This window comes from Mustela erminea, chromosome 13, assembly GCF_009829155.1.
Source record: "Mustela erminea isolate mMusErm1 chromosome 13, mMusErm1.Pri, whole genome shotgun sequence".
In the NCBI taxonomy this organism is placed as follows: Eukaryota; Metazoa; Chordata; class Mammalia; order Carnivora; family Mustelidae; genus Mustela; species Mustela erminea.
This window is the reverse complement of record NC_045626.1, coordinates 26,976,333-27,116,858: the sequence shown is the minus strand read 5'-3', so window position 1 is coordinate 27,116,858 and position 140,526 is coordinate 26,976,333. Positions and strand designations below refer to the sequence as shown.

The window sequence follows — 140,526 nt, the reverse complement described above, 5'->3', positions numbered from 1 at the left end:
TCCTCGGGACGCCCAGATGCAATGGGAGCCTGTCATCAGGCCAGGCTAGGGAACGAGTGTGTAGTGCAGGAGAAAAAGGTTTGAAATGATGGGTTCTTCTGGTTATCGGATTCGTAAAATCAGAAATTTCGGGGGTTTGTTTGTTTGTTTTTCAAAGATTTCATTTATTTATTTGACAGAGAGAGAGAGAGCACAAGCAGGGGGAGCAGCAGGCAGAGGGAGAAAGAGAAGCAGCCACTAAACCAACTGAGCCACCCAGGCGCCCCAGGAACTTTGGTTTTCTCGATCCTATAACTGACAAAGTTCTCTCCTTGCCCAAACTCTACTCAGTCTCAGCTGGGCCCTGATTGTCAGGCTTCCACGTTTGCATTTGCATGGTCCAGTTTTAGAAAGAACACTGCCAAGTGAATTGAGCCTTAGTGCCCCTGCCTCCAGATCTGGTCTCCGTCGTCCTCCACCGGCACTAAGGGGATAAGCTGAACACCCAGGCCTGCCCTCAGCAAGAGCCCTGTGAGGTCAGCCTAGACAGGTTCCGTTCTCACCTTTGGTGGGTCCTCTGAATGACCTTCTACCGGCTGACCCTCCCACTGCTCCTTGGCTCGAAATTCCCACGTTTCTTCCTTGTGGTCCAGGTAGACCCTAATCTGTTTCTGCTACAAAACCCCTCTCTACGGCGCCTGGATGGCCTAGTTGGTTAAGCAACTGCCTTCAGCTCAGCATGATCCTGGAGTCCTCAGATCGAGTCCCGCATCCTGCTCCCTGCTCGACAGGGAGTCTGCTTCTCCCTCTGACCCTCTCCCCTCTCATGCTCTCTCTCTCTCTCTCTCTCAAATAAATAATAGATGATAAATAATGAATAAAATAACAATAAATAATAAATAAGCAAAATCTTAAAAAAGAAAAAAAAACCCGCTCTAGTAGCCTGCTTGAATAAAGCCTTTTATACCCTCTTTCTTGCAAGTGTTGTGAATACTTTTTTTTTTTTAACATAATACACACCATACTTTCTTTTAAAGTGGGAATCACATGCAATTGGATATATCAGATTTTTTTGTGTTTAAATTGCTGGTTGATTGGAACAAGAAAACTCAAAATGCCCTGAATTCCATAGCTCACATACAAAAGAAATGGATAGGAATTTTCCCTAGTTTTTGTGACAATCCTAAGCATTTACATGACAATAATAATAATTTGGGACCAGGAACCTTTTTTATTTATTTTTTAAATTTTTTTTAAAGATTTTATTTATTTATTTGACAGAGAGAAATCACAAGTAGATGGAGAGGCAGGCAGAGAGAGAGAGAGGGAAGCAGGCTCCCTGCTGAGCAGAGAACCCGATGCGGGACTCGATCCCAGGACCCTGAGATCATGACCTGAGCCGAAGGCGGCGGCTTAAACCACTGAGCCACCCAGGCGCCCCAGGAACCTTTTTTAAACTATCCAGAATAGAAAAACAAAATTTGGATCAACCATGCTAAAGGAAAGACTGGAAAGTTTTTTGCATTTTCTCTGTGGAGAACCATTACAGAATAGTCCCAAGCAGAGGTCATCAAACAGGATGCAGCCAAAAATCATAATAATGATCATAATAATAATCATAAAATAAAAAGTAGGAGTAACATACAGTGTAACATACAGTAACATACATACAAGATTTGGCTGCAAATTCATTAAACTTTTTTTCCCCTGGATTTTGTGATTTTTTGGTGTTTCTTAGCCTTTAAACTTTTTTTTTTTTTTAAGATTTTATTTATTTATTTGACAGAGATCACAGGTAGGCAGAAAGGCAGGCAGAGAGAGAGGAGGAAGCAGGCTCCCTGCAGAGCAGAGAGCCCGATGCTGGGCTCTATCCCAGGACCCTGGGATCATGACCCGAGCCAAAGGCAGAGGCTTAACCCACTGAGCCACCCAGGCGCCCCCTTTTAACTTTTTTTTTTTTTTCAAAGATTTTATTTATTTATTCGACAGAAAGAGACACAGTGAGAAAGGGAACACAAACAGGGAGTGGGAGAGGGAGAAGCAAGCTTCCCACTGGAGCAGGTGGCCTGATGCAGGGCTCCATCCCAGGACCCTGGGACCATGACCTGAGCCAAAGGCAGACACTTAACAACTGAGCCACCCAGGTGCCTGCTTTTTGACACTTGTAAATTTGCTATGCTTTCTTTTCTCATTCTAGATCCATTTCCAGGTTTGAACTCATTTGGTATCTGTCATTTGTGTTCTTCTCCTTCCAGAGTCTCTCCCTGCCCCCTAAGCTCAGAAACGCAGTGTAAGCTTTGCCCTGCCCCCACCCCCCTTTCCTGTCCTGCCTTTCTATGATGTGGTCACTCTCTTTGGGCCTCTCTCTGTGTCCTTCCTCCCAGTCAGGGTTCGTGGCCTGACCTTCCACCTGAGGAAGTATTAGAGACAAGCTGGTTAGTCCTGCCGGCAATCCTCCTGCTTGCAGAGAGTCAGAGCACGTGGCATCTGTTATTACATTTGGTCCTTATTGCAAACCATTAGGGGAAAAAAGCCCCGCTCTTTTTGTTACGGGAATGGTCAGATTTCTAGGAAAGGAAGCGGAACAACCACAGCCCATGCCTCAGGGTCAGGCTTCGTGAGGTCCCGGGGCACTGGGCTACCGAGTGGAGGAGCCAGAAGGTAAATCTCTGTGGTCCGCATCCTCTCTCCTCGCCGTGCCCATGCTTCACGACGTTGGCACATATGGTTAGGGGGTCCCATCCGTGCCTTCTGCCAGGTGGGGAGACAGGCAGAACCTCTGGCCCACGGGTCCCCGCCGGGAAGCCAGCTGTAGCCCCGAGGCTTCCTTGGGAACATGAAATGGGGCCTAGGCTACCTCTCCTGGACCCTCTCCCTCCGGGACCGCAGGTTCGGGGGCTGCTGGGGGCAGCCTCAGAATCACTGGAAGCATTTTTCCCACTTACGTTCTGTGCACCCCAGCCAGCAGACGGGACAGGTGCTTTTTGGAAACTTCCAGGCAAATCTGATACCCACCCACTTTCAGGATGAGCGCTAGGCCAGAGGGACTCCTGAGCGTAACCAGGCGACGGTGGAGGCCGTGATGTGCTCACCGCCAAATGAAGCCGCCTGCTCCCAGAGGAACACAAAGCCAGACTGCCTGGGGGCAGTCCCTGACCTACCTCCTCACTAGCCCTTGGGTCCTGGCAAGTCACTTGACTCTAGAATCCACCCGCCCACTTCTCTGTAACACGGAAATCACTAGAGCACCGTACCCGAAATGTGATGAGGCACAGAAAGTATCGAGCACAGAATTTGATGCGTATGGCTCAAAAATGTGAACCACTGCCCTTCCTTCCTCCGCGGACATCAGCCAAGCGTGAAGGGAAAGGTAGACACTGTTCCCCTCCCCAAGGCCCAAGCTAGCGGTGGGCTTCCCTCCCTCCTTCCCACGGAGGAGGCAAGAGGCCAGCCGCTGAGGGCCAGGGACTTATCCTGAAATCCAGACTAGCCAGGATCTTCTTTCAGCTCAGAGTGGTTGGGAACCCCCTCTTTTGTCTGGGGCTGGGGAGACCGGTTTGGGGCAATCGTCTCTGGTGTCACCGGTTCCCTGTCCCTTGTGCAGACAGCTGGGGGTGTCCTGGGGGGCCCGGGAAGCCGGCAGACAGTCTTTCCTTTTCAACAGGAACAGGTGGACAGCCGAGCCAGAGAAGGAAGAGGGGGGCTGGGAGGCTGCTGCTGGAGGCTGTGCGTCTCAGATCCCCAGCCTCCCCTTTCCCTCCTCTCCAGCTGCTCTGATCTCCTGGGGTGCTCAGGGCCTCGCACTAAAGCCGTTCAGGAAGATAAAGGTTTAATAAACTCATTTTCATGAAGGCATCGAGGACCGATGCCCTTCATTTCAGACTGGGCAATGCCCCATAGTGATATCCTTTAAATGTTCTTACTTGAGGGGCGCCTGGGTGGCTCAGTGGGTTAGAGCCTCTTCCTTCGGCTCAGGTCATGATCTTGGGGTCCTGGGATAGAGTCCTGCGGTGGGCTCTCTGCTCGGTGGGGGGCCAGCTTCCTCCCCTCTCTCTGCCTGCCTCTCTGCCTACTGTGATTTCTGTCTGTCAAATAAATAAATAAAATCTAAAAAAAAAAAAAAAGTTCTTACTTGAGGGCTCAGGCTCAGACTGGGGAGAGACTGGGTCTTGGCCTCCTACCCCAGGGAGGTGTCCCTGTGGGCCGCCAGGGCCAAGAGCATTGGAGAAGTCCAGCCATTCTACAAGCCAGAAGGCCCCTTCCACGGCCTTCTACTCTTCTCCTGAAGCCAGTCAGAACAGGGGGTCCCCAGCCAGGCTTCTGGCTTGGGGGGATTTTCCTAGATGGTGGGGTGAGGGCTCAGGGCCAGGCCAGTCTATACCCAACCTCAGGGTCCACAGTCTTTCTCCGGGTCGTTCTGTTTCCCAGTCCTGGGAGTTGGGGGAAAGGGAACAAAAATGAAATTCTGACCCCAACGCTCGTTCCTCCCCTGTCCAGGGACCAGGGATAGACAGGGAGTGTGGTCAGGCAGTTCCCAGAGCCCCACTGAGCTGCTGAGGGAAGCTGATGAGCTGTGACACCACCGCGTCCCTTCTGCCCCTACCTTCATGCCCTCTGTGCCCCGGGAATGCCCACTACACTTGCCCCACACCACCCCCCACCCCCAACAGAGGCCAGCACCTCGGGCATTTATCCGAGCCTCACTAGATGGACGAGAACACAGTGCAGCCACCGGCCTCCCCTGGAGATTAGATCCGACAAATCCCATGTTTGAGGGACGGGCTGGGCCCTTTCCCCTCAGCCATTGGACCCGAACAGTCCTGTGTGCTGTATCCTCCCGACCTACGCTGGAGGCCCGTCTCGCTCTGCCCTGCACACGGCAGCCAGAGGAAACAGACTTGATGTACATACGGCCAAATGGAGACGCTTAAAACAGAGCCAAGAGAAAAAAGTCGAGTGAGATCCATAACACAACCCAGTTACATTCATTAAAATTACATGTGGCCCAAACAAGAATGTGCGTGTGTCAAAAATAGGAGAACCTGTTAGGAAGGTGCCTTCTGGAGGGAGAGGGAGAGCTGAGGGAGTGGGGTCCGAAGGGAATGGGAGCATAGAGGGGAGGCGGGGGGGGGGGAGGGGGGCGGGGGGGGGAGGGAAAGAGGGAGAGAAGGAGAAGGAGGCAGAGGGGACAGAGGGAGGCAGAAGGAGGGAGGAATGCTCTTTACGAATCACCTCTGGAAGTTTCTTCTGGGAATGAAGCTTGGATTTACTTAGCATGTATATTTTTTCATGGAAAAAACACAAGGCCTATACAATTTTCAAAAATGGGAAATGTATTGATTTCTAATGTCTTAAGAACATACTCCCCACCCCTTCGGGCCAAAAGCCAACCAAGGCTTACAGAACAAAAAACAGCTACAATGTTGGCTTAACCTGTAGTTTAAAGCCGAAGCCGCTGCGAGTCTCTGTGGAAGGGAAGGGAAGGGCTCACCGAGGCACCGGTCACAGACGAGCAGCCGCAGGCTCGCTCTCCTGGTGTCAGAGTGCGGCTAGCGGCTGCCGAGGGTTACACTTGGAGCATGTGAAGGGGCCGAGTCGTGGGACCCAACCCAGAGCCAGGTGGAAAAGAGAAGAAACGAGAATGGAGAGCTGTGGCCACCTGCTCTGGAGAGCTCTGAGGAGAGGATTCTCGTAGTCTGGATGACTCTGATCACAGATCAGATCAAATATCACCAAATACAAGAACCCTCCCAGAGGCTTTGCATGGTAGGCTGTGGTCAGGGGTGTTCGTCCAGGAGGCTCCCTGGAGGAGGTGAGTGCTAGAAGCCAGAGGCTCATCTGGCCGGACAGGAGATATCGTCTTGGAAAGCAAGGGTAGCTGATTTGGACCCCTGGAGCTGCAGGGAGACACGTGAGACCTGCTCCCCAGGCACACTCCGTTAGTCAGCCTGGCTCAGCACCGTTGAAAGGGGATGAGGCCTAGGGCTGGGGCTGAATGTGGAGCGGGTCATTCTTCATGCCCTGTGGGGGTCAGATCCCCTTTGGAGGCTCCCCCAGGGACAAGTGTTGAGGGCAGCCTGGGGCTCTCTGTTGAGCCAGGCCACATGCGTGAGCAGGCGCGCACGCTCATGTGTGAGCGTGTGTGTGTGTGTGTGTGTGTGTGTGTGTTTGTCAAGGTCCAAACTTATCCAGCAAAGAGAGCTCCAGGTTGTGGCGCTGGTGTCAAGGAACCACGGAGCTCCTGGTCGGCGAATCCCAGGACAGGGACATAGGGGAGCAGACTCAGGTTAGGCCAGTGGGGGTGGGGGTGGGGGTGGGGAGGGCTGAGCTCTCTCTCTCCAGCTGGGCACATGAAAGGAAATGGGCTCAGGGTCCCAAGTACCTGGGAGGAGTGTGGCCACCCCTCAGAGTGTGAGTGGAAACGAGTATCGAGTATGGGTTCTGGGCTGGGGCTTTGAGGCGGGGCCTGCCCCTTCCAAGGTCTCTTTGCACCTGGTAGCTGCAGACAGGAAGACCAAGTCTGGGATGCTGGAAGCACAGAAGGGAATGGGCCTGGGTACCTGAGTGAGGGAGGACGGTCCCCTGACGAGGCTTGGACTGTGCCTTGGCCTGGAACCGGAGAAATGGATTTCTGTTGTGTTCTAGGCTTTCTAGGTCACAGCGCTTTCCCCTGCTCTGCCCTCCCCATATTATCAGGTTTGCACATGGTCCGTCTCTACCCATTGGGTCTGTCTTACTTCACATCTCCCCATGGCCACCATGGAACTCCCTGGATGTGTGCGCTGGGCCGGGTGCCTGACTGAGGTCTTTTCTTCGGCTTGTTCACACTCCCCACTCTCCTGCAGCTTCTTGAAATCCCACCTAATGTTCACAGTCTAGTTCAGACCTCGTGTCTGCTGGAGGCCCTCCCTGAGCACTGGAGGCCAGGGCTCGGAGAGCCCTGTCCTTCCCTTTCCTGACAGCCGGGGTGGCAGAGTTGCAGGTGGCCCCAGGAAAGTGCGTGCTGATTTCAACTACAGACCCACAGGTTGTAGGCATATGTTGGAAACATGGCCTCTCGCTAATGGATTATATTTCTCTTGGGTGTTCCTGGGTATGTGCTGTATACACTGAGCATTCTCTCTCTCTCTCTCTCTCTCTCTCTCACACACACACACACACACACACACACACACACACACACACAGAGTACACGTTTGCAGACCTTCAAGACCACAAGGCCAGTTGTGCCTGAAACAGCTGAGCAGTTGGGTCCACAGTAGGAAAGAACTCGATGCCCGCTTATGGCTTGAACAAACTAGGATAAGCATAACATGACAGCTGGGAGGTCTTAGCTGACCGCAGGTCAGGCAGAACCATGACTCCGCAGAAGGATGCTGGGATGGCCTGGGAACAGGGCTGAGTAGAAGGGGTCAGAGCTCCACTTCCAAGTCTAGGGGTCAGAAGGCTCTGGAAAAGGCCCTGGAGCACAGGCCACACCCTCCTTTCTCCCAGCCTTTCCCCATGAGCATCTGTTTGCTTTTCTATATTTTGGTTTTGATAGATTTCTAAAAGTCACCTCCTGTGTGAAGCCTTCCTGGATTGTAGCAAGGACAGAAGTTCCTCCCACCTTTTTCATGTCTCTGTGAACCCCTCAGGACGTCGTGTAGAATTCTTCCCTTATTCTAAACCATGGCAACCGCAGGTATCGGATCCCTAGTGGCCAGTATGGTGCCTGGTGCAGAGGAGGTAGATTGCCACACAGTAATAATACAGTGAGATAACCCTAATATATAAAGAATATTTAAAAATTGAAGGAACAAAAGACATTTACAACTCTACAGAATGGACGAATATTAGGAACAGACGATTCACACGTAAAGCACAACATAAAAATAGCCCTTTGGCGTAAAAATATTAAGAAAATTGCTAATTTCAGCAATACTGAGATACCATTTCTCACTCATCGGATGGGGAGAGAGTCAGTGGCTCCACGATCCAGGTTGTTAGCGTGGCTGTGGGGAGATGGGCCGCGTCTTACTCAGTGCTGGTACGGAGGCAACTGGCTACATCCACGGAGAAGACTCTGGCAAGACCTAAGGAACGTAAATGTGTGTACGTTTGCCCTTCACCCCTGTATCCTCCGCAGCTCGGAGAGAGCTCAGTGCATGCAAGTCAGGGTGGCGGGATTGGCGAGTTTAAGACAGAGGCAGCTGTCTAAATATCACAGCAGGGAGGCAGGTTGAGTAGAGTGGGGCCATCCATGGGGAGGGGGGAGGTACTGCGCTGCTCGCAGCAGCTTGGGCGCGAAGAGAGGGCATGTAACCTGAACTTCGTGGACAGACCTCATGGAGCCCAAGAACCTCCTGCCAGATCACAGAAGATTTGCCTCCGTGTGTATTTTTTTATTTTTGTTTTTATTTGTATTTATTGGTTTGTGTTTATTTTTGAGACAGGCACGTGGCTTCCAACTGAAAGATCGGTGGCTCTCAGACAGTTAAACATCACTGCCCCTGACGCTTCCAGCATGAAAGGTTTCTCACTGATGTTATTATGTCGGCTGGAAAGAGCCTTCTGGACTTTAGGGGTAGGGGATGAACACAGAAAAATCAGGGCTTTAGTACCTGAAAAAAAAAATTTAATGTTTTGAAAAGTGGAAAGCGCGTGCACACACACACACACACACATCTCAAAACTCAAACTCCCCCATAATAATTCCACGAGATTAGCATTATGGTAGCTTCTTATTTTTAGGTACAGATAATGGCGAGCCCGCTTTTAGACAACAGATTGAGTGATGGAAGCTTGACCAAGGCACAAGGGCCCATAGCCACCCCCGGCTGAAGGTTGAATTTACACCGGGCGTCAGGAGACCCACCTTCAAATAGCCACAGGCCCTAACAGACCAATGGGCTAGTCCCAACCAGGCACAGTTACCAAGAAAGGGAAAATTCTATACTTTCCCACACCTCCTCACCTTCTCCCTTTAAACACAGCCCCTACCCTCAGCCTCCTTGTAGCCAGCCTCTCCTGCGTGGCTCCCTTGCTGGCATTCGATGAACTTCTATCTCCTGCGTTCTGCCTCAGCCAAATCTTTTAACCCCCCACCCCCCGCCAATGTCTCAGACTTCCACCCAATCATCACCACACATCTGGGGGGCCCCCTTTCCATCCGACGGAGACCACAGATAGGATATGAAGCGTTTTTGTCTGACATTCATTTTCATGGCTGCAGAATGTCACACATGTGGATTTCTTTTCTTTTTTCTTTTTGCTAGAGAAGCAAATCCTTTTAAGGGTGGGTATGATGATCAGGGTACCAGGTTAGTGAGGATCCGACACCATGTCAAGCCCCAGGAGGCCTTCACCGAGGATAGTAAACCCATTCACTAGATGAGGAAACCAAGCTCCCAAATGTGGGCAGGGGGCTCTTTTCCAGTAACTGACAAAGGAGACTGGAACCCCAGGGTTTCCAGACTTCACCACGTGTGTGAGGGGTCATCTCTGGGAGGCAGCTTCCCCAGGGGGGTGTCCTTTCATCAGAGGGAGGTGGGAACTAGGCTCCCGGTCCTGGCCTCCCAGCGGGTGGGGGTGGTGGGTGATGGAGGTAGTGGGGTAGGGGTGGAGGGACCATGGCAGGAGGGGAAGGAGAATCCTGGTGGTGGGGAGGCCCACGGTCTCTGGGAGGGAATGTCTCCCGGCAGTGAGCCTGGGCTACAGATTTGCTGCTTGCCCAGCAGAAAGGCCCACAGGGAGTCTTGGGCCTAGTCGGCCTCTCCTCCCCCGCCTGGGGCCTCCTCACCATGAGGGGCGGGCTCTGGCCTCCAGGGCACAGCTGCTCTGTCGGGGTGACAGGTGGCCGACTGGAGCATCCTGGGAGGAGCTGGGAGGACCCCTCCTAGCCTCTAGCCTGGAGTTTTCATGCTCCCCGACCTCTCCTCCGTGCCCTGAACAGAAGGGAGCTGGGACAGCTTTCTGAAGAAGGCCGAAAGCCTGGGGGCTGCCTGCAACGTCCGGGCTGGGCAGCAGAGTCCCGCAGTTTCTCGAAGCTGGCTCCACAGCCCAAGTTGGCCTTGGATCTCAGCTCCACTCCATTCTGGTTCTGTGGCCTTGGGCGATGGACAGCCTGGGCGCCTCCACGTGCCCGTCTGTAATCTACAGCAGAATAAAAGACCCCAGTCAGAGCCCGAAAGAAGGTGGAGTTAACAGTGTCAAGTTCTCAGAACAATGCTGGCATGTCCTCAGTGCCCAGTAAATGTGAGCGCTAATTAGAGCTTGCCTCTTTCCTGCACAGGGCCCGAGGCCTCAGACGCGCGGTCCCCACGGCGACAGTCCCCACAGGCAACACTTCGCCTCTCTTAAGCTTGTCCAGGAGCAGGTAGGTCATGCCCTAGTCAGAAAGCCTTCTGTTCCCATTAGGTCTCCAGTGGGAGGAAGGGTGGCTTGGAGCATTCCTTTTCAACCCCCTTGGTGTCCTGTGACCCCAGAGACACATGAGTGAGTGTGGGGCAGGGGGACTGGTCTGGTCTTCTGCCTCAGTGAGATGGAATTCAGTGTGTCACCGAGCACAGGCAGCTGGCTGGGAATTGTGTATTAGCTGAGAGCAGGCCTGGAGTGTGTGTATGTGTGTGTGTGTTTATGTGTGTGTGTGTGTGTGTGTGTGTGTGCGTGAGAGAGAGACAGATATAGATGTCATCTTCGTACTTCTGCTTCTTTGGTCTTTAGCTGTTGCTAGAAGCACCTGTCTACCTACGGGTGACGTCGCGAGGCCTCTGCTCTGTCTTCATCTGGGTGGGGCCAGGGCCTTGTTCTTGCCAGGGGCACTGAGCAGAGGGATGGCTGTTAAAGAGCAGCCATCCTCCTTCCTAGCTGCCGATGGGACCCTAAATCACCAGGTGGGAAAAGCTTGCTGCCCAGGAGAGCCCATTGTTGTGAACTGAACGTTTGGCAGCCCTCCCCATCCCCAACCCCCCGCCCCGCAAATTCATGTATTGAAGCCCTAATCTGCGACGTGATGGTATTTGGAGGTGGGTCTTTGGGGAGGTAAGTAGGTCATGAGGGTGAGCCTCTCACGAATGGGATTAGTGCCCTTATAAGAGGAGCCCGAGAAAGGCCATCTCTGCCTGCCATGTGAGCACACAGGGAGAAGACGGCTATCCAGGTACCAGAAAGTGGGTCCTCACCAGACGCCGAATCTGCCGGCACCTGTAGATCATGGGACTTTGCTGCCCCGGGATTGGGAGAAATACGTTTGTTGTTTAAGTTGCCCAGCCTATGGTCTTTTGTTTCAGCAGCCCGAGCTGATAAGACACTCACTATTTGACAAGGAGTGATATAGTCTGAAATGTTCGAGGTTTATTTGTTACAACAGCTAGGATGACCCTAACTAGTATGTAGGAAGATGGGGGGGGGGGCGTTAGGGAAGGCTTCCCGGAGGCGTCCAAGCCTGAGCAAGCTTTGAAGGATGAGCAGAAATTGCAGTGGTGGAATCGGGATGGGAGGGCAGATTTCAGCTCAGTAGACGAAAAAATTGTTGGCCAGTGACAGTCAGCCCTAGAAAATCTCTGTGACGCGGGGAGCGTGCCAGCAGAGACTTTCAGGAATGTTAGTTACCCTGGGTAGTAGGTAGGAAGCCCCTTGACGCCCTTCTAGCTGCGTAAGGACAGGGCCGGGTACCCCTGAGGTTGCAGAGAGTATCCTGCACATCACCCAGGGCTCTCCGGGCCTGGAGCAAGGACCCCACTACTAACTACCCGCAGTGGACCACGCTAACTGGGTATGCTGAGAAGCCACCTACAGTTCCCAACGCGGTGAGCAGGCTGTGTTCCAGAAATCTCCGTGTGAGCCAGTCGTTTGAAGCCCAGAATGCGCTTTCCCATAGAAACCAAGTTATAAATGGTGGTTGGTTTTTCAGGCCAGTCCACAAATCTCTACTTAACTCATCATGTTCCTGAAGTTTATCATTAACAGTACAAGGTGCCCTGTTCACCTTTTACAGTGTGGTTTGTTTGAGAAAATGCATTTCAGCTTCCAGTGGGAGAATGCAGGCATAACGTCTCGCTTCTAAGTGATATCCAGGGGCCGGCGGCTCCTCGGGGAGACGGAGGGATGGGGTAAGTATTTCGGGCACCAGGAACTCCTTAGTTCTTCCCCACTGTAGACAGAGGGCTCCATGTCCCCGAGGTCCCGAACTGAGGAATAATGGGCCATGTCCCAGCTGTGGGATGGGGCAGCACCAGGAATTCAGACACCAGTGGCTGTCCCCACCTTGTTGGAGCAGATCAGTCATATCTGCACGTACCCTACGGCCTTGCTCAGGAAAGGAGCTGAACCCTGACTGGCCCCTGATTACAGGCCACCCACGTGCTGGTCCCTCGGTGACCATCTGGCTGGAGTGGCTCTGCCCGTGAAGGGCCATGGAGGTGTGCAGAGCAAATCCACGCGGCTGCCTCTGGACTGTGGATTAGAGACAGGCCAGTTCAGCGGGTAGGCAGGAAGGACTGGAGCAGAGACACACGTTCATCAGTCAGGGTTCCAGGAGGCAAGCCCCAGGCATGGACTCTCGCCAATTAAACCGAAAAGAAGTTTCTGAAAACCACACTGGGATACACACTCTAGCAGGCCCTATCAGTGCCTTACCCAGAGCCCCCTACATTCGTGGCCATGGGCCTAGTCTGCTTATGGTGACAGTGTAGGGGTCTCCGACCACAGGAAGTGCACTGGGCCAGGGGCAGGGTGAACGAGAAGTGCTGGCGAGTTCCTGCCTCTTGAAGCAGCTCTGAGCCAATGATGGATGGGAGGTCAAAAAAGACCCCCTCCCTCAACAGAGCCAACTCTGAGGCCTGTGCCACCCTCTCCGCCAGAGCTCCCCCGCAGGACTGAGCTCCAGGCGCCCAGAGTGGTAACCAGTCCGATCTAACAGTTCTCTTTTGCCGTGGAGCAAACCATCTAAAAGCTGTGTGCTGTAGAACAATACCGATGAATTATTTCTCAGGATTCTGGGGGTTGGATGGTGACTTTTACTGCTAGTGTCCTCTTGTGTAGCTGCGGTCCATAGGAAAGAAGGTCTAAGAGAGCCTCGTCTGTCTGGCGGTTGGCTGGGTGTCCCTCATCCTCCACTAGGACTGGACCAGCTTCCTGGTGAGGTGGTCCCAGGGCAGTGTTCAGAAAGGGCCCAGGCAGAAGCCGCAGCGCTCCATTAAGCTCCCGGACTCACTTAGTGCCTCTTCTGCCTCTATTCTATAGGTCGAAACAAAGCTGGTCAGATCCGCGGGGTGAAGAAATACACGTCCCCCCGATGCGGAGCAAGCTGGACCCTGGATGGGACGAAGGGGGCCATGAAGCAACCCAGCACATACCCACTAACACGTACTCTACTGACTTCCTCCTCTACCTCTCTTCCTCTCTTCTACCACTATTTCCGGGGAGAAACCGTTACTGGCTGCACGTGAATATTCGAATCACTGTCTGCTCTGGGGGAACCTCAGGATCCATGCAGAATCATCTGGAGAGCTGGCCATCAGGCTTGAGGCTCTGCTCCCAGGAAAGGTGCCCCTGCCTAGAGGCAGCTAGTGCCACTGTCCCCAAGCTAGATGCCTGTGCCACCTGGTGCTTCTTTTTTCAGGTGCTCACATCTGGTCAGAACCCGCTGTGAGTGATACTAAATGATGGAGTCTATGGCACTTGCCCGAAGCCTTACTGGCAAGGAGGGAGCAGAGGCCGGGGTTCGGGGCTTGGCAGTGGGGACGAGGACAGAAATGGTCCCAAACCTAGCAAGGATGTGCACTAATGTCAACTTGCCAGAGAATCAGAGGCACCCGGAGAGAAGAAGGTGGGGGAAGGAGTGGCACCGGAGAAGAGCTAACATGTGCCCAGAGCTGCACCTCGGGGTTCCATTTCAGTCCTCACACTTTCTGACCATTATGTCTTCCTTTCTCAAGGTGATGTAGGTGAGCCTTGAATTCTTTCTACCAAAGTAGTCCTACTAACAAAGCCCAAGCTCCTGTGGACACAGGCACCCAGGTCATGGGTTTAGTTGTCCCATGTGGACCTGGGATTGGGACCGCCAGACCTCCTATGGAGATTTGAGGTTTCCAGGAACCTCTCTCACCAAGAGGTCGCCTGGCAATTGCAGACAATGCAATTGTCTGCCATGATCCCCCAAAGATGTCTACGTGACATCAGCATCTTACGGGTATGCATTCTTTTTTTAAAAAAGATTAATTAATTAATTTATTTGAGAGAGAGAGAGAGAGAGAGAGGGCTGCTCATGTGAGCAGGGGAGGAACCGAGGAAGAGGGAGAGAGGGAATCTCTAGAAGACTCCCTGCTGAGTGCGGAGCCCACATGGGCTCCATGTCACGACCCCGAGATCACAACCTGAGCCAAAAAGCAACAGTCAGATGCTCTATCGACTGAGTCACCCAGCCACCCCCATGAGTACAAATCCTTGTGAGTATGCTATGCTTTACTTCCGGAGGCTGTCTGGCTTGTTAGTTCCTCTGCAGGTTCTTTTGTTCACCCCACAAATGCTTATTGTAGATCTTAGAAATATTCACCCTCTTGGGAAGAAGCTCAGATGCGAAGCTATTAAGAAAGAACAAATGCATGAGTCTTTGTACAGCGTTTACAGATCAGACATTGGAACGATTTACGAGTCATAGCCTTCCAATATTGCTGTACTTTTATTTGTTTAATTAATTTGAAAAGCCAATGTGATGCATGCACACACAGTTGGAAAGTCACATAGTGCTAGAAGTCTTATGACAGTGTGGTGGTTCCCTGTTCCACCTTTCCCCACGTTTCCAGTTCTCCTCCTTAAAGGCAACCACCAAACTCTGCTACCTGTTGCTTCTGGAGTTTACCCATTTCTTTATGTCTGAAGAATATGCCTATACTACTTAACTATAGGCATTATCTTGATTACTTAATTACAAGCATATCGATTGATTTCTTCTTATGATAGATGAAGTTGAATGCTCTTGCACTAGTGTCCTCTCTCCTTCCCCTCCTTCCAGTATGTTTTTTGGGGTTTGCTTGTTTGTTTGTTTGTTTGTTTGTTTTTTAGAAAGGTGAGGGGAGGGGAGGAGCCAAGGGAGAGGAGGAGAGAGAATCCTAAGCGGACACAGGGCTGGATCTTACAACTCTGAACTCATGACCTGAGCGGAAATCAAGAGTCGAACGCTTAACCGACTGAGCCACGCAGGTGCCCCTCCAATTTGGTTATGTTACAATTTTTGCTTAAGTCAATATGGAGAGTCCACAGTGTCATGCCTATGTAAAAATAATTCTCAGCTGAACTTTGTAACTCGTGCTGTTGTTTCCTTTCTGGGTTTTTTTTTTGGCTTTTGTTTTCCCTAAAGTTAGTAATTGCTTTGTTATTTTCATTTGTTTAACTTTGTAAAAATTTATTTATTTATTTATTTGTTTGTTTGAGAGAGAGTGCATACACCAGTCGGGGGAGGGCAAAGGGAGGGGCAGAGGGAGAAACTGACTCTCTGCCTTGTGGGGCTCAATCCCAGGACTATGAGCTCATGACCTGAGCTGAAGACAGATGCTTTAACCTACTGAGCCACCCAGGCGCCCCTGCTTAACCTTCTTTACAGCCACTGCATATCCTTTCCACGGTACACTTTTCTGTAGGGTCAGTCATAGGAGGTAATCCAGCATTTCCAATTGTCGCCCTGGAGCTGCCCTTCCTGGAGACCTTTGTTTTCCTTCAGCCCGGACTTGGTGTTCTCCAGGCCAACCTCCCAGTTGTTGTCTCGGAATTTCCTTTTGCTGTCATCCTTAAAATTCCCTTCACCTCTCTCTGGAGTTGGGAGTCTGTGTGTCCTGATCCCATGGCTTTCTCTTCCTTGGTTTCCCCCGCTTGCTCTGGTAACACATCTTGTCAGCAGACAATGTATAGCAGCCGAGGAATGATGACGACTGCTCCAGTCTAGTCTAGTCTGCCTTCCAGAGTCTCCCTCCGTGGTCCTCCAGAAAACGCCTTTGACTTTTCTTTTGGTTGGATCTCTTGTTTCCTGCATCCATCCTTCTTTATTTTATTTTATTTATTTATTTTTATTTTTTATTTTTTAATATTTTATTTATTTATTTGACAGACAGAGATCACAAGTAGGCAGAGGCAGGCAGAGAGGGGTGGGGGAAGCAGACTCCGTGCTGAGCAGAGAGCCAGATGCGGGGCTTGATCCCAGGACCCTGGGATCATGACCTGAGTCGAAGGCAGGGCTTTAACCCCTGAGCCACCGAGACATGCCATCCTTCCTGATTTTAGTGAACAACTTCTATCTAGTAGCTTCCTGAGAAGGGGTTTGCACTAGTGACTTCTGGAGACTTTGCATGGCTGAAAAGTATACCTCCCCTACCTTATTAAAAATTAGTCTGAACATAGAATTCTGGGACAGAAATCATGTTCCTTTAGAATACTGAGGACCTTGCTTTATTGTCTTCTTTGCCAGTATGACTACTGAGAGGCTCCAATCCATTAGAAGCACTGACCCCACTTTTCTCCCTGGAAGTTTACGAGATTTTTCTCCTGTCCTCATATTTTGGAAACTGCCAGTGACGTACATTGGCATGGAACTGTTTTCAGCCACTATGCTGGAAGCTTAGTGAGCTATTCAGTCTTTCCAGTGCAGAATTATTATTTTTAAAAAAGTTTTTATTTATTTAAATAATCCCTACACTCAACATGGGGCCTGAACTCAAAACCCTGAGCTCAAGAGTCACATGTTCCTCTGACTAAGCCAGCCTGATGCCTCCGTGGTGCAGAATTATCATTATTACTTTTTAAAGATTTTGTTTATGTATGTATGTATTTAGAGCATGAGCAGGGGGAGGGACAGAAAAAGAGGGAGAGAGAGGATATCAAGCAGACTCCGTGCTGAGTGCCCAGACTTGGGACTCGATCCCATGACCCTCAGACCATGACCTGAGCTGGAATCAAGAGTGGGATGCTTAACCCATGGAATAACCCAGGCATCCCCCATGGGGCAGAATTATTAAGAAGATCCTGGCAACCTACTGTGGGTTGCCTAGACCTGAGCCAGGACCCCCATCTCCTGGTAAGAGGAGCCACACCTGAATTTAGCTTCTTATTGGACCCACAACAGCTTTCTCTCCAATTTGCCCCCAGTAGGGGTCTGGGAGTAGACCTACAGATCCCCAGAGACCCCAAGGTCTCCAGATGCCAAGCAGCTGGCGTTCCCCAGCAACAGCAAACATCAGGTACCCAGAATCCAGGCTGTCTGGCGCCCAACAGCCCACGATTACCCCCTTGACGAAGCTGCTTTCCACTGTTGCCTATGAGAGGGAGACTCCCCACGAGGAGGAGGTCCCTCGCCTGGAACCAGACGCATGCTGCATCCCCGCTGCACCCGGCCCCGGCACGTGTCTCTGTGGAATCATGGGAGAGTCAGGTGCTCCCGCTGAGTTTCCCATGCTTGTTCTCATGTTTAGGAATTCCAATCATTCTGTTTTTGTTGTTCTCTAAATGGTCTTTTTAAAAAAAAACAACCTTCCATTCTCAGTACGCAATGCCTCTTATTTCTCTGGGGATATTAATGATCTTTTAAAAATCTTTTTTATCTTTCCTGCTGCCTCAGGTCATTTGGTCTCTAGATTCCTTTTAGAGGTCTTTCTAAGAAGTCTGGTAACCTTTGATTGTCTGCTTGTAATTAAGTATCGTGGTGAATGGAGAGGAAACGACGGGCTCGTTGGAAAATGAGTACTGACTGGGGCACTTTGACTTTGAGCCTCACTGTCGGGTGATCTTGGTGGACCTTTTGGTGCAGATCCTCTGGGTCAATGTCTTTATTTAGGTTTTCCCTTTGGGTGGTCAAATGCCCAGAGAGTTGTCCTCTGATCTCCTGCCTGGAGGGCAAAGCCTGGTGCCGGTGCTGTGGGGGCTGGGTTGGGAACGAGAAATGGAGAGCCTTTCTCGTTGGGTGGGCCAAGACGGAATCCCTCCCAAAGCCTGTCTCTCTGCTTTATCTTCTGCCCAGAATAAAGCTCCAGTGCCTGCCCTGAGGGAGAAGGGAAGGTGCCCAGCACTGTGGAGTCTGGGTGGGGTGTGGAGGACCCATGGCCTCCCGGGTCTCCCCATCTCCACCAGCCCCCTTGCGTCCTGCTCCTCCCAGGGCTGCGATCAGCACTTGAGCGCACCGAGAACTCTGCCTTGGGAATTGGAGCCTGTCTGAGTTTCTCTCCCACTGGTTTAGGATTTCCCTCCCTGGGGGATGCCTATGTCCAGTTACCACTTGTCCATTTCCAGCCCCCCCCCCGCCCCCCGCCTACATTTATACTGCAAACTTCTGCCTTGTCTCTTCTGTCCTTGTACATTTATATCTTTTTTTTTTTTTTTAAAGATTTTGTTTTATTTATTTGACAGAGAGAAATCACAAGTAGACGGAGAGGCAGGCAGAGAGAGAGAGAGAAGCAGGCTCCCTGCTGAGCAGAGAGCCCGATGCGGGCCTCGATCCCAGGACCCTGAGATCATGACCTGAGCCGAAGGCAGCGGCTTAACCCACTGAGCCACCCAGGCGCCCTGTACATTTATATCTTAAAGAAAAATATTTTCATTAGTTGTAGGAATTTTGGAAGGGAGCAAGCCTAGGTGCCCATGTTCAGTCAGCTAATTTGCTGCCCTCCTGCTATGCTCCAACTAGTCTACCAAGTGATGAGCAGCTTGTGGAGGCTTGGTCCTGCTGACGTTGTCTCTCTGCCACAGGGCAGTTCAGCCAGGTCCCCAGGGGCTCAAAAAGGCTGCAACTGGTAGGCTGAGACAGGTTCCCTCCAGACGGACCCCCACAGCCCCAACCTCTCTTAGAGCCCCCACACCTGCAGCGCCTTCACAGGGAGCTCAGAAGGAGGGAGGCATGGGCAAGCGGGTACTACTCGGGTGAGAAGGAATGATACCCAGCCAGGCGTGTCCAAGGACAACCCAACCCACTGGCCTTGGGGAGGGGAGCAGCACCCTCTGCATCCACGTGGCTGGGAGCTGCGGAGAGCAGGGAAGTTGGACCACACACTGGAAAGATGCTGACTTTATTCCTTCTGGGCTTCATTCAAATGCTGCCTCTGAAGCCTGATCATCCTGGGGGCTTAGGGCCCTTCTTTTCACTGGGGCTGATTGTTTGTCAGGTTAACTACTCTCTGGTGGTGATGTCCTCCCATAAGTTGGTGGATTCATCTGGTTCCTGAAAAAAATAAAAAAAAGTCTGTCTTAGTTTGATTCTTTGGTATAACAAAATACCACAGACTGGGTGGCTTCTCAACAATGAGAAATTTATTTCTCTCAGGCCTGAAGGCTGGAAGTCTGCGATCAGGGTGCCAGCATGGTCCAATTCTGGTGGGGACCCTCTTCTGGGTTGTAGAAAGGCCAATTTCTTACTGTGTCCCCATAGGACAGAGAGCAGAGGGGAAGCAAGCTCTCTTAGGACTCTTCTTCTTCTTTTCTTAATTTAAATTTTGTTAGTTAACATGTAGAGCAATATTGGTTTTTGGAGTAGAATTCAGTGATTCAACCCTTTCGTACAACAGCCAGTGCTCATCTCAACAAATCCTCTCCTTAATATCAATCACCCAGCTAGCCCGCGGCCCCACCCACCTACCTCCATCAACCTTCAGTTTGTTCTCTGTCATTAGGAATCATTTGTGGCTTGTTTCTCTCTCTCTCTTTTTTTCTTTTACCCCTTCCTTTATGTTCATCTGTTTTCTTTCTTATATTCGACATATGAGTGAGATCATATGGTATTTGTCTTACTCTGACTGATTTATTTTGCTTAGCACAATACTCCCTAGTTCCGTCCACGTCATTCATTGCAAACGGCAAGATTTCATTATTTTTGATGGCTGAATAATATTCCATGTAGATATATACCACATCTTCTTTACCCCTCATCAGTTGATGGACATTTGGGCTCGATCCATAGTTTGGTTATTGTTGATAATGCTGTTATAAATATCAGAGTGCCTATGCCCCTTCAAATCTGTATTTTTGTATCCTTTGGGTAAATACCTAGTAGTGTTGGTAATTAATTCTATGTTCCACTTTTTAAGAAACGGCCATGCTGTTTTCCTGAGCCTTACTTCGAAATGCACTAAATGTGCTCTCCACTGTGAGGCTTCTATCCTCAGCTCTCTGCCCATCTCCTAGTTCAAGATCTCTTCTGTGATCAGAGGCACACAGCCCTTGTCAGGTTGTCTTCCAGTCATATGTTCTAAGTGTCCTGAGGGCAGGGACAGGGTGTTCCCCCAAGTCTCACATCCCAGAGCATCGTGTGCTCTTGACTCAGGGTGAGCCAATGACGACATGAATCTGGTGGTTTGACTGACTGGGTGACCAGCTGCTCACCCCCCCACTGACCAGCTGTCCGTTGACTGACGGGTCAGTGTAGCTTTCTACCTCTTCTCTCTGCCAAATCACATCCTTTTGCTTTGGGCTAGAAAAGAAATAGTCGTTACCTCTCTACCTGTGAGGTGATTAAGTGTGGGCTCAGGGATCCGAGGCTTACTAGTTAGGTCACTATGGAAAAATTTTTGAAGCTCTCCAGCCTCAGTTCCTTTGTCTGTATAATGGGAGTAATACCGCTACCTACCACAAGTGGCCGCTGTGCAGCTCGAACACAAGATATTTAGCACAGTGTGGGGGCCCAGCCTGCCTCCGCAGCCCTGTGGGTCCTGGGGCTACCACGTCCTGGCTGCCAGGAAATGCTGCTGCTCCCTGTACTCTCACCTCTGCTAGTTTCCACGTGTCCAACGGTCCCCTGTCCTCCTGAGCCATGCAGGAACCTGGGACTCACTGTTGCAGCCTTGGAGGGAGGTAGCTAGGGTGAACCTGCTGCGAGACCCTGGCGACACACTTGAGACTCCCGTCAGCCATTACTGCTGTGACCTCAGACACAAGTCCTCTGGGTCAGTTGTCCAAAAGGGTTTAAGAGTCCAAGGGTCAGGGAGCGTCAGCTCAGTCAGGGACCCTGAAGAGCACCCGGATGAACCCCTCGATGTACAGACATGGATGGATGGGCCCCAGAAGGACAGACACATGAGGTGGGAGCCCCTGGTCCCAGGAAGTATTCCTGCTGAGTGACACTCGTCGGTGATCCCCTTCCTGAGTTGGGGGATGGACTGGATTTAGTAAACTCTCCCTTCTGGGTCTGAGACTTCCTGAGCCAAGGCCTCCCGTGCAGCCCTTGTCCCTGCGGATGGCAGCTCATTTCCTTTTTCATTCAATTTGAACACTCCCCATCTGGCATTGCTTTGGAGCAGTTATTATTTGTAATCAACGTCAATTCAACCCTAATGATGTAACCTGAACACATTGTGGGGTGAAGCCTGGACCGCAGCTGCCTCTTAGGGGGACATCCCCAGGTCTGGCTGGCCTTTGACCTCTTCCTACCTCCCTCTGGGCCCATTAGAGGGTAGGGGCTGGTCCTCTGCCCTAATCCCCGCCCCGTCTTGAGGACCAGCCTGTCAGATCCACCCCTCTGCCGGCCCAAACGTGCAACTCTTATCTTTGGAGCCCGACCTGGGACACCCATGCTATCCAGAGAAGCAGGGACAGAGGACTCAGGAGAAGGGAGAGGGAGACGAAAGGCTCTGTTGGTCCATTCAGAGGCTGTGGTAAATACGCCCTGGGCAAGCACTTCCTGAGCCGTGGGAAGACTCAGCTACCAGAGGGCTGACAGGTTAGAGAAAGGCTCTTACATGAATTTACTAGAACATTTACAGCTTTTCCCCAAGGCCACATGTTGAAGCCATTAAACCCAAAGGAGTGAGGGTCGGGGTGTTTTAAGGCACTGTGCCTGATTGGGGGACAAATGCAGAGGGGACGGGCTGGGAAGTCTGGGTCCCTGAAGTTCCGCTGGAAAGTGGAGCCAAGGCCTCCAACAGGGCGAGGGGCCAGCCTGGCCTCTGGTGGTTGGGACGTAGAGTGACTGATGCCAGCAACGTGTGGTGTCCTGTGGTGGGGTGTCCAGGCCTAGATGGCACACCTGGGTAGAAATTTTGTGCCCTGACTTGGATGAAGTGATCTAATTTCTTGGAGCCTTGCCTTTGCCTCTGCTTGTTGCAGGGAGAGACGAGGAGCAGTGTGAGGGGGAGGTGTGAGGATGCCCCTGGGAGGCTCTGCCCCTGGGAGCCTTCAGGCCCCCACAAATGCCTCATGGCCACAACCTGTCTCTTCCCTCAGCACCGTCCCCAGGCCCCATCACTCAAAGCATGGATCACGTAATACTAACACAGGGTTCACTGCGGGCCAGTCAGACACGGGCTGCAGAGTCAGAAAGTAGGTTGAGGATCAAAATATTGGCCTGAGAATCTGATTTTTGTAAAAAGAAAAGCCTCAGTTCCTGTTGGATTAGAAATTCTTTTGTTCTCCCTCAGCAGGCCCAGAGCAGCAGAGCCAGAAGTGGGAGTGTTTTTAAAGTCACTTTCTTGCTCAAGATGGCCCAGCAGCTCCCCATTGGCAAGAGGTAGACACTGAAGACCGAGCTGCAGTCCACTGTGTGCTGTGCCAAGCAGACACAGCAGAAGCTGCCCTTGGGGCTGACCGTCTAGCCATCACAGCTGGCCTTTTCCCGGCAGGCCCCTCCCCATCCGCATGAGATTCACCAGGGAAGAGGTAGGGCTTGCTAAAATGCAGACTCCTGGGTCCTGCTCTGGGGCCTCCTGGTCAGACTCTTGGGGGCTGGGACCTTTTAAGCACATTCTCCATAGGATTCTTATGTACACCGAAGTGTGAGAACCAGCCCCTCAGGCTGGCCAATCTAGGACTGCCCTTCTGCCTGCAACATGGACTTCCACCCCTCATGCAACCCCACCGACCAAGAAGGAAGAATGAGGGAACTGAGGAATGAGATAAAGTCGTCCCCCTCGCCTGCAAGGGCAGGCTAAGCCATTCATCTTGTCACACCCAATTAGTTCCAGCTGTCCTTAACATTTGCTGATTACATTTGGGTACATTCCCCCCTGCTCTTCTTTTCCTCGTGGCTTCCTCTCTTTAGGAACTCAGAACTTACACATTTTCAGAAGCCTGAACAAAGCCTTGCATGCCACCTCTGCCTACTACCCACATAGGCAGGAATCAGTGGTGATTTTATATCTGCCTGCACGTGGGAGGAAGTGAGAGAAGGCTACAAAGTAACAATGGCTTCAGTGAGATAGACATTGAATTCTTTTCTATTTTAAAGATGTCACTAAGAGGCCATCTGGGGCTTGCAGAGTGGCTTAATGCAATCATCCTGTGTTCAGACTCTTTCAGAATTGCTTCTCCACCAGCTGCATGAGATTCATTATGTACTGTCAGTTTCATGGTCCTAAATGGCTGCTCTAGCTCCAGCCCTTACAGCCATCTTCCAGTTAGTACGAATGATAAAGAGGAGACAAAAGGCACATCTCTTTGCCTTAAAGAATAGTTCCTGGGAGTAGCACACAGACTCTTGCTTTCAGTCCATCAGTTAGTTACACAGCTAAAAAGCCATCTGGGAAATGTGGTCCTTATTCCAGGTGGCCATATGTCCAATGAGAAGTCAGACATTGTAGGGTTAAGGAAAAAGGGGAAAACATAAAATGGGGGCTTCTAGCATTCTGCAACACCATTGTAGCCTTCCTTAGCCTGGGATGTGTTTGCTATGGTGACCCTTACATTTGAATTGATTTATGAATGCATATACTTGCCTCATATCTAATAAGAATACAATCAGAGAAAATGTGGAAAAGATAGTAAAAGAATGAGATAATTACAAAGGTAATGAGACTAAAGCATACCTTTTCAGAGACAGGTATATGTAATTGCCTTGGATTTGGGAATAATGGGGCTTGGGAACCACCTTTAGAATCCGACATCCTCATAAGGAGAGGAGTACTCATAGAACATTCTTTCCCTGGTTAAAAATGACAGGGGTGTCCTCTATTCCTTCTTTATACTCCTGCACTTTGGGTCAATGTGCTATTCCTAAGTCTGACTTTCAGTCTCACCTCATTATTTACCCCCTTGATTTCCTAGAACCTAGAATCTGCCCTCACGCCCATTTGTTCTGTGCATAGATGGATTTCTCTTCCTGATCAGCTCAGCCCTCTGCTCCAAAACCTCTAGGGTTCCCCAAAGCTTACCAAATATATCCTTCCTTTCTTCACCATGCGCGCGCGCACACACACACAAACACACACGCACACTCTATTCTCATCAAATGAAACCACTCGCTGTTTCCCTGATTCACCATGTGTCTTGGCTTCTTTGGGCTTCTGCCTAAGCCAGGCACCACTGGCCTTCCATATGAGGCTTTGCCTGGTTCCACTGGCTCCTGCCAGAGAAAAACGTGTCTGGGCTTGCCAAGGGAGGATGAGAGACATGTGGAGCAGGGCCACCTTGCAACTCAGAGACTGGCCGTTGTGAGAAGCCGATCCAGCCTGGATGCCTCAGAGCAGAGCAGGGCCCGCCTGCCCGCAGATCTGTGAGAATCAATGCTTACACGCTTCTTGAGTGCTTCCGTGATTTTGTGACTATTTCTTATGTAATAGTTTTGCAGCAGTTCCTAACTCATCCACCGGACGGTAGACATTCAGTTTGAATACCTGAAGTATTGTTGGTGTGTCCCTTCTCCCTTTGGTGAGGATCAGGTGTGGCTATGAACACAGAGACCCATAGAAACAGTGGCTTAAATAAGTTCAGAGTTTATTTCTCTCCCATATGAAGACCAAGAAGCAGGGAGCCCGTGGTGGTGAACCAGCTGGCAAGCCGGAGAAGTCTGTGTTGCCAAGAGCTGGATCCAGTTCACCCAGACGGTCTGAGGTCATGCCTGGGGACTGACAATCGGCTGAGCTTCTGGCCTAGGCCGTACCCAGTATGAGGAACGAGCACCATTTCCTAACTTGCCCAGCCAGAAGAAACATCTTTTCGTGTGCCGGCAGAGTATAAGGATGTGTGCTAACTGTTTCCTGTGTGTTTTATTTTTTACTTTTATTTTTGAAAAATTTCAAATACACACTGTATTGGTCAGGGTTCTCCAGAGAAACCGAACGAACAGGATAGATAGAGAGCAGGAGATTTATTATAAGGGTTGAGCTCATGTGGTTATGGAGACTCAGATGTCCCACAGTCTGCCCTCTGGAAGCTGGAGACCCAGGAAAGCCACTAGTGAAGTTCTGGTCTAAACCGGAAGGCCTGAGAACCAGGGGAGCCAATGGCGTAGGTTCTAAGAACTAGCAGCCCTGATGTCTGAGGATGGGAGAAGCTGGATGTCTCAGCTCAAGCAGGAGAGCAAATTTACCCTTCCTCCCCCTCTGTCTTCTACTGGGGCCCTCTGGGGATTGGAGGATGTCCAACCACACTGGGGAGAGTATCACCTTTACTCTGTGTACCAGATCAAACACTGACCTCTTCCAGAATCACCCTCACAGCCATGCCCAGAAATAGTGTTTCACCAGCTCATGCTGACACACAAAAGTAGAGAGAATAATATAACGAATTCCCACATGTCTGTCATTCAATTTCAGTAATTATCATCTAAGTGTCCACTTGGTTTCAGCTATACTTCTCCCCTCAGGAGATGTAAGAACCTTCCAGACTTTATAATTTTTAAGTAATCTCTATACCCAATGTGGAGCTCGAACTCACAACCCCAAGATCGAGAGTTGCACACTCCACCAACTAAGCCAGTCAGGTGCCCTCCCAAACGTCATTTAATATTTTCTGCAAAACATCTAACTATAAGGATGCTTTGTGTAAATATAACCACAATACCATTATCCCATCTGAAAAAGCCCAATTCCTTAATATCTTAATATCCAATGTCTGCATCGGCCCAATTATTTTATAGCTTATTTGTTCTAATCATGTTGCACACTAGTCTAAATGCTGCATTGGTTGGTGTATCCCCTTTGTCTCTATAGGTCACCCCTCTGTCTCCTTTTTTCTGCCCTGTAATTCATTTTTTGAAGAAAATGGTTGGTTTGTCCTGTAGCATTTCTGTGATTTAGATTCTGCTCATTGCATCCAATGGTATCTATTATTTTTTATTTTTATTTATTTATTAGGGAGAGAGCAAGTATGAGTGAGGGGCAGGGCAGAGGGAAAGGGAGAAGCAGACACCCCACTGAGCAGGGAGCCAGGACCCCGAGTTCATAACCTGAGCCGAAGGCAGACGCTTAACCCGGCTGAGCCACCTGGTCGCCCCCAATGGTAACCTTTTAATATGTTTCTCATTTTCTTGTGTTTCCTATCAATTGGAAATTAAGATCTAGAAGTCTGATTAGGCTCAAGTTCCATTTTCTGGAAAGACAACTTCATAGGGGGCGGACTATTCTTCTATTAGGAGACTTGTCACCTCCCACTGTCTCTCTTTTGATGACATTAACAGCTATCAATGGCTGTTGCCTGGAACTATTACTTCATTATGATGATATTCTCATTATATCATTTCTTCTTCACTTATTAGCCAAAACTTCTATAGAGGAACTTCCTCTCATCAAATATTTCATTAACCTGAAACAGAGCCCATAGAGGAAAGGCAGATGCATGCTTGATTCTATTTACCAGTTGTTGGTCTGTTGGCCTGTTTTAAATGATTTCCTGGCATCCTTCAAAACAGCTCTATTTTCTGTAAAAGCCATCCCATAAAATTCTTGCTTCCATCCCTTTCCCCAGGATGTAGTCCTAGGACTTCCCTCACTGCCAGGGGTTCTGGGACCTTCAGCCCTTAACCTGGGCATCCAGAGGGCTCAGATAATTTCCCTATTACAGTGGAGAAGGGGATCATGGTCCCCAGGTCCTGGTCCGTTTCTTGTTGGCTCACCCAACAAGGGCTGAGGGAAGCTCCTGGCACACCAGTCTGGTCAGGACGTGCTTCTGCAACACACGTGTCCCCAGTCCTGTCCCAACTGCTCCCTCCACGCCATGTCACAGCACAGTGCAGAGCGCAGAGCTTTCTCCCGTGGCCTCACTCTTCCTGGGCTGCTGCTACGGCTCCCTTTCCTTCCCTTCCTCTCCTCCTCCTCCTTCCTCCCTCTATCTCCTCACTTCTCCCCCACTTCCTTCTCTTCCCCCCAACCCCAGCTCCTTCTGCTCCTCCTGTGTTTACTTCTGGGTTTGTTTTGTGTCTCTCATCTTCTCAGCCTGTTGCAAATGGACCTACCCTTCAGGTGCCTCTCAATTCTGCTCTGTCCTGAAGGATTTCTCAAGTACTCAAGCCCACCGTGGCTTCCACCTGACTCACGGTCATCCCTGGTAATGGGCAGCTTCTCTGGGATCCCTCTTTATTTTCTCAAGGGTATGCCCTGACTCCCCAGTGCTCGTTAGTGCCCCGCTGTGCCTCTTTCCATGGGAGGAGGCTGCATCTAGAACTCCTGCCCTGTTGAGCACAGAAGATGTTGCGACTCCCATCACAGAGGGATATCTACCGAAGTCTGGCTGTTTTGCACAGATTTCCAAAGCTGGAAAACCTGATGCCAGCCTAAGCTGGAGAGGAGTAGAATTTCTGTTGTCTGCCTTGGACAACTGTTCATGTCTATGAGGCTGATGTGCTGGGTTTGCCTCCATTTGTGGAGTAAAGAGCAATGGTGGTCATCACCTAGATCTAATGTTGGGCTCCAGAGGAGTAGTTCTTGAAACAGATGCGTCTGGGCCCCAGAAACATGAAGGTCTGTAGACCCTTTCCTCTGCAGATGGCCCAGGTGGAGGCAAAAGAGAGTGAGAAATCCCAGTGTGGGTCAAGGTCCAAGGTGATGGTGCTATTTCTATCTTAGTGGGCCATGTTTCTCCAGTTTGGATCGGGAATTACAGATTGACCTTCACCTTCCAGTTTTTAAATATATCTTTCTGCTAAGCCTGCAGACTTGCTCTTGGTCTTGACTTGGCCGGGGCAGAAGCACACATAAAGAGAAAGCCACAACGAATGAAATATTTCTACAAATCTACTTATTCTCAGGAATCTGCATCATTGTACTTCTGTGGACATTAACTAATGGGAAGGAGAGTGGAAAACAGTCATCCTGGCATGATGGAGAAGCAATGGGAAGTAGCAGCATGCCAGGCTATGTGACAGGAAACAGCCATTCTAACTCAGCCAGGAATGGCAGCACCCTTGTTCATGACCCCAATTCTGAGCTTCTGTTTCCTTATCCATAGGATAAGGAGATGGGCAAAACAATAGTCATATTTCATTCTTGGGGATGCCACTAAATTTATGTTTCTAGAATTTTCCATACTCTTTACAGACTCCACAGCTATCTTCTCATTGGATCCTCATAATTCACCTTTGAGGTAGTCTGACAGGGGTCATTATTACTCCCATAACACAGCTGGGTGCATGGTAATGGAATGGTAAATACCATTGGGTAAATACCCAAGGTTTCGTTGGTAATGAAACCCCTGCTCCTAATCCAGAATAGTTCCTTCTCAGCAGGAGGCTCATGCCTGTGTGTGAATACTGGTGAACATGGGCATCTGTCATGTTTCGCTGATGTGTAAGAAGGATGCAGTTAGTAGCTGGACTCATGATTTCCCTAGGTTTACAGGGAACTCGTTGATATTTGCTTTTGTTGGATGGATGGTCCATATATGGTACAATTTACACTAAATGCTTTAACTAGGCAATCATAAATAGTAGGAGGAGGGCGAGGGTTAGTGGGCAAGGAGAGATGGACCAATAAAGGGGCAAGAACTTAAGAGCGGAATTGCTGGCACTATTGTATATATTCTGTAAGTACTTACTTCACTTGGTCTTCACATTAATCTTATGAGGAAGGTTGCTATCATCATGCCCATTCTACAGATATTGAAACCAAAGCCTGGAGACGTTAAGTAATTTATCCAACCTAGGAAGTGGCAGAACCAGCATGTGAAGCCAGGCAGTCTGGTTTCAGAGTTTACAGTCTAACTACTCTGCTATCAAGGTCAGATTAGGTAGTGATATAAGCATTTGTGAGTATAAAGTCAGATAAGAGAGAGAGAGAGAGAGAGAGAATGAATTCCCTACTCAAAGCTAGCAAGGTTGCAGAGAAATTGGCACACCACATATCCCAGTAGTACAGGCAGTGAGTTTAATCTTTTCATGAGCAATATATAGCAAGACCCAGACAGTTTCTCCATGTTTGTCAGTTTAAGGATGCCACCCCTAAGGGCTCCTGGGGGTCTCAGTTTGTTAAGCAGCCTACTCCTGATTTCTGCTCAGGTCATGACCTGGGGGTCCTGGGATGGAGCCCCGCCTGCTGGGTTCAGCAGGGAGTCTACCTTAGGATTTTCTCTTGTGCCCCTCCCCCGCTTGTGTGCATACTCTCTCCCAAATAAATGAATAAACAAATAAATCTTAAAAAAAAAACAAAAAGAGTGCCAACCCTAGAAGTTTGTTTTAAGCTTACAGTTCAACCAAAGCAGCAAGCTATAGGCATGAAGCTTATTGTGTGGTCTCTAGTAATGCAGCAAGTGTAATGCCCAAGAATAGAGCATGATTAAGTGATTTCATGGAAACTTCACTTGTTGGAATACTATGAAAACATTTAAAATGAAAATTATGAAGATAGTTGTATAGAAGGATAGGGAAACGCCTCTGGTAAAATGTTCAGATTAAAACACAGAAAAAAAATATGTAGATTTCAATGACAAATCTGGTCTCTATGCATGTTGGCAAAGCCTGAAATAGACCAGGAAAACCTTCTAGTAGTTAGGTGTTTGTTAAGGTCTTCTCATTTTTAAGATTTTTATTAGTGGTGGCATTATGTTTATTTGACAGATCATGAAAGCAGGAAAGAGATTGTGGCAGAAGCTTGTTGAAATGACCCTCAAGGACGGGGCTTAGGTCTGGTGGGAGGTTCCCCCCCACTTCATCTCTGAGTTCTCTGGGGGCAACCACAGGTGTTTGGGGGCAAGAGGTCTGAGGCTTATGTATGCTTGGGAGGGAGTGAGTGGTGTGCCCTGGGTCTGCCTCATCTCACGTCTGCTGTTCTTCATTCTTTGTCTCAGCTTAGAAGTCACTTTTCCGAAGTAAACCCAATTGCCACCCCCACCCCCAAATGGGCTAGCTGCCCCTCCTAGTTGTCCCCTTTCCCAGAGCCTTATGCTAAGCTCCACGTCTGCACCTAGCAGGCTTTCTGGTGATAGCGTTTATAGTGCTGAGGCCCCTCTGTGTCACAAGGGTTGGGATGTTGGGGGGGCCCTGCATGGCCCCCCAATGCCTTGACACAAATACATCACGTATTCAATGAATGATCCTCTTTTGTCTTATCTCTAAAATGGGTGGAGCCTGGGTTGTACTGGGTTCCTTTTAGCTCCACATACTGTGGTTTAACCATCTAATTTTTACCATTTACCGATTTTACCGTTAAATAAAGGAGCCATTGGGTTTTGGAGACAAGTCCCAACGTGGGAAGTGTTCTCCATCCTTCCGCCTGTGGATGGGCTCCCCAGGTGGACTCTGGCCTGGGTGTGGACTGTGAGACTGGTCTGGGGTTGTGCTGGGAATTTTCATAGCACGTGGGTTGAGTGTGCATGGACACAGTCTCAGCAGTCCACCTGACAATGCCGCTGTGAGGGGGAAACCTCTTCCCTTTTGTCGAGCCTGTACCTGACAGGCCAGCCACGGGCCACATGTGACACAGTGACTGTGCCTCCACTGTGAATGCCAGGGAGCCTGCTAGCCCTGATGTCATGCGTGCCCTCCAGCGAGGAAGTGGGCGTGTCAGAGCAGGGTGGAGGGTGACCAAGTGGTCCGGGTTTTCTGGGTGAGTGTGTCATTGTAAGGAATCCACGCACATACTTCAGTGTATGAGTGGATTTCAATTCAGCGAATAATTATTGTGAGCTTTGTGCTCTGCAAAAGCAACAAAGCGTTGCCACGGGCAGGGAGCCTGGGACTGTACATATCTGCATTGTGTGTCCCCTCTGTGTGTCTTTGGGAATGTGTTCTTGGCACGTGTCCTGCCTTAACAAGGCTTTTGGTGTGTGCATGTCTGTGTGTCAGTGCCTGGGTCCTGTGTGCGGCTGCTCGCTCGTTTTCCACCTTCACTTGTGCCCGCAGTCAGGCTCTGCACGTGCGCCAGCCCCCATGCGCACGTCCCCGAGTGACCTGTGCGCGGTGTGCAAGGACCTCCGGGTCGTGTGCACTTGGTGCGCTCGTGCCAATCTCTCCGCACGCACGAACGCACCTCCACATGGCTGGGTGCACGTCCCCCTCGGTGTGTGCACGTTCCGTGCGCATGCCGCCCGGGTGTGTGTGCGGGGCGCTGCACGCGCGCGCTCCGGCCTGCGGGCGGCCAGGGACCCGCGCCAGTCTCCACGCGCCCCGCGGGGCTGACCTCCCCCCCAACCCTCTCCCCGCGCCCGGCCGCGGGCCTAGGCGATTGGCCGCCCGCGCCCTCGCAGCCGTCACCCCTCCCTTCCCCCGCCCGCCACCCGCGCGCCCGCGGTCCCCGCTGTCCCCCGCGGTTCCGGCGAGGCCGCGCCGCGCTGCGCTCCGCTCCCATTGGCTGCGCGCGCCTTTGTGTGGCGGCAGCTGCGGCCCCAGCGCCTTTGAATGTCGAGAGGGGCCGGGAAGGGAGCCTTTCCATGGGCCATCTGTCTCCCCGCCAGCCGCCGCCCCACCGCCGCCCGCGCCCCGCGCTCCGCCTCCCGCCCCGGCGGCTCCCGCAGCCCCGCCGCCGCCCGCGCCCGCGCCCCGGAGCCGCGCCACAAAGGGCCCGCGCGCAGCCGCCGCCGCCGCCGCCGCCGCCGCCGCGCGAGGAGCCAGGATGGTCCTGGTCCACGTCGGCTATCTCGTGCTTCCAGTGTTTGGCTCTGTGCGAAACAGAGGTATCGCTTTTTCCTTTCGGGGTCCGCTTCGGAGCGTGGATCGGCGCAGGCACCGGGGCGGGGGCGGGCGCCGCGGGCGGCGGGGGGCTTAGGGCACACCCGCGGGGACGCGGGGCGAGCGGTGGCTTCTCCCCTCTCCCTTTTGGGGGACCCCCCAGTGTGGGGGTGGCCGCCCTCGTGGGAGCTTTTGTAGTGAAGTTAGGGTTTGGCGAATTTGGGTCCCTCCCAACCCCAGCCCCATTTTTTCTTCTTTGCGGTGGACGCGGTTCTCCCAGATCACAGCCCCTTCCCCTAATACCTAGCCCTGTATGATCGAAAGGAGGAGAGAGATACATGACTGTATGCGTGCGCGCGCGCGTGTGTATGTGTGTGCAAGCGTACTTGGCTTTCTGTTACTTGTTTTTTTTGAGGCATATGTATGTTTTTGTGTTTTTTTGTGTTTGTATGCCTTCATCTTTTGGTTATCGCTACCGCTGGCTGGTTAGCTGGGATTTGGTTATCTGCCCTATCCCGTGCCCCAGCCCCCACCCTCCGGTGGGCACTTGCACGATTTCCCGTCCCGTTCCATCCTTTTCTCCCCTTTAACCCTTTTTTTTTTTATGTCGCCCTTTTTCTACACCCCCCCCCCCCCCCGTTGTCTTTGTATGACAGTTGCATTTATGGATTCAAAATGCTTGGGTGTGTGTGTATGTGAGAACGTGTGTAAGTGTGTGTGCGCCTTGGAGTCAGACGTGCACTGCTGTGCACCCCTGGTCCCGGCCGGAGCGGGGTGCCCGGCCCTCGGGTGTTCCGCTGTGTGCGGATGAAGTGGGAAGCCGCCCCCCACGCCAGGCCTTTGCCCTGGGCAGGCGTTGACAAAGCAGCAGGCCGGCGCCGGCTTTGTTTTTAACTGTGATATATGGGGTGTGTTTGCACGGTCCCCTTCCCCACATCCCCTTTCCCTTACATTCTGCTCCAACAATAGCTTGGTTTCCCCCTCTTCTCCCCACCCCCCCTCCACATTTCTTCCATTTTCTTTTAATCAAAAATTCCCACCTCCCAAAGCGAATTCGAGATGCATTTAGATTCATTTTTTTTTTTTTTTTCCTTTTTGTATTCTGCCTCTGGACTCACATTTCTCTTCTTGGAAATGTTTCTGCTACCCTCTCCCACTCCAAGTCTGCTTAAATCCCTGCTGGCTAAGGCCCTCCCCCACTCCCCCCTCCCTCCCGCCCAGAATGATGTCTTCCCTTTGCGACCAGGGCTGCTCCACCGAGTCAGAGCAGGGGGTGGGGTCGCGGGGCCAGCGCTGTAGTGCGCCCCAGGGGCCCGATTGGGCAAGCAAATGAAAGCCCAGCCCTCTTTCTTCCAGCCCAGCTGTCCCCAGCCCCACGCCTCTCCCCAGAACCTAAAAGGCAAGGTTGGCCCCCTTAGGCCTGTTTGAACCGCAGTTTTTTTTGTGTTGATGATAGAATGATGACATTCTGCATTTATCAAATCTTTTTTTTTCTTCATTGTGTAGCTCAGTGAATGGTCAACTCGCTGCTGTGTGCGCTGTGACCCTTCTGCCTCCGCATTTAGCTGTATTGTGACACCCCTCTTAACCATCTCCTGTCTCCATCTGAGGAAAGCATTGCTATTTAAGCGGCAGTATCCCTATCTCAGGCCGGCCTAGCGGTGGAGGGGGTGTGGAGGGGGTGTGTGAGGAGTAGGCCGGGGGCGGGGGCCGGGCGAGCGCTCCCTGGAAATGCCAGCCCCCTCCCCCAACACACAATTATTATGTCTTCTTACTTGGCATTTCCTCTCAAAACGGGTGTGGAACATTACACTAGGCAGAAATTCAAAAATGATTAAGAAGGATGTTGAGCCTGAAAGTATAATTATCCTGATTAAATCATTATCATCCTCATTAATACCGCGGATCTCTAAATACCATTGCAGGATGCCGATTTTACGGTTTGAAATTCAAATTGCTCCGCTGCCTTTAAATTTTATTTTTGATATGTTCTCCTCCCCCCAAACCCCCCTCTCTCGCCACCCCCCAATAAATTCTGCCCCAGTCAGTCAAAGTTTACTTTCATGGCAAACACGCCCACAGGAAATTCGAGGGTGGAGGGTGAGTTGGGCTGTGGGTAAAATTTAGCACAATGAGATAAGAATTCATGACCTTTCGATAGAGGATACTAATGCTTAACCCAACAAGGTCCTACACCACAATCTTCTTGTAAAACTGTTAGATAGCTTGCCAGCTTAAGTCTGTTCTTTTTAGTTTCCATTGTAGTAGTATAGGATGTAGGCCATTTCAGAATAGATGTAGAGAAATAACCATTTTTGTATCTTCATCTTGTTTAGCTGAGTACATTGCACTGTAAATCCCTGTTAAGTGGATTCCTTTTGCCTTGGCTTGGAGGCTCCGGCACCCCATTTCCCACTTACCTGGGTGACCATCAGCTGGTTTCTTGGCAAGCACCCAGGCATAAGTGAAGAGAGTACATTTAGTCGGAGGCAAAAAATACTAAGTATATACATATATATATATGAAAATCTCTGATGAAATGACAGTTGCCGCTACTCCGTAGCCTCTGAAAATTTGGTGCAGCAAGGTCCCTGGCTGAAGGGGGAGCCACGGCCATGGCATCTTAATTATTTAAGGGTACGATGTCAAAAGCATCTCTGGACATCTGCCCCGGCCCTCAGAACTGCCCCTTTAACAGCTGGCTCCCTTCTCCTGCCTCACCGGCCTGGACCTGCTTGAAAACTGAAACAAAACGACGGCAGTGATGTAAGAATAAGGTCCCTACTTCAAGGGCCCTTCCGAAATAAAGTCCCAAGTGGCTGCCCCAGATTGCCACTTGGCAATCTGAAAAGGAAGAGCCAAAAAAAAAAAAAAAAAGAAGAAAGAAAAACGAATCCCCAGCAAAATGGTTTTCCATTAAACAGGGATAGCGTGTTCTGCTGTGCTGAATTACTTCCTGTTCTTATTTTGTGGGTAATTTTTTCTGTATCAAATATCCTTTTGGTTGTGTATCTTTTTCACCTTTTCTTGTACTAAAACTAAAGCATGATCTGTATTTTTTGACATCCCCCAGTTGACAATGTACAGCGCTCGGTTAGAGGTGTCACCCTGCTGAAACGTACTGTGGTCGTGTAGCCCGGGCCATCTGCTCATTGTACGCTGCTTTTGTTCTGTTGCTCCCTCCGAAGCATGGTGGGCCCAGCCTTTTTTTTTTTTGTATCGTGTGCATGATGACATTGTTACACACAGAATCCACTAATACTAATATACAATCTCTCAATAAAGAACTAGTTTTCCTATATTAACCTAGTGTGCTTTTTCTCTTGCTGTTTTCCCATTTATTGTCGTATCCTGCTGTTTAGATTTCCCCCCCTTGCTTTTCTATCCCCACCTACCCACCACTCCCACCTCCCATTGTAAGATTCGAGTGAATGCCTTTTTTTTTTATCACTTTCCTTTATTTTTTTTCCTTTTCCTTTCTTTCCTTTTTCTTGTCTTCTTTTCTTTTCTTTTTTTTCTTCCTTTCCTTTTTTTCTTTCTTTCTTTCTTTCTTTCTTTCTTTTTTTGGTGGTACAGATATGGTGACTTTAATACCAACTAGTCCATATCTTTTTACAGTAGACATCTGGGGCCATGGGAAAGGTCAGTTGCCCTGCCACACCGAAACAGCTCAGCTGTGTAGAGACAACCGCTATCTTTGGTCACCTGTGCAGCCTGCGCATTTCACCATAGTTTCAAAGTTACGGGGCTCTCAGCTTGTGATGCTGGGGAAGAGGTGGGGATGTGACACTTAGGTTGAGAAAAGGGATACTGTTCTTAACTAGCAATCTGTAGCATTTCAGACTCGCCTGCAAAACCCATTTTTAGTTGTGTTTTAACTTTTCCTTTTACTGTCTCATTGATTTACTGTCCTTACAAATCATGCCAGGGGTAACATGTTACATGTAGTTGAAGCCATGGTCTAGAATTTTAAAGCATCTTCTTCTATGTGCCTCTTTAAGTTCTTGGGACCTGCAGTGTAAGTTTTGCATTGAGATCCTGCATAAGGAAGATGTTGGGAACAACCAACTCAGACCACCCCCACATTTATCCCAGGGTCAGCAGCCTGACCTGTTACCGTAGAAATAAGAGGGTCTGTGTCCTCTGTAGGCTGTAAGCCAGTCAAAGCTGATTATAGCCTAGTTCCCGGACAGCTGCCTCATCTGTGGTCCTAGTGCCTCACTTGAGAAAGAAAGCCAGATCTCTGCCATTGTCTGTGTGTGTGTGTGTGTGCGTGTGCGTGTGTGTGTGTGTGTGTGTGTAGGAGGTGGGGTGGGGATCAGGAGGGAAGTCGGGACCTACCCCCAAATTAAATTGGAAGAAGAGCCCTTAACGTGTATCTGTTTTCCATAATTACATTTGAGAAGCCAGTGGAGAGGTATTTTTTCCCCAGAGTGGAACCCAAATTCAAGCATTTGTCAATTACACTTATTCAGTTTCAGCCCAGAACAAGTCTTGCTAAATGAGGCATTTTAGACACCGGGGGAGCGGGTTGATTAAAGAAATTCATGATTCCCCCAAAGGGTCATCATTTTGGAGCTGCTCTTCCTTGGGCCCTACCTCCTCCTCCCTCCCTGGGGCTGTGTCCCAGGGTCCCTCTGCCCCTCTTCTGGCATTGCTTCCCCACATAGGTGCACCCTGCCTGGCCAGTGCTGCCTTGCCTTCTTTGTGGCTTGGTAGGACTCTCCTCTTCTCCCATTACTGCCCTTTCTGCTCTGGCCCTTTGTTCTGGTGCTCTCCCCAGCCTGGGTGGGAGAGCTGAGCTGATTTACTGTGACACATGGACACACATGGACGTTCCCAGAGGAGGCTCCTGCTGTCGCTGGTGCGAGAAGAGCTATGCAGGCCTTCAAGGATTTTTTGTTTTTGTTGTTTGCTTCTCCTCCTCCTCCTTCTTCTTTTATTTCGATTGACATGAAACTTTTAATTTGGTTCCTATTTGTGAAAGCAAAAGCAACCATTCTCCCTCTCATCCTCAGCAGTGGTAAAACTACCCTCCAAATCAGGTGATGACCCTCGTTTTTGTCCTAGAGAGCAGTGGCTTTTATTACATTGATGTTAACTGGCTCTAAGATTCTCTTTTTCTCGATTAGTGTGATGTATGTCAGAATTGCAAGGATGGGCTCGTAACCTAGTAATAATATAGAAAGCTAGTGGGGTTAATGGGAAGTCATGTTTCAGCAATTTATCAAATCATGCTCTATTTTCACCCCGATTGTCAGAAGAAACACATTCAGATGAAGAAGCCCTTTCCCCCTTGACTGGATGATACAATCGTTACAAAGCCATTGTGCTTTGTGTCTACTCTCTCAACCATCTGATACATATCCGTTTTAATAACTTTTGACTCCAGGATTTTGGAAAAGCCATCTGTTACTTAGATCCTACACCACAGACCTTGTAGAGAGATGAAGCACAGCTCTCGTTTGCCAGTCATCTTTTCAAACAAAAGGACTCTTGAAACTAGCAGCAGATAAGGGCCACTTAAATGATGAGTTTTCTGAAATAATAGTTATCCAGAAACCAGCCAAGATTAGGGGGAAAGACCATCAAAGGCCTCAGTGCTCTAAGAGGCAGGTGACACAGAGTAGGTCACCTCTCTTTGTCTTACAGTTTGCTCACCTCCTGACCCAGCCTTGCCCCGACCCCAATCCTTCCCATCTTTAAATAAACAGCCCCAAGGCGTCCCCCTGAACAGCATACTGGTTTCCTTCGCTAGGAAAGCAACAAGTCCGTGTGGATCCAGGTGCGTTGTGAGGTCCCTTCCCTGGCCAGGAGTCTCAGGCCCCTGGACTCCCTGTCAGGGTGTGACTCTGGACCTCAGTCCTACTTGACTACTGTTTGCATAAATGTGCAAGACATTTGTGCCTTAGTTTTTCTGTGGGTCTAAATAGCTCTTTAAAAATTCCTGGCTAAATGTAGTATGTATGGGAATCAGTATTTATTAGCTTCCATTATGGCTTAGCCACAGAGGAGCCGATCTATTTCCAGGAGAGTTGGGGGAGAAGGGTGGGGAGGGCTTGTCTTGCAGAGGCACTGAGGATTTTCTGGATGACTTAAGAACTAAAGGCAGACCTCTGTAACCCTGTAGCGGAACCCACTCGCAATGCCTGGGACTTCGTGTGCTCAGTCATTCGTCCATTCGCTCACTCACTTGTTTGTTCGTGTGTTTAATGGGTGTTTAACTGAGTACCTCCTTGGGGATCAGTTAAGGGGGATACAAAAGGATCGGGGTGCCTGCCCTCCCAAGGGCGGCTTATGCTGAGGCTGGGAGATAAATGCTTCGGAAACCCCATGCTAAGATGTTTTATGCCAAAGCACTGAAACAGACAGCAGAGCATCCGCACCAGGTGAGGGGGAGAGAGCCTGGGGCCATCCAGGGGTTAAGTCCCAGCCCCATCTTGGCCTTGAAGGGTGAACTTAGACCACTGTCTGAGCATCACCTGAATAGTGACCATCTGATACCTGATAGGGTGTGTCTAGACTATTCAAAGGCACTTGGTGGATAGCAGGTGCCTAGGGCCTGCGAGGGGGCTGGCCTGTGAAGTGGCTGCCCTCCGTCCCCCATAACTGTAGGAATTGAATCGTGAGGGACCAGATAAAGTCTCAGAGACGACCTTGCTGAGGAGGTGGGGCTAAGATGAGCCGCAAAGGGTAGTGTGCTTCAGCAGGGAGGAGGAGAGAGAAGGGCTCTAGGTGGGGGTGGGGAAGGAGGGAGACTTTGGCTAAGGCCAAGGGGCTCCGCTGATGTGGTGAGGGTAGGACGTGCCTACAGGGAGGGCTGTGTATGTGCGGGGTGTGTGTGTGTGTGTGTGTGTGTGTTTGTAGGGGTATGTGTGCCTTGCATGGCCTCAGGAGGCACCGGCACCATTGTCTGTCTTTGAATGGTTCTCTCCAAAGCATAGCTCTAGGAGTTAAGCAGCACGAGGTCTGGAGAATGTGGGAGAAAGGGCCGGAAGATACTTGGAAGCCAGTTTTGGAAGGCCTTGAGAAGCTCTGGGAGAGTTTGAACTTGTCCCTTTAGCCATTGGGAGCTCTCTGGGGAGAGTGGGATTTCAACAGCTCATGGTGGCGCTGATGACAGAGTGGGGAGCTTAGGAGCTCAGGCTTGGGAGGAGGCCACGACATGCTTCCAGAGGTGATGGGCCTACATCAGAGATCTGGGCGATGGCAAGGGCCGTTCTCATAAGGGGCCTTAAGATAAGAAGTGAGCAGAATCAAGTCTGGCGGAGAGGCTGAAGGGCAGGGAGGTCTCAGGGTGTGGGGGGAGTGTGTAAGACCATGGAAACAAGCCGGGAAGATGGGAGCACCAGTCAGTCTCAGGGAGAGATGAGCTCAGTGAGTTTGAGATGCCAAGAGTGACAGAAGGAAGGGGACCATGGCCCTGTCTTGGGATTAAAGACTTCTAGTAAGTACCTGGTGGGGTTAGGAAATTCACTCCAGGAAAAATTCTTCATGTTTCCATGACAACTCCTCAAAAACCTCTCTCTCCAGTCTTGGAAACCCCTTATCCGGTTGTACACACGCCGTCTTTAGTCAGGAGGCTGTTCTCTCCGTAGCCTCTCTTGTGACGTGGACATCCTGGGTGCTGCGCCCCGCTGTGCCCCGATATCTCAGTCTGAATGGTTTTCACCCAGTCTCACCCTTCTAGAGAAGACAGACTCCAAGGCAGGCAAGTGTTAGGTCCACGGCCTCATGGGTTTGCAGAAAAGGTTGGCCCTGCGCATGTGAGGGAGAGGAGCTTGGGCACTCAACAACTTCCATCTAGGTTCCATCATGGAAGGACTAGAATGACTTTTGGAAGATTTAGAAAATAGACCAAAGGGGGAGAAAATAAATCTCTGAGGTGTCCCCCTGTCTGAGATCATGCCAGTGAAGTTCCTCCCACATTTCTGCACATACATGTGTATATTTTTCATCAAGCTGCAAACACAGTAATGTCCAACCCTATAGTCTCCTTTTTTTTTTTTTTTTAAATGTAACGTGTCACAGCCTTTCCATGCCTCCCTGTGTTGTTTTGACAAGCATCCTTGTTACTGGCTGCACCGTATTCCCCGTGAGCCGTGGCTCGGCGCCAGGGCTCAGTGGCACGGAAGGCATTCCCGTAGCCCTGGATTACAGGGGTGCTGGGGGCCACCAGGGAGGAGAGGTCTGGGGCTGGAGCTGACAGCTCTGAAGTCTTTTTGCCCCCCTCAGCCCCTCCCATCAATAGGTCCGAACAGCTGGAGGGGAGGGCAGGTCAGAATGGCCTTGGGGAAGGAAGAAGGTTTGCAGAAACTATTGAGAGCTGGGTGCTGGTCTTTGTTCTGCCACAGACTTCCGTGATCTTGGGCAGGTCAATGTCCTCCCCTGGGTCTCAGTTGGCCCACCAGTCAAGTGGGGAGGTTAGACCCATGGTGTCTGTCTTACAGGACTTGTCCCATGAAGTGATGGGTAGGAAACAGAGCGAGAAGCCAGCCTAAGGCAACGGTAGCAATAGTGAGTGGCATTTCTCAGAAAGGCCATGTGGGGGGCGTGCTGGGTGGGGTGGGAACAGCTGGGGCTCACAGTCCTGCCCTGCCCCGGTGACTGGCCACCGGCTCTGCGTACTCACTTGCTATCTGCCAAGGGAGCTGACGGCCTCATGGCCCCTTCCTGCTTGAAAACACTGGGGTTTCCCCTAGATGAGAGGCACCTTCCATTGCCTCTTTGACTTTCCACAGGAGCAGCAGCCGTGCGCTCTTTAACGCCCAGGAGCAACTCTGGGCAGCAGGTCGCACTGTGGGAGGGCAGGGAGTCTGGCCTGGCCCAGGGCGTGAGCTCAGGGGGCGCCTGCTCTGCTGCCTGGGTTTGCCCTCCAAGTGAGAAGTTCCCCTTGTTCCCTACTGCATCCTTTCCCTGGAACATCCCCCCCGGGGTGTGCCAGCCCGGACAGGGGGGCTGGTGCTCTGGGAAGCCACCCATCAATTGGCCTGTCCCATCAGGGCTCAGCCACTGCGCCAGGTAGCGGGGTGCAGCTAGGAGAGGAAGCCTGACTGCTGACTCAGCACCGGCCTGCCACGTGGAGAGGGGGTGGAGGAGCCCTCCACTGGGAGGAAGTGAGAATTCGGCCAACACCTGTCTCAAGGAAGGGCAGGAAGCTTTGCAACAGCTGCTGCTCCCAGTCTGGGGCTGGCAGTGGGAGGGAAGCATGTGCGGGTGGGGTGGAGGCAGGGGAGGCGCTCTCCAGTGTCCCCCTCCCCCCCACAGCCAGCTTTGCTGGCGCTCTGCTCCCCCAGAAGCCAGGTCCTCCATGCCTCCCCTCCTGTCTCCTGGGACCACCTCTCCTACAGCAATTCTCCTGCTCCTGAACTCTGTGACGGTAATGAATTAATGCCCTCTCCCCCGCCGCCCCCCCTGCCCCCAGGGTTGGAGATACCAGGAGTCTTCCTTAAGCCAAAAGATGGTCCTCCCCATAAGGCCCTCAGCCTCCAGGATATTCCCTGGAGGTGGAGAGGGAACCGACTGGCCAGGAAAGGGCCCTGCTGAGCAGAGTTGAGAAATCTGGCTCTAGGGAAGGTGAGGCATGACAGGGAGAACATCGGGGTGCACAGACCTTTCTTCAAGGCTTCCCGCACTGCCAGTCACCCTTGGCTCAGCAGCCTGTGTGTCCAACTTGGTGCTGAGGTAGCCGGACAGAACCTTGGCCTCAATTTAGTCAGAGCTCACCAGAGCTCCTCCTGAGCCCCGGGTTAGGTGGCCTGTGGCCTTGGCCTCCCCTTTGGCGGGTCCATGTCTCTCTGGACATAGGTAGAAGTCAGACCTAAAGAGGGAGCTCGGTCCGCTGCTCTGGAGGGAAGCTGGGCCTGGGAGGCGGCACCTGCTGGACTTTCTTCGGCTGAAGGGATGGATGCTGAGGCTGCCCCCCTCCACCTGGGAGGCAAGGCTGGAGCCAGGCCAAGAGGGAAGGGCAGCAAGAGGCTGTGGGAGGGAGCTTGGGCCCTGCCAGAGCCAGAGGAGCCGAGAGCCTTCTCCCTGCCAGGAGGAGTGGGCTCGCGAGAAGGGGGAGGGGAAGTGAGGTCACAGGTGGTGAAGGGAAAAACAGCCAGGCGGCCCTCCCTGGCCAGGTGAGCTGGGAGTGTGATGGAGAAGGTGGGGGAGGAGCCCAGACAGGAACCTGGGGGGCATTTTCCCATTCTGTCCTCACCACATCCTGAAGGGTCCAAGCTTCCCCCGGGAGACAGGCGGAGGAGAGGAGCACGGAGGGTGGGAAGATGGGAGGAAGACGTTAGAGACATGCCCTGTTGTCACTGTCCCCACTCCCCAGCAGGGGCTGCGCATCCTGAGTACACACGAAGCCTGTGTCCATACCTGCAGAGTCCTTCCTTGGGCTCACCATGACAGGGTGGTCCTGGCCTGCCCTCTGGGAGTATCCCTGACTCCTGGCAAAAAGGGCCTTGCCTTGCCCCAGCGTAAACATAGCGTGATTTCCAGCTTTACTGCTAGATCTGGGGAAAAAGGGGGTTTTATATTAGACTAGACAAAGAACTCTTAAGTCACCAGTTACAAACGTTAAATGAACTTTTGAGTGAAAATGTAGGACTCTGATGACGTGTTTCATGCGGGCAGGCCAGATTGTACCCCCGTGCTTGGGGGCGGGTTGTTTCATACTCCTCTGTCATTCGGGTGCTGCCCTGGAAGATAGGAAGCATGCCCGGTGAGGCAAGATCTCTTCACAGAGCTGGAAACCCAAGCTGGTCCAGTGGCTCGAGTTGCAAAGTCAGCTCCCGAGCACCGCAGTCAGGATTGGGACCTGGGTCTCTTGACTCTGAGGGGCCAGTGGTCTTCTTGGGTCTTGACTCAAGTCTAGTGGGAAGCGGCCCGAGCTCTAGCAGCTCCGACAGGGGTGGTTGAAGAATGCTTTGTGCTTCAACTGGACCCAGTTGAAGGCACAACTGGGTGAGGCTGAAGACCGTGTGGGGTTTGACTGGGTGGAGAAAAGCATGGTATTTCAATATGGCTGCCAATCTGCCATATTGTTTCCCTTGCCTGGAGAGCCAGGACTGGGAGCAAGGGTTCGAGTGGGGAGGTGGACATGAATCCCATGAGGAAGCATGTGAGGGAGGCTTTACTGTGGCGGATACCCAGCCGGGCTCCCCTCAGGACTCTAAAAGACTCTCACTGTTACTGTAGTAAATTGTACACAGCGGCTCACCCTTCTCTGAGGTTTTCAGTTCAGGGTTTCAGTTACCCACTGTCAACTATAGTCCAGAAACAGATGATCCTCCCTCTGGCGTACGGTCAGAAGGTCAGTGACAGCCTAACCCTACATCTTAGGGCCCTGTGTCCTTCACCTCACTTCCTGTCCTCACGCAGGCCTGGTACCACCTCACATCATCACAGGAAGAAGGGTGAGTACAGCACAGTGAGATATTTTGAGAAATAGACCACATTCGTGTAACTTTTATTAGAGTGCATTAGTACCAGTGTTGTAATTTATTATTAGCTATTGTTAATGTCTTACTCTGCTTTATTTATAAATTCAGTTTATTCCAGGTATGTGTGTGTAGGAAAAAAACACAGTTATATATAGGGCTTGGTGCTATCTGTGGTTTCAGACATCGACTGGGGGTCTTGGAACATATTTCCTGCAGATAAGGGGGAGCTAGAGTAGAGCATGAAATTTGCTGTTTGAACCATTGTAAACCAAACAATTCATGGGCGCTGAGTATATTCACAACACTGTGTCACTATCACTACTTTTTCCTTTGAAAACTTTTTCATCGCCCCAAACAGAGGTCTGCCTTGACTTTGAGGCCTGCTCCTGGGCAGGACAAGCCTCTGCTGGCTGGTCCTTGAGGACAACCGGGGACAGTAAGTGGTAGCAAGAAGTGCACAGATGTCGACATCCAGAAATCCCGGGTTCAGTTCTGGCTTAGCCAGGTGACTCTGGGCCTTCCCGAGGCTCATCCCTTCATCATGACAACTGGAGATGATGGTTGTGGGTGTCGGCACAGCGGGGAGGTGAGGGGAGACGTACAGATGAAGTACAAGGCACCTGGAACCCGGTGCTTAGCCGGCAGTGGTGGTTCCCAGCTCCCGCTGTCCCCTCTGAACACACACTCTGTTTGTTCGGGCCTGGAACCCTGGAACAGTCTAGGGGGTCCTAAGGGACAGGCAAGAGAGGGCCAGGCATGTTTCAGCATCACTACGGAAGCAGTTAATGAGAACTGAGATGGGCACCCAAAGCACCCAAAGCCAGAGAGCTTTGGCTCCTGGCCTCGCTGGGGAGACCCCCGAGCACACCTGAAGTGGGTGGAGAAGGCAGACTGGGCTCCACGGAGGGCCAAGCTGATGGTCATGCTGGCTAGAAAGCATGGCTCAGCCTGGAGGCAACTGGTCAGGGCTGGCACACAGGATGGGGAGAGGTCACGGAGGCCTGAAAAAACCAGGAGTGTCTCCCGGAAGAGGCAGACCTGGAGCTTCTCCCCAGGAGGGAGATGGGAACTCTGCGGCCTGGGGGAGCTATCAGGTCGGCCTGCCTTCCCTCCCCCACGTGCCCCCCGACACAAACCCCGAACTGATCCAAGAGGTGAATGTTCAGAGTCCTGTGGCTGTCATCCTCGTCTGTTTTTTTTTTTTTTTCTTTTCTGGACCACTGGGTTCTCTCATTTCACTGTCATGCCACCCATTCCGGTCCCTTCCTCCCTGCCATCTCCCCTGGCCCTGGCCATTTCCCTGGCAATTCTCTGCCTCCTCTCCCACCCCCATCTGGCTGGGCTGCCTGAGGGCCTCAGTGGGTGCACATGCCATCCCTCGGGTGCACCTGCAGAGGGTGAGGCCACCTGAGCAGAGCTGGGGGCTTTGTGGCCCCTTCTGAAGTGGGCAGCCCTTTCAGGGCACTAGTTCTGTTCTCTGCAGAATGGCGTGCTCGTCCGACCCGCTGGGCTGAGTGAGAATGGAATGAGGGGGATGGACGGTGTCCACCCTGACGCCCGGCACGGAGTATGGGGCTACTCTTGTCATATGTGGCTGTCTCCTAGGAAGTTGTCACATGCAGAACCCTCTGCCTGCTTTTAGAAGGCACTTTGAATTTGGTAAGGGGAACAAAGGGGAGGAGGAAAAACTTCTTTGAGCCAAAGTGTTCTCATCTGTAAAATGGGGACAGTTCTGATCACCCTCCCTGCCCCCGCAGTGGCCCCCAACAGGGTTACAATGAGGCTGAGAGATCTGATGGTGGGTTTGTTCAGCTCCTTTGACAGCTGTGCATGGAGCATGTGCCCTGGGCACTGGACACACACACAAGAACAGAGACAACAAAAGCACCAGCAAATGCTCCCATAGCACTCACCTGTGCCAGCCACTTTCCTGAGCTCCTTTCCTACCCAAAATAGACCCAGTATGCAGGAAGGTCCCAGGGGGTACTGGGCGCTCTCTCTGCCTGGGGGAGGTGACCCCGAGCTGAGTCTTAAGGGGTGCCTGCAGTTGCCCAGGAGAAGGGGTGGGGGCAGCAGGGTGGGCTGAGGAGCAGAGAGCCACCCGCCCCACAGGTCTGGGAATGAGGACCACGTCCTGCGGGGGAGAGCTGGGCTTTGTCACTCCTGGGTGTTAGCATAGCAGTGTTGCCCGTGAATCAGCATGGAGGCTGTCTGGCTGGATTTCGTTGGGAAGGAGGGGCACCCACTCTCCGCAGAGGAGTATGTCCTGAGCTTAGGACTGAGGGCGAGCCCAGGGCTCTGCCTTTGAAGGCCTAGGAAACATGGTTGACAGCCCCCTCCCTGGGAAACCATGAGGGGGCAGAATAGCTCCCCCACCTTCTGGCCTCCTGCTGGGAGGGCAGGAGGGGTTCAGAGGAGGGCAAGGTGAGGGGGATGTGGTGAGTGTGGTGGGGGGCTGGAGCCCACCCTTGCAGTAGGGCCCTGGGCTAGCGGTTGCCACACTATCCACCCAGACCCTGGGACCCCCTGAGCTGTTCAGAAGAGTCCATGTTCCACCAATGAGCAAACTACTCGGCGTGTCATCCCTGTGGTGGGGAGCACAAGTGCGTGTGAGCCTGCTGAAGGCATTGTACAGGAGCCCTTTGGTTCTGCTCCCCACGCTCCGTGACCGCGGACCTCTGTGTGTGTGCACGTGCGAGTCCTAAAACGGCCCTTGAACTTGGTACATGGAGACTGTTTGGGAGATGCCGGCCCGGGCACTGGGGTCGTGGAGCTCAAGGCTGGCCCCCAGCAACTCCTTATACAGAAGGGAAATGGCAGCTAAGAAAGGCCGTGGAAGGTGGCCCATCGCCGGTGACTGCTCATTTCGAAGTCCTTCCCCAGCCCCGAGGCTTCCTCATAGGAGGGCTGTCTTTATCTGCCGAAGAGACCTCCAAGATCAGGAGGTCAGGGGTGAGCTGGTCACTCCCTCCAGTGACACCCTTGCTGGCCAGCCCGGGGGCAGCTCTGCCAGTGGCCAGGGAGTGGAGGGGACCCTGGAGGGACTGGCCTTTCACCAAAGCCTTACTCTCCCTAAGACTTCCCTCCTACCTTTTTGTATTTATGACCTTGGGCCAATGCCACAGGGTGGGCTTTCTCCCTGCCCAGCTGTGAGCCCCCTTGCCCCTTGGCCATCAGCAGCGTTTGACACACGATCCACATCACACTTGCTGTTCACATAATAGTGCCTCCAGATGCTCAAACCCAGCACACTCGGCCCCCGCACGGTCCCCGCTTAATGCGCAATCCCTACACCCTTAGGACACAGCACACACACTCAGTCACACTCATTAACGTCCGTACTGGATCAGAGCGTATAGCACCCCCACCCCCACAGATGTAAATAAATGCACACATAACCACGAGCCCCCCCCCCCCCCCCCCCCCGCATAGGTATACCCGTGACACCTGCTCGCATTCTCTGACAAAAGGCGAGCTTGAATGTCTCCAGATGGGACCTCTTCTCCTTCCTGTCCCTGACACGCCACCTGGGCCCGAGGAGGCCCCCATCCCACTGTCACTGAGTTTGCACAGTTAATAGTCCAAAAAAGGAGGTGGAGACCTTCAGTCGGGATAAAGCCGCAAGTCCTGGGTGTCTCCATATGCCCTGGTCAGTCTGGCCAAGTTAAGGGACCCAGACCTGCCTCAGAGCTGGGCCTTGCGACACCTAGTTGTCCCCATCCTCGGGGCTCTGCTTTCTCCACGGGGCGTTGCTGAGGCCCAGGAGGGGCTGTGTCTGTGTGGGCTAATGCGGGAGGCACAGCTGAGTTGACGCGTTGTCCGCTATAGCCACCTGGTGATGGATAAAGCAAACCTCAAGAGCCCCTTTTGGATGTCAAGTGGCCTGGAGGGCTTCCTGGAGGAGGCGGGGCTCGAGCTGGGATGAAGGCTGAGGACCATGCCATCAGGAAGCGAGGGGTGGGGGGCAGGGAGGTGGGAAGGCCACGTGAAGAGCATGGAGAAGAGTGAGCTTGGCTGGCAGAGAACCCAGAGAACCCAGAGAACCCCAGTGGCGATTATGGGAACAGTTTGAGCAGAGTCGGGAGAAGAAGCAATGAGGCCAGGAAGTGGCCAGTAGCCCTACTCTGCTGAGGTTACCTCCTGCCGCTCCGGGAAGACCCTTCATTTAATGCTCAGTTTCCGCACCCCAGTGGCTGGGGGAATTAAAGAGACCATGCAGTATTAATGTTACTGCCTTGTTTTATGAAGTGTCCTAACAAGCCGGGAAGCCAGGCATACTCAGCCTTATTTATAACTGCTATTATTTCTCTGACATGGAGATTAATTTGATGATAGCTGTTTATAAGCTCTTCTATCATCAGATGGGCCCGTTACCTGGGAGGAGAGGAGGGCTGGATTTAATTTGTGAACAGTGCGCTGGGTTTTCCTGCTCCGAAGTGTGTGTGGGAGTCACAGTCATAAATCATGGAAGGCAACGGCAGCGCTGAGACCGGAGGCCCGGGAGCTCCCCGAGCTGGCGCTGTGTGGGTGAGGGATGTCCCGGGAGGGCCCGTCTGCAGGCCCAGGGAGCAAGGTGGGGAAGCACGACCACTTGTGTGGGGAGAGAGACACTGGAGAGGAGGGCCGGGGGTTCACCCAGCCAAGGAGCTTCAAACTCATCTATGCCAAGTAAGAATCACCTGGGAGCTTATAAAAATGCAGATTCCCCCAGCCAGGGGGTAGGGCTTGGGAATGCCAGAGTCTGGAATGTACACTCTTGCCTAGATGATTATTGGTCTGTGGGTCGGCCAAGGTGGTTCCCTCCAGGTTCCCCCTGCTCCAAGCAAAGGCTTTCCTTCCCTGGATTTCTGGAGAGAAAAGGACAGGAGAAAGTCTGGCAGAGAACGAGGTTGGGTCTTGAGCAAAATGGAAAAGTTTGCAAAGGCTGTCTCTCCGCACCTCTGGGACCCGCCAGCATTGTGAGACCCTCCTGCCGAGTAGGAGAGAGGCATTAGTTCGCGAATGTTGTCCCTCGGAGGGCTGCATGGGCTTTACCTCTCAGGCATCTTACGTGGATCTGTGGGTTATCTTTTATTAAAGCCAATTGAAAGATAAGAAAACCGAGGTGTTGCAAGAAGTGGTTTTAGATTTCATGGCCTAGAAACTGAGGCCTGGGTTTAAATGCGGCTTGGACATGGCTGTCCTTTCTATGACCTGGGGCAGTATTCCCAACCTGGAGGCAGGCTGGAGGCACACAGACACCGCAGCCCTCCGCAGAGAGTAAGGCTACTGCGTATGTTGGGAGGGATCTATAAGAACTCGAGATGCTCAAGGAGCCCTCATGCTCCATGGACCTAAGCAGCATTCCTCCAAGGGCTGGCTCTAATTTTGTGGGGTGGCGGGGTGGGCGGGGAGCGGGTACTCTGGAACAGAATACAATAGATCTTTCTCCACCGGTAGCCTGGGAGACCCTGTCACTGCAGGTCAGCGGGGGAGCTGTGTTGTGGAGGACGAGAGCCTATCTGACTCACACAAGGAACCCTCATCTTGCTCTGATGGGTGGCAGTGGCCCATGGGCGGTGACCTTGCCCCTTGCCTTTTCCCTTGCATTTCCTGGGCCTGTCCCAGGATGGCTGCTTTATGGCCTCTGTCTCCCAGGCCCCGGCCTTCCCAGGCCTAGGGAAGCTTTTGCAGGGTTCTGCTGGGGAGACTTCTGAGCCAAACACCCTCATTTCTTTGGGCCAAACTCCCTCATTTCCTTCTCCTCGGGGGCTGTAGGCCCCATCCAGGACACTTGCTTTGATGAACTCATAAAAGCTCACAAAATGGGAAGGAAACCAGCATGGACTCCATCGGAAGCCCTCCCCTAGTCGAGAATCCACACTTGTGTAAATGCAGTCTACATTTGTATTAGCTGTTCTGAGCACACAACTCCCTTTTATGGAGCTTAGTTCAGGTGGACCAGAACTCTCAAATCTGCCAACACCTGCTATGGAGACGTTTCTGTCTTAGCCGAGTGGAGCTGGTTTATTTGCTAGGGTGTAAGTTTGGCTCTGGAGGCAGCGATGCAAAATAAAGGGGGTTTAAAGGAGGTAGCAACTCTCTAGAATAGCCTGGAGTTAGTGGTCCTGGGCAGGCATGGTCTGTGGGTACTCTCTGTCAAGCATCAGTTACCTCCTCTCTTGTTGCTCCACCCCTCCCTAGGGTGTGGCCCTTTTCTGCATGGTCCAGGATGGTTCACCCCCATGGCCACTTTCCAAGCAGTGGGATGGAGGAAGAAAGGAGACACATGAGGCCAGGCTGCCCAGCACCCACTCTCATCCCATTGGCCAGAACAGACCCACATGACCATGTGTGGCTGCAAAGGAGGCTGGGAAATGTAGTCTTCATTCTGGAAGGCCATGTGCCAGCAAATTTGGGGCATTCTGTTACCATAGAAGGAGAGAATAGATGTTGGGAGATAAGTGCCTTTGCCTCAGTTGGTTCTTAGACCCGTACATTAGGCCTTGCCGCGATCCTCATTAAAGATTGTCCTGTGTGTGCACTTCTCCACTGAGTGTGGTGGGTGAGCTAGCACGCCCCCCACCTTGGGTTCACAGAGCCTCAAGGTGGGAAGGGAGAAGACACCCTCCACGCTGGCATCAAACCCCTGTGCCGTATTGATGGGATGTATTCATTCATTTAATGACAGATTCTTGTGGTCCTGGTGACTAGCTCTCATTTTGTCTCTTGTCCACAAGAATATAGTGAGGTGTTAGAGCAGAGGCTGAGATAGTGACTGGAAGTGCCCAGCCCAGGGGGTGGTGTATAGTAGACCCTCAGCAAGCGCTGTGCATCCTTGGGCAAGGTACTTAACCTCTCTGTGCTTCAATTTTCTCATCTGAGAAATGGCAGTGTAATCATGGCCGGCCCCTGGGGTTGTTGGGAGATTCAGTGAGAGCCCGCAGGCAGCACTGAGCTGTGGCAGGGGCAAGGCATGGTGACTGCCCCAGAGGCAGGCTGGCCTGGGGGGTCAAGAGCACCGCCTCCACATCAGACTGCTGGGAGAGAGTGAGGTTCTAACCTCTGGGGAAACTCAGTGAGAGACAGGGGATCCCTAGAGCTTTCCGCACAGGTGCCTGGTAAATAGTAGGTACTTGGTGCATGCCAGCTTGCTCCCTAGGCCCCAGCCCACTGCCTCTGGTAAGGGCTGTCACATACCCATCCCTAAATCCCTCCCCATCCCTAGGCAGGTGGTTGGGGGGGGCATGGGGAAGGACTCTGGGAATCAGAGTGGAGATGATGGGGCCTAGGAGCTGCTTGGGGGGGGGGTGTAGAGGACAGGTCTGCCTTCCTGCCTCAGACTCTCTGCTGGGGGAAGTGGGGTATGCCTCAGAAGCAGTAACTAGACACAGACTTCCCACATTGAGGGCTGGGAACATGGTTCCCGGGGCTCCTGGTGGGTGGCCTGTCTGTACCCCAGATGATTCTGTCTTCCTGTCCTTCAAGACTTAGCTTCCTGGTTTTCACTGGAAACCTGGAATGGCAGGGCTGGAAGGTACCCAGAGATACCTGGGTCATCACCCCACCACCCCCATCTTATAGGAAACAGAGCCCAGGGAGAGGCAGGTGCTTGGCCAAAGGCCCTCAGCCAGGGTGAACACCCGGACCCACCTCTTGGTCTCTGTTTTTGCTCCTGAATCAGGAGGGCAGGAGCCACAAGCCTCTGGGTTCCCCAATTCTCTTTCCTCTCCTCTGCTTTCTGTTCCTGATGATGAATTATTCTGTCTCTTTCCATGCTGCGGTCACCTGTCTGGGGAAGACCCAGGGAGAGGCACACCCATTAACAGAGACCCCTGTGGAGTGGGGTTTGGGGGACAAACTCTTGGGGGAGCAGCCACGATGGGGAGGAGGCATTGCAGGGTCAGGGATTGGGGGTTTGGGCTCGGTACTAGCTCTGAGGCTCACGGTTGTGTGCCGAAGGACGCAAGAGGGGGCACCATGGGACCTGCCTCCGGGGTCCCAACACAGTTTGTGACCAGTGAGGGGCTATTCAGGTTTGAGGGCTTCTGACCATAGAGACAGTAAAGATGAGGTTTCTTGGGGGCACAAGGCACAGGATGGGAAGAGGAAGAAGCGTGGTCAGAATGCGTTGGCACCGAGATCTAACCGTGTTATTCACAAACAGGAGAAACAGGAGAAATCTTGACAAGAGTGTCCGTCATTGGTTAGACTCTTCCTGGGGTCTCTGCCCCACACTTTAGGCTGTTACACAACATACTGCCTTTGTCAGTGTCAGTAAGCTCCTGAGCGGCACGCACACTTGTGCATTTCACATCTCTGACACTGGAGTGCAGCTGATCAATGCCCACATGTGCTAGTTTAATTGCCTTTTAAAAATCTTTTCGTGCTTGATAAAGGGATGGTTCACCATGCAGTTGGTGGCCTCCTAGAACTGATGAAATTTGGCAGCTTTTTTCACACAGCTTTGGGGGCCACAGATCAGTCTGTAGAACCCTCAGGGGCAAATGTCAGTGTCCAGTTTGTGATTAATAACATCTATGTTCCTTTCTCAATACAGACATCCCCCTTCATTTGGTTTTTAACATTACATGTTCCCTCTCACCCCAGGACTGAGAGGGATGAGCACATTGGGGGGGGGGGCGAAAGTCAGCAAGTTGGGAGACAAAATTCCTGGGACCCCTTGGATGTGGACCAGCCTTGTTAATAATTCTGGGGCCTTGGGTTCTTTGCTGATCTGATGGGAGGTGCATTATTTTCTGCTTTACTCTTCAGGGGCTAGTGAGGACCACGGGGCATACTTGTTGTCTAAAAGGCTCTGGAAAGGACAGACATGCCCAGAGCTAATATTCTAGGAAAAATGTGAACTTCCTTGACATTCCCTCTCTCTTTAAACCAGCTATCCAAGCCCCCTTCCCGTGCCTATCAGAGGACTGCCAATCTTCTGGATAGTAAGACGAGCCTTCAAGGATGCTGACGCCTCCCATTCCTCCCCCAGCCACTGTCTCCCAGTGCCTGGGAGGTCCCTTGCCTGTCCTCTGCCTGGGCTCCTGGCAGCTCCCCTCCTTGTCTCTACCCCTTGTGAACTCACCTATCCCCTCAAGACCTTCCCTAATCCCAGCTGCACGCACGTGAGCCAAAGCCTTGCATGGCTCCATGATGCTTTTGGGACCCCAGCACCAAAGTACCCAGGATGGCCCCGCCACGTGAGGGATCTGATTGGCTGTTGATGATGGTGATGATGATGGTGACGATGATGATGATGAAGATGATGGTGAAGGGCCTCTGTGGTGGGCAGCACCGTGGAGGTATGGCCATGTGATGGGGCTGTTGGGCCAAAGCCATGAGCCATTCCTTGGCAGGGTTCCCATGGCGCTTGGCCCTAGACCAGGATGAGTTTGGCTCAGGGAAGGTCCAAGCTTCTGCCATTCCGCCCTTGTTGCCCCCTTGATTTATTACTGAAATATTTATTAAGCCCCTACTCTGCCAGGAACTTGTAGAGGCTTGGCCTATCAGAGACCAAAGAGATGGCCTTATCTCCGTTCCTTTCATTCATTCATTCACTCACTCATTCCCACATGTTGACTGAGCGTGTTCAGGGCCCGTCCCAGGCGTGTTCTAGGCACTGAGGTTGCAGCAGTGAGCCAGACCCTCCAGGCCGGATTCCCTGAGCTGACGCTCAAGTGGGGGCTGCCCCACGGTGAATAAGTAAGCAGGTCAGCAGCGTGCGAAGGTGACACGGGCTAGGGGGCAGAATAGCTCACGACATAGGGGTTGGGGGGTGGTCAGGGGTGCTGTGGCAGCGGTGCCGGGAGAGGGCAGGGGTGCTTACTTTAGGTCCACACTGGGGAAAAGCTCTGTGGTCAGTGTGATGCTACCAAGCCCGGCATGGAGGGCGGTGAGAGAGCTCTGGAGGCTGTTAGAGGCTGAATCTTGTCTCCCTTGTGAGCACAGCTGAGCCTGGCTGCTTCCTGCCTCCTGGACAGGCTGGAGGGTCCCCCTTACTGGGCACTCTGAGCACGGCCTCACTCTGTCCTCTTACCATCCCTGGGAGGTAGATCCCGTCATTATCCCTGGTTTGCAGATGGGGAAGCTGAGGCACAGAGAGGTCGCCAAAGCCCACACAGCTTGTAGAGGCCGAGCTGGACTCAGACGCAGGCAGGGAACCCCAGAGTCTGAGTTGTCGCCACTCTGCTACGCTGCCCTCTATGTCTCGGTCACATCCCTGAGTCCAGGGGGTTCTCGAGCCCTGAGCCAGACGGCTGCCTTTCCTGCCCTCACCCCTCAGGGCAGGGGTGCTGACTGGCCAGGGTGGCACCCAGCATGGCATTCAGGGTCTTTCTCAGTGCTGGGCTCACTGTTCCCTTCTACCTGTGAGGAAACTGAGGCCCAGAGAGGCAAACAGACTTGCTCAGAGCCACATACTAATTAATGACCAGATAGGTTCAGGGAGTCTTCTCTCCCTCCTCCTCTGCCTTCTGTCTGGTATTTTTTTTGCCTGAGAGCTTCAGGGCTGGTGGCAAGGCTGCGGGAGGGGGAGGCAGGGAGGAGGTGGGGGCACCGTGGGTCTGTCCATCTGCTCACAACAGGCCAGGTGTGTGCCTGCACACGTGTGCACATAGGGGAGGACTCACATGCTGCCAAGGACGCCCATGAATCAAGCCCAAGACAAAGGCAGTTGAGAGAAGAGTGGGTGCCCAAAGTCTTGGTGCCCCTTCCTGGACCCCGTGTCCCCAGGCCACTCCCCGTGGCACTACTGCTCCTCTCATGGTACCACCTCTTGTCCCCGTAACTCCCAGCCTCCCTTCGAGATCTTGGTCAAATCTGCTTGTGGTGTGGTGACTTAGGCTTTACACTAAGGGGAGCCTGAGACCCCGAAGACTGAGGAGGCTTCCTCCAGAGCCCTGTGGAGCCCTGGCGGAGGGTGGAGGGCAATGTTCTGAGCTGCAGTTGTCGCCTTGGGTAGGGACAACGGGCTCTGTCATTATGGTTACCTGGGGAGCTGGCCCAAATCCATATTCCCAGGCCCAACCACACAGATACCTTTCTGAGGTAGGAATCTGTATTTTTACGGATCTGTGACTTTTACAAGCAAATGAGTTGTTTTGTCATTAAAGAAGAGAGACACACTTGCCCCTGGGAAAATGAGAGAGGTAGGGAAGACTCATTGTGAGAGCAGGCTCCTTTCCTGCCCCGCAGCCCTCTCCCCAGGGCTGACGGTTGTTAATTCTCCTTCAGGGTTAGGCAGCAAGGGTGGCCCTTGACAGAGCACGCTGTGTTGAACAGAACCCTCTGTCGGTCTAGTTGAGTGACAGGGAGAAACAGATGACCCACAAATATGCACATCCTCGTGAGAAGGGACAAGGGCCAGGATGACCCGACGGGGTGTTGGGAGGGAGCACGGCAGGGATGATCTCATTTGGCGGGGCTGTGCTGGAGGACATGGTGACTGATGAGCGAGGATTTCCTGGTGTCCCGTCCAGGACGCCAGGGGTTTTCCTGCAACCCTCAGGTTCCACTCACCTCTTTCCCTACGTCTGGGTATACAGGGGAGCAAGACTCCTCCTGATGTTTCAGAGTCACCTTCTGCTTAGGGACACAGGGCATCAGTCTTGATAAGGAATGTACTGGCTGCCTTAGGCTTGTCCTAAGGCTAACTGAGTGGCTTAAAACTACAGAGATCTCTTTTGTCACAGTTCTGGAAGCTAAGAGTCTGGAATGAAGTTGTTGACAGGCTGTGCTCCCTCTGAAGGCTCTGAAAATGACCCTTCTGTGCTGTTTCTCTCTTCTGCTGGTGGCCGACTGTCCTTGGCTTGTAGGCACCTCCCCCTAATCTCTGCCTCTGTCATCACGTGGTCTTCTTCTGGTGTGTCTCTAGGACTACATATGGCCTTCTTATACGGACACCAGTCTCTGGGCGAGGGCTGGCTCTCTATCAGTGTGACTGCAGTTGAGCTTTGTCACATCAGAGAAGACCCTATATCCGAATAAGGCATAGGCACGGGGTTGGGGGGGCTTCCACATCAATATATCTTTTTGACAGGACACAACTCAACCCACAACAAGGATAAAACATGCAGGCCCCGGAGTGACCCAGCCCAAGAGGGCGGTGAGGATTACAGGAAGGGGGCCTGGGTGGGGTGGGCGGGGCAGGGCAGGCTTCAGGAAGGGGAAGGGCCAGATGGCCGGGGAGGCTCCAGGTATGTGGGGAGGAAGGTGGGGCATGAGCAAGTGGACGAGTGAAAGACAGCCCAGAGGCGGGAATGCACAGAGCACACACCGCCACAGGAGAGAGGCGCCAAGGACCTCCTCAGAGCCGCCTTCTAGAACTGTGAGTCCTGGAAAATGAGGCCATGGTAGTTACGAAGCCTGCGGCATATCCTGTGGGTCACCCTTTTGCTCCCCCCTTGAGGGCAGTGAGGGGTGTTCCGGAGGTGTCCTCTGTGAACTTTCCCAACTGCTGGCTCTGGTCTTGAGGTATGGTGTCAGCAGACAGAGGAGAAGTGAGTGTCTCTTGGGCTCCTGGGATGAGGTAGCACGTGTCCCCAAAGCCCAGAGCCTCTGGCCCTCGGTGACAGGCTCCAGACACCCAGGACCATCCCTTCCTCGCCTTATGCCCACACAACCAGCTCCTTTTTCCATCTTTTCCCTTTTCACGCGCTCAGGGAGAAAACTGCAGGGGGACGACACCCACCTTGTTCCCCGGTGTCTAGAAAAGGATTCGCTCGGAGGATGTACTCAAGAAATATTCTTTTGATTAAAAAAAGGCCACACACCGCGAGAAGAGAGACTCCTGACAGTGACATCTCAGAGCCTGTCCCTGCAGAGACGCAGACGACCCCCAAGCCCCCACCCCCAAAAACCCTTCACGCAACCAGTGTGTCAGGAGGACCGGGCTCCTGTCCCGCCACGGCTGCTGAGCAGAGGTGAAGCTTGGGTGAGGTGCCTCCCCTGCCCAGGCCTCAGTGGTCCTCCCTGGAAGGCGGAGACAGCAGTGTTCACTTCACAGAGCTAACATGAGAAGGCCGTGTGGCCAGCCGTCCCGAAGCTAGAATCGGGCACTTTGATTCAGTCTGACAACCTGAGCCCTCTCCCAGGCCCAGGGGGTTTGGGATGGGCAAGGCAGGCTACGCACTGCCTGCAGGAGGTATGGACGGTCTGCTGGGGTGGATTTCAGTGGGTGCTGGGGTCAGGTAAACCCCTTCCCAGGAGGTGGCACATAAGGGGAGTAGACCGATGAGGAGGAGTCAGTCAGACAAGGAACGGGAGGACAGTGCTCAGCAAAGGGAATGGCATCTTGGAGACTAGAGCTTAGGGCCTATCCTAGAAGCGGTCTGGTATGGTTGGAGCACAGAGAGCAAAGGGGATGCCAGAACTGAGGCCAGAGGCCCCATGGACTCCACCTGAAATATCGTTGTATTGGTTGGCATTTTCTTTGGTTTAAAATCCAGATTATTTCTCTCACCTGTGTAGAAGTCTGGAGGGAGCCATCCAAGGCTGGTGTGGTGCTCCAAACTGTCAGGGAATCAGGCTCCTTCTACTAATTGCTCTGCCATTCGTGACTTCCATTCCCAAAGTCACTTGTGGCCCAAAATGGCTGCTAAAGCTCCAGCCCTTGTGTTTTCATTCCAGCAAATACGAAGGAGGAAGAGGTGAGGACACCTTATCAAAATTAAGGCATTTCCTAGAAATCCCATGTGCCATTTCCATATAAATCCTGTTGGGGAGCTTGTAGTTGCTGAATTATATTTAGCTTCAAGGGAGGTTGGGAAACAGTCTGTATTCCAGATAGCCATGGCCAGCTGAAAACGGGGCGTTCTGTTACTGTCAAAAGAGAAAGATGGATATTGGGAGATCAGTCATGGCCTCCACCGAAGTCGGTTGATGAGGGCACTCTGGACTGGGAATAAGACGACACGCATCACGAGTTCAGGCATGGGCTTCACTGGGAGGCTTCCACTTCACTCCCCCAAACAGAGCTAGCCTCGTCCCGCCAGTGTGGTCCATTCAAGGTCGGTGCTCCCCTCCTCCCTGGAGCCCTCACTGCTGGGATGCTGAGGGTGCTGGAGGTCTTCACTCCTGCGGCTAGGTTGGGAGGAGGGATAATGAATTTGTGGCCGGCCAGGGAGGACCACAGGGGGTTCTGTCAGACAGCAGACTCCAACGGATAGTCAGACCCAACTGGCATAGCCACCCTACTGCTTCTGTGGGCTAACCTGGGAACCCAGCGTTCCTAAGAAAACGCATTCGATATTCTATCACCTCGTTTACAAACAAACCTGGAAACCCAGGTTGCCTGTGTCCTATTCTCAAACGTTTCCATGGCAAATCCCTGCTTTCCAGCCTTGCCCTGCTCTCTTCTCTTTGTGGGCCCAAGTGCCAGGTAGCACTAGGCAAAGGACCCCAAACTGAGGAAGTTATCAGTGCTTCCCTGGCGGCTAGGAGATGGGGGCTTTGGGAGAACCCCTCCCAGCCCTTAGGACTGCCCTTGGCAGGCATGTGAGGAAATCTGTCTGGGCTGCTGCCAGCATTCAGGCACTGGAGGGTCAGGCTGCTCTCAGGACCCTGCGCCGGGAGGGAGAGGAGGGCCGTCCAGCCTGGGGGGTGTTCAAGTTGCTCTCGGGGACCCATGGGGACCGCAGTGCTGTGGAAAGGGGAGGAACCCAGGGGCTGGACTCAGCACCCCAGCCAGAGACTTTTTACTGGCTTTCAAAGGGCACTTTCATGGGACCGGCATTTAAAGGAAGGTCTCGGTGAACAGAAAAATTTGAAGACTCCAGCTAGCCCCTCAGTGAGCAGCTGACGGGAGATGGGAGATGGACTGTGCAGGGAACAGCGATTTGCCGGAGAACCACACTGCGGGCTGGCAAAGCCAGGGTGTGAGCACCTTTTCCCCACACCCATTGTGAAGTGTCACCACTGTTACCACCCCACTGCCTGCAGTCCAGTGGATTAGGTGCTCGATTCTTGACCTTCTGAGAGCCCTGGCTCCAGGCGGGAGATATTTTATTTTTTGATTTATCTATATTTAATTGCAGTGGAGTTGACAACAATGTTTCAGGTGTACACCATAGTTCCAAGGCAAAAATTTACCTCAATCCTTATAAACTTGCCCTTCTAAAAAACAAAAAATAGTAATTATACATTATGATATAAAAATCATTATTACATATATATATCATACATATATGCTTATTAATATTTGACTGGGCATCACAGGCACATGACACAGTACCCAAAAGGCAGAGGGTGTACGCAGCGAAAGGGGGCTCCCTCCCCTGTGTCCAGCCAGTGGCCCTCCAGGTTTTCCTCTGGACCCTGTCAAGGTCTGTCATGCCCGTTTTGGTCAGCCCTGTTGATCCCTGTTGATGTTCTGTTCAGTGTGGTTGTTAAGTAGACACGATTATGGAAGGAGAGGGGCAGTGGGGCCGACTGTCCAGGAAAGGGCCTGCGTCAGTTAGCATGGGGTAGTGGTCTTGGTGTGAAGGCCTGTCCCCCACCCACCCATGAGCCAGCAGACCCTGAAGGCCTCCAGCCCCACCTCTGTGGGCTCCTGGGAGAAGGACCCTCTTAACTATCCTTGGACCCTAGTCTCCTGGGCTTGCAAGCAGTGGTTGGGGGCGGGGAACAGATCTCCAAGATGCTTTTCAGCTCAAATTTCCCTGAGTCTCTTATCTGCTTCATGGCCCATTTCCCCACTTAAAGACATGAAGAAATAGGGCAGCATTGAAGATAATAGCTCACTTATGTCCCAGAAGGATTTCAGAGCATTTACAGAGCACGAGCAAAATGGAGCTCAGATCCAGCTGTGGTTGGCTTGCCAAAGGCATTCCCCTCCTGCCTCATCCCTACTCAGAAATGATGGGGGTTGGGAGGGAGGCCCCAGGCCCTGGGTTTGGGAACAGGTCCATGGTGACAAGGGGTTGGAGGCAGTGGCTTCCCTCCGAGGCCAGTCTTCTCTCCACCAGGCCATGAAGTGGGCCCCAGTAGGCCCACAGGATGGATTCTTGAGGACACCATGATTCCCTTCAAGGCGTTTCGAGAAAGTTGTTTTCTACCCCAGATTCCTTAAACCTGAGTTTGTTGTCTTAGGGTCGGCTGGGAGAGTCCCTCAGGGTGCTCCTAAAAGGGATAACAGACTTTTGACAAGATGCTGGGCTTATAGGTGGGTCGCGTGGGGGGAGGGGTGGGAGGCGGGTGGGGATGCGTTGTGGGGAGAGGTCCCACCGGCCCCAGGACTTTGGCCCCCTCATTAGCCATGCCCGCAATTCCATCCTGGGTATCCTCCTCGTGACTCACATCCTCTTCTTCAGAACTCTGAAGAGCGCCACAGAAGCCCCCCAAGCAGGCGGGAGCACAGCCATACCTCCCTCACTTGAACCCGGGAAGGCCTTGGAGCTCTGTGACTTACAGACTCAGGGGAACTCAGCCTTGGCCAGCAGGGCTCTGGGAACTTGTTCTGGTGAACAGACAAGAGGGAGCTCTGCTCACCGTCCTAAGGTTGGGGTGTTTTAACTGGGGGTGTTTGAAGTGCGTGACAAGGTTTTCTTCCCGGCAGTCCCCCTCTGGCCCTTTCCTTTAAATGACGGTAACCCAGCATCCTCGTGCTGAAAGGCTCTTGGAGGTGTCTTTGCCCAGCCCTCCACGTGGCACAGACGGAGGCCGAGCCTCAGTGGGGGGGCGCGGGGGCGGATAAGGCCGAGGTGGTGGCGAGGAGCCAGCCAGACCCCAGGGCTCTTGTGTGGAATGGACCCAGGCCGCCAACGTCAAGCTCACGAGGGCACGGGCTTTGTCCGATTCCTTCCCTGCTGGATCCCCAGGGCCTGGTCCAGGCCTGACACACAGTAAATGCTCAATAAATATGAGCTGAGCCAAGCAAGGGGAAGCATAACTCATGCTAAGTCAGAGGGGTCTGAACAAACATGGCTTTGCAGTACTGAGCCAAGAAAATCCCTCCTTCTCGGGGCTTTGAACCTGGCTCTGAAGCTGAGCGCTCTTCATCCGTCCGTGTCCAGCCGGGGCTGAGGCGGTTTGCAAAGCTCGGCTTACGCGGGGGGCTGTGCTGGCCCTGAAGTGGAGTCTGTCCCTGCTTCTCAGTTTGACGCACCCTCTGGTCAGGACTCCCCCTTTGGTCGCTGGGTCCCCTCCTCACCTCAGCACACCCCGCATCCCCACCCCTGTGCTGGTCGATACCTCCTCTGAGTGCAGCCCTGTCGTGGGTGCAGGGGAGGGGACGTGGGGGAGAGCAGATGGTCAAGCCGCAGCCCAGAGTGGGGGCTTACGGGCAGATGGAGGCCTGCCACCGTCCTAGGGAGCTGGCCGTGTCTCTCCATCCCGGCTGCGAGCTCCTTGAGGACAGGGAACTTGCCTCTTTGTCTTGGGTGACACCAAGACTGTGGTGGGTTCCACCAGTGAGAGCATGACCTCCTGGCTCACCTCTCAGAGGCCCTGAGGCCTGGGCTCTGCTCCCTGGAACCTCTTTCCTAAAGATAAAAGGTCTTCTGGGCTCTTTTCTCCCCACCTCCTACCCACGTGCTTCCTTCCCAACCAGAAGTTTGCTTGGGCCAAAACATCCTCAAGAGTTACCCCAGGTGGGTTTCAGTGTGTTCTAGCAAACATCGGCGTACGAGCTGTGAGGACATGGAGCACGCTCTCTGAGGTGACCAGAGTGCCTCATTTTGTGGGGCCTTCCGGGACCCTTAGCGGTGCCTGCCTCCTGGAGAGGGGAGCTGACCTCCTGGGCATGTGATCTCGGGTCATCCTCACCCTGCATCGCAAGCAGCCCTCCTCCTTCTGGATTTTAGGACCGGTTTGCAGTTGCATTTCGTTTTCTTCAGGAGTGTCCAAGAATGCTGGCTTTTGCCTTGAGTGTCCTGGCTTTGAAATCTGGCCAGGTACCTTCCCATGTCATGATCTTGGGCATCTCACTTCACTTCTGGGCTTCCACATCCTCATCCAGTAATGGGAGCTCTAAGTTCTTGGCTAGATTGTCCCGAGAGTGTAGGTAGGGTGTGAGCAAGGAACAGGAATGACTGTAGGCAATGGGTAAAGCAAGGTGGTCAGGCCAAGGGAGGTTGCAATCATTTGCAAAGGAAATGTCACACCTTGTGAACAAACAATGGGGGAAGAGCCCAAATTGGGGTCTAATTAAGAGATAATGCTTGGGATTCTGGCATTAGTCCTCTGGGAGATTAGGGGAAGTGAGCCGGGAAGGCCTGACAGTGTTCTTTTCTCCCTGCTCTTCCCCAAGCCCAGCCCAGCCCAGCCCAGCCCCAAATCTGTTCTTCCCAAATGTCCCCTTAGATGCTGTAGTTCATTTTATGATAAGCCTCTGAGAACTTGGTGAGGGGTCATGGAGAATTGCTCCCAGCTTTCCTATGCTCTTAGTACACGAGAGTGTCCAGCAATGCCTTCGGGGGGATTCTAGAAGAACTGCTTGGGACCCTAGTGGTCATGAAATGCAGGAGTCAGGACAGAGGAATAGTAAGATTTCTGAAAAGCTTCTAGACTAGAAGCAAGACGGATCTTTCTGGAATGGTCAAGTAAAGCTGCGCCTTGAGATTTTTCTCTACTCTTCCTTGTCCTGGAATTAGGTTGAAGCCATTCATTCATTCACTCATTCATTCATTTACTTAGCACACACATAGGGATGGGCCACTATATGTCAGGCATGGAACTGGAGCCTAGGGAAATGAGGGCAGACAAAACAGTCCTGGAAAGTGAAATGCAAGTCTAGCAAAAAGCCTTCTGTGTCCTGCTGGAGGGAATGGATTTTCTGCAACTGGCTTGGGGCCCAGTCCTCCTATTGAGCTTCTGGGATTCACACCAAAAGGAAACTCATCATATACTTAATTTCTAAGAAAAAGGAAATAAATCACCAGGCAAAACAACCCTGGGGACCTTATAAAGCAAACACAACAGGAAGACACTGCGGTTGAGTGGATGAAAGTCTTCTCCCAAGCTGCCCATCTGCGGGGGGCTGTGGGATCTCTTCTTACAGATGCAGGGTTTTGGGGGCTTTTCCAAGGACCTTTTGGGATTTAGCCTTGTAGTCCACTGTTCAACCCTCTCCAGATGTTGGGTAGACCAGATGACCCCTGAGGTCTCCATCTGCTTTAAAATCAACAATCCAGAGATTTTCAGGATCTAAGCCCAAACCGGAAGAATAGTATTGATGTTCAGCATGCCCAACGGGGAATCATTTGTCCACAGCAATGACCCAGAAAGTGAGCAGGCTCCCGCTTGGAAGGAAAGTGGCTCTCTGTTCCGTGCGTTCGTGCTGAAGCCTTGTGCTGACGCTCTTTGAGGCAGGGTTGAATTGGTTCGTGAGTGACAGATCTGTCCGTTGGCCCTCTAGCCCGGTATCTTCGGTATCTTCGTAATCAGGCAGTGTCTTTGTAGTGAAAGAGTAGCCCTCCACCTGCGCCTGAAAACCCCCATTGTCTAAAGCTTTCAGCTTGATGGAGCAGGTTGTGTTCGAATGACCTCTGTCAACATACCCCACCAAACTGGCCTTGGCTTTTCCCCACCAGACCCCAGCTCCCCTGCATATCAGGTTAGAGGTAGGCCACTCAAGACTTCCTGAATGTCAGAATCTCCTGGGTGCTTGAAATGATTCGGAGAGTTGGGCTCTACTTCTGTGTATTTATTCCTGCTGCTCGGCCTCCTTGGATCTCCATAACCCCTGGCGCTCCCACAAAGAAACCCTTACTGGGTGAGGCTTGTTGGAAGTTCACTAAGGGGGTTCCCCCTAGAGACAGAGATTGGATCTGGCTGATGTTGGCTGAGATAGGGTTGGGGTCCTGCACAGAGAATAGAATATGTTGGTTACATCATTTGCTCTTGCCCCCATCTGCCCCCTTGCCTATCCCCAGTCTTTGCCCTCATCACCACCCTAATCCCCCAGGGCTGTTGTGTGGGAAACCAGGACTTCAGGACAGGCCAAGTCAAGGGATAGAGGAGCAGGAGGAAGCCCCACGAGTGCCCTGGCTTCCTTGTGGTCCGGGGGGACCCAGGTCACCTTGGTCTGGATTTGTCACGGGCTTTGTCCCCGGCCTTGTCCCCTGTCTAGCCGGAGGGCAGCCAGAGCTCCCCCTGCAGTGATTCTGTTCTCTTCCGGACAGCTCCAGGAGGTGGGTCTTTTCCATTGCTCGGAGGGTCTCGCGGCACTCACGGCGTACTAGGGCCTGGCCGCGAATGAAGATGGGGGCGGGCTGCACGGAGCGTCGGCGTGGCGCTGGGGTGGAAGCCCCTCTCTGCCGTTCACCAGCTGCGTGACTGTGGGCAAGTCACTTAGCCTCTTTGAGCCTCAGTGACCTCATGTTTGCTCATCCATTCAACCAGTAGCTATTTATGAAGTAAGCGGGACTCGGCCACACGGCGTTTCTGAGAGCTGGCTACAGTGCTCCGGACGGACCATGTCAGGAGGCCTCTGAGGATGAGGCAGATTTCCTTTAGGGTAGAACAAAGGGACTGGTGTCTACACAGGACTGTGCCATGAGGGCTGTTGCTGGGCTGCGGGGTGGCTGCAGGTCCTGGAAGGCTGGACCATCTGCCATGTCTCAGCAATGCCAAAGTCAGCGTCCCTCGAGAACCCGGGTCCTGCGTGGGACCCTGCAGAGGGTGCTGATCGGTGCAGTAGCATAATCTGGAGAGAGCCTGGTTGAAGAACGTTGGAGCTTAGAGTGCATCCTGAGACAGGACCCTTGGCTTCTTCCTTCCTCAGTGCTGGGAACCATAAACGTGCCGCTGTCCCTCCCAGAGGCCCTTGGGGACTCAGTGAAGGAGTGCGCAGGACAGTCTGGTAACAGTGCTCTGGGAGGTCAGGGTGTCACCGTCCCCTTCACCAGCCCTGTGGGGGGCACCCGTGATCTCTCCCAGCTCACCGCACAGTCTAGTTTGCTTGGGTCCTGGGAGAGAGGGCCACTGTCTGTATCCCTGTCTATGTTTCCATGGCAACAGGCGGGCAGGGGTCTGTGGGGATCTCGGGGGTCTCGGGTTCTCCTGTGCGGGCTTGGTGGAGGGCAGACAGGGCTCCCAAGCCATGCCTGTTCTTGCTCTGACCCCAGGAATGAAAGGTTCTGTTGCCTCTGGCCAGGCTGTTTTATCCGCACGTGTTCAATCTTGTGCATTTTGCAAGGGACAAAATCCGTGTTTCCTTTATTCTAACCACACTGCAGTAGTGTTATATAAGGGCTGCGTGGTGTCCAGGAGGCCTCCTGGGGCAGAGGGAAAATAAGATTCCTCACCTCTGTGGCCTCCACTCTCTCTCCTCTCCCCGAAGCCTTTCGGGGGGTGTCACCAACCTTGCTCCGAAAACAGGAAGCACCCGTGTGCGTGTGTGAGTGCGTGTGTGTGTGCACACGTGTGTGGAGGATGTACTAAGGGGTGGGCTTCCAACTCCAAAGGGAGCGAGTGTACAGAGGGCGCGGACTCCTCGCATGTCTTGGAGCCGTGAACTTGATGCCTTGATGCTGTGGCTCTGGGTCTAGTGTGGCTAATGCCCAGGCTTGGGGACTGGTGATGCCAGCCAAAGGCTCAGGAGAGCAACAACGCACATTTCCGCGGAGCTTCGTGCGGCCTTGCTCAGGTTGCATTACTCCTCCATCCTGACGATCGACTTGGAAGCCCGTGGTCCCCCTGAAAAAATGAGGAAAGGGAGCACAGGGCTGCTGAGTGGCTGGGCGGGGTTGGCCAGGGAGGGGTGGGCTCTGTCCAGGCCTCCTGACTCCCCAGCGGCCCACGGGGTCCTGGCTAGGAGGACCGGCCTAGTTGGCTGCATCCCAGAGAGCTTGTCAATGTGATGGTGTCTCTGGCCATTGATGACCCAATTCCAAGGGATGTGGCGGCAAGACAGCACATGCTGGGGACCCAGGGGGCTTCATAAAACCCTGCTGACTCCAAGAACGGGGCTGAGCTCCCCAGTAGGAGCTCCACGGGCTCCAAGGACAGCCTGCCACGAATCACTAGAGTAGACCCGCGGGTGAACAGCCCTGTGTGGCTCCTTCCCAGGATCTGAGCGGGAGGACGGAGCCGTTGTGTGCATTGTGAGTGAGTGCAGGCTGCGGGGCTCGGAGCCACCGTGCCTGGGCGGGCCTCCCGGGCCTCCGACCCAGCCCCGCGCCCTGAGCGCTCCGGCAGCTGCCTGTGGTCCCCAAGCAGATGGGCAGTTGCTCCCACAAAGGGGATGTGTGGCGCACGGGCTGCGGTTCCCATGGCAAACTTAGGCCCCTCGTGTTTGTAATTACCCCTGGTGTTCTTTTCTTCCCTCGGTGTGAGCGAGGCCAGGCGGGGGCATTCTTGTCATCCTGGTCCCCCAGCTCCCCTCCCTACCAAGTGTCCCGGCATGGAGCCCTTCCCACAAACAGGAAAACTGGGCCCAGGCAGCTGCCGCATCAGCCAGGTGGGGTAGCTTTTGTTTTCTTAGAAAATCATTCTATGTGAGGGCCTCCTGCTGGCTCAGTCCAGGGAGCATGGGACTCTTGATCTCAAGGTCTTGAGTTCAAGCCTCATGTTGGGCATAGAATTTACTTTAAAAAAAAATTATTCTATTTTAATTGATTAGTTATTGCTTATGGTGGCAAAATAGACATAACATGAAATTGTAACCATTTTAGCTGATTTAAGTGCAGGGGTCCATGGCATTACGTACATTAGCATTGTTGGGCACATATCACCCCCGTCCAGAACTTCGTCATCTTCCCCAGCTGAAATTGTTCCCCAGAAACACAAACACCCCATCCGTCTCTCTTCAGTGCCTGGCGATCTCTACTTTACTTTCTGTCTCTGTGGGTTTGACTACTCTTGGAACGTGGTAGAAATGGAAATAGTATCTGTCCTTCTGTGACAGGCTTCTTTCATTCACAGTAATGTCCAACAGCCTTATCCATGTTTTCCTGAGTGTCAGAGTTTCCTTCCTCAGCCAGGTGGCTTTTTAAATGCCTTCTCTTTTGCTCTACTTCTTTGATTTTTAAACTTTTAAAAAAAGGCTCAGCTGTTTTCTTTCCTACATAAACTCTTGCCTGGAGGCCCCTGAGTAAGGCCCACCAGGGCAGAGGTTCTCTGGCTGAACTGCGGGGAGAACCCACATGCTGAGTGCGGGGGCCCTGGAGACCCTCCCTGGGAGCTCCTGTGTCCCCGGCAGGCTTCTGCCTCGGGGGGCCCTGCATGTCTTGGAGAGGGAGCAAGCTTCGGTCCTGGGTCCCTGCATGTCTTGGAGAGGGAGCAAGCTTCGGTCCTGGGTCGCTGAGGGCCCTGGCCTCCCTCCGTCTTACCATTCCATTCCTGCCTCCTCGGCTTTCCTTCCAAATGCCCTATCCCCAGCTCTGGACCCTGGCCAGACCCCTCGGAGTCTTCTAACCCAAGCTGGGATCTAGAAAAGTTATAAAATGTGCTCTGCTGGGGCTTGGGGGTTCCTTCTTGCCAATCCCCTCCCCTCCCCCCGCCGGCCCCGGCTTATCAGCATCTGTCTCTACAAGGTTCTTCTGGGAAGGGGTGGAAGCCGCCTGCCTCTCCTCCCCACCGGCCCACTCACCTCTTCTACCTGCTAGCTCTCCTGCCGCCAGAGTCTTGCTGCTCCTTCCAGGCTGCCCAAGCCCCATTCTGCTCTGCTTTCTCTGGCCTCATCCATATATTGGCTCTAGATCATTCCTTGCCCTTTCATCAAAAATTACTTGTCCTGAGCTCCCTCCCCTTCCGTAGCACGGGTGAGTCTCCATTGTCGGATTACTTGCTGCGTGAGTTTATGTGCCTCGGGGATCTCTAGGACCATCAGAGACTCTCAGTTCCTGGCAGTTTTCAGTTTCAGTTTCAGGGAAGGTCCAGAGCCCACAGGGAATTTCAGACCCCACAGCAGGAGGCCTCGGTGGGGGCGATCTTTGGGGATGGGAGCAGCACACATACTGGAGTCCTTTTTGAGTGTCCTGTAAATCCATCGAGGCAGCCCCCGCTTTGCTCACACCACACAGCTGTGACCTGCTGGGGAAACCACAAGGCAGGCTGAGACCCCCCCCCCCACCCCTTTCATGAGAATGTGAGTCTGGGCACTTTACTTCACCTCCTGCTGCTTCCATTTCCTCCTCTGTAACTTGGGACCTTGAGGTCTGCAGGGTTATCCAGGGACAAAATGAGATACAGCCTGAGTGCTGGGGCCAGGCCGGCACAATCAGGCCCAGCGAGTGCTGGCCAACCCGAGTAGCGCTCTCGCCGGTGGCATGGCCCTCGCCTGCTCTGCATTCAACTTTGTTCCTGTCTGGTGAAGGCACAGCCATAAAGGAAACAGAAGATGCAGCAACCTAGGGGGATATTTTTGTCCGGGGTCCTTCGAAGCCTCCCAGATCCCACCTGTGCATTGGAACTATAGGCTAGAACCTGTGGGATGTTGTAAAATCATGGGCCAGTGACCTGGGCAGGAATTTCCTTTTTTTTTTTTTTGGAAAGGAACTTCTTTGGGGGCCTCAATTCAGCTCATTTGAAGTTAGTTCAACAAACACACGGGGTAAGGATATTTTAGGGGGGTGGGATGAGGGGATGGCAGAGACTCAAAGAGGCAACACCCAGCCCCTGCCCCAGAGGGCGCCCTGGCTGCCGGGAGGAGGCGGCTGCCTTGGGTGTGCAGGCCGAGCGGTTCAAGGATGGCGCCTCACCTTGAACTCCAAGTCAGCACGCGGTCTGATAACGGGCTGTTTTCTACTGTGCGTACGTGTATAGGAAAGGTCTGAGGAAGATGTAAATTTGTTCACATTTTATTATATCTTTAGTAAGTAGCCTTTAATGAGAAGAATAATGTTTCATGAAAGTGCGACTGGATATTTGAGACGAGATGTCATCCCTCTCTCTCTCCTTTCTCCTGTCGCTTTCCCTCCCCGGCGCCCCAGTCTTCAACAGCTGTTTTCTGGAACCTGCTTCATGCTAGACACACGAGCTCATTCTAGCTACAGGCTGGAGTAAGGAGCTTATAGCGAGGTGAGGGAGACAGACAGAAGGCAACAGCAAAACCGTAACTGCTCTAAAAAGATCTACTTAAAGAAAAAGGCTGGGACACCAGGGTGGCTCAGTCAGTTGAGTGTCTCTCAGTTTCAGCTCAGGTCATGACCTCAGGGTCATGAGACTGAGCCCCGTGTGGGGCTCTGCACTCAGCACAGTCTGCGTGAAAGATTCTCTCCCTCTGCTCACCCCCACCCCTCTCTCAAATCAATCAATCAATCAATCGATCAATCTTAAGAAAAAAAAGGTAGTGTCAGCGTTGCTCCCAAATTGCTACACAGTGATGCAGGTGACGTGGAAGAGATGACTAGAAGGACAGCAGTATTTTGTCAGGGGAAGGGGTAAAGGATGAGGTAGGGAGCTGGAGAGAAGTTATCAGAGAGAGAGAAAAGCATGTATAAAGGCTCTAAGAGCCAAGTGTATGGGAAGTCAAGGGAGGGTGTAATTAAATTTGCTGGAGGGCAGAGGCAGGGGAGCTGGACAAAGCTTCAGGGAGGGGCTGGTGTTTGGGGCATTGTGGGATGAGTAGGAGTTTGATAAGCAAAGGTTGAGAGCACTTTAAGCAGAGGGGGAAGCATGTGCTAATATATGCATGCTGTATTTAGAGGGTGATGTTCAGGCCGTTATGCCTGGGAGAAAGAACGCAAGGAGGTGGGACTTGGCATGACTGGGCATCTCCAAGAAAGATCTGGGGAGTAGGACAGCTAGTAGGAGATGGTGGGCTACAAGAGGGAGGTGGTACAGGATTGGGGAGGCAGGACCATTTCAAGGGGCACTTGGAGATCAGGTAGCGGGTCTCAGCAGCTGATGAGCCACAGTTGTTGAGATGAGGCCCGTGGAAGTGGCTGTGGGCTTTGCATCTTTAGCTAACTTCTCTGCCAGCTCCTAGTGTGGACTGCGTTAATGCTCCAAGGCACCCCCAGCCATTTATCAATTTGTCTTGAGGGCGCAAGACTGAGGGTAGGGTTCGGAAGCAAGATGAGGCCTAGCTCTAGTCCGCAGGATGATACGCTGTAGTTCCCCCTCTTTGCCCATGCCACAGGGGAGAAAACAGGCTGTGGGCTGCGTGGCTGCTGAAGGCACAGAGCCACCAGCGTCAGTGTCAGGGCTAGAAGCTGGGTACCTGGGGGCATGTCTTCTAGAACATTCCTCCCTCTGAACACAGTCTGGGGGACGGCCAGAGGGAGAAGGGGTGACCTTTTGTAGCCCATTTTCTATAACTCACCACCAAGATTAGGAAATCTTCAGGGAGCTTGAGGGGAAGCTCTGAGGGGTTTTCACCACCGGATGTCAACCCCCCCTCACCCAGCATGGCTCAGATGAGGAAGCCGCTGAAAGTAACCATCCATCAAGGGGAGGGACCCCAGTGTCCTGAATGGGGTTCACCGGCTGCTAGTTAGGGGAGTGCCAAAGGCCAGCAGCTGGCATCTGGTCCCCAGGATGCATGGATGTGGGCAAGGTGGGGAAGGACAGGGACAGATTTAGGGCCTCATTGTCGCTACTGGGAGACCCCAGGCCCCCTGCCCTGCCCCCCATTCTCCTCTGAGATAAGAAGAGCTGGAAAGACCATGGTCCTGTTGAGTCACTCAGTCAAGGAAAACTCCCCTATCTCTCTTTTGGGGGCATCTAGTCCAGAAGATGTCTCCACTTTGAGAAACACAACATCCTCTCCTTTACGTTTAACTTGAAATTTAAGAAAACAAACCAGTCGCATTGGGCAAAGTGCTGGTTTCTTCTCATCCCTCCAGATTCTTCTCGTCCCTCTCTCCTTCCCTCCCACTAGTCTCCTACCCTCTATCCATTTTACAGATGAGGGAATGAGCCCAGAGAAGTTGAGCAAGCTGCCTAACGTCACACAGTGCTTTGGCCTGGGCCAGCTGTCCTGGCCCTCATCCTTTTCTCCTGACCACAAAGGAAATGGAGTCACTGCAAGTGCATGTGCTTTTGGGCAAGGACCCCTGTGGGAGGGGCTGTATCTCAAGTGGCCGGTCTGGCCCTGTCCAGGCTGGGGGCCGGAGGGGATGCCCTGGAGGAGCGGGTGCCCCAGGCTGCCTTCAGGGTGTGCTGGGGGTGTCTGTCGGCCTGAAGGAGCCCCAAGGAACTTGCTTACGTTTTCACTGAGAGGAATAAAGTAAAGTAATAACGATGTCAAGCACAAAGTCAACAACAGGGGTAGCAGTCTTAGTAATACCGGGCTCCTGTGAGCTGCCTCTGTGGGCCAGGTGTGGCTCTCAGGGCTCTACCTGCACGGACTCTGTCCCTGCTCCCCGGCCTGTCAGTCCTTAGATCCCCAAGCTTCTGAATCTGCAGACTTTGGGAGATACTGCGCTCACTGCTGGGTGCTAGAGAAGCTCAGGCGGGTGTGGGCTGGGAGCTGGTAGCTTCTGAGGTCCCCCCACTCCCAGTGTCTGGGGTCCAGGAACTCTGAATGCAGCCTACATTCTTGTGCTGGCTGCCACCCGGTGGCACCCCACTAGCTAGGGGGAAAGAGAGGCCTGAAGTCAAGGGGGTGTCCTCCTGGGTCACGTTCCCATCATCACACTCTCCCCAGCCCCTGCTACCCCAAACCCAGAGCCAGCCCCATGACGCAGAAGGAAGGACAAGGACAGAGGCGAGTCTTATACGGAGAGCAATCCCAGCCTCGGTTGGGGTTTTTTTTCCCCCTCAGAAACAAATCTTTCATAAAGAACATCCTTGATTCTTTTCTTTTATTTTTTTTTTTAAGATTTTATTTATTTGAGAGAAAGGGCATGAGTGGGGGGGAGGGCCAGAGGGAGAGGGACAAGCAGACTCCCTGCTAAGCATGGAGCTCAAAGTGGAGTTCAATCCCAGGACCCTGAGATCATGATCTGAGCCAAAAGCAGATGCTTAACCGACTGAGCCACCCAGAGGCCCCAAACATCCTTGATTCTTGCCTCTGGCCTCGTGTGGGAGTGTGGCAAAGCCTTGGGCTCGACCCTTAATGAGGTGTCAGTCTCCCCATCTGTAAAATGGGGACAGGGCTATCCCTCTGACCCACGGAATGAGAGAAGGGAAGCAGAGCTATCGCGAAGTGAGGAGGGATTGCCACTGTTGCCGCCTGGCTCGGAGATGAGGCCGAGCATGTCCTCTACAGTCCGCAGCTGAAGCCAGGGTCTACTCCGACTCACTGATCCAGCTCTGGGTCCTGGTGGACGAGGCTCCCCAACTCAGGCCACCAGGGCAGGCCTGGCCCCTGGTGGTGCTGTGCTTCTCCGCCCCTTCCCTCCCTGCAGTCCCGGCGTGCAGGCTGTCCTTGCTCCGAGCTCCTGGGGCTCACAACCGCATCGATGTCTGGCTCCTTTCAGCATCATCCTCTTTCTACAGGAACCTCCTGGAGGGAAAGAGAACATCTTTTAAGACTTTTAGGAACACACCTTGAGTGGTGAGATTTCAGGGACCACCCACCCCCCTCTGACCCAGGGAGAAGATATTTTTGGAGAGATGCACTTTTCCCTGGCTCTTGGCTTCAGATTCAGTGCAGAGCTCAGAGCCCCTGGCTGGGCCTTCATTGCATCTGGGTTTCTGCAAACCTGTGACGTTCAGAGATGAGATTTTTTTATTTTTATGATGTATGTCATTTAACATTTTAATATTAATACATTCATCTCCTGTCAGTCTCTTATTTTCCCATCTCTTATTTTACCTACTGCTAAAGGTAAGCTCCCACCCTCTCCGAGACCCCCTCAGGCTCTGGGGACACTTGCCTTGCATGAGTTTCCAGTTCTTCCAGCCATCATGGTCTCTGGTCCATCTGCCACAACCCCGGGGGACGTGGTCTCCTCCATATGCAGGGAAAGAAAGAGGCTGGTGCTCTGGGAGCATCAGGGCTGGCCCGAGGCTTCTCTCCTGTGAAGAGGCAGCAGAACTGGGCTGAGATGAACAGAGCCGAGAGGTCTGCCTCTCACGGCCCCAGGTCTGGAGGCTCACGCACACTCCAGCCTGCTCCACCAGCATGCCAGATCACAGGATCCGCTCCCCCACAGCCCCAATCTCCTCTCACATGCAAGGCCAAGGTCAGGCCAAGGGCCTGGTGCAGGGCGGGGGAGGGGCCAGGCTGGGGGGCAGGGGAGATCGCTGACTGAGAGGGTGTCCTGGTCAGCCCCCCTCCAGCTGTGAGAAGCCCTTGGTGTTAGGGCTAAAGACAGAGGGTTGGGCCAAGATGGTGTCGTGTGGAAGTCAGCTTTTCAAAATGTTAAAAACATAATTGTCCTACAAATATATGATGAGCACGAGTCAAAGATTCATTTAAGTTGTTAATGAGGGAATCAGCAGGATGTGTATACAAACCCACACATGCTAATGGAAAAAAAGAACACTGGAGTAAAATTGCTAAATTGGATAGAAAACTGGTATTTTCCATGGAGCAAAAATCATTTGTGCCTTACCAGGTTCCTGAGGAGAATGTCTGACTTTACAGAGACTGGGTTCCGTCAACAGTCAACAGTAAGTCAGATGAAGTTATCTTGCCTGAGAAAGCCAGATGACTCTTAGGCCGGACTGTTTGTGTTCTAGTATGACTTAAAAGCATGCAGTCTCCTTTTTTTTTTTTTTTTTGGCTCATTTTAAGGTTTTGAGTATTTTTTTCTTAATTGCAGGCAGAAACAGCCAGGAGGTAAACTGAAGGATTCCAGCTAAAGAGAGCCCAAGAGAGAGGGCTTTTTTACCATCCAGGGCCACTACCCACTTCTTCTGGCCCTGGCCCTACTTGGTTAACTCCTGCCTTCATCTAGAACATTCCATTCTGGTTACTAGAACAACCTGGACTGGATGGTTTATGATGGATATGAATCCAAGGCTGGAGATGCCCGAGTGCTCATTTAGGACTCCCTGTAGGAGCCCAGTCTTTCTGTGGCCCTGGTGTGTACGTGTGTGTGCATGTGCGCACACATGCGTGTGTGTGTTTGTGTGTGTGTATGTGAGATTCCACTCTCTTCCTACACATAGGGACTTTCTCCTTTAGGGCTTTGTCAAGAACTGGGCTTGAGGGCCACTTCTTTCCTGAAAGAACCCTGGCCCTTATTGTCTACTCTTCCAAATCCATTGCTCTTTCCTTGACTTTTCCCCATGGACATAATGTCCGCTATTCCTGCCCACCACAGAGACCCACACGTAGCACCTTCCACAAAAGCCACCCACCACCTTAGGGGTATTGAAGGAGCATGGCTTCCTCAAAAAAACGGGGTCTGTCTCTACTTTCCACTCCTTCCCACTTGGGACCAAGGCCAGTCCCTTCTGCACCTTTGCATGAATTAGAAAATGGCTTCCCCCACCCCACCACACCCCCGGCCAACACCACCAGAGCCAGGGCACAAACACGACTGTCAAGTCCTGCTCACTCCTTTGCAGGACCTCTTTGTGCCTGTCACAGACAGCATACCCATATATAATGGCCCCATTCCCTCCCCTTCAGAGATTTCCAGAGTAGTCTTCAGGGCCCCCTTCAACATCCTGGTTGGCAAACCTTTCGAAGTCTCGATGGGAGATAGGCCAACCAACACTGGCGTATGTTCTCTGAGATGCTGCTCCCCACACTCGTGCCAGATCCTGTCTCTTGAGCTGAAGACCATGGTTGCCCAGGCGATGTGAGGTCAGGGACCAGAAGAAGCCCCTCCTACCCCAGCAAGTGTAGGGTTTCCTCCTGGGTCCTAAATCAAATGGTACAGAAAGGAGAGTTACGTTGTACGTTCTTTTGGGAATGAGAGTGGTGCCACATCTTCCCAGTTGGGTGTAAATGACTGAGAACAGATTGTCCTGTCTGGAGGGGCCCTGGGAACTAGGAAGACGTGTGTGTATGTGTGTGTGTGTGTGTGTGTGCGCGTGCACACGTGTGCACACGTGTGCACTCATGCACAGAGGAAGGTGATGTACAAGGGTGTTGAGACCAAGACTAGGAGCTCTGATGACCCTACTGGACAGAGAACCACTCCTGGAGCTTCTAAATCTCCCGGGGTTTGCTCCCCTCCGCTGATGGGTGGAAGGAGGAATAAGCCTTGTTTGAAATGCACAGAAGGAAATTCTAAGTCTAAATACAAGCCTCACAGTCCCTCGTCTGAACATGTCAGCTCTCACCCTCTGGAGTGTGAGCTGAACATCCCCCCACCCCTTCCTGGAGCTTCTCTGCCCCTCCTCCACCCCAGCCTCTTGCTCTCCTACAGATTTGGCAGGACCCCCTGGAGGTAATTAATTAATAAATCAGTGTTTGCCTTTGGCTTGGAAACATGATTTTTTTCCCCCTCTGTAAGTGACAAGTGTTTCAGCTGAGCCCAGCGAGGTGTCTGGGGCTGGAGGAGTTGCTTTTATTAATATGTGCCAAGAAGACTGTAATATCATCACCATTAAAATGAGGGGAGAGGGCTAGATGACGTCATGGTGGTGTCTGTCAGCTCTGACACTCTGGCAAAATGGACCCCGTGTCTCCAGGAGGAAGCTTGCAGGCCATCTGGGCCTTCCGCTCAGTTGTCTTGCCAAAAGGAGGTACTGGGGTCCACCCACAGCCTCATGGGGCCTTGGCAGCAAATGTCTTGGCCCATCAGTTCAGGGGGGAATGTTCTCCCGGATGGGAAGGGAATGGGTACCCATCGTGCCACAGTTTATTCTCTCTCCTGGCTGCCTCAGTGCCCACGCTGGAGAGGCCAGCTCAAGAAAAGGCTCCTTATCCATGTACAAGGGTCTGTGGATCGGACAACTTGGCTACTGTCTAATCACCACCGCTGTCACCGTCCTCGCCATCCCCTCTGGCATCTGTATAATCTGGTGGTTTATCAAATAGCCACCGTATACATAGTTGTCCTGTTTGAGGCACAAATTCCTGCTTTGATGGAGTTGGGACAGATTGAGCTATCGTTATTTGACAGGAAGTTGTGGCTCCGAGGGCTTAATATCAATTTTCTCCTAAGACCAGTAAGTACTGGGGCTGGAACTGGAATCCAGTTCTCCTTCCATGATATCTTATGACTTGACCCCAGATCCGTCCATCCGTCCATCCATCCATCCATCCATCCATCCATCCATCCTTCCATCCATCCAATAGGTAATTACTAAGAGCCAAGCATGTGAGTGGGGTTACAACAGTAAACAAAAATAAAGCCGTTCCCTGTCCCTAGCTGCTTTAGGTTAAGTGGAGATTCTCTTTTCTGTAGATAGAAAGATCCAGGGTGTAGAGTGAAAGCCTGGGCCTGAAGCTCTCAGAAAAAGATCTTATTTTCCCTTCCTACCACTTCCTCTTTTCCTTCTGCCCACAGCAGACCAGTTTTAAGTCCTTTTGATTTCTAGAAACTTTGGCAGGGTGAGCGGGATTTGGGTAGCAGCAGAACAGCTAAACCCTAGCCAAGGGGAGCAAGGACACTGATGTTTATGGACCCTGCTGGGTGTTGGCGCTGACTAGGCATTTTGCAAACGCATCTCATCTAATTCATTTCCCACAACCTCCCCGAGGGAGAGTGGGTCAGGTTCAGAGGAAGAGTAATTTCTGGGGCCTCAGTGCCGTGATGTCCTGATGTGCCTTTTTAGCACAGGGCTCTGTTCTGGCAAGCTCAGCAGACAAGTTTCTTGATGACTTACGGTTCTCAACTTCAGCGTCCAGCCAAGGCACATGCAAACAAGACAGATAACCAGAACCCACCTCTGGAGAGTCCCACAGTGGGTGTGGGAGGTTAAAATAAGCTCCTGCGGTAAACCAAGTTGCTCCCTCTGACCCCAACACCGTGAGTCCAGTGCTCTAGGGGCTCCCCTGAAGTTGGGAAAGCATCTTTCCTTGAGACAGTGAAGGCCTTTGGGAATGAAACCAGTATGAAAAGAGCACTTAGCTATGGAACAGGGCATTTGTATAGAACTTGGAGGATTCAGTGCTGATAGGGGAGACACTTGTCCAAACTTGGGTGCCGAAGTTCCCTTGAGGCTGTGAGAAACCTGGGAAGTCCTGGGTTTCCAACTCTACCTGAGCTCAGGTCTGGAAGGTGGGAAGTGAGGACAGTAGAACCAGAAGAGGTCTGGAACTGAGCGGGCAGGGTGACTGAGGGGTACAAGGGCCGGCCGAATGGAACAGGTACATGTTTCCAGCAGCTTCCGTGGCAGAGGCGCAGGCTGAAGGGGAGAGGCTTCCCAGGTCTGCCATTGAGGACTTCTGAAATCCCAAGTTCAGGGATGCTGAAAGCCTACTCTTGAAGCAGAAGGTGACTTTAGGGGTTACCTAGTTATGGGGACAGCCAATATGGGGCACGCAGGCTGCCAGCCCCTTTCCCAGGGGGCGGGGGTGGGGACAGACATCCTCAGTGGTCACAGCAGCCTTCCGCCAAGCCCGGAGGCAGCTCCAGAGATCACACGGCACTGCAGGCGGGATGTTCCCAGCTTCGTGCTGGCACGGGGGTTCCATGCTTGCCTCTTTGCCATTCCCGGTCTAGATGAACTCCTCCATTTGAGCCATGAAGCACAGGAAGCTGAGAGAGGCTTGCTCAATGGTTATTTGGAATTCCCACCAGGAGGTGAGAGACGTAGCTGAGTAATAAGATGCCCTCATCAAGGGGGGCTGGGTCCTGCTAGGGAAGATCGACTCACAAAACCCTAGTCCACAGTTCTTCCGGAAGGTGGTTTTAGGATAAATTAAAGAAAATTCCATCTCCCCAGAGTGAGGAGTAAACCTAGAGAACCAAGAGACATGTTTGTGTGGAGAGGTGGGTGTGAGTGGAAATTTAACATGTCACTTAGGGGCGGTCAAAAACAGAGCTAAGAACATAGAGCAGAAAAGGGAAAAAGGAAAAAAAAAAGATCTAAAACACTGAAACAGCTATCATGGCGTTCATGTGCTTAACTCTGGGGCATACGTTCTTGGATTTCTTTCAGTTTATTGACTCAGTTTACAAAGAGTTCTATAAGTCTCTGTGCTCCGTCCACAACAGATTGAACACACCAGCTGGAAGGGGAATGACAGGCTCAGGGACAAAAGCCCTTTTAATGGAGACACCTGGGTACGTAATCATCCTGTATCGTAACTCACCATTGGGTAATTCGGACCACGAGGAAATGGGGAGGATACATTGTATCTAGTCACTATAAGGATCTAGGAAACTACGGAAGCCTTTAGGAAGGATTTCCGTACTAAATGATGGAGGTAAGTGGGTAAGTTTGCATCATGGGGAAAATTCACATATGTGAATCTTTCTCAGTAAGGCTGATAAATGAAACATTGCTGTAAATTCTGAATGCTCTAGATACATTTCCCTGGGACAGACGCATACCATGTGTAGGAAGCAGGGCATGGCAGCGCCCTCTGGCTCAAGGCCTTCGTTCTGTGGGCACAGAAGGGGAGGTGGGGTGGACGGGAGCCACCCAGTCAGAGGCCCGCAGCTGATGGAGGGAGGGACAGTCTAGCAATCCCCTTTCTCTGCTAGGATTAGGCCCCACAGTCTTCCCTAACATCACTAGACCCTGTGACTATCCCCTCATCCTGTCTGCCCATGTCCCCCCTCAGGTGGAGTTGGCCTGGGAATGGGACAATGTGGGAGATTCAGCCACAATGGGGGTCTCTCAGGAAACCGACTCCATCAGCCATCACTGGTCTGACAGCAAGTGCCAGTGGTTGGAGATGGGTCACTGCCTCCGTGTCCTCAGGTGGCATGGCTGGTTTCACAAAGCTCTGGCATATAGATTCTATTTTCAGTGGAGCTCGATTTTCAAGCTTGTGGACTTGCGGCTTCCTGTGAAACAGAACACTAAGCCTTCTCCGAGCGATGGAAATAGGCCAGTTTTTTCTATTTTTCTCACTCCAGGACAGTGAACCCATCCCCGCCACCCCCCAGCACTTCCGGTACAAACGAAGGGGACATGAGGGGAGCGTGGGAGCATGGGCCTTGGAATCCGGGGTGGCCTGGGCTCAGGCTCTCTTTGCAGCTCTGGTGAGCCAGGACCCCTTGCTCTGTGTACTCGATTGGCCTCATCTGTAGAATGGGGCTCTGATGCCTCATAGCAGGGCGAGGCCCAGGCCCGCTGCTGGGTATGAGTCATTTAGGAAGCACTCGGCTGATGGCGGTGATTATTCTATTAAAGGGGACTCTTACTGACTTGCCATTTCGGAGAGCGGTCACTGGAATTCTTGAAAGCAATGCGCACCATGGAAACACTTCTCATTTCATAATGGTCTGGAAGTGTGACAGGCTGGGTTTGAATCGGGCTCTGCTTTGGCCAGCAGGGGGGCGGCGGGTGAGAGCTGCCCCATCACGGGGCCGAGGGCAAAATGGTACCAGGCTGTGGCTCCCTCAGTAGGGGCCATGGCTTCTTGCTCTGTCATCTCCAGCTCCCCGCTCACTAGCACTTCCGTGTGGGCCATGTCCAACAGGAATTAGAGTGTTCAGTCTTGAGATGGGCGATTGGGGTTCTAGACTCAGCGCCTTCCCAGCGGCATGGAAGTCCTTCATACCCTCTCTCTGTCGTGTGGGAAGGACATTGCCGCTCCATGGCTGTGAGGAGGATCAGAGCCGAGGCTCGGGGAGCCTGGCATGGTTCCTGGCTCACTGCGTGCTCGTGCGCCCAGAAATGACAACGCTGATGTTCCTGCTGGGACTCCAGCCCCAGGGTCTTCACTCATGACGGGGGTCGGACCCACGCTGTGCTCCCCCCCCCCCCACCGCTGTGCCCTGGGGAGACCTGGGGCTCCTGGGAGCCTCCCGGGCAGACCTCGGAGGGGCCGGGGGTGGCCGGCACAGCCATGTTCTCCGACCTCCCCTTCAACATAAGCCGCCCTGCTTGGTCTGTTGACATTTAAAATACATTTGTGCCACACTGACTGGTGGTCACTTGGGTGCTTTCCAGGCTGTGTTGTGTGAAGAGCTTTGGACGTGTCTCTTCCCAAGCCTGGCCCTCACCACACTCACAGCCACCCCGATCCAAACACATCAACTACGCTACATGGACCACACCGCACAACGCACCCCATGCACCACACCGCCACCACATGCGCTGCACATGGCTTACGCACTGTACATACTACACACCCAACGCTACCGCATAACATACACAACATATCCCACGACACACGCCACAAGGTCATCTCATAACACGACGCGCACAATACACACATAGAACACAAGCAACACACACATACACACAAACACCACACCCGCACGTACACACATCCCTCCTTTCATTCCTGCCTCTGTGCCATTCCCCCCTCAGCCCTCAGCCCCTCCCCTTGCCTGGCCTTCATCTTCAGCCTGCCTTTTCCCCAGAGATGCTTGGCTTACCCGGGCTCCCCTTCCTCACTGCTTAGTGGGGCGTTTGACTGGATTCAGCTGGGGGCTCCTTGCTGCCTGTAATGGCCCTCTGTGTTCACCCCATTAGCTCCTCCCGGCTACGGCCCTCAGTGTCCGCCTGTGGTCACTTGTTGGCCACACTTGGTGGGAATGGACAGTGCTAAGTATCGTACCATTTGTCAGGTCTTGAGAGGCACTCTTGGAACCGGCGAAGCTCTCTGTGGCAGTTCCCCTGTCCTGCGGGCCCACCTGAGGGAGCCCATGCCTGGAGCGATGGGTCAGTACACAGGGGAGGACCCCTGGAATGAGGTCAAGGCTGGCAGGGGCTGCAGCAGCCTCGGGGCTGTTGGAGATGCTGTCCCTGGCCCCTGCCAGATACCCAGCTTGGGACAGGGCCTGTGGGAGCAGCAGCCACCCGGCGCACCCACACCTGCATGCAGGGGGCAGGGAGGCTCCGTGGAGCTGAGGGGCAGTGAGATGCGTGGTCCTGGCCTGTAGGCAGTGTCTCCTGGCCCTGTTCCCCTCTGGGTCCAGCCCCAGGAGCATAAGAACCGCCATGTAAGAGCCTGGAGGGAAACCGGAGTCCCCGAGGCAATCTCCCTGCATCATTGGCAGCACAGAGACCTGGGGCCCCCAAGCTCACACCCCGCCGCACAGCCCCTTGGTGCAGGATGGGCCCTTTCCAACAGGGGAAGCTAATGTCCTGCTCTACGGGCCTCATACATTCAGAGTTTTCATGGGTCAAGTTTGCTTCAGTTGTGGCTCTGTATTTAAAAACAGAAGCATAAAGGAGCATTGTGTTATGAATTCTAGTGTTTGTCTAGAGGATATGCCCTCTGGTTTCATTTCTACAACATCTAGTTCAGTTTGAGGAGAGCATGGTGGTGTGAGTCTTCCCAGCCCATCTGGGAAGGTGTGAGGCCGGCCTGGGGCCCTGGGCCACGACTTGCTGCGTCTGACCAGGCGACCTTTCCTCCTTCCCGACGGTTCTCTGCAGGAGGCAGGCCGCCTAACCAGAGCCTCCCGGGGGGCCGCCCCCAGTGTGCACTGTTCTCCCTCCTCCCCGGGGTTTTAGAAACACGGTCCTCAGTGCTGGGAGGTTCTCTCCTCCTTCCTCCACGGCCCTGCGTCCTGCCTGGGCCATGGCCCCCACCTGTGCCCTCCAGACTGGAGTCGCCCGGACCCTGGTGACCTCACCAGAGGGTGAATTCTCAGACCTGTTGTCACCCCACTCCAAATACTTGTACCTTGTGTGCCCTCCAGCTTCTAAACCTCCCACACAGTGAAGCTATTTTGCAATTCCTAGGAGTGTCAGCTACGCTGCAGAGGTCCACGGGGTGGTGGACCAGCAAGTAGAAAAGAGAGTGGACTCACAGTTTGGAGCCTGGAAGTCAGGAGAGCTCATCTCGGGCTCTGGAGTCTGACAGACCTGGGTTCAAACCTCTCTCTGCCATGTAACGGCTGTGGACTTACTTAAGCCTCTGAATCTCAGTAGATGTGAGGCTTAGAAAAGATAAGGTGCCCGCTGGCCGGGGCGTTGTGGATGGCCCTGGGGCACAAGCTCCTGCCACTATGGGAAGCAGGGACAGTAGCCTTAGGTGCCCCAACCTTTCCCTTTAGCTTTCTGCTGCCCGTGAGCATGCCCAGGGCATGGGGAGGGCACACTGTGCTACCAACCAGACTCTCACTAATTTCCTTCCTCCAGAACCTTCTTCTCTCTTAGGTGCAGATGACTAGGGATGGTGAGATGATGAGGGGAGTCCTGTAGACAGACAGACTCGAAACAGGGTGAGGACATGAACCTCAAGAACATGCCCTGATTTCACCACGGGAGGCCATCTTTCTGGGGCATAAGCGAGAGCCCTGGCCTGGGCATCCCACATGTGCCCCAGCCCCTGCACCTGCTCGCAGCCCAACACGGAGGCAGCTCCCTTCCTCTAGGCTGCCGGGTGGCCCTGACATTCGGTTGGGTCCTGCTGGGAAGATCTCTTCCTCTCGTCCCAGCCTGGTGGCCGACACCTACATGGCTCTTCCAGACTTCTGCTGCTGTGGGTCCCGAGTCCCCCGGCTTCCCTGTCCCCGTCTCCTCACCCCCATTTGGCTCCTGTCTTATCTTCTCACATGGCTACAGTGGAGGAGGCTTCTGCCGAGACCCAGACTGATCAAATAGAATGCCGTCTCGAGTGAAGTGTGTCCATAACTAACTATCCTGGTGGCGTTTTCCTACTTCTGTCTGTCTGGGGTTGAACAGAGCCCGCCACACCCCACCCCACACCCAAACAAGCAGGAACAGGGAGACAGAGCTTTCCCTTCACATCCCCGACGCTGCAGATCCTGATAAATGGTCCCATGATTATTCCTGCAGGGGCCAAAGGCTTTCTCACTTAACAAAGGAAGCTTCCAGTGTATTTCATGATAAGCTAATTCTTTAAAAACAGATGCCCTAGTGGAGGGTACAGGGTATCTCTGGGAACCTGCAACATTCGGTTAACATGAACTGTTAGGTGGAACTTTGGCTCCGAGTGTGCTACAAATCCCATGAAAGCCTCTTAGCTTGTGGAGATGGCTTCCTTTGGGCCACGACTGCCAGAAACTCTGAAACGTCCTCCCATTGTTGGGACTCCAGCTGGACCCTAAAATCCATCCAGACTAGCTGAGGTCCCATTTTACAGATGCGTGGGGAGGATGGACTCCAAGGTGGAAGCTGGGCAGGCTTTTGTCACACCCAAGGCACGGCGGCTGCTCTACTAGGGACCTCCCAGGAAGCAGGCAGGTGACCTGGAGCCCCATCTCTCCAGGTGCTGTGTGACTGTCTCCCTTTGTTGTGTGCTACGGACTGGGGCTGGAGACCTCGGGGTTTCACTACTGACAATTTGGGCGGCAGAATTCTTTACAGTGGGGCCTCTCCTGTGTCTCGCAGGATGTTCAGCAGCATCCTGGCCCCTCCCCCGCGATGCTAGCAGCGGCTCTTGTCCCCTCAACTTCGTGGCAGTGTCTCCACATATTGTCAAGTGCCCCCCGAGGGGCGAGGTCACTGCCACTTGAGAACTGTGGTTTTACATTTTGTCACACATACTCCTAGCGGCCCCTTGAGGGACCAGCCTGGACTGTCACCTCCACTTTCCAGATAAATTCCCCGAGACTGAGAGACTGAGGAAGCATCTCCATACTTAGGCAATGGCAGAGCCAGGACCCCAACCTGAGCCTGCTGTCTGCCACCGAAGTCGATGGTTTTAACCATGATTCTAAATGATTCCGGTTGTGGGAGTGTCTGCTGGGGCTCACCTGGGAAAAAGCCCCAGCTTGGGTTTGGGAAAAGCGAGCTAATAGGTTCAACGCAAGGGTCCCAACTATAAATTCTCTTCCAGGGCCAGGCAGGGATGGGAAGAAGTAGCTGAGTGGTAAAGCTGCTTGCCTTCTGCAGTGGGACTGGCGGGCTTTGGATCCCATGTCCGTATCTAGAGCCACAATCAAGCTGTGTCCTGAGCCCCCCAACACCCAGTGGCTGAGCACCGTATCATCTACAGGGGCTCACGATTCCCCCAGGAGACCCTGGGAGTGCCCCTGGTCTCATGGAGGCTCAGAGGGCACAGTCATGTGCTTGTGGTCTGCTGCTCTGGGCTGGGCTCTCTCAAGCATCCGTGCTCCTGCCCAGACCCTGGGGCTGTCCTGACTTTGTCCTATGTGGTCTCGTTGGCCAGCAGCTTCGTTTTGGCTTGCTTGCGTGGTGAAGCAGGAAGCAGGAATCCGAGAGAGAGAGATGGAAAGAGGAAATGGGCAAGGCCCTCTGAGGTCGAGGCTCGGAACTGGAACAGGCGCATCTGCCTTACTCTATTGGCCAAAACAAGTCGCGGAGCCAGCCCAGATTCTCCGGCGCAGAAATAGACTCTGCCTCTAATGGGAGGGGCTGCCGAGTCACAGTGCGAGTGAGTGGAGACAGGGAGGGGGCATCCAAGGCCATTTCTGTATTCCTGCTCTCAGGTACTTCATTCTGGAAGGCCACTGGGGGCTCAGGCCCTGTTAGTGAGAGAGGGAAGGGAAATGTCAGCAGGTTCCGGCTTCTGCAGATTAATTCCAGCTGCCTGGATGCAGAGCAGGTCTCCCGTCACCTCCCAGGGAGCTGAGCTCCTTGAGCATATGGCCTTTGGTCACCTCTGAGTTCAAAGAATCTAGCACACGCCCGACACGCAATAGGTTCTCAGTTGTTAAGTTTGAAATTAATTCAGTGAGTTCATCTGAATGCAATTCAATGTAGCCTGATTTCAGTGGTCTTTGCTAAGTACCTACTGTCCAGTGAGCTGAGCCCTACTTACTCCAGGAGACTCAGAAGGCCGTCCAGCCCTTCGCCTGGCTCTCGGGACCATGAACCAAACGTTGGGCACGACTGGTGGGGGACGTGATGGAGAAGGCATCCGGAGAGCCTTGGAAGCGCTGGCCTTGCAGACCACGCCCACATTGTGACAGCCTGGGCCCTCCTAGGAAGGGCGTGAAGAGGCCCAGGTCTCTGGAAACTCTTCCCAGGTTCTTGGCACCATGTGGGTTGGGTGGATTTTCTGCTGATTTTCCAAGTGGTTCACTTTAGCCAAATCCAGCGGGTGTCTCGGCAGCCTGCTGGCTTCCCTTTTCCTTTGAAAGCCTGAGAGCTTTGGAAGGGAAATCTGAGACCGTGCTTGAGACTCACCACAATGCTGTCTGTGTAAGGGCAGCGGGGATGGGAGAGCCTTTCAAAGCCCCAGATTCTTAGAAACAGGAAGCTGCCTTCTGCCAGAAGTCATCGAGGTTAGCCTGCCCCGGCCAGGCCTGGAGTCCGGGCTTTGTGTTGGCCAAGCAGGCCCGTGCTCCCCGGCATCCCCTCTTCCTGCTCTCCAGTGTGAAGAGGAAGGAAGGAGCCTTAATGAGACATCATTCCTCTCTCTCATTTCCACCTTCTGCCTTTCCCAGAGTCAGGAATGGGGTGGGAGTCAAGTGGGATTCCCTCCAGATCGGTAAATAATCAGACTGGTGTGCAGGGTTTCTTAGTGGTGATTGACAGTGGAGAGCACTGTGTCAGGCACCAGGTTTGGGTGTGTGGAACGTGTGTGTGTGCTGGGGGGTGGTCATGGGGAGATGGCAGGTTGTGTGTGTGTGTGTGTGTGTGTGTGTGTGTGTGCATGTGGTCATGGGGAGATGGCAGGGTGGAAAGAAGGAGACAGGTAGAAGAGCTAATACTAGGAGACCAGATATTATAGGTTGAGTGTGCATCTGGTGGCCTGTGCTTTTGCCAGAAGCTGTGGATGGTCCAGGAGAAGAAACGTAGCCCCTTGCCTCCACAGTCTGAGTGGAGGACAAGAAGCTGGCACAGGTGAGACCATTAACCAGCAGGGTTGGACAGGGTCCCGTGAAGCATCACATGGGGCGGCCGGGACTTCAGGGCTGGAGGGACAGAGTGGGGAGGTGAGAGAAGCTTGAGAGAAGTGTAAGCCACGGTGACACAGTGGGGTTGGCGGGTCTGGAATGGCTGGGAGCCCAGCGTGGATGCCTGTGGTAGAACTGAGAGCATGCGGTCCAGCCCTGGGGCTCTGTGGAGCCTGATGGCTGCCATCAAGGGGTGTGGTCCCCGGTCCAGAAGAGGCCACACACCCCCAGGGCAGTGACCCCACCTTCCTCTGCCTGGTGTTCTTGGGCGGGACAGCTGTTTCCTGTGCATTTTCCCTCCTTCCCGCTTGGATCCCCATCTCACATGAGACACGTTACCAATACGTAGTCATCGCGTCAACCTCGGGGAGGGCAGTGGCTCGGAAAAGGTGGCGTGCTCGAGACTGTGCTGGAAGTGCTTGGCGGGCGGCTGTCTGACATGGCGGCGCCGCAGACCTGCCTGGTGGTGTGGGAATCTGGATCTGAACAAAGTCCCCAGGAGCACCTGGAAAGTCCTTGCGTGTATCACGATTGCAAAATACCTTTCAACACCAGGGTTTTCCTCAGAGCTCCCTCTGCCTGTGATGTGGGCTGAACCCACAAGGAGAAGCAGGGGCTGGAGGGTAGAACTGGGACGCCCTTTTCCATCAAATACTCTCACTAGACTGGGTCAGGCAGTGAGGCTTCCTGGGACTGTGTGCACTTGAGCTGGGCACAGGCCTGTGACTTCCCGGGAAGAGCCCAGCTGTATCTGGTTAGCAAATGTGCTGTGGGTGCAGAAACAGAGTCCCGGGGGCTTGGGACATAGGATGGACAGGCTTTGCCAGGCAGAGAAGGGGAGGCGATGAAAGGAAGGGTCAGCCGTCAATGACAGGGTCTAGTGCCCCCAGAGACCAGTCTTGGTGGCGAGTACGGGCTGCCCTTCCCCTTCCCACCACTAGGAGGACCCCCGGAGTGTCCGGGCCTCATGGACTGTTAAAAAACGGAGGGCTTTACAGCCTTCTTCGCAGGTGAGGAGACGGAGATGCCAAGACAGGAGACGACTCACACGTGATGAGTCCGCGGACTGGGGCGCATGCGTAGACTGTTTGAGCTTCCGTAGGCTCCCATCCAGGGTCCGAGCGCCTTCCTCCTTTCTGGTCCAGGACCTGCCCTTGTTCTACTGACCCATCTGGGACTGTGTCTCTGGTTTTCTCTCCAATTCCCTGATATTGAGCCCTCACATTTGACCTTGTGGTTGGCTCTTCCAAAGCACTTTTGTGTACACCGTCCTGAAAGGTGGTTGGGGCAAGCGACTCACTTTACAGATGAAGAAACTGAGCCTCAGGGTTAGTGGCTCAGCTATGGGACCAGACCCTGGCTCTTTTCTGATCTTCAGGCCCTCGGTGTTGGGCATTCTGACTCTCAGAGTGGGCACCCCAAGCTCACACTGGGACCCTCACGCTACCTCCTAGCCCTCCCCTTGTTTCATTTCCCAGGGATTGGATGTCTTGGCATTCCTCTCTAGCTCCAACTCTGACTTCGAGGAGTGGGCTGGGCCTTTCTGACCCTTGTTGACCACCCCACATGTCTCTGAACCTTTCACCCAGACCACATGAGGGCTGTCTTTGTACTTGGCCAGTTTCTGCATCGAGGGCAGGGACCTGACTTCTCCGTGTTCCCCAAGACAGGGACTGGGCACCCAGCAGGCTCTTAGTGAATAAATGTTTATTAAGGGCTCTGGTGGCTTTCTCCTGGCCTGTTAGAAGACTGCTCTCATGGCCCCGTCCCCTCTCTGACAGACTCAGATCAAACGGGGAGCCTCTGTCTGTTAACGGGCAGTTTGTAAGATTGTGTGACCTGCGGAAATGGGGGAAAACATCGCCTATATAATGTCATTTCTAGGCAGTCAACGCCCCCCTGTTCTCACAAGTCCCCAGCTGTTCAGAACATTCCCCAATGCGTCAATGTGCCTCTTAGTGTGGTGGGCCGAGTCAGACAGTCTGCCGGGGGTGGTCTGTCATCTTCCTCGCTCTGAACACAGGCTGAATTGTGCCAGCTTTTCGGCAGCTCTGGCACCGTGCTCCTGAGGGCCAAATCCTGTTTCTCTGTTTGCGTTTCTCCCTCCTTGGTCTTCTGTTAGACAGAAATGTGCCTGTAAGGGCTCAGGATTAGGGCTCAGGGAGGCATGTACAAGCCAGGTCATCTGGGTCTTCTGGGGAATGCATGTTCTGGACAGGCAGGTGGAAGGGATGGAGATGGGCTCCAGGGTGGCCAAAGGTGCTAGAAGCAGAGATTGCCACCATCAAAGCTAAACCTCTTATGGAAATGCTGGGAGGCCTGACTCTCCTGTAAGGATTGAGAGACTTACTTTGCAGGCTGAGAGCCCCAGCGCCATGTACATGGGAGAGGAGGGCACAGGCAGCCTAGACCCAGGTCCCCAGGGCCCTGCTTAGACCTGCTGGGAGGGAAGGGCAAAACTTGCTCCTGCAGGCTGTGTGAGGGGGCGGTCTTGGGGTCGTGGGTCCATTACCTAGGAAGCCGCTTCACCTGCCACACCAGCCCAGGCAGGGCCCAGGGCCTCCCAGCAGCCAGCTGGCAGGACAGGTTACTCTGAACGCAGCAGGTCAGCAGACCAAATTCCAGCCAAAGTGAGAGGGCGGCATGCAGCATCGTACACCACCTCCAACCAACTCTGTCTCTCAAGGACACTTTTTCTTTATTGTGAAGTTTTTCTGACCTTTCCGCATCATTCCCTTAAGAGGGAAGCCTCCGTGTATTTAAATTCTATAATGGATCCAAGAGCAAGAAGGCACAAAAGGAACTCAGCAAAACCCTTGTCCTCTTTGGGGCAGGCAAAATGACTTGCCCACGTTCACCCAGCGACTCAGGGTCTTGTTCCTCCTGGATCACACCCGGGTCAGAAGATGAAGCAAAGGAAGACATGAAGGGTGCTCCTCCTATCCTGCCATCTTCCCACTAGACCATCTATAAGAGATGCCCACCACCTCCAGGACTACCCTCTAAGCAGTAGCCCTGGCGGCTCAAGGCCCTGCTGGGTGTCTTCCAGGTGTTACGGGACTTTGAGTAGAGGAGGCCTTGGAAGTGACTCCTCCTCTACTCCTCGAATAGCTTGGGAAGACCCAACCCGGTCCAGGAGCCCGGCTGACAACACACATCCCCAGCCAGAGTGGGGCTTTTGCCCTGAGGCAGGGGCCACCAGATTTCACCTTTCATCTGCTCTACGGGGAGTGGCGGGGGGAATCTCAGTGACACTTATTTACATAGAGAAGAACTGGAAGGTACAGATCTGACGCAGACTCACAAAATCCCTCCTTAATAGCCAGCGGGAGGCCTTGGACTTGGCTTGCCCTGTGGGAGGTCTCACATGTTGTTCGGGACGCAATGCATTCTTTCCTCCCCTGTCACAGAAAGGCTTATTGAGAACAGGGGACGCTCCACAGAATGCACACATTTAAAGTGTAAAGTCTGATGAGTTTGGACACATGTGTATGCTTATTCCCTGCTGGTTGGCTCCTCTGGATGGATTCATTTATTAGATCAGCTACTTACTGAGAACATCCTACATGCCACGGGCTTTTCCAACCTTATACTATCTCTAATTCACTAGGTGGCCAGTTAAAACACAGGATGCTCAGTTAAATTAGAATCACAGATAAACAATGAATAGGGCTTTTTGTTGGGGGGGAGAGTATAAATGTGTCCCAAATATTGCATATGACATATTTATACTAAAAATCATTTGTTGCCTGTCTCAAATTTTTCTTTTTTTAAGATTTTCTTTATTTAGTTGAGAGAGAGAGAGTACAAGCAAGGGGAGGGGCAGAAGCATGCTGTCCACCGAGCAGGCAGCCTGACATGGGGCTGGAGCCTGATGCGGAGCTCGACCCCAAGACCCTAGGATCATAACCTGAGCCAAAGGCAGACACCTAACCAACTGAGCCACCCAGGTGCCCCTGCTTATCTGAAATTCTAACTTAACTGGGCATCCTGCATTTTTATTTGCTAACTGGTGACCGTAAGCTCTACCCTCCTGTGTCATGTAGAATTCACATGTTCCCTCTGCCCAGTAACGGCTCTTCTGGTGTTTGAAGACTGATCTCAGCACTCCTGTGTATTCTGAACCTTCCCCGTGTTTCAGAGTGCTGGACAGCTCCCCTCTGGTCTCCTTGTCATGCATTTAATTAACTATGTTAAGACGGTTAGCCTTTCTCATGTCATGTTGCGTGGCCTCTGCTGACCTCCCGTTCACTTGGGTGCCATTGGACGGGCCTCCCCTCCAGCTCTTAGGTGTCTTGAACTGTCTTGGCTCCTTCGTCTATGCCAGCGTTACATCATCTTGTTGGTTTGGCCATGCCTCTAGCCCACTGCCATTTGGCATGTCGTGGAAGCTAGCGTGTGTCACCTGAGCCACAAGTCCCTCCCTCCCAGATCAGAGGAGATTCAAACCTGATACGGCTGACTGGTAGATCCGAAGTCAAGTAATGGACAAACAGGTGGACCTGGCCAAGGCTAGGCACCAACGCCTTTGGTGTGCCCCCGCAGAGATCCCTCCCTTCCCCCACTTCCTGTGGATTGACATTTAACCAACACTCCCTGGGCCAGCTTACCTAAGCAGAGTATCTATTACCCAGACTACATTTCTCATTTAATCTACAAACATTTCATAACACTCTTCTTCAATTTTCTGATTCATTCATTTCGGGGAGTATTTATAGAATGTTTCCCTGTGCGGTATGCCAGATGCCTGGTGGAAATCAGATCCATTCCGCTCTGGTGTTCTTCATCTCCCAACTGAGGTAACCCTGCTGCCAAGGCCCATTCGTTGGGGAACTCGACGGGCCCCTACTCATTATCAGACTCCTCTTGTTCCCCCTTCCCTTCTTAAAACCTCTTGACATCCATTAAAAATTTGTCAAGGTGTTCTATATTCCAATTTAAAGTTTCTCGATTTCGTCTCTTTTCCTTGCAGGAAAATTGAAACACACTGCCCCTCCCCTCCATTCTCGAGCCCCCCAGATTGCTCCGTAGCTCTGGCCTCATCTGGAAGCCCTTCCCCTGTGCCACACTATAATTTAACAGAGCTGAAAGACGTGTGTCCAGCGAATGTGCCAAACGGCTGTCTGCCTTATTCTTCTTAACTCCTGATTCTAATAAATTCTAAGGAATTTGATGGATGTAGGTCAAGGACAGGAAAAAGGGTGACAGAAAGAAGCTGATAGACAGTAAACCTTTCTTTGGCGTCAGATACGTAATGCATTCAGAGTTGACGACAGCATTCCCTTCTTTCTCAAACTCAAGGCAGCAGGAACTATTAGTCCCATTTTTGAGCTGGAAAAAGTGAGGCTGAGAGGCTCAGAGAAGCGATGTCAGGCAGCCAGTGTGATTGTAGAATATTTGCAGAATTCACATCCAGCTCTGCTCAGCTTCGAAGTCTGGGTTCTCTGCTCTGTATGATTGAGCAGCGCTGAACTTGGAGCAAGTATCATATGGCAAAGCTCAGTTTTTAGAGACATGAAGTTCATCATATGATTTCTTATTATTATTATCACTATTTTTTACAAAGGATCTGCTCCATAAAGTGAGGGGACTGCTTTGCACACATCTGTTGCGCAGAGTATGGCAGACTGGGCCCGTGCTCTCTGGGACACATGGAGGTTGAGTGACTCGTTGAATGTCCCAGCAGAGAATTTCTAGCTATGGGGCCAGCTGAGAAGCCAGGTTTCTTCAGCTCTGAGGGATCCCCAGGAATAGCGGTGCCTCAGGGAGGTGCCTGTGGCTGGGGTGGGGGGCCCGCAGCAGGCCGGCACTGTGGAGTCCTGCAGGCCGTGGGCTGGGGTGTGCAGGGTGGGGTGCCCCCGACGAGTCTGCAAGGTGTTCTATATTCCAATTTAAAGTGGGGAGGTGGGGCCATCAAGGGGTCCAGCAGTGGCCCAGGAAAGGGACGATGAGGGCCATAGACACAGCTGAAGAGGGGGCTGGGGCAGTGGGGGGAGGTGGCAGAAATGACATAAGTGGGTGGAGGATTGGAGAGAAAGGGTGTAGGAGAGAGAGAGAGGACCCAGGAAAGGTTTGCAGGCCTGCGCCCTGGCCATGGGTCCAGATGGGATCTGTAACCCCCAAGGGGTAAGACAGGTGGGGGTGTGGGGGGAGGGGAGATAACCTTGATTGGGATGGATGGTATCAGAATTCCGTGGGGCACCCTGGCTGGCGTCTTAGGGTCTGGGGCTGGCCTCAGAGATTTGGGGTCACTTCCGGGAGGGTAGTGGTTTTCTAGACCTTCCCCCAAAACAAACCTTCCTGCAGAACCATCATTCCCTTTCTCCCACCCAGTGAGATTCCCCTGGGATTTGAGCATGTGCGTGCCCTCACACACTCATCCGCACACATCATACAGTCCCCTCACTCGTCCACACTCATGCGTACGTACTCACACACTCACCCCACACATGTGCACACCCTCACACACTTAACCACATACACACACTTATACATATCCACACACCTCCATGTGTGCATCTTTACACACACACCCAACACACACTCCCATTGAACACACTCACGTGCTAGAACACATTTACACACACATTGTGTATCCCTTACATGTTCATCCACATCCATGTCCACAATCCCGTTACACGTCCACACTCCCTCCATATACACTGACACACCTGTACATATTTGCACACTGACATACACATGTCTGTACCTTCACACACTCATCCATGCACACATTCCCCTCACTCTCACTCTCACACATAGTGTGCGCCCTCCTCCCCCCACATACTCATGCAACCTGTTCACACGCTCTCCTCATCCCCACGTGCTCACGCCCACTCCCACACTGGCACGCATTTGCACACTCACTCATTAGACACGCAGCCTCATACACGCGTGCAGCTTTCTCATCTCCCTCCCACTCAGAAATGGCTCCTGCTCTGGGCCCTGCCCTTCCCAGCCTCCTCAGGGAGGGGCCGCCCTCTGGGGACCACATGCCCCGGACAGAGGACCAGCTCTGCTCTAAGGTGGCCCGCACATGGGGGAGCTCCCTGCTCCCTGTCACTGTGAGCTGGGGGGTGCTGGCTGGGGCAGGCCAACTGCAGCCCAACCTCTAGAGGATGGGCAGCCCTTCTGTCCCGGGTTCAAGGCCCCCAGGAAACAAGAGCCTGGAGTGTCCCTGGAGGGGAACAAGGTGTTGGAACTCTAGGAATTCATAGAGAGCCTCTCATTCTGGCTTGTTGTACAGATAAAAACTTGGCCTGCCCAGGGTCACCCTGCCAGGTGGTGGCAGGTCGGGGACTAGAATGCCAGCATCGGGGGCAAGGAGAGCTCGCTGTGCTCGGGTGACACGTCAGATCCACAGAGAGGTCAGAGGTGGGCCTGTCTTGAAGTTTGGGCACAGAGCCTACCCGCACTGAGTCCGGATGCTGGGCCGTGAGGCCCCTTCTGGCCCTATCCCTCAGAGCTGCTGTCGCTGGGGCAGGGTGTAGCGGGCACCGGGGAGGAGGCAGCGAAGGCAGGTGTCTGGCAGCTCCAGGTCCTTGCCCATCTTGCCCCAAATCCTGGGGCTGACGGGGACACCCAGGGACAGGGCAGGCAAAGCGTGCTTGTCTTTCCTGGTATCATCCTCCTTCTGTCCCCGAACAGCCTAGTTTCCCTTTAAAAATCACTATTTATGGAGCCCTTATTTAAGAGTTATCTAAAACCTTCTCAAACCTGACTCTTGCCCCTGCCTCTACCAGCTCTTGGAGGACAGGAGGACTATAAATTGCATCCTACCGCATACATTCGGGTTTCCTTTGATCTGCCTTGAATTCCCCTGTGTTTGAGATCTATTTGAAGTACTGGGATCAGTGAACGACGGCTACTGCCTCCTTTTCCAGGGAGCATGTGGCCTTTACCCGACAGCGTGGGAGACCAGCTCTGGCCCGGGCATCCTCTTCGGGCCCCCCCAGGCCTGGGGAGGTAGCAGGTATCCCCTCCAAGCCAGTCTCCTGACTCTTCTGATTCGTCCCCTCCCCCCGAGTGTCACCACTGCTGGCCACCCTGGGTGAGAGCTCTGTCTTGCTTGCTCACATGTGCTTTCTCTCTTTGGTACATTATGACCTTTATCATTAGTCTGTGACTTTCTTTCTTCCCCCATTATAAAATCATGTAACAAGAATTTCGGAAAATATCATTCTTAATCCCATCACCCAACAAGACCATGTTAACCTGCTGGTGTCCTTCCTTCTAGATTTTCTCCCTAGGCCAATGAGGTCTGGTTTAGTTTGGTTTTTGTCTTTTGTTTTTGTTTCGAAGTTGAAGGTTAATCCCCTGTAATGCAGAGGCTGTTTCCAGATCTGTGGCTCCAGCAGTGGCTTGCAGGGGAGAAATAAATGAATCAGAGCTGCTATTCATAGCTGGATTTTTTAAATTAAGGGCAGGGAAGCACTGGCTGGGAGCTGGCACTGGGCTTGACGCCTTGAGGCATGGCAGGGAACTCCTAGGCGCATGCGCTCTAGGTAGGGTGACAAGATCCACCCCGCAAAAAGTTGGGTGACATCACAGGGATTGCATCATCACAAACGTCACAAGGCTGCCTGGGGGGGACCTTGCCGACTGAGAGACACAGAGATAGATGGCGTCTTCAGCAATCCAGGGAGGGGAAGATCTGGCGAGGGGGTCAGAGAAGACTTCCTGGGGGAGTTGGGATGATGGCTGAACATTGAAGTCTTTGGAGAGGGACGCTGGGGAAGGGGGCTGTATCTTGGATTGGGGAAACCTCCTGGGGAGACGGTGGGAGGCAGAAAGCTCCAGTATGGCGGCCTGGAAGTAGCTTAGTGAGGCTGAGGGGGAGGGGCCTGGAGTCTGATGTGAGGGGTGACATCTGTCTTGGAAGGAGGCGGGATCCATGGAGGTAGCTGAACCAGGCATTGTGACAGAGGTCGCTGATTCAGTGGAAGGGGAGCAGGAGGAATCTCAGGGAGCGCTGAACAGGCCCACTGAGGACCTGGAAGGGGAAATCTGGCAAGGGCTAGCATTTGCCGGGCCGTCTCTTGGTCCTACCATCCACCCGCCCAGCCAGAGCCCATCTCAGGCTGATCTGACTGGCTGCGGCTTGCTTCAAGGCATCTCTAACGACAGCCTGGAGGCAGCAGAACGTCTAGAGAGGTGAAACACTCAACACATAGAGCCAGAAGTCCCAGATTCAAATTCCAGATCTTTCCCATGACAGCCCAGCAGCCAAGACCACCAGGAACACACCTGCAGCCTAACCCAGTTAGGAGTACCAGCCCGCTGCAGGAAGGCAGGGCAGGCATCCTGGGAAACTGCGGGGCGCCTCCAAAGTGGGCCTTAAAGAATGGGTGCTCATGGAGTTCGGGGGCTGGAATGAATCCCTGCACGGTCTCGATCAGAGTTTGTAAACGAGCGGGTTGCTGGAACAGTCAGAAGTCATATCTTAAGAACACACGAGTCTGTTCAGAACTGCTATCAAATCAGCTTGTCTGTGGTCTTATCTTGGAACATATGGGTGTGAAGGAGCGGGTGTCAAAGCATTGGAGCTTAGCTAGTCTGCGCTGTGCCGTTTATCTGTTTTATGAGTCACTGCACGGGCCTTTTTGCAAGTTGTGGGTTCTGTTTCCAGGCTCAGTTCCCTAGTCACTGCCTACCTGCCCACAGGGCCATTTCCTCCTTCCTGCTTGTCCTCGGGCTAGTTACTTGCCCTCACTCTGCCTTGGTTTTCTCGTTGGTTCGGAGGGAGTCATAGCAGCAACCACACAGGGAGGCAGGAGCATTGCATGAGTTAACATGCGTGAAGCACCTCACGGGGCCGGGCGCACAGTGGGTGCCGTGTACGTGTCCACTGTCATAACCCCTCAGGCCTTTGAGGCTGAGAAAAAGAAGGTTGCTATCCTTACTGCCCCCAAAGAAAGGGTAGTCTGCTAGTTTATTTTCCACTTATGGACAAATTAGACGCTGTGCTATGAGAGACCCGGCCCATGACAGGACGGCGTCCAGGACAGCAGCCACCGTGATCTAGAACACGCAAGTCCCGTTCGGCTGGTATCATCTTCCGAGGAGTGAAGGAAGGGGATGGAAGGGTGCTTTGACGTTTGAGGCACAGGCGTGTGCAAATGCGGGTGGTGACACACTCTTCCTCAGGGTGGCCAAGGACAGTGCCACATGGCCAAGCCATGACGCTCTGAGGTGTGGATTTGATAGGAAAAGAATGGTCTGACTCTGGGTTGTTAAGTCCTGGGGTGGGAGCGGGAGGAGCCGTGGGCTGCTGGCCACATCTGCCCAGGGTGGACGTTGCGGTGTCCTGGAGAGGACCCCGCAATGGGGTGTCAGGTGCCTTTGAGTGGTGCGGCCACGGCTTTCTGCCTCTCATTCTTCTCTCTTGGGCTTAGCCTCCCATTGAGAAGACAAAGCATTCAGGGACCTTTCTGACTCGCTGCTTTCTTCTCCCCCAGGCATTCTGGAGATCATGTTTATCCTTTCTCATGACTGCACAATATTCGCTGAGTACATGTTCTCCACGGACGCTCGGTTGTTCCCAGTCTTGCTCTGACAAGCTGCTGAGCACACTTTGTGCATCTGTCTCTACGGACTTGTCCACACTTAGCCGTGGGACTCCAGGGGGCGCTGCCAGGGGCAGGGGTTGTGCGTTTGTGATTTTCATGGCCATCCCCAGACCCCTCTCTGCAGCGGCTGCTCCAGTTGTCATCCCGCTGCCAGGTTGGGGTCCCCGCTCTCTTCCTCACGTGGCCGGGCTGCTGGGTGGGATTTCCTGACCATCTCTCAGGGTACCTGCCTCCTCTGACATCCGTGATGCCGGAGTCCTGCTCTGCGGCTGCTCTCAGTTCTTCAGGCTGTGAATGCTTAGCTGGGCTTGGCTTCTTGTCCAGCTCCTTTCCTTGCACTTGCCCTCTGCCTCCCACCCCCATTTCAGAAAGAAAAGAGAGAGAGAGAGAGAGAGAGAGAGGGAATGAGAGATTCCCAGGTGTTCAGTGTGTCACAGTGATATGCCGGTCACCATTCCCACTTCTGCGAACACACACCTTGCTTCCCACGGCCAGAGGTGGGGAGGAGGAGACCAGCAGGATGTGTGTGTGTCCTGGGGCAGGTCAGAGCTGTGGGACTGAAGAGCCAACTCACCTTCCAGGTCTTCGGGGAGGGATCATCGTTCTTAGCTTACCAGGACTCCCGAAGCTTAATGGTAATTTCACAGCAGGAAGGAGCTGGTGGGGCGGAGATCTTGGTTGTGACCTGGAGTGATGCACAGAAGCCCTCCACACTATCACCAACAACCATCCCAGGGCTTAGCGGAGGGGGAGTGCCTCTCGACAGATAAATGGAAATCTGTCACAAAGGAAGTGTAAACAACTTGGGGGGGGGCTCTTTTCCCTCCCACTCTTGTCATTGGCACCGTGCCTGGTGAGCTCACTTTTATGCATCATTTCCTCGATTGTCCAGGCTGATGCAAGCGGTCCACGAGTCATTCCTGCTTCCTGCGTCCTGCACGTGTGCCTGTGTAATGTTTACTGGGCCCTCCCTGTCTCTTTCTCTCTCATACACATACACACACTCACACTTACTCTTTAATCAAACATCTCTGCGGCTCCGGTGTGAGCCAGGTGCTGGCTGTGCACGAGTGACAGATGACCAAGACCCTGCCTCCACCCAGGGAAAGAGTTGCTTAGACAAGGCCTCTTGTGACAAAGGACAGGATGCAAAGTGACAAGTGTCTTAGACAAGACGGGCAAATTGCGTCCTACAGATCCCTCCTCCTTCCTAGTGACAGCTCTCTTAGTTTGCATTCCCTGAGCATCCGGTGATTTCAAGGGAGAGGAGCAGAGTAGATAGGAGAGGACAGCTCCACAGAGCAGGTGCGGTGAGGCTCGCCGGCGAGAGCTTTGGGTCTAGTGTCTGCTGGCTGCCAGGGTCACTGGCAAGCTGCTTTGGGTCGGGCCAGTTTGCAGAAAGATGAGAATGACAGTGGCACTGGCTGGAGGAAGGAAAGAGACAATATTTCCTAGGGGCCTCTACACTTGGCCTTGGGTGGTGACATAATGCCATCTGGCTATCATAAGAGGCCACGTGCTTCTGGATCAGTAGATCATTTCTCATCCGGGCCTTTGAGAGGGAGTTGCCCAGAGCCATTTGCAATCTCTTGCCAAAAGCCCTTTACTACTGATCCATTCATCTCAACGCATGTTTGTGAAGTGCCTACTGTGTGCAGGCAGCCAGCCAGCCAGCCAGCGGAGGTCCTGCCTCAAGGAGTTGACATCCTTAACTGCGATGACCCACCATCCCAGGGAGGCTAAATTGGCTCCTCCTGGGGGACTCTTGAAAAAGTCTTCACCTGCCAAAGGGCTGAGGTGATGCTGGTGGAATGCCAGGCATGGGCAAGTATTTGGGCAGATCACCCAATGTGAACAAGAACGGGCGTTTTCAAAAATGAGCTCCTGCCCGTTCGGGGCAACATGGATGGACCTTGGGAGCATTATGCGAAGTGATGTAAGTCAGACAGAGCAAGACAAGTCATACCGTATTATTTCACTTATAGGTGGAGTCTGAAAAGCCAAACCGGTAAACAGACCAAACCAAACAAAAAGAAACAGACTTAGAGAAAGAGAGAACAGCTGTGTTTGCAGAGGGGACGGGGTTGGGGGGGTGAGCGAAATAGGCGAAGGGGAAAAGTCAGTCCGTCCCAGGGATGCACAGTGTAGTTTAGGGAATATAGGGAGCAGTATCTTACTAACTGTATGGTGACACATGGTAACTACCCTTAACATAGTGATCATTTCATCTTGTAAATGTTGTACCCTTGAAACCAATCACAATATTGCATGTGATACATACTTCAGTTAAAAAAAACAAAAGGGGATGTTGTTCAGGGAAACCAGATTCAGCCGAGTAGCTTGATGTGCCTAAATAATGGCCGGGAGCTGAGCTGTGTGTGTCCATGATCTTCACATCCCCTTGGTCCCTTTCTCCCAGACTTCTGGTTGCCCACTGGGAGGAGGAGGGGCTGGGGAACCATGGCGTCCAGCCCTCTGGAGTGGCATCAAAGATGCCAAGCTCCCTGGGCTAAAAGCCTCTTGTCAGCAGAGTAATTGGATCTGACTTGCAGCAGGCGGGGAGCAGAGGTATTCAAGCCCTCCATGCTATTTTTAAACGCCCTCTCTTCCCCAAGTGCAGATCTCAAGCTCAGCGGGAGAGAATGGCTCATCTCGAGGCTTGGGAATCAAAGCACAACTCCCCGCCTCCCCCCACCCCAAGTTTAAGCAAAGTTTAAGTCTCACTACTCTCATCCTGCAAAATCACATCTCCTAGTGGATCCTGCCATGACCACAGTTCCTGGTGTGGGCAGCGGCTGGACTCCAGGGGCCATGGGGTGCATGGGACGTACCCTGGTTTGGGCTGACTGCCCAGCTGGCTGGAGGCAGGCCAACAACCCTGGTCTCTTGGTTGCCTGGCAGCCCTGGAGGCTCAGCACTAAGCCAGCCGGCAAACATGTCCCTGCCGGTCTGGCGTCTGCCACTGTCTTTGACTCTTGGTAGCAGCTTGCAGCTGCCTGTCAGGCTCTGAAGACAGCGGGAGTCAGAGCAGAGAGCAGGCGCCCTCCTGTCAAGTGTCGCTCTGGGAGCTGAGCCCCATACTGCGTGCAGCCCGGGGTGGTGGAGACAGTCCAAGGAGGCTGGCCTCTCTGTCATGGTGCTGCAGATGCCCCCTCCCTTGTCTGATTCTTCCGACTTGCCACACTTCTGCTCCCCAGCAACCCCTCCACAGCCCCATTCCACCTCTAGCAGCTCCGCCATGGGTCGGCAGTGAAGTGCTCCCCGACCAGGGGATACCAGGAAGACAGCAAGGAACTAGCTGGTGGTCCTGTCAGCCCCCCACTCTTGGAGAAGGACAAGGCCACCTCAGGGAGGAGCTGTGAGGGATACAGAGCTGCTGCTAGCGGCCCTCAGGGAGTGAATGCTTCTAGAATTCACACCTGCAGGGCAGGTACCACTGTGCCCAATAATAGCTGAGACACAAGAGGCCCAAAGGGGAGACCCTGGCCAAGGTCCCTGGCAGATCCTTCCTGTCTCCTTGACAAGGAGCCTCCATCCCCCGGCAGAATCCCCGAGGCCTTGAATGTTCGAGAATTAGTGAGTCTTGGGCTTTCAGACCGCAGAGCGCTCTCAGAGGCCTGAGGCGTCCCAAGCCTCTTCCTGCCTTAGCAGTGGGTGGTGGGGTGGGTGGGTGGCCCAGTTAAGTGGCCCTTGGTGAAAGTTTGCTGCTTTGGGTGGCAGGTCTTGAACTCAGTTTTCAAAATTGTTTGATGGAAACACTGCAAGCTGGGAAGCCTGGCAGGACCTGTTCTCAGAAGGAGGGATTTGAGTAAGGTGGGTCTTCCATTGGCTTTCTCAGTTCTGAGTTCTGAGTCGTAGGTTCTGACAGGGGTCAGAGGACCCTCCCTGGCTATGGAGTCCTCCAGAGCCCCTAAGAATGGACCCCCAGTGCTCCTGGTGTTAGCCCTGCCACCTGGGGTGATGTGACGACCGGTTGTTTACTTACTTTGTGCCTCAGTCGGCTTATCTTTAAACTGGGGAGACAGCGAAAACTGAAACTAGGGAAGAGGAGCGGGAGACACCGTGGGCCACCCTGGGAACTGGGGTGAGGACGTTGGAGGACAGAAAGCGGGGGGCAGGACAACACCAAAGCCTGACCAGCTGGCCCATTTTGTTGTACTTCACCGACATTATTATTTTTTAGAAAAACTGCTTTGTGTATTTTGGAAACCACACAACATATACACACAGTATGAAAGGATGTATAGAGACAGAGAAAACCACATCCCCCCCTCCCCTGCCCTCAGCCACCCGCGTTCCCTCCGCATGGGAACCCTGGCTGTCAGAGCTCATGCCACCTCCTGAAATCGTCCGCTGCACAGACACTGTAACCGCAGACTTTACCTAACGTTACTGTAGGACCCTCAGGCTCTTCTTCTGTGAACGTTTGTTCTAATACCCTTCCTACCAGGCCTCCCTGATGTGAGTCGCTATAATTTTTTCAAAGCACTTTCCCCGGCATGTCTCCTCTGAACCCATGACCATCCCGGACGCCCAGATGGCAGCCTCCTTCTGCCTGTCTTGCAGGTTGGGAAGTTGGAATTCAGAGAGGGCAGGCTTCTTGCCTGAGGCCACACCACGAGTAAGACTGAACTTGAATGCGACTCGCCTGGGTCCCAGGGCAGAGGTACCCCACTGTTTCCTTGCAAGAAAATACTCCACTCCCTCTTCTCATGTTGGATATAGAGCAGATATTTAAACAACAAATGATCGATCCAGCAAGACAGGGCAATGTGTACCCACAGGCAGGCCTAATTCCAGCAGGCCAGGGGGCAGGCTGTGGATCAAGGCCACGGCTGCCCTCTACGTGTGTGCGTGCACGGACACACACACACACACACACACACTCAGACTCCCGAAGGACAAAGGCAGCACGTGGAAGCCTGTGCTCCTCATGGCTTCCCTTGCCTTAGTGAAGAGCGAGGGGTGTAATGGCGGCTGGGAAGGGCCATGTGAGAGGATACATTAGGTTCGCTGGGGGCCACTTTGTACCCAATAAACCTCTTCACTCTGTGCCGTGCTGGCATTGCAGATGGGACACATTCGTGACTCAAAGACCCACCCCTAGCTTCAGGTGACACCTGGAACCCAGGATGTGGTGGCAGAGGACAGTTTCAGAGCCTGGGAGAACCCTGCGTCTCTTAAAAGTGTCCCCTTCCCTAGGCCTAGAAGACTTTGGCTGGAGTTTAACTGACATCACTTCATGCCCACAGGAGACCTAAGGCCTTACCAGTGATTTGCTGAGGGAGTCCCCCTTGTCAATCTTCTTGGCCCCATATTTTGATGGTGTAGACAATGAAAGAAAGAGAGGTTCAGCAGGAGAAAACTAGGCTCCAAATCCCCAGCCCCGGGCCAAGGGTTGTTGGTAAGTCTCTGTAACCCTCTGAGCCTCAGTTTCTTCATCTCTAAAATGGGACCAATCTCCACAATTTACTGTACCGGGTGCTTGTGGGGCTGAATTTGGGAAATGCTTTCTAAGAGGGGACATGAGGCCAATTACTGTCAGCATCATAGAGGCACTGAAATAGGGTTCCGGAGGGACTCTCAAGCACCTGGCATGGAGGAAAGAGAAGCAGGGAGGCAGAATATAGTGCCTGAAGCCCTGGAGGTGGTGCCGACCTCGCATGCAAGAGTCAGGACAGCCAGAGCTGCACCAGCTGGCTACTCAGGGCTGGGGACTGTCCCTCAGCCTTTTTGACTTTGCTGTTGGCATTTTCCCTGCTAATTAACATGTCATGGGGGTGGAGAGCAGGAAAAACACGAAACAATTGATTTGTCTCTTTGCCAGCACATCTGGGAAAAGGCTGGGTGTGGGAGGTCAAAAAACAGGCTAAAAATCAGTGTTTCACATTCTCAAGGAAGCACATGGCTCTGCGGGTTTCGGCTCTCTGCTGCTGTTGCTGAGGAAAGCACGAGGAATTCAAGTTCAACTTCGGATTCTGGAGGCAGAGAGAAGAGGCACTAAACCCTCTTTTGGCTTTGTCATGGAAAGGGTGATGCAGGGACTTGGCTGGTGCTTAGGGGGTCAAATAGTAAGTCACCCATCCATCCACTCATGCATCTATCCGTCCGTCCTTCTATCTCTCTATCCACCCAGTGTGTGTTCAGTGTGCACCTGGAGGCCATCCAGCCCTCTCCGAGGTGCTCTGGGTGTCTCGGAGGGATGAGGGTTTTGCTCTCTAAACATCAAGACTCCCCTTCAAAACAGAGCATCACTCAGAATCAAGTCCCCACATCAATAAATGGCAACATCATCTGTATCAGCTAGCTTTTTTCTGTATAACAGCCACTCTAAAGCATGGTTTCAGAACAACAACCATTTATTCAGCTCACAGTTCAGTGGGTTGATAATTTGGGTTGAGTTTGGTTGGGACCTTTTGTCTTACCTGGGCTCATTCACATATCTCCAGTCAGCTGGGACAGACTGGTATAGGATGGCTTCAGCTAGGGGAGTTCTCCAGCTTCACATGGCTCTCATCCTCCAATGGGTTAGCCTGGGCTTGTTTATGTGGGGGAAGCAAGCGTCCAAGAGAGTGCAAACGGGCAAAGTCTCTTAAAGCCCCACCGCAGAATGCGCATGATGTCACTTTCACTACATTCTATTGGCCGAAGCCAGTCACATGGCCAAGTCCAGAATCAAGGATGGAGAAGTAGATTGTCCCTCTGCATGGGAAGAGCCACAAATCACCTGGCAAGGATTGTATTTACCATGAGAGGAAGAATTGGGGCCACTGTTTTGAGCTGTGAGCCACACAGTCTTTGTTGCTCAGGACTGAGGATCTGGAGTTCTCCTTATCTTCTGTCTCACATACCATGTCCAATCCATCAGCAAATCTGGTTACTTCTACCCTTGATATATATTTTGAATCCAACCACCCCTTCTTCCCTCTGCCCCATTCCCACCCAGGTCCAAGAAACCATCGTCTCTTTCTTGGTTCCCACTTCTTCCCTTTTATCCCTGTAGCCTCTTCTCAACACAGCAGCCACAGCAAGACAAATCTTATCACTTCTCTGCTCAGACACCCCTTTTGGCTCCTAACCCCACTTGGAGTTAAAGCCAACATCATATAATGGCCAACAAGGTTCCATGAGTTTCCGATATCTACCTTGCCTACTCTTACCACGCTCCTCTACCTCATTCTGTTCTACCCATACTGGCCTCCAGATGGTCCTCGAAACGCCTGGCTTCTGTCACCACAGGGCCTTTGCACTGTGGACCCGTCCACATGGAAATCTCTTCTGGATATCTTCATGCTCAATCCTCAGCCCCCTTCAGCTCTTTATGAAAACATCGCCTTCTCACTGAAGGCCCTCCTGGCCGTCCTATCTAAAGTCAAAACATTCCCCCCACTCATCCTCCTTCCCTGCTTCAGTTTTCTCCACAGATCCTATCGGCATCATCACTAAATGAAATATTTTCTTATCTACTTTGTGTCTAGACCAACACTGTCCAACAGAAATAAAATGTAAGATCCATATATAATTTATTTTTTTTTCCTAACAGCCACATTAAAAAAGTAAAAAGAAACCGGTGAAATTTATTTTAATAATATACATGATCTAATCCGACATATCTAAAATGAATGATTTCAACATCTAATTAATTCAAAAGTCGTTAGTGTTTTGTTTTTGTTTTTACATTATTTTGTTTGTACTTAGTCTTTGAAGTCTGGTGTGTATTTACGCTGGCAGTCTGTATCAATTTAGACTAGCCACATTTCACATACAGAACCATCCCATGTGGTGAGCACATGGGATAATACAGAATCAGATCACCGTCCCATTAAGGCAAGGATTTCCAGCTGTTTTATTCACGGCTGCATCCCTGGCACCTAGAACATTGCCTGACCTGTAAGAGGCACGCAGTCAATACTGGGTGAATGAATAAGTCAGGTTTGGAATCAAATGCAAGTATGTGGCCAGAGAGTTTCAGACCCAGCAAAGGGCTACCACGCATCTAGCTAGTTTCATCCTCACGGCCGTCAGGTGGAGCTGTGAAGGGGATAAAGATAGACTTTCTCTCCCAGCGTGGCTCCCTTGTTCAGCACCTCCGTGCTTTTCCATCCTCTCTGGTCCGACGGAATACTCTATACGCTCACCCCCGCTGACCACCAGGGACTTAGTGTCTTGCAGGAGTGTGAGAGAGCCACGCTTAACCCAAGGCAGTGGCCACCCGCCCCCCCGACCCCACCCCGGGAATTTTTGGCTTTGGCAGAAATGTTGTTACTGGGCCACGAGTCTCTTTGTCGTTCCTGGGTTCACCCTGAGAGTAGGAGGCCAGCTGCGGTGCCTCCCTGGGCAGAGAGCCCTGGGTGGGGGGTGGCTTGGTGCTGGGTGCCCTGGCACGCTCCCCTGCCCGCCATCTCACCCACAAGACCATGTTTGCAGCTTGATGGGGAGTGAGGGGACTTGGGAGGAGTGGGTGTTCCCTGCACCCAGGCCCAGCGGAAGGCGAGTGGCGGCTGTTCTCTGGGAGGCTCTTGCCCCAGCAGGGTCTCAGTGTTCACCCTGCAGGCCGAAAGGCTGCAGCCCAGAGCTGTGATGCTGAGCGCTTGTGTGGGCTCCCCCCGTGGGAGCGGGCATCGTCTGGGCTTGGGGGGAGAGGTCTGAGCCCAGCCGGGGTGACCTGACGGAAGGGACACTGGCCTAAAATGAGTACCCAGGATGCCAAGTGGTCAGCTGAGTGCACAGCTGGCCTGGGCCTGCCCGGGGAAGGCCAGTCGGGTGGAGGGAGGCTGGCGCTATCACACGCCAAGCCAGGGGCAGCCAAGGGGCAGACAGAGTCACTGGGGGTGACCTGAGAAGGACGTTTGCTGCTGGTGAGGCATCTGGGATCTGCCAGGTGTGAGATCCCTGCAGCTCCGCTTCGCCCAGGCATCTCCTCCCTCTCGTGGTACCCACCTCGGTCCTCCCAACCCCCCCTCTCTCCTGCGTTCCCTTCTCCCCTCTCAGCTGGTTCAATCAAGGTCCTCCGGGCCTCCCTCCTTTGTCTCTGTCTCTGTGTCTCTCACATCCCCATGCCCAGCATGCTGGCCGAGGTGCCCATGAGCAGTGAGGTCTGGGGATCGAATTTAAGTGCGCCTGGCTCCTTCTGAAAGCACACGGTTGCCTGCCCACCAATGTGATCTGATTTCAGGGGCCTTGGGGAGGCCAAGGACTCCCCCGTTGCCCGGACTCCCTGGCTTCTCTCTGAATCCCCACCCTTAGAACTTCATAATGGGAATCCTACCAAAATGCACCCGCTTCTGAGCGAGGCCCCGGTCTGAACTCCTCTACACGCTTCTGCAGAGGAGTGTGCAGGAGAACTTAGTGTCAGGACAGACAGAAGTGTCCTGGTGGGGAATGGTGTCGCCTGCAGCACAGTCCTGGGTGCTTGCGGGGCTGGGGCTCAGCTCTGCGTGGGTGGAACGTGTGCTCTGCGGACCTCCGGAGAAAGTGTCTGTCACGGCACCGTGCAGGACTTGGTCTGCCCACTGGGCACCAGGTCGTGCTAGGGGGACCAGGTCTAGGTCACGACCTTGCACTTTTTGAAAGTCACTGGGGTTTGGTTGCTGTTGATTTTTTTTTTTTTAATTTACTGGAGTATCAAAAATACGAACGGAATACTTGCACTCATGATCTAGGAGTCGCTGCACACGGTTTACGAAAGCTAACCAATGCCATCAACAGTGGGGACCCTCCTTCCCCGGCCAGGGATGCGAGAGGATGGCTTCTGTTCTGGGTCTGAAGCTGTTGCTTCTCCTGAGTGAGCTGGTTGTGATTCACAGCGACCACCTCCCAGGCTCAGCGCCCCCATCCCTGCTGGATTTGCAGCTGGGCCCTGTTACTCACTGGAAGAATCTGGCAGTCTTTCTGTTTGCGATGTTCCCCAGGGTAGTCTTTCTGCCTTACGCTTTATTCCTGGGCTGCCATGCAAGCCCACCGGGGCGAATGCCCGGGGTTGGGGGGGGGGGCAGCTGTTTCACACACTGCCAAGGCTGTTAGCGAGATGATACTTCCTACATGTTCAACTGTTCATTTTCATTCATTCATTCATTCATTCATTCATTCATTCATTCATTCAGCAAGTTCTTACAGTGTATTAAGATCTGTGCCAGGCCCTAGGAATATAGGTGAATGAGACAGACCCAGGTCCTGCGCTCATCCTGACTCTAGATGCCCTCCACAAAGTGCCCTTTTATGAGTGTGCTGGGAATTTTTTTTATTTTTTTAAGATTTTATTTGAGAGAGAGAGAGAGAGAGAGCACGCATGCATGAGTAGGGGGCGGGGGGGCGGTGAGGGGCAGGGGGAGAAGCTGACTCTCCCGCTGAACAGGGAGCCTGACGCAGGGCTCGATCCTAGGACCCTGAGATCATGACCTGAACTGAAGGCGGATGCTAAGCCCACTGAGCCCCCCAGGCACCTGCTGGGGATGTTTTTATAGACCTCTTTGACATTGGATGGAGAAAAGGTGTCTTCTGGGATGGATGCTGCCTGGAAGATGGTCCCGTTTTTGTCTGCAGTTGCAGATGGTCCCTAGCTGGCCACTCCCTCCAGCTCCCTGCCCCTACTGCTATCCCCAGGGCTATTGGAGTTAACACTGGCCTTTCGCAGCTTGCTGGAAGGATGCAGTTTACTGTCTCAGGTCCAGAGCAAGTAGGCTTTCTTGGGATAGAAATTCCCCTCCCAGCAGTGGTTTCAGAGCCCGGAATTCAGTTCCTTGGAAGAAGCTGAGCTTTTCATTAGAGATCAAAGACTGACCCTGGGGAGAATTCACAGAGCTGTTCTGGGCTGGAAAGGCCCCCTTTGGGCATATCACTTCCTCTTCTGGCTCTGTTGGTCAGGGAACCAAACCATGGAGAGGGAGGAAAGGAGATGTTGGGCAGCCCAAGAAGCCACACTGCTGGGGAACAGGCCTCTCCTGGGGTAGATCAGACAGGAGCAAAAGAGGTTAAACCGATTTACCTGGAGGAGATAAGGGAGCGGGAGGCACCGCAGAGGGAGCTGGGTTCTGGGCCCAAGGCTCACTTGCTCTCTTCATCTCTGATTTGCCTCGCCTGCCAAGTGCTCATCTCATGAGGTATACACCGGATTCCTGGTCTCGCGATTCAAGACTCCCCACAGCTTCCCCACAATTTCCCATCTTTCCTTCATCACCTCCCCAAGCATCATGTCCTGCATCTGACTGGATCACAAAGCATGCATTTCTTGTCACAGGGAACTCGGACGTGACCCAGGCTGGAGAAGTCAGTGTGGGCCACTGGGAGGCTCAGCGGATGTGAGAAACTGGACTCAGCAGAGGAAAGAGGAGGCCCGTGGGGGGTCCCGTGGAGTAGAACAGGGAGTCTGATTTGGGGCTCACATCTCCTTGCACCTGGGCTCAGGCCTCCAGGCTTGGGCGCCGAGGACTCAGGCTTGCCTTCTCCTTGCCCCTGTGCCCTGTCCTCCCTTCCCCCAGCACCAGGACCGCTTCCCGGGCTGCCGCAGACCAGGCTGGCACGGGGACCAGGACCCTCTCCTGCTCCGGGGTCCACACTCTGGGGCTGGGCCGTTTGTGGGTCTCTGCATGGGTATCCCCAGTGATGAGGAACTTTGGGGGCCATAGTGACATTCTAAGAGACATCTTCCTTGTGTTGAGCCACCTTGGCCAGAAAGAGCTTCATCCCTTTCCGGGCAGCTATTACCTGCCCCACACTGTCCTCCTGCCGGCTCGCGTCTAGCTCTGTCAGCTCTTCCTCGTGTCAGGCTGCCCAAGGGCTGAGACCACCCCCCCGGCCCCATCCTCGGGGTCTAGTTTACCCACATGCATGTTCGTACGAGGCTCCCCGAATTGGTGCCTGTACCAGGGGCTTCCTTCAACCTTCATCAGTCAAACCCCATGAGGCATAGGATTTCCCAGGACCTCATAGATTCGCCCAGCTATGGAAGCCCCCAGTGAGCTAGAAACATGGGCCAAGACCTTGACCTTTACTCAGGCCAGCAGGGAGACCCAAGGCTGAAGCCCCAAGGAGACAGGGCTGGGCCTAAGGAATCCCAATCAGCTTGCATATTCCTCAGCCCGTCCTGCACTCCAGAGGCACAGCAGCTGGGCCCTTGTCATATCATGGGTACCTCCTTAGGCAGGAGCACACTTTCTCCTGGGGGCATTTGGGGAGACGGATGGGGGTAAGGAGGGGGAGTGGGACCACCGGGGCCATGACTCATCATTTCCACCTGGACAGGCGGGTTCCTCTCTGGGAGAACCGTGTGGGGACATGCATGGGCACATGGGGACCCAGGTGCTGGCAGAGCAGGGGGGTGGGCCCTGAGCCCTGGCCCCCAGCTCAGCTGTGACTACCCAGGAGCCCTTGGACAGGCCACCCCACATTTCCCTCTTCGGGGTTCTCCTCTGTTCAATAGAGCTATCCACTCCCCAAGTATCATTTAGCTTGAATAGTCGATGATTCCATGAAGAACTCTATTTCCTTACTAGCTAATAATGGAATCTTTATCTTTTCTGAGATAATGAGTGACTTTCTTCCTTTTCCTTCTCCCCTTCCTTCCTTCCTTCCCCCTTTCTTCCCTGTCTTCCTTCTCCTTCCCCTATCTTTCTCTTTTCCTCTCCCCTTCATTCTCCCAACCCCCCACCCCTTGCCGGAAGATTCCTAAGCCCCTTCTAAGAACAAAGGACATCTACTGCATCGTATTTGCCCTGAAAGCCCTCTTGTCACAGCTTATTTTTGGAGATAAAATTTGCCCTCGAACGAAATGCCAAGTGTAAGAAGTGAGTGCCGCAGTGAAATGGCGAGGGGCGTCCCTGTGGCTGGGAAGGCCCTGGAGCGCCCCGAGGGGGACGGGCATCTGCCCTGGGGAGTCTGGGCTGCACAGGGCATGGCAGTCTGGGTAGAAAGGAGAGCAGCGCTGGGGTAGAGAGTGGCTGTCAAGGGCTGGAGGCAGGCAAGGCCCCTGGGGATCGGGAGAGGTAAGAGGGAAGGTCACCTAGGGCAGAGAGGGAGAGAGAGGTCAGGAGGGGAATCTGGGCAGGGAATACTGAGAATTGGGCTTCAGGACAATGTGGTAGTTCCTCGGAAGGTGAGTTTTGACGGTCAGTGCTGGTCTGCTCTGCACCTCACCGCTTTTAGCTCACTTCGGATGCTGGGCATCACACAGATCTCAGCAGAGGCTGGGGCAGGAGGCTGGGGCTGGGTTTCTGGGTCTGGGCCCCTGGGGACAGCGCAGCAGTCGGCTCAGAAACACCTTCCAGGGCTTTCTACATGGCTTCCCAGTGAGCAAGATGAGAAGACTGGTGGGAAGATGTTCGTGGCCTCAGACAGCTGAGAGTTTTTGGCAGGGGTACAGGGTCAGGTGTCATCATTGTTGGTCACAAGTCAAGTAGGAAACTAAGGCCCAGAGAAGTCCTACGTCCTGTCCAGGTCCGACTGCGAGGGGAGGCACGTTGGTCGCTAGGACAGGCACTGGTGCCAGATAACCCTGCCTGGCTTTGAAACCCTCTTCGGTGGCAGAGACCTTCTTCACTGGCTCTTGTGGACAGCAATCTGCTTTTCGAAAGACTGGTTTTCTTTGCTGTGCTTTTCAGAGAGGAGTGAACTCTGGCTCCAGCCCTAGCTTCTGGGAAAGGGCTCAGCAGGGACTGTCTTCCAGCCATTTCCTGTGCTGTTTCCTCACACCGTCCTGGGGCCCTTGGGAGGGAGTCTGGGGGCGTCCCCCTCCGTTCTGACTCTGTGGGCCCTGCCCCACATCCCTCCCCTCCCCACCGCCTGTTCTGCCCCCAGCTCTGAGGGAGGGTGCCGCTGGGCCAACGAGCAGGAACCTGACACCCTGAGAAGGGACCTGGGGAGGGTGGGACACACCAGGCTGGTGTCCCTGGAGACCTGGAGGCTTCGGGTCTGCTCTACTCTCCCAGGGTCCCATAGCCCTGGGAGGAGCTGGAGAGCTTTGGCCCTGGCCAGATCGATGGTAGGCTCTGCAGCAGGGACCTGGGCCGTCCTTGGGCCTGAGCCTTGTGCCCCAGCAGTTGACAGTCCACGGGGACCGTCTGCATGGGCAGCAGGCCAGGCTGAAGGGATATCAGGTTCTCCTTCCCTCTTTGTCTGAGGGCTTGAAGGTGGTGCCTCAGCGCCCCAGAGTCTTGAGGATGAAAGCCCCTGTACTTCAGGGTGACCGTGTTGGTGCAGATTAGAATACAGCTAGAATATGCCTCCAGCTCAGGAGGTCACCTGCTCTGAAGAAGATTCTGTTAGACCTCATGGCTCCACTGTTCAGTCGCCATCCCAAGCGTGCTGACTTGTTGGCCTGGATCCTCTCTGCTTCCACCTAGGCCCAGCCCTAAGGCTCCCCCGGTCCCCTTGACTCTGTCCCCAGGCCAGAAACCACAGACTGTCCCTGTGTGTCCTCTGGGCATACTGGCCCCATTTCTGCACCTTCCTCCTCCTTGAGAGGTCCTCTCACTGCCACCCCTGCTTTATCAAGCCTCCTAGTTCCCTGGGCCCTGACCCACCTTCCATCCACAGTTGGCTTTCAGGAAAAACCTCGGTTCAAACCTCTGCTCTGTCCTTTACCAGATGCATGTCAATGAACCTTTCAGAGACTCGGGACCTGGGTCACCGTTATCCCCACCCACCTTGCCCGCAGCCCTCAGCTGCAGAGTCCTCAGCTTCTCCTTACCTTTCCCTCCCCCGTGGGGCCGTATGGTTTCTGTCCTCTGATCCACCCACTTTCCAGCTGCCAGCTTGTTCAGGCTCCCTGCCCACGAGGCACAAATCAGTTCCCGATCCCCAGGCACTGGGGGAGCACCTGCTGAGTCTCATGTGGACCAGGTGGGCATCCGGTGGGCCCCACACCGTGTGCTTCTCCTCCCCCGCCGTGCAAGGCTAGACGGGGCCTCCCTCTGCAGCCCTGCACACCGCCGCCTGCACCCACCCCGTCCCCCACCCTGTGCATGGCCAGGGCCCCTGCTTGAAGGTGCTTCCCCCAGCCCCAGCCCTCTGGGCAACGCTGTGAGCACTGACTTTCTGAATTCAAAGACGCGAAGATGTTTTTGTGTCTTACACTTGATGGGTTCTTCAGTAGGGTGCTTTGTTTCTGGGCGCTCCTTGGTTCTCTTCACTCCCTCAAAACGCTATTTAGCTCCTGATGAAGCTTGCAATCGATGGCATTTCAGCCCCAAGGAAGTATGATAAATGGATAGTGTAATCAGGGACATCTGGAGATTGTTTTTTAACCCAAGGGAGTAACTGTAATGGGAAAAATTGTGGGTTGTCTCTTGATGGGGGCATTTGGGGATGTAAGCACTGTTCAGACGTCACTGATCGTTGGCTTGTCACGGGCCCAGATATTCTATGCTGAGAACTTCACTGCCCTGGTCTTAGAGACAAGATAGAATACTATTTCTGCTGCTGTCACAGACCCTTTCCACGCCATAGGATTGAGGCAAACTTGGGGTCCCTGAATGTCTGTCTCCTGGCTTCAATTCCCTTTCTGAGCGGGGATGCAGAGACAGAATCGTCCGGGGACGGAGATGAGGGGAGAGGGACCCAAAGTCCCAGAATGGGAAGTCAAAGGGTCTTGGCAGGTAAAACTACCCGAAACAGGGCAGACACTTTGGATCCCCTTTCTTGCTGCCCGTCCCGGAGAGAGGGTGCTACTCCTACTGCCCAGTGCACCAACCGGAGGTTCCGGACGGCAGGGGAGCACAGCCTCTCCGGGGTGGGACAGCCCGTGGGTCCTCTTCCTAATGGGCCGCCATGAAAACCCAAAGGCTCCCCTCGCAGGGTGGGTGCCCTGGTGGCAGGATGCTGGCCAGCCGGGCCTGAGCGGTCCCCGGGCAAGCCTCGGCTTTCAAACCCAGAGCTCACCCGGGTCCTTCCTGCCATTCTCGTTCCCTCTGCGTTTCAAACCCGTCTGCCCTCCGCCGTCTCAGTGCAGCCGGTGTCCCAAGCTGCTGTTTCTCCCCTAGACCCCCCTGCAGGCAGCAGCTCTCCACTGAACGCCAGCTCCCAGAGAGGTGCGTGGGGATCCAGAAACAGTAAGGCACGAAGCTCTGCCAGCTGGGGGTGGTGAGTGTGAAGAAAGAGCCCAAGGTAGCCCCTGCCAGGTGCCAAAGGAGTGGTACAGACAGGGCGTTCTCCGGGAACTCAGAGGAGGGTGGTGGGCAGGGGAGGCATTTTTGGAAGAGTGGAGAGGTGACCTTTAAAGACGGGGAAGGTGGTCGGTGAGGTGTGAGCAAAGGGCCCACTGGGGGGATGTGCGTGGTGTGTCTGGAACGTTGAAGCTTCAGGCAAAGGGGTGTGTATCTCACCTGTAAGCCACGGGGAGCTCCCTGAGGGAAGACAGGCCAGGTAGGAAACTTGGCTAAAAACTCCGCTCTGGGGGCGCCTGGGTGGCTCAGTGGGTTAAGCCTCTGCCTTCGGCTCAGGTCATGATCTCAGGGTCCCAGGATCAAGCCCCACATCGGGCTCTCTGCTCAGCAGGGAGCCTGCTTCCCCCTCTCTCTCTGCCTGCCTCTCTGACTACTTGTGATCTCTCTGTCTGTCAAATAAATAAATAAAATTAAAAAAAAAAAAAAAGCTCTGCTCTGGGTATGCAGTTGGCGGTCTTTACGGCTGTGCTCTCCCAGAGCCAAGGCACTAGCCACGGGCGGCAGCTGAGCTCTTGGCAGGTGGGGCTAGTCGGGACTGAGATGCATTGTAAGTTCAAAAGCTACACTGGGTTCTGAAGGCTTCATCCAGATAGAAAACAATGTATAATACCTCCGTCATTTTTTTTCTCTCTCAGGTACATGCTGAAATAATAACACATTGGATGTACGGCCCATGTAATGTATATTATTAAAACTAGGTCCACCTGTGTCTTTTTACTTCTTTGAAGGGTGGCTGGCAGAAAATGTTAAGTTCCACCCAGTGGCTCACCTCATCATCCTTTTGGACAAGACAGGATTAGAGTCTTACAATATACTCTTTTTTTTTTTTTTTAAACGCAATTCCCTTTCTCCGTAGTCATGACAGTCTTTTTAAGATTTTATTTATTTATTTATTTATTTGCAAGAGGGTGAGCAGGGGGAGGAGTAGAGGGAAGGGGACCAGCAGACTCTGTGCTGAGCAGTGGGACCAAGGTGTGGGGCTCATCTCGTGACCTGAGCGGAAACCAGGAGTCGGAGTCTGAACCGACTGCGCCACCCAGGCGTCCTCACTTCTCATTCTCTCTCAACAGCCGTCCTTCCCTCTTCTTGCCCCGTCTTCCTGTCGCCTTGGCCTTCTTCTCTCTTGATGGTCAGGCCTGACAACAGGAGGTCCTGCTCCCCTCTGAAATGGTGGCTGGAGCCCCCGCACAGCTTGGGGGAGCCCGTCTCTCTCAGGTGCTATCCCCTATTTTTGGCTCCTCTTTCTTGGTTTGTGTCTGAGAAAGGGTGCGGTGAAGGTTGACATTTTTGAGACCCTGCATGCTTGAAAGTGTCTATATTCTATCCGCACACCTGATCAATCAATCCTTCTGCTGGGCGTAGCGTCCTAAATTAAGATCCGCCCCACCCCCGCCCCCACCCCGCCGCCTCCCATCCCCCCAGTGTCCTGAAGGCAGTTTCTCTCCTGTTTTCATGCTTCCAATGTTGCTCCTTGACAAATCCCATGCTATTTTGCCCTCCACACCCTTTGTGTGGCCTCTGGAAGGTGTCAGGATGATCTTGGCTCCTACAATTTGGACATTTCACCAGTGTTTTAATGTGGGGTTCTGCCCCCGTCCATTCTGCAGAGCACTTGGGGAGCCTTCTATCCAGAAGCTCAGACCCTCAGTTCTGGGAAACACACTATTTTCCATAATCCCTCTTGTTTCCTGCAGCTTTTCTCTCTCCCTAGTCACGCATGGAACTTCCGACCCATCTTTCTATGTTTGTGTCTGTTTTCTCTTACTTACCATCTCTTGGTTTTCTCATTCTGCTTCCTGGGAAAGTTCCCCAGCTTTATCTTCTGACCGTCCTCTTTTTGGCTTCTCTTGTTTTCCTTAGCTCCTTTTAAAAAATCTTCTTGTTTCATGAATCCAACATTTTATCAGAGGATATTAACTATAGTGTTTCTGGAGTTTATTTTTTCCTGGTCCTTCCATTACCTCTGTTCCTCTGAGTTCCTTTTCTTTTCTCCTTTTTAAAATTTGATACACTCTCTGTTTTCACCCTGTAGTCTTTCTCAGAGACTGGTTACCCTTGGGTTATCTGTTCATAGTGAAGAGTAGGTCACTAAAAGCTTTCCAGAAACTGTGCGTGAGTGTGTTTGTGTGGAATTTTTAATTTATGGGCTTCATTACAGAGTGGCCAATTGGAGACCCAGACATTTTACTGGGGACTCCCAAATAGAAGTTTCTGTAAAGCTCTTTCTGCGACCAGTTCCCAGCACCCTGGATGACGGTGCTTTCAGAACCAAATGGCAGAAGGGGGTGTCCCCTGCTTGCCCCCAACTGCTGCGCACCTGCCCTCCTTTATGGGAGCTTGTCTGGCCCACTTTACCTACAAAATGTCAGGGTGAGGGAGGGGTAGGTTATCAGTGCCTTCATGGGAAAGGGGAGATGCCTTCTCATACAGACTTGTAATCAGTGTCCTCTTTCCTGCCTTCCAAAGTAGCCAGCACCTCCAATTCCTGATCTTTCCAGCACGAGTGGCAAAGATCTGTCCACTTCTCGCTGACCGCCCCTTCGGTAGGCACTGGGTTCCCAGTTTCTCAGTTCTGCTAATTCCTCCATCTGCTTTCCATCTTCCAAAAATCTGTTGCCTGTGCGTGTCACTTCTATGTTCTCTCTGTCCTTATCTATTCATCTTCTCTTTATTCCTTTGCTCTCATTCCAACGGGGGTTAGAAGGAGCAGATGTGTGGTGAGCTCACGGCATGTAGCAGGAAACCCCTGTGAATGCTTCTGCAGTTTGCCCAGTCCCTTCCCGATGCTCCCGGGTCATTCCTCATGGAGAACTTGTAAAGGCTTTCCTGTTGTCAAGGTCAGTTTTATTTAGAAAAGTGGAGGAGACTAGATTAAACGTACCCTGAACCCAGCTTATTGTTGCTTTTAAATTAATTATGACATCATAACAAATTATTTAATTTTTATTTAAATAAAAATGTCTTTTTTGCATTAGTCCTTGTCACAGAACTGCATGGAAAACAATGTCTGGTTGTTTTGTCTCTGGAAATTAGGGTTCCCTATAGGCTGGGTCCTCCGCGAGGCTGGACAGCCTTTTCTCTAGGTGGCATTTATTAAAACAGGAAGTCGGGCCAATGAGATTGCGTGGGAGGAGTCTAATTCAGGAAAGCCAAACTGCCTTCAGGGCCCTTAACTCCTTTAACAAGTGTGTTGGTTTTTTTAAAGGATGCTGGCTTCTCTGTTCACTGTCTAGAACACGCCTCCCCCTTCCAGCACATACAGCCCAGAGCCTCTCACTGGCAGCGGCCAGCAGCCAGGTGGACCTGAAAGCAATGACCTCGCGGGCTTCCAAGGAAGGCCACCTGTTCCACCAGCCGCAAGGGCGTCCCCTCCTCATGGGCGGGGCGCAGGGCGGGTCGTCACGGAGTCTTCTCTGTCCTTGCCTCTCCAGGTGCCCCTTTTCAAAGGTCTCAGCATCCTCACGCTACCTCCTGCCGTCACTTCCACCTGGGCCCCCCGCAGCCGCAGCAGCTGGCGCCCGACTTCCCCCTGGCCCACCCCGTGCAGTCGCAGCCGGGCCTCAGCGCCCACATGGCCCCGGCCCACCAGCACAGCGGCACCCTGCACCAGTCGCTGACTCCGCTGCCCACCCTGCAGTTCCAGGACGTCACAGGTCCCTCCTTCCTACCTCAGGCCCTGCACCAGCAATACCTCCTGCAGCAGCAGCTCCTGGAAGCCCAGCACCGCAGGCTCGTCTCGCACCCGAGGTGGGCGGGGCGGGGCGGGGCCGGGGGCGGGGCCTCGGGTAGGACTCTGGGCTTCCGGCTGCCACCCCGCCCCCTGGGCGGGCAGTCACCCCGTGGGGTCCTGTGCGGGAGGCTGCTTTTACTCCAGTTTCAGGCGCTGAACGCCCCCTGGACCCGACACGGGTTCCCTCGGTAGCCAGTGTGTGTCCTTGTCATATCACCCAGGTGCAGGGGCAGGGGCCGGATAACTGGTGGTTTACAGTGCTCACGGTGGAAGAAGGGAGTCCTCACGTCCCCTGGAGCTTCACGATCACCTGATTCTAACACCTAAGGTCCCTAAGGGACACCAAAGGACATAGCTGCTTCCGCCCTGCCCTCAGAGAGCCCATGGTTTGGTTGGGGGGACCAGCTATGAAACAAATGAAGAGTAAAATTAGATAATACGGGACAAGTCAGTTCACCACTCTGAGCCTCAACTGTTAAGAGAAAGAGAGTACATCAAGGGTTTGCAAATTTGTGCCTTAGGATTCTTCACACTCTTAAAAATTATTGAGGATTACACAAGCTTCTGTTTACACACAGGTTATGACTATTGATATTTACCCCATGTTGGAAATTAAAACTGAGCTATTTAAACCACATTTATTAATTCATTTAAAAATACAAGAACAAACCCATAAAAACAAAAAAGACCAATTGTGTCTTTTTTGAAAAGAAGGTATATATACATGTAGTGAGAAGAGGGATTTTTTTTTTTTTTACATATTTGCAAATCTTTAATGCCTGGCTTAATAGAAGACAGCTGTGTTCTCATGTCTTCTTCTGCAGTCTGTTCCAGAATCACCTGTAGTTTCTAGAAAATTCACCATTCACCTGTGAGAGAATGAGAGTAGAAAAGCAAATAACATCCTAGTACTATTATGAAAATAGATTTGACCTCACAAACCCCATGAAGGAGTCTCAGGGACCTCCAGGAGTGCCTGGACCACACTGAGGACCGATAGACCTGATGAATTCTAAGGCTCTAAGAGTGTGTGACTGTGGGGGTTGGGGTGTGGGGGGCACAGGTGACTGTTGTAGCAGGTCAGAGGGAGGAGAGGTCATCATGCCTGCGGTGTGCAGGGAGGCCTTCCTGTAGGTGGTGCCTTTGACTGGGGCCATGAAAGCTGGGAAGAGTGTGGAGAAGGGTGGAGGAGAGGAGAAGGGTGTGGCAGGAGCAGAGGGGTGCACAGGTGTGGGAAAGTCTACAGGAGGCACGTCTGTGTCCCCTGAAGACAGCCCACGAAATTCAGAGGGAGGAAGTAGGAGAAATAGCAGAGGAGGCTGGGGAGTTTGGGTGGGACAGGTGGCCGGCAGGAGACACACCGAGGGAGAGGACTCAGCGTAGTGGGCAGCCCCCAGATAACAGGAATGTTTGAATTATTGACAGCCACCAGCTGGGAAACGTCCTTGGAATTTGGGGAGAGGGACAAAACCCACTACTCTGTAAGCTGTAGGCTCAGGCTGGCCAGGGCTGCTTAGTGACTGGGCTGGACCTGGGGCAGCCTTGACGCCATGGGCCTCCTTCCCTTCCCGTGCAGGCGGAGTCAGGAGCGTGTGTCTGTCCATCCCCACCGCCTCCACCCCAGCTTCGACTTCAGCCACCAACTCCAGACGCCTCAGCCCAGGTATTTGGCTGAGGGCACTGACTGGTGAGTGTTTGGGGGCCCTAAGCAAGGGAGGGGGTGAGGAGGGTCTTGCCTGATCCATGCAGTTCCTGTTTCCTTCACGTTGAATGATGCAGGAGGCCTATCTTCAAACTCCGGGCTTTGCCTGTGCCCCCAGTCACCCTCAAGGCCACATGACCCCCACTGGGCCTGGTGAAGGCACTTAGCTCAGGATGTGCCTGGATAGCACCATGTGCCCAGCCTGGGGCTCTGTGCTCATGGTCCTGCAGAGGAGGAGGGGACAGAGACAGAAAACACTTCCCAAGGTCAATGGTGCCTGGAAACCAGTGGTTTCTCGGAGGCAGGCAGAAAGGAGAGTCTCAGGAGCTAGCTAATCAGGGAGGGCTTCCTGGAGAGGGTGGACCTTGAGGGATCCACAGAGAGGAGCCAGGGCAACCCAGCAAGACCAAACACGGGCTTGTGGAGGCAGAGCAGGGTTGGAGGTAAGGACTGAGGAGAGAAGCTGGGGAGAGAGATTGAGGGCTTTGCCGTGATATCTTTGTAGGCACTGAAATCCTGTGTCTTACAATTTCTTACACTCAGGGCAGAGGGATAGAGGTCTTTGTTGCCCTGTGATGTAGTGTTGCTTGGTTTGGGGTCCTCTGTCCCACCTGCCTCTCTGGTTCTAGCTCTGGACTTGGTTGACCTACACTAGGGTGTGATGCAGACGTCCAAACACTTGAAAAAGACGTGTAGTTCCCTGAGGCATTTGGGTTTAGAGGGCATCACGCCTGCAACTTATTTTCAAATAGTTCAGGGAAAAAACCCCACGGAGAAGTGTGTGTGTAGCTGTTGTAAGTATACGCGGAGAGAGAGAGAAGGAACTAAAAATGCGGCAAAATAGTAAAACATTAACGCTTGGGGAACCTGGGTGAAGCGAGTCTGGGAATTCTTCGGGCTGGTCTTGTAACTTTGGGGTCAACATGTTGCTGTTTGAAAGACTATAAATGCAAACAAACAAAAACTTCTATGGAGAAGCAGGGACTATATTAAAAAAAAAAAAAAAGACAGATGTGCTCTGTGTCATTTTCCAGCCGTCAGTCAGGTGGACAGGGCTTCCAGGAATGGTTCAAAAGCGGGCGAATTCCGGTTGACTGCGTGCAAAAGGTGCTTCCAGGCGCAGGAAATAGTTGTTCTAAGGCGTTTCCATGTCTTCCAGCCCTCTGCTCGTTCTGGGGGACGTTCTGTGAAATTGAACACTTCCTCAAAGGAGAGGCGACGCGGCGGCCAACTTCAGCCCAGGCTTTTTCTAATTAGCAGATTCAAATCAGGAAGGTTTAATTGCAGTTTGGATTGAATTCTGTCCCTCAGCAGTCAAGTCCATCCAATTTAATTCAATTCAGTACACACTGGGTGATTTGAACAAACATGGGGGAGCCAGCACGGCCAGTGGGACCGGGGAGGTGACATGGGTGAGTGGGGAGTCTTGTCCTGGGGTGGTGTCGGGAGCCCTGCAGGTGTGAGCCTCCCCAGCTTGCTGGCTTTTCCGCGCTTCAATCCCTCTGCCCTTCTGACCTCTGTCCGCCTGAGAAACAAAGACTGATGCCCTGAGAGGCCTCAGCAGGGGACGAGGCGGGGGGATCCTGCCCTGAGTCACATCTGGGTTCACCCTGGGCTTTTTGTGCCTGGCCTGTCCACCTTACTTTGGGATATTTAAACCCTGCTCTACCCAGGCAGCTTCTCTTAGCTGGGCATCTTGGCCAAGAGTGTGGGGAAGCAGCAGCCCTTGCGGCAGCAATCCCAAATACGCCTCCTTTTTGGTCCATACCGGATAACTCGACCCTAACCTTGAGCTCCAACGTCTCTGTCCTCATCACACTCCTTTTTTGACTCATTCCCGGCTTCATACTTCCAGCTGTGATGCTAAGGTCTGATTGCACCCTGTTCTACCACCCAGCCCTAGCCCTGGCCAGGCAGAGCCCCCCCCCCTACCCCGGTTACCTGGGACCTGTGAGACGGTGGGTGGAGGGCAACAGCATCTGACTGTCCTTCCCCTGCCGCGGCTCTGCCTCTGCCAAGCCTCCAGGTTCACCTGAGAGATGGTGCCAGCTCTTAAGCTCTCGGGGCAGAATGTTAGGCTCAAGGTAGCCGCCAGACCACAGCACACTTCAAGGCCATTGACAGTGAGTGGAAAATAATGTTTAGCTTGCTATTTAGATGCATATGACAAGAAACTATGCATTGAGAAAATGCTCCCCATATATATACACACAGATACACGCATCACATCTGGAAGCAGGAATTCCTTAAATACCTCTCATATCTTTCTTCCTTAATTTGGATGTATTTGTTGAAGAGATGTGGGCTGTTTTTCCTGTGTTCCCCCCAACTCGGTTCTTGCCGGTTGCCCTCTCCTGGATCTGTTTAGAGGTCCCTCCGTTTTCCTCAGTTCCCGGTGCACTGGCACTTAGATCAAGCGTGGAGCAGATTCACGTTCAACTCTTACTATTTCTTGGCAAAAGTACTGACAAGGGGTGTGTTCTCCCAGTAGAAAGCTGGTTGTCTCTCCCTCTGCGGTGTTAGCCATTGGTGATCTCTGCCCGGAGCCTTTACTTCTTTCGGGGATGCAGGGAGGTGACGGATAACTCCACCATTCCTTATTCATTTGTTAGCTAGAAAGCTTTTATAAAGAGGAATTCCCCTTCATCAACCATTTGGCTACCCTCCGTCCAGTTAACAGAGGAAAGGCAGCATAAACGTCGGATTCTTTCCCTCTCTTTACTGGTTTTCAAAATGAAGCATTGGTTCCCTAATGTCCTTTGAAGGGACTGGTTTTCTTTACCATCATCTCCCTCTCATGGATCCGAACCTGTTCGAAAAGTTCCCACCTCCTGAAATGATGCTTGCTGACATGCCCCTTGTCTAAGCCCTGGCCAGTGGGAACCTCTTCCCGATGCTGTGATAACTTTCTTGCTTTCAGTTATAACAAGAGGTTTCAAATCATTTTGCACATTTTCTGTTCCAGACCTGAAATTGGCCATTTCTCAAGGAGCCCTGGTTCCTCTTCAGTTGGAATGACTGATTTTTTTTTTTTTAAGGGAGTTTTCCCTTAAAACTTGTAGGAGGCGGGGGTAGGGGTCCAGGATGGCTTTCCCAGCCTCATGGCTGCAGAGGTCCCTTTTCTGTGGTTTTCTCACAGTGGCACAAATGTGGCCTCTCTCCCCCTGCCCCTCCACTTCCACCTGACTTGTCTTCCCTTGGCTCCGTATCCCTGACCTGCTCCGTATCCCTGACCAGCTCCGTATCCCTGACCAGCTCTGTTTGGATTCTTTCAGCGTTTCTCTCAAGGATGGGCTTTGTCTTGGGAGGAGCTTCGGTGCACTCATTCTAAGGAGTTTTCTGGGGCGTAGGCCATTCCAGCCCCTTCAGACCTGGCAGACCCCCTTTCTCCTCTGAGTCTCTGTTTCCTTCACTTAAAAGAGAGGGGAAGGGGTGCCGAGTCCCTCGCAGCTCTGGTGGTTTGTGACTCTGAGTCTTGTGTCTGGGGTCCCTTCTGTAAGCAGATGACTGAATCCCTGCACCCTGTGGTTCACCGTGGCCTTGTCCCCGCAGGGATCTCAGTGTGGACGCCGGCTTGAGCCCTGCCCAGTTCCAGGTGCGGCCCATCCCTCAGCACTATCAGCATTACCTAGCGACTCCTCGAATGCACCACTTTCCCAGAAACTCCTCCTCCACGCAGATGGTGAGTGCAAGGGCTCTGCCAGGGAACAGACCCCCTGACTGCCTGTGGGTGCCGGTGGTGGGAGACTGAGGCCCACAGCTCCACTGTGTCCTGCTGTCATGCTGTCCTCCCCTCCCCGCTGCTGCTCCCACTCTGGCTTGATCTGCTGGACAAAAGGCCTTTGTCCCTGCAGGGCTCTGTGATTGCAGAAGGGGGCAGGGTGGCTCTGGGGGGCCTTTCCAGTCCCTGGCGTTGCAAGCTCCATGGAGCGGAGGTGAGGACAGGCCATTAAAGTGGCACCCAACTGTTGGCGAGATATTATCTCCAGACAGCCCGTGCATGTAGCTGCCCTACAACACATTTCCCCCCTTCCAGCCCTTGTCTCCGCCATTAACCACCCCATCCTCAGTCTTCTTGTTTGTACCATGAGAGGTTTGCATGAGTGATCGCTGAAGCCCTTGTCCACTCTGATGTTCTACGATTGATGTCGTGAGCACCATCTCCTATGAGACAAAGCTAACATTTATGGAACACTCAGTGCACGGCAGGCCCTGTTCTAACTAATCATGTTATGCGACTTACTCGCAACCTTACAGGAAAGGGTGTTTATCCCTGTTTTACAGCTGGGCAAACAGGAGCAGAGAGGTTAAGAAACAGAGCTCATACAGTGAGTAGGTAGAGGAACTGTGATGGAAATCTGGGCCCTCCAACTCATAGTCGGGGCCAGGGAAGGGGGTAGGGGTAGGGGGTAGGGGTAGGGGGTAAGCGGGGCAGGGTCTTGCCAGGACAGTGTCAGATCCTGTCTTTATTTAACATTTTGGTATTTTGTTCATTATGGACTTTTGGCAATAATTTTGATTTTTTAAAATATTGCATTAAAATATTATTTACCTTCATTATTGAGTCTACTGTGCTGAAATACTATTTACCTTGATTACTGAGTCTTTTGTGCTGAAATTTGTGCTCTCACTGGCCCTGCCTGGCTAGATGTGGCCCATGCCCTTCACCATCTGAGACACCTCCTGGGGCAGTACTGAGTAGAGTGGAAGGAAGGGGCCTGAGGCCCCCCAGCTGCCTGGGTTTGAAATCATCGTCTGCCACTTAGGCACTGACTTTATCTATTTGTGTCTCGTTTCCCCTATCAGTAAGTTGGGGGTAGCAATGGTAGCCACATCCTAGATCAGATGAGATCACTCAAGTTGTTACAGGCAGTGCTTAGACAGTGCCTCTCTGGGAATAAATGTCCAATCAGCTGAGTCATCTTACTAATGATATTCGCATACAGTATATATATTTACTATTTTATACTTACTTTATTAATTTTGTTATTTTTTGGGGGGGCTGATTTGGCATAGGCTTGGTTCTTGGTGAGGAGAGGAGGGTATATAAGAGCAGGAAAGAGAGCACTTCCCACTGACGAATCTCGGGGATGTGCAGCTTGGTCGGTTGTGGGGGGAGCAGCTGGATGCTGGGCTCATGTAGCCAGGAATCCCATCTGAGGTGTTTTTCTCTCCAACAGGTTGTCCATGAAATCCGAAACTACCCTTACCCTCAGCTTCACTTCCTTGCTCTCCAGGGACTAAACCCCAGCAGACACACCTCCGCAGTGCGGGAGAGCTATGAGGTACGCCCGCCCCTCTGTCTGGTTCTATCTGGGTTGGGGGAGACATCATGAATGTTCATGTTCATGGTCCCCTCTCCCTCTCTCCTGTTGGTGGGTAGGGCATGGGAAGTTGTGGGGAGATTTGGGCTTGAGCATAAAAGAGAGAAAAAGAGAGAGTGAGTAAAGATATTGGGGTCTTTCAGTACCAGCCAAGTTCTTCCCAGTGGTTATGTGAGTGCTTCCTGCTAACATCTTTCAGTGCCCTCCCTCCATATTGTGTGTGTGCACATGTGTGAGTGAGGGAGTACATGCAGAATGCACATGTCCACACTTTCCTCTTTGCAGGAGCTGCTGCAGCTTGAGGACAGGTTGGGAAATGTGACTCGGGGAGCTGTACAGAACACCATTGAGAGGTTCACCTTCCCCCACAAATACAAGAAGGTGAGTCTGCTAGTGGGTCAGCCTGTGTCATTGAGGGGTTGTGGTTAGATGCTCTGAAGTTGTGATGCTTTCCGGATCTTCTCCCTTGTCTCTGTCAGGTGTGACCAGGAGGAGAGATGGGGGTGCCTCTCTCATGATGAAGGAGGAGGGCTGGATGTGCGTGTGCATGCGGACTTGTGAGTGGGTGTGTTAGGTAGGCATACAGGTGTATGAATGCTTGTATCTGAATGAGTGGGCAAAGGGAGCACCTGAAGTGAAGGCCAAGATATATCTTAGAAAAGAAGTCCAAGTCCAATCCCACATGGGGACAAATGGGCAACTAAGACTTCAGAGCAGGAGTTTCCAATCCTCATTGAGCAGCAAGATCACCTGAGGAGCTTTTAAGGCCACACATCCAAAACTCCATCCTAAGCCTATAGAAGTACATTCTTCACCAATATAGCTCAGGAGTCTGGAGTAAGATTAGAACCCAGCCATCTGATTTTTAAATATTTTGAAATTCCAGTAAATAAAAAATTTGGAAGCAACCAAGATGTCATTCAATAAGTAAGAGGATAAACAACAGTGGTGCATCCATACAATGGAATATTAGTTCATGATTTTAAAAAATGAGCCATGGAGAGACATTAGGGAATCTTAAATGCATATTACTAAGTGAAAGAAGCCAACCCGAAAAGGCATACTGTATGATTCCAATCATATAGCATTCTGGAAAAGGCAAAACTAGACAGTTAAGAGGTCCCTTGTTGCCAGGGGCTTTAGGGGGAGGGATAGTCGAGTGAATGGGTGGATCACAGGCTATTTTTAGTGAAACTATTGTATGCCACTGTAATGGTGGAAACATGACATGGTGCATTTGTCGAAGCCCATAGAACAGTACAACAGGAAGAATGAATCCTAATGTAAACTCTAATAACAGTGTTTCACTATCAGTCCATCATTTATAACAAATGTACCACAAATACAAGACGCTAAAATAGCTCAGACTGTGTGTGTGTGTTGAGTGGGGGAAGGGACGAGGGAATGGGCTGTATTTTCTGCTCAATATTAATGTAAGCTAAAATTACTCTACAAAATAAATTCCTCTGTAGAAAAAAAATATATTTTTTTAATTTAAGAACTAAAAGCTTGATAAGGACTGAGAGAGTTGGCGTGGGAAAATGCCCATCAAAGTCAAGCCAGAGCCCATCTTACTGCCTCATGAGGCACTAGGGCTCAGTGGTTATGAGCACTAAGTGTTGGAGTCAGATGGGGCCAGTGTTTAATTTCAGTGTTACTGCTGTCTTTGTTGGGCTGCTGTAATGAAGTACCATCAGCTGGGTGGTTGAAACAGCAGCCATTTATTTCTCACAGTTCTCAAGCCTGGGAAGGCACTGGGTTCTCTTCCTGACTTGTAGATGGCTCTATTCTTGCTGTATCTTCACAAGGCAGAGAGAGGAAGCTCTGGTGTCTTTTCCTGTTCTTATGGAGCACTGATCCCATCATAGAGGCTTTGTCTTCATGACCTCAGCTAAACCTAATTAGCTTCCAGAGGCTCCCATCTCCTAATACCATCACATTGGGGGGTAGGGCATCAACATCTGAATTTGGGATTGGGAGGCAAAGACATTCAATCCATAGCCACCGCTGAGAGCTGTGTAGCTCTGGACAACTTACTTGACTTTTCTGGCCTCTTCCCCATCCTTTTTAGTGTCAAATAGGAATGATGTGTTAGTAGCAACCATAAGGGGTTCCCCAGTGGGATAATGCATGTAATAGCTTAGTACAGTACCTGGTATCTGGTGAGTGATCAGGGATGGTGAACTGCTTGCACCTTGATAGAGGGCTCACTTGTTCTAGACTTGCATGGATGCCCATGATATCAGTTCAAAGGCTATGATCTTGGTCTGTGCAGATCCTCACAGAGGCATTGAATTCATCCATATGTGATTTCTTTTTTTATTTTTTTTAAAGATTTTATTTATTTATTTGACAGAGATCACAATTAGGCAGAGAGGCAGACAGAGAGAGAGAGAGAGAGAGAGAGGAAGAAGCAGGCTCCCTGATGAGCAGAGAGCCTGATATGGGGCTCGATCCCAGGACTCTGGGATCATGACCTGAGCTGAAGGCAGAGGCTTTAACCCACTGAGCCACCCAGGTGCCCCTGTGATTTCAACCAACATTCATTATCTACAATGTGTCTTATATGGGTAGTATGTATGGAGGAAATGACAGTATTTCAGTAACTAAGGGTAGCATTAGCAAATAGAAGATAATCATTCTCTGCAGGGTGAGCTTTAGGATACTGGAGGAGAACATGGAAGGCAATGAGTGGTGTGTTCAAGAGCCCAGAGCAGCTTCCACTCCTCTGACCAGGGTGTGCTCATTCTCGCCAGGGCCACATACCACACCTGCCCTCAGGGCCACAGGCCATGAGGGGATAGGGAGAGAACACACATGGAGGATGAAAAGAGAACATGGACCAAGCCAATAATATAAAAGGTTGAGGTAAAAGTGATGAGAATAAAGGAAGAATTAGGGGAATAAAATAGTATAAGAAAAAAACAAGAATAATTAAAAATCTGAAATGATAAAGTTTAGGACCCAAACGAAATGTGAAAAAAACTTTGAAAATTCAAACTGAGAGTCAAATAATACAAAACAAAAAATATTTTACAATAGTGATGATAAAAGAATAAAAAATACAAAGGAAGAATAGTCATGGAGACAAATATAAAAAGTAAGAATTGGGCAAAGATATGAAAACAGCATACAGAATGAAAACCAATCACACTGACATGAAAGGGAGTGTGAATGAGGACAAAAAGGTACGGGAAGAAGAAATAAAGAAGAAATAAATGCTGAGAAGAGTTCCCATTAAAATAAAAGCTACATAGGTAATGAGGAGACAACCCAGAAGACATAGAAGATTAAAAATACAAAAGAGGAAATAGGAAGATTTGAAAAGAGACTGATTAAAGAAATATGGATTAGGGACATCTGGGTGGCACAGTTGGGTAAGATCCAACTCTTGGTTTTGGCTCAGATTGTGATCTCAGGGTTGTGAGATCAAGCCCTGAGTTGGGTTCTGTGCTCTGAGTGGAGTCTGCTTAAGACTCTATCTTCCTCTCCTTCTGTCCCTCTCCTTGCTCTCTCTCTCTCTCAAATAAATAAATATTTTTTATTATTTTTATTTTATTTTATTTTTTTTTTAAAGATTTTATTTATTTATTTGACAGAGAGAGATCACAAGTAGGCAGAGAGGCAGGCAGAGAGAGAGAGAGGGAAGCAGGCTCCCTGCCGAGCAGAGAGCTCGATGCGGGACTCGATCCCAGGACCCTGAGATCATGACCTGAGCCGAAGGCAGCGGCTTAACCCACTGAGCCACCCAGGCGCCCATCAAATAAATAAATATTTTTTAAAAAGATATATAGATTAGATGTAGTAGAACAAGTTTAGACTATTTGGTCTATTTGGTCTTGTGGTTTTTCCCACAATTGTGGGGAAAAAATAGAAAATAGGTAGATAGACTTATTGGTATCTTTTACAGAACATCCCTTTTCTCAAAGGACCAACTGAAAGAAGGCCACTTCTCCCAGAAACCCAGCTGGGCTGTTAGGCCGGCAGACCATCATGACTCAATTCATACTCAGAAGCCATGATGATTATATGAGACTATGAATGTAATTCTGATTTTCTGGTTTCTAGACAATGGAACACTTATTGCACCGGCCATCACATGGTTTGCAGTTGGAGTGGATAGGGCCCAGGGAGGCTGAGAGCAGAAAGCATAGGTTTTCTCTATGTTCCAGTGAGGTTACAACACTCCAGGGACCACATCAGACTAAGGAACTCCAGAGCTTAGGACCAAGGATTGGAGTGGGGAAACCTAGCATCTAAGCTGGCCCCAAAGTCATAGTTATTTTGTGGGCAACTTTTTTTTTTTAATCTTGTGACTCTTCAGATTTTTCTCTTGGCAAAATGACCTTTAAGTCTGCTTCTCTCTGGAGAGGGGACAGAAGGGCTAGTTTTCTTCCCATGGATATTATCAGACTGTTTCACTGCACAGCTTGGAGATGGGGACAAGAAAGGTGGGCCAGTTTTACTCATTGATTAGATTCCTTCCTCCCCAGAATATTTTAAAAGTACCTATGATGTACCTTCTGCTTGCCCAAGTATGGAACTATACCCAAGAAAGGATGAACCATGCCACACCATCTAAGAACTTGGAAATTTCTATATAGCAGTTAATGATTTTCAAATAATTAGCGTAGAATTTAAAACAATTCAACCAAAGTCAGAAGTGTAAATAGCGTGACTACATGATGTCCAAACTCATGTTGGAGCTAGTGCTTATCTTAAAGGAATTTTCTGGATAGGAAGAAATCCAACAATATAAAATAACTGTATGGTACAAATGATACGAGTTGAGGAATTTTGCTTTCACCTAGTTATGAATGAATAAATGAATAGAACTTAGTTGAGTGAAAGAGAGAAAAGAAGGAGGGAAGGAGAGAAAGAAGGAAGGAAGGGAGGGGTAGATGGGTAGATATATAGAAGGGTAGATGGATGGAAGGAAGCTGAGTGGATAAATGGATGGGTGGGTGAGTGGATGTATGCATGCATATATGTATGGATGGGTGAGAAGGTAGATGGTGGATGGGTGAGATGTTGGGTGGGTGGAGGGTGACCGAGTGAGTGGATGGGTCGATGAGTAAATGGGTGAGCGGATGGACGGATAAAGCACGCTGGACCTGAATGTGGAGGCAGAAGCCTGGAGGCAGGGATCTAAGTAGGAAAGGACGTAAAGGAGGAGTGGACAGTGTGAGGGGAATAGGAAGGAGAAGCAGTTTATCCACAAGACATAGTTTTACCACGTACTGGTTCATTCATTCCTTTCCAAACTCTATACCTGTCAGCCAGGATAACCACCGCTGTATCCCAAGGCAAGGAGAAAGAGCTGGGGAGGAGGCTGGGAAAAGGGTCTGGGATAAGCACCCAAGTCTGGGGATTCCTTAAGATCTTACAAAGACACTGACTCCCGGATTAGGGAGGGGGCGGCTGTGGTTGAGAGATCAGGGTCTCCAGGTGAGCTGCTCCGGGTAACGGATTCTCCTCTTCTGCTTCTCATAGCGAAGACCCCAGGATAGCAAGGGCAAGAAGGAAGAGGGGGAGGAGTCAGACACAGATGAGAAATGCACAATTTGTCTGTCTATGCTGGAAGATGGAGAAGATGTGAGGTAAGAGACCCGCTCCTTCTGTCCCCCCCCACTTCCCCCCCCGCAGGTATTAATGATCAGTCGCGTGCTGTATGTCAGGGGTACAGTGCTTGTTTTCTCGTGCATGTGCATGCTAAGTATGCCATAGATTGTTGTGTGGTTCTTCTAGGGAGGTGGTGTGTGGAATGTTCTAGATGTGTGATGCTTATGGTGTGGACTGGTGGACACGGAGTATAAGAGAACAGAGTGATATTTGGCTTGGATGGGTGTAAGACAAAGTCATGGCTTTGTTTCAGGCTGGTCTGAAGGGGCTTCATGGAGGAGGAGGGCTGTGGGGTGCCCCTCCCTGACATGACTTCCCAGCCCTGCCGCAGCCTCACTGCAGGGCAGGGCTCCCAAGACCCACTTTGGCCCATCCCCAGTGGTGCCAGGGTGGGCCACCCCCCACCCCCTTCCTGTGATAGCCAGTATCGTGCTGCCCCTGGCCCTCCCGGGACCCCCTCCCTTTCCACCAGTCCCCTGACTCTCCCTTCTCTTCCAGGCGCCTACCCTGTATGCATCTTTTCCATCAACTGTGTGTGGACCAGTGGCTCGCCATGAGCAAGAAATGTCCCATCTGCCGAGTGGACATTGAGACACAACTGGGAGCCGACAGCTGAGGGAGGAATTAGCCAGTGGACGCCCCATTTTCCTTCACCAGGTCCTCCCCACGGCCATAGCCCTTGCAGCCAAACTTTGCCTTCTGAGCCATTTGATGTAGAGGAAAAGCCTGCAAGCACATTTTGTGGAAAGAGGAGTTGGCGGTATCCGTGTCTGAGGGAAAGGAGGGGTGGGGGGAGGACCCCCCCCATCCAGAATGGTGACTGTCCCCATCCACCTCGCTGCGCGGGAGGGAGCTGGCCGTGCCCGGAGCAGGGGTGGGAAGGGGGGGCCCACGCTGCTGAGAATCTGGACGGGAACTGGAAGGTCCTAGCTGACAGACAGGCCCCTCAATCCTGTCCTTGGAAGGATTGTATATATACCTCTCGACCACGTAGAAACCATGTAGGGGTCTCTAGCTATTTCTGTGGATGGCAGCCGGAGCATGTTAGCTTAAGAAAAATGTCGTGTGTGGTGCTCTAGTCATCTGTGGTGGACATGTCGCTGTTACGAATTCGCACCAAATATTTCTCATTGAGTTCCTTGTTTTGGTGCCTGACTGAACCAACAAACAACAGCCCAAATCTTCCCGTCTTTATGAGAAAAAAGGAGAAAAGAATCAAAAGTGGAAAAAAAAAAAAAAGCCAAATCCTGTTTTCTGGTGAAAAAGGATGATTTTTTTTTTTTTCACCCGGGTTGGGAGGCGGGGCGGGGTGGGGGGGTATCTTTTGGTTTTGGTTTTGTTTTTTTCCTTTGCTTTTGTTTTTCTCATGTTTACAGTGCATGGAGTGTAAAAGGGGAGCATTTGGGGAAGGGGCGGACTGGAAAAGGAACAGATGGGGGGCTTCGGTGGCCCCTGAGGGGCTCAGCCAGAGTGAGGAAGGCAGGGTTTGAGGAGAAGGGGACATTCCGTCTTGAGGGAGGGCTCCCTTTGTTTGTCTACTTTGTTCCAGCCATGGTCCTGGTTCCACGTGGGACTAGGGAGGAACGAGCCTTCAGCTAGAGTTGCCCCCGTGTTCCTCCAAGCCAGGGTGTCCCTGCTGATGCCACCTTCTTCCTTTCGGCTGTGCTTAAGCCCTGTGACAAAGAGGCAATTTGGCCCCTGCCTCCCTATGCAAAAAATTAACTGGATGATGAAGATATGACAGCCTAGGTGGTGGACACTTGGCGTTGGCCACAGTGCTCTCGACTGGCACTCAGGGGCTGTGATCAGACACCACGGACCTGGAGGAGGGCCTTCAGCTTCCTTTGGGGTGTCTCAGATCCCGATGGGGTCCCTCAGAGATGGCCCCAGTCCTGACACTGCGTTGGCTGCGTTTGGGAGACCCTGTGTCCCTAGTCTCTGGCTCTTTCTCTGACTCTTTGATAACCGTGGGCAAGTTCTTCTCTTTCTCTGTGCCTCATTCTCCTTCTCCTTTCGAGGGGACACAAAATACAGTGCATCTCCATTGCCACCTTTTGTACCTCCCCCAGATGTGATGAGGGTTGACACTATCCACCCCAAAAATTCATGATCCATCCTGAGAACTCCTTGGGGTTTACGGACAGGGGTGATGGGAGAAACAGACCTGGAAGTTCCAAGGGACACCATACAATGTGTCTTTCTGCACCACCCCCCAATTTTTCTTGAGCCCCAAAGGAAGCAGAGAGATGGGCGGACAGAAGAAAGGAGATGGGGGAACATCCACCAAACTTCAACCCCAACCCAGTTTTCCTCACTCATGAGTGGAAAACCCGGCCCAGCTGGAATTCTGTTCCCTTCCTTTGCCCCTCCCCCTCCCTTATTTGTACTGTCCTCAGTCTTCCCCTCCCTTCCCCCCTCCCTCAGTCTTAATGCCCTCATATCAGTAAGAGAAGACTAAGGAGGACAGGATATTTGTCCCATCCATGAAGAAATTCTGTAAGGTTAAGAAAATCTGAGTCTGCATTGCTACTACAAAGGGTACATCCAGCACCAATAGGCAAAAATGACCGAGAGGCAGATTTTGGCTTGAGGTAGAACCTTCTAGCACAACCAGAGCTGTGAGGCGGAGGCATGCCTCTTCTGAACACCTGCAGGCACAGATGGGGGATGTGGCCAGCTTCCTGTGGGAGGGTTACTCAAGGAGCTTCCTCAGACTGAGGCCTCTTCCAGCACCAATACTCTGGTGTTCTAGAAAATCTTTACTGAGTGCCTGCTCAGTGCTGGGAGAGAGGACAATATCCCTGCCTTAAGGAGCTTACCCTTTAGCTTAGGAGCCAAGACGCACATAATAGCACAAAAATGGTGACTGGCTGATGCAGGGTTAAAGGCGATGAGCATTAACTTGTCCAGTTCCATGGTTCCAGGGTGGGAATTGTGTCTCTGGGGGGAGACACGGCTGGGGAACCCATGGTGTAGAAAGTGCTTCTGAGTCAGGATTTTGGGGAGCTACTAGTTACCAGTAGCTGCAAGAAGTGGGGACTTCTCCCCGGCCTGCTGTGACCTGGGGGTAGCCAGGGTGGTCTAGGGAAAGTCACTTCCCTCCCAGGCTGGGGCTCTTGTGCTCTCTGACGCTGGGTCAGAAGGCTAGCAAGAGAAGGGAGTGGGTGCGGAGCCAGATGGCGCCAGACCTGGGGTGTGGGTTCTGGTCTCGGCTCTTCCATGACAAAGAATGCTATGCTTCTGGGCCTCAGTTTCCCCAGCTGTAATGCAAGGAGGTTGGATTGGATGCTTGCTCAATTTTCTTCCAACACACATTCTCTGATCCTCTCTGACATCGACACATCTTTCAAGTCGTAGGGCCGCACGCCTTCCGAGCTATTGCAGGTGACTTCCGGCGGGCACCAACATCTGTCTCCGAGGCTGGAAGCCGGACTCAGTCCCTTCCTCCTCCCTGTTCTGGGCAGGCTCTGAGGGCCCCAGGCTAATGCTAGGCACTGACTGGGGTGGGGATCACCCAGTGGGGAGAGGTCAGCCACCGACTTTGGGGGGTGGATCCTGAAGCTCCCCTCCCCCCTCCCCATCTCTCTGGGGCCCTTGCACCTTGTAGGTGGGCACAGAAGGGACCGCAGACTCAGGCTCCTGCCAGCTCTAGCCTCCTTAGCTGGACATCTCTCTGGGTGAGAACACGGGAGAGGGGTCTGTGCTTCTGTGCCCTCGAAGCCACCTCTCTCTTGTCGGGGAGACTGGGAAGATGACCAAGAGGCAGGCGCGGGCCTCAGCATCTTGTACCCACCACCTCCGGGAGGGGAGACCCCCAGTCGTCCTCCTACTGCTCAACTCAAGGGACTCAGACCCTTTCTTGACTGAGACGCATGAGTGCCTTCTGGGGCAAGAGCCACCCCAGGATTCAAGTTGGGCCTCCCAGGGTCGCCAAGGACGCCAATCCACGAACCCAACGCTACAGGCGGCTGGCGCGGGCAGAGGCCCAGCGCAGGGCTCCCCCACCTGCCGGGACCCCTGGGGCCCAGCAGCCGTGATGGGACTCAAGCTCCTTTCCTGCAATTGCTCCCAGCCTCCCTGCAAGTATTCTCAACTCTTTACGCCTAATGAACAAGCACAGTTTTTTCAATGGTGAAGACAAAGCACCAGATCTTTCTTCTTTTTTTTCCCCCCAAAGAAATCCCCCCCAAGCCCCCCTGCCCCCCCCCCCCGCCGCCTGCTGGCGGGGCAAAGACTCCCCGTGTGGGGCTGTAGCAACGTCTGTCAGGTCCCCCTGTCGTGTTTCATCTCCTGCGCGTAGAGCAAATGCTAGAGCGATTTCAGCTGATAGAAAAACAAAAATGAAAAAAAAACACAAAAAACAAAAAACATGGCACGTTGCTAGTTTACAGGGTTTTGTGAGTTTAAATGCCTTATATTTAACAATCATAATTTATGACTAACTTGTAGATATCGTGGGTTCTTATTTAATTATTTTTATAGTTGTTTTGCATTTTTAATTATAATTTATTTATTTAGAAAGGATACTAATTTTTTTTATTACTCCTATTACCTCATTTTGGCGTTGTTTCTGGGAGTGGAATGCTTTGCATGCATTGGTACGATGACAAACAACTATGAATACAAAAAAAAAAAATTTAAATAAAATTCCGCGAACTTTATTTCGTCCAAACTATCAGGGTGTGTGATTGCAAGCTGTCCTACTGTGGTGCTGGCCTCTTTGGATACATTCCATACGAAATGCAAACCTTTGATTCTGTATGCTGTGATCTAGTGAAAAACTCCAATATAGTGACTGTATTTAGCACATATATAAATATAATTTGCACTCGTCAGCAGACTGGGCTAATCCTTTCACTTGCTACCCCGACCCCCCCAATCCCTCCATCATTAACCTGTTTCTCTTTCTTCCCTTATCCTTCCCACAACCTCAGCCCACCCTGCCTCCATTCTCCCAGCAAGGCCTGGGGTCACTCTCTCCACCTGGGTTCCAGATGGCTCTGGTTCTAGAACTGGGCCCCTCGGACACTCCTCGCAGAAGCATCTGAAAGCCAAAAAGCCAGATTTATTAGAAAGAGCCCAGGACGGGGGTGTTCAGGAGGCTCGGGTTCTCAGACTAGCTCTATTGCAGACTTCGCTGTGACCTTGAGCAAGTCATTTGGCCTCTCTGAGTCTCAGTGTTTTGGGCAGCGCCGAGGGAAGGGAAGGGTGTCTAGGGTCCCTTGGACCCAGAGAGACAATGACACAGACGGAGCGGGGAGGACACCGTGCTGGGCTGTCTCACCCTCTCAGGAGAGAAGGAAGAGGAGGAGAAGGGACGGAGAGGCAGAGAGACGGAGGGCATGGTGTGGGGGACGGGGAGAGGGACAGGGGGACACCTCCTGGATCAGGACATGCTCTTTCACAAGCCTCGGTGGGCCTTTCTTGGCAGAACAAGCTGAAATCCCTTATGTTGTTAGTTGTAGGGATGGGATAGACAGAATGTTAGCCCCAAAATATGGTGTTTGGGATTGCCACGCCAACCTGTCCTTTCTTGGAGCCTTTGTTGTTGGGCAGAGCCCTGGGACACAGATCTGCGACTCTGAGTCGCTCCTCCCAGGGTCTCCTCCTCCTCTGCCCTCTGCCCTCGCTCCTTGGTGGCTGAGGAGGGGAGGGGCTGCTGGGGCAGGGCCCTCCTGACTCACAGCCCCTGAGAAGGAATGCTGGGGGAGGGTTTGGGGAAGTGGTGGCCTCAGGCTGGCAATGCCCTGAGCCCAGATGTCTTTGAGCCAAAAGAGAGAGAGGGGAGGCCCCCGCCCCTAGGAGAGGCCTCTGGGCCCACGGCGACCCTGGCCAGGAGAAGGAGGACCACGCCTGCGCCCTCCGCGTGTTTGCCTCCTCACTCCTGTCCTCCTTGCCTTCCTTTCCTGCTCATCCTTCCCTCTCGCCTCTTGACATCACTGCCTTTGCCTGGTGGAGAAGTCCATCCTCCACATGAGGTCCCTGGGATGGTGCTGACGGGGGAGGAGGCGGAGGCCCAGACTCGCCACGCGGCCGGCCCAGGCTTGCAGGAAGCGGCCGGGCCTTGTAGGGTCCCTAAGCCCCAACTTTGCTCCAGCTGGACCATGGGTCCTTTCCCCGGGCTTCCTGCCTGCTGCCTGCCTAGCTTCCCCTTCTGCCTCTGCCCTGGAGCCCTGTTCTCCTGCTTTTCTTGGAGATGGCCTGTGGGGTCGCCCACCAGGGCCCACGACCACCACGCCTCCGGGCCTGGCAGATACTGCCCCCTTGGCAGGGCTCCCGGACGGACATGCCTTATGCTGCTCTGCGGGGTCAGAGTGGGAAGGGGCCCTTCGCCCTGGCCGGCCTGCGCCCCCTCCTCTCCTCCCCCGCCCTTCTTCCCCTTCCCAAGCCCGGCCTGGCCTGGACCAGCCACACCAGGCCCCTCCGGGGTAATTCAGTTGCCCCTGGTAAGTGAAAGGATTATCCTCAGTGTTGATTGTCCTTTTTTGTAACCCTCCTGCTGTTCTGTTCTGTTGTGCTGTGCAACATTTTGCTACATAGACTATTTTATAGCAGAAAGCTAGAAGAATATTTATTATGAATATTAAAGCAATAGTGCATCAATGAAAAGGCGGAGACATTAGGAATTGTGTAAATGCTTACATTCACTTTTGGTGGATTTTTTGTACTTTATTTATAACTAATAAAAATGAACTGCATTGCTAACTACACCTCACTTGTGCAGGGTGCTTATTTGTCTGAGTCCCCAGGGCGCGCCTGGGGAAAGCCTCTCCAGACCTGTCTTTGCCTGAGAAATGAGGGAATATCATGGTTCACCTTTTCCCATTCGTTTTCCTTGCTGTCTGTCCCTGCTCACCTGTTTCCCTCCACCTCCCCCCCTCGCCCTCCCCCTGCCCCGCTCCTCCGCATCTGCTGCCACCCTCCACCCAGGCTTTCCTCCTTCTACTTCCTCCTCTCCCTCCCCCTCTTTCCCCCACCCTCTCTCTTATCTAGCATCCTTTTTTTTTTTTTTTTAAACCTCTTTATCTCTCAAAAAATCTGTTCAATGCCGGGGATCTAATTAACCTGTTTCCTAAACTTTAGTTTATGAATCTTAAAGGGGAAAGTTCTCATTTTTTATCAATTTTCAAATGTAATCTCTTGCATTTGGAACTCGTACCTGTACCCTAGCCCTAGCCCTAGCCCTAGCCCTAGCCCTAACCCTAACCCTAGCCCTAGCCCTAGCCCTACCAGCTTCGCGGTAAGGGAGAAGGAGCCTGCTCTCCAGCAGTGGACCTGGATTTCTTATTTCTTTGTAAGAGCCCAGGATACTTGGTGCCATCATCTCAAGTCCTTCCCAATACGGGGATTAGTGACCTGAAAGGTGACTTTCTTTCATCACCTGAGAACAGAACCCTTATTAATAAGCCTTTTCTTTTAACTAATAGACTCCACTTTTTGAAGCAGTTTTGGGTTACAGAACAATGAGCAGAAAGCACAGAGGGTTCCCACACTCTCTTGCCTGGGGAGGGGGGCCTCCTGTTACTAATACCTCTCCTTCGTGGGTTATGTTTGTTACAACCAATGAGCCAATCTGGAGACATTATTATTCATTAAAATCCCTAGTTTACAGGAGGTAAATGAGGTTCAAATCCCTCGTCCTTGCTTGCGCAAGTGAGATGATTCAAAATGCTGTCTGTAGCCTTCCACGTAGTTCCTTCTGTGTCTGTGGATCCAAGAACCAGGGCTCTGTCGTGCTGGCTCCCCGACTCACCAGAAATGGGGGAGGGGACAGGGCAGGGACAGTACCCTTCCCTGGTCTTGGGCACCCTAAAAATGGGGATGGCAGCCTCGGCTCCTTCCAGCTTTTGAATTCCGCAGGTTTCTACTTACAGGCCCTGCATCCCTGCATTATCCCTCCTTAGTTTCCCGTTTATCCCTGTGGTGGCGGTGACCCGGGGAGGACAGGCCCCAGCTAGCTTTGGGCTGGGGGGAGAGGGCGGGGACACTAGTTCTCCATGGATGTCGTGGGGCTCCGCAATAATGGGTCGATGCACACCCTTCCTAATCGCTCCGCCTCGCTTCCACCCACCTTGCTGAGACCGAGTCTAGGAGGAAAGAGAGTTCTCAGAGAGCGAGGCTCACACTCTGCACAGGCCCGTGCCTCCCAGTCACCGCCAAGGTCCCCGGAGATGGTAAGTTAAGGAAGAAGAGTCTCTGTATTAACCTGTGTTCTCCAGAGAGACCGAGCAGTAGTAGGACGTGTATCCAAACGGAGACTCATCAAGAAGAACTGTCTTGTGTGACCGTGACTGTGGAGGCTGAGCGGTGGCACCTGCTGCGCACCAGCAGGAGGCCGAGGCAAGCCGCAGATGACTCTGAGTTGAAGCCTGCGCACCAGCAGAGCCGTCGGCGAGAACGAGAACCCCAGTCCTGGGCTGGAGATCCAGGGCCAGCTCAAGCAGGTAGGCAGGAAATGGACAGAGGCTCCCTTTCTCTGCTCTTTGTTCTACCCAGGGCCGTCTACTTTGAGTCAAAGACTAATCTCATGCAGAAACCCTTCGGGGCACATCCCCCAGTGACATTTCCTCTGGGGACCCCCGTGGCCAGCCCAAGGACCCATCCTGTTAGCCTCCCCGCCCCCACCCATCTCCCAGCCAGGTCTCTCCTCCCTCTACCCCCTGCGGGGCAGCAAACCCCAAGCACCTGCCAGGAGACCTCTCCCTTCGGGCCTCTCTCCCGCTTCTCCCCAGCACGCCTGCGCCCTGGGGGAGTTCCCCCAGCAACATCCCCACCTGCCCTAAGAGCAGCCTTTAGCCCAGCAAGTAACACAGCTTCCCCACCCTTGCCGCCTTCTGTCTCAGAACCTCCCGGTGCCCCTGTCCAGGCAGCTGTTCTTTCATCGGCTTCCTGTACCCAGCTTGCATCCCGCGTTTGTTTCTTTTGAGCAAAGCCCTGTCCTTGGGTTTCCTGAGCCACCTGTTAGCTGTGTGACGTTGGGCAAATTAGTTAAACTCTCTGTGCTTCAGTTTCTTCATCTATAAAATGGGGTCATGTTAGCACCTGCCCCACACGTCTTTACGAGGATTTAATGAGCTGGTCTATGTAAAGTACTTGCCATGTCTGCTATAAATACTAGCTATGATGCTGATGCTTTAAAGAAAATCCTTGCCTTCCATAGTCTTTCTCCTTGGTCCTCTTGTCCTCCACTCCCTCTCCATTTCCTAGAGAGTTTTCCAGGACCCGTCAAGGTCTACTCTTCCCCTCGGGCCACCCCAGCCATGGTCAGCTACCATGGCCATGGTCAACCACCAAAGGTCTCTGCCCTGTCCCCCAACCTGTTCCTGGTGAGTGGTGGAGCCAGCAGGACAGAGCCCTGGTTCTTGGATCAAGAGACACCAATGGAATGATGTGGAAGGCTTCAGACAGCAAGTTGGATCATCTCGTTTGCACAACGACGAGGCATTCAATAGGAGAGCTGGTAACTGAGACCTTAAAACCAGACTTCGGGAATCTCACTGCTCTGTAACCAGCTTTCCTCATTCAGTTGGAGAGTCTAGAAGAAAACCACCCGAGGTCTCTAGGCCAGAAGCACCAAACTCCTCTTCCCTCCTGCTCAGAAGGAATATTACCTTCCTCACCAGCCAGGGGCCCCTACCCAAACTTCCCCTGTTAAATTTAGGGCGAAAGGCTCTTTCCTCCCTTCCTTTCCGGGCCTATCTCAGAGCTGCTCTTTACCCCCTTTGTCCAAAGCTGAGAATCCCCCTCCTGCTCCCCGAACCCCCTTACCTTGCCCTCGAGGGACATTTGGGCACCTGCCAGTGCTTGATGCTTGGGGCCGTGCTCTGCCATGGGGCTGGGACAGAAGGGGGTACCCGTTTGGGGTGCCCACACAGCACGAGGCGTCCTCAGGATGTGGGGCACCCACAAAACTTCTGACCTCATCTAGTTGGGCCCCACATAATCAGAATCCAGAAAGCATGTAACTGAGCTGGGCTGAGTTTACTTTTATCAAAATCTTGGAAGAAAAGGGCTGTTCAGTCAAAGAGCCGAGGAAATAAAATTGGAAGGTTTATGTTTAACCTACTTAAGAGCAGAAGTGTTTTTCAGGCTTTGGTGCAACAGTTTGTATGTAAATAGCTTGTGCTAACTGCAAATGAGTCTTATCTTTTCTTTGATGTGGACCCCCCAGGGATATTTATTTGGCAATACTTTATTTGCAGTTACTCGAAAGCAATACAATTAAGGTTCTCTCCAAATATTCTTTCAAGTAGGCTTGTCTCTAAAGCAGGAGAGGAAAGATGGAGAGGATAGGCAATCTTGTCCCTCAAGAAGCCATCCTTATAAGGAAGAAGTTCCGAACTGGGGAAGCTGTCGGTGTTGGGGGAGGTTCTGGGGAGGGAATGAGTAGCTCCGGTGGACCCGGAATGGAAGGGAGGTTCTGGGGGAGGAAGAGACCGGACTTTCCTTTGTTTCCTTCTCCCTGAGCCCCAGTGAGGGGCTCTGTCTTGGCTGGAGGAGGGATGGTGCCAAACATCACCCAATTGCCCAGCAATGACCTGGGGCGCTGTTGGCAGCAGGGCTTTGGGTGAACCGGGTTCAGGAAGGACCGTTCCAGAAGGAAGGGTCTGTTCACCCTCGCCCTGGCTGGTGGCTGGGTCTCAGCTTCGGAACAGACTGCTGGTGTAGGGAGCCACTGCCTGCTGTAGGGGGAGTACTTTCCGGCTTGGGGCCAGGACTAGGGGCGGCGAGGCAAGTTCGGTGGGAGCTGTATTTAAGGGGCCTCACTCTTAGCTGTGGTCTCTCCTTTGCAGGAGCCTGAAGTGGAGCACGCCCTTAAATGTCGCACCCTGGCCTTCCTGCCGGCTTCACCCTCATCCCAACCTTGCCTTCCGCCCTCTAAGAGGGGGTGATTGCCTACAAGGAGGAGACAGGACTCGAAAAGCAGAGCGTCCTGTGCATGTCCCTCCTTCTTTCCTCAGGGTGGAGAGCAGCAGCCCGCGAGGACAGAGAACCGTCCTCCCCAGCCACCTCGGAGATCCTGCCCCCGACCTCTGCCTGCAGTCTCAGCACTAAGTGGTGAAGGCCTGTGGAACCCCAAGTGACAGGACTAGCTGAGGGTCCCAACCATCCCTCGGGTGAGGGGTGCCCAAAGAGCATGGCTGACACAGCACCTGACAGGTGTTGGATCCTGCAGGCCCCCAGGCTCCCCTGCCTAGGCCCCTCCCCACTGCCACACCCCCTCCCTCCTCTCTCCTTCCACCACCTGCACAGAAGGCCTAGTTCAAGCCCAGCGGTGCCCCCAGTGGCCCAGGCTGAGTCAGAGGCTCACTGAGGTACTAAGTTCCCGTGCACATGAAGCAGGGAGGGGGGGAATAGCATGGGGGTTGGTGATGTGGTGGAGGGGTAGGCAGGTGACAGGAGACCTCAAGCAGACAGAAGGGAGGGACCGTGTATGGGGGCATTGTTGGAGGGTCACCTGCTGCTCGTGGAGCTGTGGGCCACCTGCCCGCCATGGGGATGGCCCTGGGCCCGAGAACTTGGGGAGCCAGGCTGGGGGGAAGTGCGCTTGAATGAGCCAAAGGTGTGACCATTGTTTATGGGGTCTTCACAGCCGTAGTTCCATTAGGTCTTGATGTGCGTCCTTTGTGAGGAGAGCAGAGGAGGCAGTGCAAGTCAGGGACAGAAAGAGAATGGACTAAGGTCATGGGGTGTTTCAAACCAGCCTGCCCTATCCAGGTAACATTGGGCTGACTTTGGGCCCCTGAGCGGCGCGACGACAGCGCAGGCTGTCCCCGTCCCAGCTTTGATGGGAGGCACAAGATAGCAGATGCCACATTCCACGGTGAGGGCACGCGCTGCTTGCCGGACAGCGGGCGGAAAACTGTTTTCAACTTTGAACTCACCATCTTTCTCCAGCTTTAGACAGAACAGAGAGGCTGAGAAGGAGGCCGTGGCTATGGGGACAGGACCCTCAGAAATGGCTGTTGGTATGGGAGCACCCCCTTCCTTCTGGCTGCCCTCTTACCCAATCCTGGGGACCGGGACTTCAACAGGGCTGCCTAGAGAGGGGAGCGGTACACCTCATTTGAAGATAGAGTGTCCCACCCCATCTATAGAGACCCAGGGAAGAGGGGTGGCCTGGCTGGCTGCTGATGACAGAGATGTGTGGCCTGAATGCCCAGCGTTTGTCAGAGCAAAGGATGCCCAAGGACCTCCTCTCCAGGTGTCTTAGTTCCTAAAAAGGAGATAGATTGGAGGGCTGAAGGGATGGAGAAGAAATCCCACAGGCATCCTGCCTCTCTTTCCTTCCCCAAGGGATGGGAACTTGGGGTCAGCAAGAGGGGGAGGGGGAGGGACAGTGCACGGCGGGGAGAGAGGGGAGGGACTGCCTCCCGCACCCACAGCGGCGCACACACGCATGGACACACACGCGTGCACTCCTCCTTCCCTTCTGGTCCCCCTGGGAGAGGACTGAGTTGCGGGATGAGATCAGACGAATTCTCAGTGTGACTTTGGCCCTTATCTAGGAGCCGGACATTTCAGTGGCAGAACGGTAGTGGGCTTTGGGACTTACAGTGGTGGTTGCACTTTTTATGACCTACGAGAGTTCAGAAGAGCTTCGAGGCTTGGTGAAGGGGACAGGGACA

The 140,526-nt window shown here is 52.7% G+C and overlaps 2 protein-coding genes and 2 long non-coding RNA genes across 9 annotated transcripts; all 4 read left to right on the top strand.

Moving 5' to 3' along the window:
* The first annotated feature begins 5,170 nt into the window (after positions 1-5,170).
* On the top strand, positions 5,171-14,147 carry LOC116572311. Of its 6 annotated transcripts, none has more exons than XM_032311199.1 (6): positions 5,171-5,745; positions 7,523-7,663; positions 8,415-8,545; positions 9,914-10,154; positions 10,253-10,336; positions 13,204-14,147. In XM_032311199.1, exons 3-6 carry the CDS (start codon positions 8,512-8,514, stop codon positions 13,610-13,612), a joined length of 768 nt encoding a protein of 255 aa, XP_032167090.1. In that variant the 5' UTR covers positions 5,171-5,745; positions 7,523-7,663; positions 8,415-8,511; the 3' UTR covers positions 13,613-14,147. The 6 variants fall into 6 exon arrangements, 4 of the variants coding, with proteins under 4 accessions (XP_032167090.1, XP_032167091.1, XP_032167093.1 ...); XM_032311200.1 differs by having other exon boundaries at positions 8,411-8,545; XR_004278217.1 differs by lacking the exon at positions 9,914-10,154 and having other exon boundaries at positions 8,415-8,492.
* A 17,469-nt stretch (positions 14,148-31,616) lies between these two features.
* RNF165 (ring finger protein 165) lies at positions 31,617-129,141 on the top strand. Its single transcript, XM_032310973.1, has 8 exons — positions 31,617-31,743; positions 114,951-115,266; positions 116,826-116,936; positions 120,504-120,633; positions 122,132-122,236; positions 122,561-122,656; positions 127,769-127,875; positions 128,396-129,141. Exons 1-8 carry the CDS (start codon positions 31,683-31,685, stop codon positions 128,511-128,513), a joined length of 1,044 nt encoding a protein of 347 aa, XP_032166864.1. The 5' UTR covers positions 31,617-31,682; the 3' UTR covers positions 128,514-129,141.
* LOC116572178 lies at positions 54,179-56,574 on the top strand. Its single transcript, XR_004278150.1, has 3 exons — positions 54,179-54,204; positions 55,196-55,261; positions 55,818-56,574. It is a non-coding gene; the product is annotated as an uncharacterized LOC116572178 (long non-coding RNA).
* A 6,879-nt stretch (positions 129,142-136,020) lies between the features above and the next one.
* LOC116572138 lies at positions 136,021-139,277 on the top strand. Its single transcript, XR_004278141.1, has 3 exons — positions 136,021-136,341; positions 137,105-137,357; positions 138,691-139,277. It is a non-coding gene; the product is annotated as an uncharacterized LOC116572138 (long non-coding RNA).
* The last annotated feature ends 1,249 nt before the right edge of the window (positions 139,278-140,526 follow it).

Coding starts and splice junctions, on each gene's coding strand:
- RNF165 (XM_032310973.1), top strand. CDS start 31,683: ATGGTCCTGGTCCACGTCGGCTATCTCGTGCTTCCAGTGTTTGGCTCT. Junction 116,937..120,503: donor TTGGCTGAGGGCACTGACTG/GTGAGTGTTTGG, acceptor TTGTCCCCGCAG/GGATCTCAGTGTGGACGCCG. Junction 122,237..122,560: donor CAGTGCGGGAGAGCTATGAG/GTACGCCCGCCC, acceptor TCCTCTTTGCAG/GAGCTGCTGCAGCTTGAGGA.
- LOC116572311 (XM_032311202.1), top strand. CDS start 8,512: ATGTCGGCTGGAAAGAGCCTTCTGGACTTTAGGG. Junction 10,155..10,252: donor CAGTCAGAGCCCGAAAGAAG/GTGGAGTTAACA, acceptor TTTCCTGCACAG/GGCCCGAGGCCTCAGACGCG. Junction 10,337..13,203: donor TTAAGCTTGTCCAGGAGCAG/GTAGGTCATGCC, acceptor TCTATTCTATAG/GTCGAAACAAAGCTGGTCAG.